The 144,179-nt window shown below is 37.9% G+C and overlaps 6 protein-coding genes, 1 long non-coding RNA gene and 2 pseudogenes across 11 annotated transcripts in view; 4 read left to right on the plus strand and 5 right to left on the minus strand.

Moving 5' to 3' along the window:
• Nucleotides 1-704: 704 nt before the first annotated feature.
• On the plus strand, nt 705-28,191 carry LOC149831323 (transcription factor PCF6-like). Its single transcript, XM_090013821.1, has 3 exons — nt 705-1,193; nt 1,957-3,498; nt 27,947-28,191. The coding sequence occupies exon 2, from the start codon at nt 2,077-2,079 to the stop codon at nt 3,451-3,453; it is 1,377 nt and encodes a 458-aa protein (XP_089869947.1). The 5' UTR covers nt 705-1,193; nt 1,957-2,076; the 3' UTR covers nt 3,454-3,498; nt 27,947-28,191.
• Nucleotides 28,192-31,867: 3,676 nt separating this feature from the next.
• On the plus strand, nt 31,868-36,822 carry LOC149831324 (Leucine-rich receptor-like protein kinase family protein). 2 transcript variants are annotated; one of them, XM_090013820.1, is made up of 3 exons: nt 31,868-35,699; nt 36,349-36,476; nt 36,602-36,822. In XM_090013820.1, exons 1-3 carry the CDS (start codon nt 32,813-32,815, stop codon nt 36,653-36,655), a joined length of 3,069 nt encoding a protein of 1,022 aa, XP_089869946.1. In that variant the 5' UTR covers nt 31,868-32,812; the 3' UTR covers nt 36,656-36,822. The 2 variants fall into 2 exon arrangements, with proteins under 2 accessions (XP_089869946.1, XP_089869945.1); XM_090013819.1 differs by having other exon boundaries at nt 36,349-36,822.
• A 7,193-nt stretch (nt 36,823-44,015) lies between these two features.
• LOC149831325 (vacuolar cation/proton exchanger 3-like) lies at nt 44,016-68,179 on the plus strand. Of its 2 annotated transcripts, XM_090013822.1 has the most exons (13): nt 44,016-44,974; nt 45,794-45,903; nt 46,171-46,407; nt 54,421-54,488; nt 54,643-54,671; nt 56,147-56,343; nt 56,422-56,634; nt 60,242-60,400; nt 63,451-63,567; nt 63,640-63,693; nt 66,290-66,406; nt 66,761-66,854; nt 67,871-68,179. In XM_090013822.1, exons 2-13 carry the CDS (start codon nt 45,850-45,852, stop codon nt 67,879-67,881), a joined length of 1,350 nt encoding a protein of 449 aa, XP_089869948.1. In that variant the 5' UTR covers nt 44,016-44,974; nt 45,794-45,849; the 3' UTR covers nt 67,882-68,179. The 2 variants fall into 2 exon arrangements, 1 of the variants encoding a protein (XP_089869948.1); XR_016433274.1 differs by lacking the exon at nt 67,871-68,179 and having other exon boundaries at nt 63,640-63,787; nt 66,761-66,781.
• A 2,517-nt stretch (nt 68,180-70,696) lies between these two features.
• On the minus strand, nt 70,697-74,519 carry LOC149831326 (multiple organellar RNA editing factor 2, chloroplastic-like). Its single transcript, XM_090013823.1, has 4 exons — nt 74,040-74,519; nt 72,075-72,172; nt 71,820-71,885; nt 70,697-71,082 (listed from the first exon to the last, which is right to left on the minus strand). The coding sequence occupies exons 1-4, from the start codon at nt 74,450-74,452 to the stop codon at nt 70,940-70,942; spliced, it is 720 nt and encodes a 239-aa protein (XP_089869949.1). The 5' UTR covers nt 74,453-74,519; the 3' UTR covers nt 70,697-70,939.
• A 25,767-nt stretch (nt 74,520-100,286) lies between these two features.
• On the minus strand, nt 100,287-112,500 carry LOC149831327 (ATPase 8, plasma membrane-type-like; annotated as a pseudogene).
• Nucleotides 112,501-115,408: 2,908 nt separating this feature from the next.
• Nucleotides 115,409-118,967, minus strand: LOC149831328 (ATPase 4, plasma membrane-type-like). The gene is made up of 8 exons (XM_090012998.1): nt 118,905-118,967; nt 118,677-118,796; nt 118,418-118,516; nt 117,989-118,126; nt 117,507-117,641; nt 117,150-117,329; nt 115,625-115,831; nt 115,409-115,543 (listed from the first exon to the last, which is right to left on the minus strand). Exons 1-8 carry the CDS (start codon nt 118,965-118,967, stop codon nt 115,409-115,411), a joined length of 1,077 nt encoding a protein of 358 aa, XP_089869124.1.
• Nucleotides 118,968-122,611: 3,644 nt separating this feature from the next.
• LOC149831329 (uncharacterized) lies at nt 122,612-124,800 on the plus strand. Its single transcript, XR_016433007.1, has 2 exons — nt 122,612-122,788; nt 124,467-124,800. It is a non-coding gene; the product is annotated as an uncharacterized LOC149831329 (long non-coding RNA).
• A 13,918-nt stretch (nt 124,801-138,718) lies between these two features.
• On the minus strand, nt 138,719-140,519 carry LOC149831330 (glucan endo-1,3-beta-glucosidase 5 pseudogene; annotated as a pseudogene).
• A 3,512-nt stretch (nt 140,520-144,031) lies between these two features.
• LOC149831331 (protein PIGMENT DEFECTIVE 338, chloroplastic-like) overlaps nt 144,032-144,179 on the minus strand; it is an 8,490-nt gene continuing 8,342 nt past the window's right edge. For all 3 annotated transcript variants that reach the window (XR_016433275.1, XM_090013826.1, XM_090013824.1), the window contains one exon: nt 144,032-144,179. This exon is cut by the window's right edge and continues 123 nt beyond it. Coding sequence is in view for 1 of the 3 variants with exons in the window: in XM_090013824.1 (XP_089869950.1) it covers nt 144,126-144,179 (54 nt within the window). In the remaining 2 variants the exon portion in view is untranslated.

A 144,179-nucleotide genomic window follows, 5' to 3' on the forward strand; every position in this document is an offset into this window, starting at 1 on the left:
ATACATGATTAAGGTATGGATTTCTCCTAAATCGACTATCACCAACACATTTATAGAGTCTACACTGCAAAAAAAAATACAGAAAAACTCATTTAGTACGTATTAATTTCGCACTTACCCATTTCGCTTACATAATATATTTATATATAATATATAAAACGAGGCTATGTGCCTCACTGCTCGAAACACCATCTGACTTGGTCAACGAGCTACATGTGACCGTGATTCAGACTTTCAGCTTCCACGCATGGAAGGATATTACAGTCATTATTTAAAAGGTGTGTACCGTGTAGTGCGAACTGCTTTGGTTAATTTTTGTTGATTGGTCCAAAATGCCCCTTAATGATGCTTTTTTTCAGTATTCACGTTCGGGACATAATTGTCATTTCATATAAAAAAGTCACTGGAAAGAGAACCGTACCTGAATTCAATAGTCTAACATGCCCTTGTCTCTTTCAAAAATGACCACCATGTGCTTCAGGTTAAAGCAACTGTAAAAACGAAAGAGGAGGGTAATATAGCTTTTAAAATTTACAACGTTATCTAACCGTACACATCGCTGGCGCTTGCCGCGGAAGCAAAGGCAGAGAGGGACAAGGGGTGCATTATGGTAAGGGGCGAAACTGTAAAATCGGAGAAATCACGGGGCGTTTGAGTGGCAGTAGCTTTACTTAAAAGCTAGCGGCGCACTGTCTTGAGTCTTTCCGATAAGCTCGGTGACTGCTCGCTAAGGAGAGAGCAGTGAAGGGGGAGAGTTTGGGCGAGCTCTAGGGCACCGTAGGACGAGTTTTTTTTTTTTTTTTTTGGGGGGCGGGGCGAGATTTGGGATTGAGAGAGGGAAAAAAAAGAGAGGACTCAGGCGGGGGAAATAATTATTTTTATTATTTACAGAGAGGGAGGAAGAAGAGATGGAAGAAAAAAAAAGGGAATTGTAAATGACGCTCAAATTCACGCGAGAATTATTTTAAATCCATTTTTTTTTCTCTCAGATATTTATCTTTGAGATCGAAACGCGAGAAGAGGCAAAAGGGAAGGACGGCGGGCTCTGCAAACTTTGTCGCTCTCCCTCGAATTCAAGGGGAGAAGAGGGAGTTGAGAAAGGAAGAAGAAAGGAGGGAAATTTTTTAGGGTTTCTCGTGGTCCTTTTATGGCGGGCTCGTGTCAGAAGAGGAAGCTGCAGATTTTGAGAAAAGGTGAGAGCTTTAGGAATTCATAGTTATGCTTTCAGTTTGTTGCTTGAGAGAGAGAGAGAGAGAGAGTTGAGTTCGTAAAACGGGAGATCCATTCCTAACGCTCATTTCGAGATTCAAGGTTTCCTTCTTCCACCCTTTCTGAGAAGGGAGGAAGCTTGAATAGCGAGATCTAAAAATGCGGATGTCTCCCGTTTGTTCGAAGGATTTCCTAGGGTTTTTGTTCGTAAAATAGCGGGTTTTTTGAAGGTAGAGATTGGAGGAGACTTCGGATCCGTCCTCTAAAGTATGCCGTTTGTGAGGAAATTCCTTTCTGTTTTCTAGTTTTCTTCTTCGCCGGCGGAGCTGATCTTTGTAGCTTTTCATTTGATTTTAGACAGGTTTCTTAACTAATTTTGACTAGTTTTGCTTTTAAGGAAATCCAGATAGAGGAGTTGAGAGGTGATCAATTTAGGGTTTAAGGCCACATTTTTAATATTAAACCTACTTTTCTCTCTCCGCCTTTACGGGCAGATGTTTTAATTCCGAGTAAAGGATCGCAGTTCTGAGCCTAAATATCAGGAATTTAAGGGATTTAGATAAATTTTCCTTCCTTATTTAGAGTTTGATATCTGAGTTATTCATACAAACTCTATAGACACTGACGATTTTCTGCAACTATTTTAGTTAAGTGAGAAAAAGAAGAATGATACTTTTTTCTCCGCACTTTTCTTTTATTTTAGGATCTCTTCAATGAACAAAGAATGTGATCATGTTTTTTTTTTAGTTTCTGGTTAAAGGCGAAATTGCATCGATCGACTTCGAGTGATAGAAAAAAAGATAAAGAAAGAAGCGATTCGGAAGGCGACTGTGAAAGAGATTTTTTTGAGCGAGTGATGAAAGCGCCATGAATTTAGACGAGACGTCCTCGCAGGCAGCAAAGCGATCGAGAAACAACACACAAGTCCAGAGAGGTAAGGTGAGGAAGCAGTTGACGCCTGATGACGATGAGGAGGAGGAAGAAGAAGAAGGAGAGGACGAAGAGGAAGATGAGGGCAGATTCGAGGACGTAAGGCGATCGTCCTTTTGGCAGCAGCAACATCAGCAGCACTCTTCGAGGATTTTTAGGGTTTCGAGGGCGTCCGGGGGCAAGGACCGGCACAGCAAGGTGCTCACCGCGAAGGGGCTTCGCGACCGGAGGGTGCGCCTCTCGGTGTCCACCGCGATTCAATTCTACGACCTGCAGGACAGGTTGGGTTATGATCAGCCCAGTAAGGCTGTCGACTGGCTCATAAAAGCTGCTGCCTTCGCCATCTCAGAGCTCCCATCCCTGGAAGGCACGTTCCCCAACAGGCTACCACTCGCCGGCACTGACCCCGAGCCTGCGCACCGGCAGCCTCTTTCCGCTGCCACCACTCTGACCCGATCAGCCTGCAGCAGTACTTCTGAGACCAGCAGAGGCTCGGCTTTATCCCTTTCACGCTCTGAGATCCGCGTTAAGGCTAGGGAGAGGGCCAGGGAGAGGGCTAAGGAGAAGGAGAAGGTCGTTGCCGTCTCCACCGCCACCCCGACGACCCCGGTGTCAGCCGAGGACGTCGTTTCCCAACCGTGCGACTCGACTTCGTCCTTCACCGATCTCCTCATGGACAACAACCCGAGCTCGCACCAGCAGATCCAGAACCCCGGCTTCCTGTACAAGACCCACAACAAGCTGCCCATGGTTCTCAGGAAGATGGAGCCTCCGTCGCTGCCCTCCCCCGTCCTGGAGTACTTCAACCCGAACTCCCTCTCCGTCTTCCCTCCAGGCCAGTCGCAGGCGAGCAAGGCCAACCCGTCGTCGGTCGTTGCCTCGCCTGCGGCCCACTTCGGCAACCCGGCGCAGTTGATGAGCATCTCTCCGTTGAACTCTTGTAACCTGGGGTTCGTGGACCACCACCCGGAGCTCCAGCAATTCTCCTTCTTGCAAGACCATCACGTCCCTGTCGTGAGCTCGAATGATTACAGTCTCAACTTCTCCATGTCCAGCTTCGCTGCTGACTCCAATAGGGGGACCCTTCAGTCCAATTCATCTGCGTTGTTGCCTCACCACCACCTCCAGAAGCTCTCTTCTACACTCGCTGCCAATGAAGGTGCCGGCGCGGGGCTGCCGTTCTTCATCGGGGCGACGCAGGCAGCGGCAGGAGCTGCGGACGGCCAGTTCCAGGCTGGGTTCGACTCTCGCCTTCAGCTTTGTTACAGCGAGAGGTGCAGGCACTCGGAGCTCAAGGGAAAAGGAAAGAGCTGATCGCCTGCTGCTGAGCAACGGGACGCTCCATCTTTTTTTGAGCAGGTACACATTTTACCTCTATTTTCACGTATACGACGCTTGGTGTCTTAATTTAGCATCTATTTTCACACATGCGGTCCTTGGTCTCTCTTCGTTTGGCATCGATTTTCACACATACGCGGCATACGGTGAATGCTCATCTTTTTTTTTGTGTGTTATTATTATTATTATTGTTGTCATCAATATTATTCGCTGTCATTCATCACTACAGCAGAGTTTAGGATGGTCATGTTTTCCTTTCGATGCTCTCTTTCTGTTTATCTCCCCTCGTGTGGATAATCGGTCCTCTGTCCTCTCATCTTTTTGCTGAGTAATCCGTTTCCTTCTCGAGCAGAGTTCCCTTTTCCATGTCCTTGTAAGCGTGTCCGACATTGGTGGCTGTAGTTTTGATTGATTGATTGATGGACGGAATAAACGTTTCTTGAAACTGAATGGACTCGCCACCAGTGCACATGTTTTTCCCCGTGCTGGGTTGCACGGAAAATGAAACAATAAAGATTGGACCCGTTATCTCGATCAAAATTCAAAAAGGAACTGATAAATCGGCGGCGAGAAGAGCCGGCTCGAGTTGGTCGGTCGCTTCCCAGAGCTCCAGAGTCCAGACAAACGCCTCATATCTGATTTAAGCGGGACTGCGGCCTGATTGAAACAATGACAGATCTAATGAAGAAGACGCAGGATGACACGGTACGGTGCTTCACGACGCTTGCATGAGTCCGCTTGAATGCACACTGGTAAACGAGCCGAACGAACCGAACCGGGCATGTTCGGGCTCGGCTCGTTTACCAGTGGATGGAGCGCGTGGCTTGGCTCTTGTTATTTAGGAGAACCGAGCTTGAGCTCTACTCGTTTCTACCAGCTGGCTCATGTAAAAACATAACATTCCATGTTATTTATACATGCAATATATATTTTTTATATATTACTTTTAAAATATATATTTTTATATATTACATAATAGTTTATGTTTTATGTTTATATTTTTCATTGATTCTTCTTTTTTTATATATATTTTATGCATTTTTTATATTACACTTAATATATATATTATACATAAAAATATATAACTTTATCTGTACTCGTTTAAGCTAAATGACCTGCTGGTGGCTTGGCTTGCCAGCTTTACGAACCAATCACGAACGACGAACCGAGTCACGAGCTACTCGGTTCGTTTACCAGCCCTACACGGGTAGTCGAGGAATGCAGTGAGAACCGCACTCGTGGAAGGACGTGGCTGACAAGAAGGCGACGGACCAACGTCGTGTAGGTGTTTAGGCATGCATAATCTCCGCGCTAGTGAGCTCGTTTCCAGGCTCGCACTGTGTGCTTGGACGAGCACTCGACTCGCTCATGAAGCTTTCATGAGTTCCTCTCGCGAAACCGGGAGCCATTGATCTCCTTGATTTAATACGTGCGCAGGGCCAATCACATGGCACTGCTTTCAGTGGGCCCCATGTGCGCTGCCATGTAATTGGTCGAACACACAAAGGTCAAAAATGAATAGTCTTAGTGCAGCAAGCCACGTTTATGACGTGTGGGTCCCAGGGCTGACCGGCTTTTGAGCTTGCATGTCTCGTCGATTAGGTTTTTTTAATGACCAGAAAACCCCGGGTGGGGCTCCACGGCCATATGCTTACGCGCCCCCACCTCTGATTGCAACGGATACACCCGTACGCCAGTCGGGTTTGATCTGGAGTCTTGAACTCAATGCCTTCACAACCACCTGCTGGCTATGAGGACGACCCTGGAGGCGGTGTCTCGTGGATTAGGGTTAAAAGCAGCTTGCGGGCTAGTTTGGTCAACAATAATACAAATAATTCAGCAAAAGAAACTATATACAAATATGATTTAGAGAAATTAACGTATGGAAGTTTTAGATGGAGAAGTTCACTGTAAGAAATAACGTTATCATTTTTAATTTTTAATGAAATTGCAATAGCATATTTTAGGAATTAAAAGAATTTCTTCTGTAGATAGAAATGAAATCTGATATGAGCGATTCATGGTAAAAGATGGTGAAGCTGAGAAAATTGCAATATAAAACATATTAGCGGTTCTAATATTAAGTTATATAAGTCATTTAATTTGCCTTCCAAAAAATTGCTGCATTTTAAACTAATTTGATGAGCGTAAAATACATACAATGTGGATGGGTCGAAATAATATAGAGGAATGAGAATTACAATCGTTGTAGTGCCTATACGTTAAAGATTGACTTGCAATTGGGGAAAAAATAAAGTTCGCTTTGTTAAACGTCGTTGGCTCATCCCACTTATCCTGGATATTGTTGGGCTCGTTGGATTCATCCCACTTATCGTGGAGATTGTTGGAATCATTCCACGATAAGTGGATATTGTTATCCTCTTATCGTGATCGTGCTCTATATCCTATGGGCAGTTGCTACATTTGTGTTGTAGCAACTGTCATTGTGATGATTATCGAGATTTCAGGATTGTGCTCATCTCTATCACAAAGATATTGTAGAGTGTGTTTTACTGTTGTAACTTTTCTTTTTTCATAGGAGATAGTCTAACTTTGTAATATGTATATAAGGAACACATGAATATACAACTAAATGAATGAAAACAATCAAATCCCTCTCCACCGTGTTCGCACACTTCTCTTAATATGGTATCAAAGCAAGGTTGATAACCATTTTTTTTATGACCTTTTCATCATGGTGGATGAATGTGCTCGATCAATTCAGAGTAGTGGATTTGTTAGGCATGAGCCAGAATCAACTATTGACGAGTCGAATGATAATCCATATTTTTTACATCATTCAGATAACTGAGAATAAATATTGGTCACTAGCCCTCTCACAGGTGATAACCATGCATCATAGAGTTGAGCCATGATCGTAGCCCTGTTAGCCAAAAATAAATTGGGCTTTGTTGATGGCGCTGTTGTGAAACTAGATATATCTTCACCCATCTTTACCCAATGGACCAGATGCAACAACATGGTTCTCTCATGGGTATTAAATTCGTTATCAAAGGATTTAATAGAGAGTGTGATTTATGGAGAAACGACAACCGAGGTATGGAAAGAACTTCATGAACATTTTTCTCAAACCAATGGACCACGAATTTCTTAGATTCGTCACTCCATCGTGACCCTTCATCAAGAAAATCTATTGCTAATTATTATACAACGATGAAAACTCTATGGGACAAGTTTTCAACATAACTGGATATCCCTATATGTGTTTGTGGAGCTTCTAAATCTCTCTCGGACTTACTTCAATAAGAGAGACTTATAGATTTTTTAATGCATCTCAATGAATCTTATGCTCATATAAGAAGTCAAATTTTAATCATGGATCCATTATCAAATGTTAATAAAGCCTACAACTTGTTGTTGCAAGAAGAAAAATAGAAAAAACTTAGAATAATGCCAATAATCGAGAATAATGTGGTTGTTATTGTTGATCATGGTGAACGGCAAAATTGATTTCAACCAAACAACCTTCGCTCTAAGATTTAAGGGCAAAGAGAACGACCAAAATGTGGTCATTGTGGAAAGTTGGGCACACTAAGGATCACTGCTGTCACATTCACGAGTTTCCAACAAAACCCGCCAGCTTCAATAATCAACGTGTTGGGACCTCAAATGTGGAAAATCGCCACTCTCAAACCTTTGCAGCTCAAAGTTCAATCCGAACCAGCACATTCGACCAATAGCCTTTCCCCTCAACTCACCATGGATCAATACAAAAAATCCTTATCTCTCATATCAGAAGGTAAAGAACCAATGGTAAATATGACAGGTAATCACTTTGCCAACTTAACTCATTCCCTTTCTAGTGTGTGGATTCTTGAATCTGGAGCCAGCAATCATATGTGTTGCTCACTAAACACACTGTCTTCTATCCAACCTCATTGTTCACAACCCGTTAGACTTTCAAATGATACACTTTCTTATGTGACCCATATTGAAAAAGCTATCGTTTCTCCAGACATTGCATTGAATCATGTCCTTCACGTACCATCTTTTAAATTCAATTTAATATCCATTAGTAAGCTTATTGAATCCTTAAATTACAAGGTTCATTTCTTTTCTACTCATTGTGAAATCCTGAACCATCGATCGAAGAGGATGATTGGTATGGGTAAAGTGCGCGTAGGACTGTACTTCCTGGAGATGAAGTCGTGTCATACTGCTGCAACCTCCACTGACCAAATAGAATCCTTTGACCTGTGGCATTGGCGATTGGGTCATCCATCATCTCAACGCCAAAGACATTTATCTCAACACAATGAATTGATTCCCTCTAACAATTGCCAATGCAATATATGCCCCTTAGCAAAACAAACTCGTTTACCTTTTTTTAAAAGTGACTCATGTTCTTCTTTGTTTGATTTAATTCACGTTGATATTTGGGGAGGATACCCCATTCATTCCATTAATGGCGTACATTATTTTATCACTATTTTTGGTGCATTTCAAAACTCAAATTAAGGAATTACTTTAGACATTCATTAATATGATTAAAGTATAGTTTAACTTATAAGTTAAATGCATTAGGTATGATAATGGTTTTGAGTTTTTTTCTCATGATATGTGTGATTTTCTTTCCACCAATGGCATTTTGCAACAACATTCTTGTGTTTCAACACCCCAACAAAATGGAGTAGTTGAACGCAAACATAGACACCTAATAGAAGTTGCAAGAGCCTTAAGATTTTAAACAAATTTACCTATCAAATTTTAGGGTGAATGTATTTTCACGATAGCTTATTTAATAAACAGATTACCCACTTCAGGATTGAATAAAGAGTTTTGTAAAATATCGTATGAGATGTTATACAAATCTAAACCAAAATATCAATATTTAAAGGTTTTTTATTGTTTATGTTTTGCACACAATACCAATTACAAACACAAATTTGATGCTTGTGTGCACAAGTGTATTTTCACTGGATATCCTCATAGGCAAAAGGGATATAAAGTTTTCGATCTTGATAAAAAAGAAATCTTCGTGAGTCATGATGTCATATTTTATGAGAAGGTATTTTCCTTTCATTTACACATTGAAAAAACCCTCAGTGATCACGCCTTACCCCTTCCTATTTTTGGTGACCAACATAAAGATCCAAAAACCATCTCATCCAATCCAATTGATCCTGCACACTTATCTCAAATCGCCCCCTTCACAGTTTCTATGGATCCATCAGATCAATGCAGGAGATCTACCAAAACCAAAAGCTTACCCATGTACCTAAATGACTACCAATGTTCACATGTCGCACTTTATGCATACACATCTAACTCTAAGGTAAAGAAGTCCTCTTTCCACTTTCACACTATTTAGCTTTTTCTTAATTTTCTAAAGAACATGTAGCTTTCTTGGTTTCTATATCTTGTTATGATGAACCAACGGATTACCATGTTGCCATGAAAGATAAGAAATTATGTGAGGCATTGAGAGCTGAGGTCAAGGCATTGGAAGAAAATAATACTTGGACCCTTACTACCTTGCCCCCAGGAAAGAAGATGATTAAAAATATGTGGGTTTTCAAGATCAAGTACAATTCTGATGGCTCCATTGAAAGGTACAAAGCACATTTAGTGGCAAAGGGGTATACACAATAAGAAGGTTTGAATTGCCATGATACCTTCGCCCCAGTTGCCAAACTTGTCACAATGAGGTGCCTAATATCAATCACAGTTATTTCACATTGGCCACTATACCAACTAGATATCAACAATGTCTTCTTACATGAGGACCTGGAGGAAGAAATATACATGAAGTTGCCACCCGGATATATCATAAAGGGGGAGAAACTGGTTTGTCATCTCAACAAGTCTCTTTATGAACTTAAATAGGTGTCCCGTCAATGGTTCACCAAATTTTCTCAAGCCCTCAAGCACAGAGGTTTCAAGCAATCTTTTGCCAACTATTCCTTATTTTTCTTGATAATGGGAACCAAAAAGATATTTGTTCTTGTCTATGTGAATGATGTTATCATTACTGGGAATGATGATTTTCTCATTTCCAAAGTGAAGGCCCTACTTCATGATCAATTTCACATTAAAGACCTAGGAAAATTAAAATATTTTCTCAGCATTGAGGTTGCTCGCTCCCAACACGGGATTTTCTTGAACCAACAAAAATATGTTTTGGACTTATTGAAAGATGTCGAGTATCTTGGATCCAAATCCAGTGACATTTTGATGGAGCAACACTTAAAGTTTGATCATAGTGAAAAAATACTTACAGATCCAACTTCATACCGACGACTTGTGGAAAGGCTCATATATTTAACTATTACACGGCCTGACATCACATATTTTGTTCATATTCTTAACCAATTTATGCAGGAACCTCGTCAACCTCATTGGGATGCAACCATAAAATTGCTCAGATATTTGAAGGAAAACTTCGACCAAGGAATTCTATTTCATGCTAATAGCCCTATGCACCTTTTCTGCTATACAGATTCAGATTGGGCCGGTGTTCCTTTTACAAGGTGCTCAACCACCGGATATTGTACCTTCTTGGGTGATAATCCTATCTCTTGAAAAACCAAGAAACAAAGCATTGTATCCCGTTCATCTGCTGAGGTCGAATACAGATCCATGGCCATGGACACTAGTGAAATCATTGGTTAAGGTATTTACTTCGTGATCTTGGTTTTTTCCTTGATGCCCCTGCCACTCTATATTACGATAATCAGTTTGCATTACACATTGCAACAAATCTAGTCTTTCATGAGCGTACCATGCACATTGAGCTCGATTGTTATTTTATTAGACAAAAACTTCAGCAACACATCATTACTACTCAATTTATCCCTAGCCAAGATCAACATGCTGACATTTTCACCAAGGCACTTGGTTGAGATTAACTTCGCTATTTACTTGGCAAGTTAGGCGTTATTGACCCTCACATGCCAACTTGAGGAGGAGTGTTAAACGTCGTTGGCTCATCCCACTTATCGTGGATATTGTTGGACTCATTCCACGATAAGTGGATATTGTTGGACTCATTCCACGATAAGTAGATATTGTTGGGCTCATTGGATTCATCCCACTTATCATGTAGATTGTTGGAATTATTCCATGATAAGTGGGTATTGTTATCCTCTTATTGTGATCATGCTCTATATCATATGGGAAGTTACTACATTTGTGTTGTCGCAACTGCCATTGTGATGATTATCGAGATTTCAGGATTGTGCTCATCACAGAGATATCGTAGAGTGTGTTTTACTGTTGTAACTTTTCTTCTAACTTTTCCTTTTTCATAGGAGATATTCTAACTTTGTAATATGTATATAAGGAACACATGAATGTATAGCTGAATGAATGAAAACAATCAATTCCCTCTCATCATTGTGTTCTCACGCTTCTCTTAATACTCTTGATCATCCATAGTGCAACCTAGCAAAAATGATTGGAGGCTTCAAGCTCTTTTTTGTTCATTGCCACCAGCTTATCTCATCCACCATCATCATTATCATCAAGCATTACCCTATCTCTCCAAATTGTTTTGTTGGCTAAAACAAATGCTTTAATTTGCACCCCTAACTCTTCTTGCTATAGTACATCTGTCATTCAAATGATTTCCTTTATTTCTTTCTAGCTCTTCATTGCCATAACAACAATAAGGAGCATCGATGAATATAAATATTTTTCTTTAGAAACATTTTTGAAATAACACAAAAGTTTAGCTCGGTGTAGAAGCCTTTTTCCAACTTGTGTAAAAGATTTGTTATATTCATGCACAAGAGAGAGACAGAGAGAGAGATTAGGAAAAATTTCGTTTGGAAAGATTCTAGCAAGAGAGAAATTATGAAAATCCTACACAACGTTATTAGACCTCTGAGACTGGGAGAGAGAGTAGGAAAGATTCTATCAAGAGAGTGAAATTAGGAAAATCCTATCATGTCATTATCAAAGAGACAACCATGTGATTATTGTTGGAAGAGTGTTAAGCCTGATTTCTACCTTGATATAAATCTTCGATTTTTGTGGATCCTAACTTTTTAATTTGAAATGACAATTTTGTCTCGAAGGTGAATATTTTTTAGTATAGTTTTGTAATTTTACCCAAAATAGGTTGCCCTAGACTCCTTGTATTTAAAGAGGGCAATTTGTCTTGTGTAATGTATGTGCATCTCAATCTAAATAGTGGATCTCAGTGCGGAGTAGGCAACTCTTGTTGAACCACGTAAAATCCTTGTTCTTTATGTGATTGATTTTCTATTCTTCTTTTTATTTTTTTGTTTCTTCGATCTATTGATAAATTGATCTATCTATAGTGTGTTGAGTCATTTAACAATAAATTTCAAACGTTTGAATTTTTTGTATCTTCTAAGTCATGGAGAGAACTAGACAAAAAATTTGCATTGTGCATTATGATGAAGCCATTATTGCTTGAATATTCATGATGTCATTAAGAATCTTTAGCTATGATAATTTGAAAGAGTAAGTTGCCAATAATACTAAATCCGAAAACTGATTATTCAAAGTGTAGTGAAGAGTGAGAAAGAGCGAGCATTGCATTTATTTAGTTATTTTCCTAAATGCATGTGTAACATTTTAATAGTCATCTAGATAGATAGTTTTTTGAGGTAATTAGAGGTACTAAAGCATATATTTATTACCTAAATGATACAAGTAGGGCCACTTGATGATCTTTATCTTTTTATGTCAAATAGTGGATGAGATATATGATATGATTTTTTATAGATATGGTATAGCGCAATGTTTTGAAAATTTGAAGACATGTTAGTTAATGTGCTGCAGTTAGTTTTTTTTTTTTTGAAAGGCAAGTTGGGGTTAGGCAGACCCCCACCAGTTACACAGCATACCATCGGGTTTTGAACTTGCAGCAACGTCCCAACACATGGTGACGTGCACTAACAGCTCCTACCAAACAAGTGGAGCCCCCGTTGGTCGCTGCAGTTATGTTGCAAAAGAAGATTTAGATTTATTACCATTCAATTTGGATGCATGTAGTAGGCATGCATTGACAGCTCCATAGATCAACTGGTGCTCCTATATGTTATGACTATCATATAATATGACGATATATATATATATATCTGAATTACCTACAATCTCGTATGATACAACTTCACTAGTTTTTTAGATTATTTGCCTGTATAAATATCAAAACATTTGAAGCCTATTTTGAAGATATTGTCCAATATCATGAAAACTTTTGTGAGGATCATTTTATTTTTATCAAATATTGGGAAAACTGTTTTAACTTTTATATCCTCAAATGTGAGATGCTGGATATTAACATGGATATATGAGAAGTTGGCACATGGATTACATAGTGCAGAAGATGGCCAAAAACCAAATACTTTCAACTTTTGTGGTCATGTACACCCATTTCATCTATGGCAGTGTAATTGTATCCACATATGCGTCTACAAATGTTTTATGACCATCGCATGTCAAAGGAAAAAGAAAAGATGATCATGGAACAAACTCACAATGATGGGGCTGCATTTTACAAAAGATTATTCACGTGTTCAGATGTCTAATTTTATTATGATTCTCTTACTGTGGTTTAACATGTGGGTTGTCAAAATAACCACATATGTGACATTGGGGTTTCCTTGGAGTCATAGGAAAGAGACTCCAAGCGGGTCTCATGTCTCATGTGGCAAGTCAATGCAACATTAATCAACAATCTTCACCTTGGGTTTGGCTTGCTATCATCCATGTCAAAAAATTTCTCTCACCTTCAATGCCCCTTCTCCTTAGGGCCCATGCTTCTAAACTAAAACAAAGAGGAAAACCCCCAACACGTTAGGGTTTTCTTGCAGCCATAGGAAAGAGACTCTAAGTAGGTCCCATGTTCCATGTGGCAAGTTAAAGATATAATCTCTACCTTGCGTTTGGTTTGCAATCACACATGTCAAAAATTCTCCAACCTTCAATGCCTCCTTTCTTTGAGGCTCATGCTTCTAACCTGCACTAACTAAGTCCAGGCAATGCCTGAACTTATCACGTGTAAGCGGCTTAGTCATTATATCAACTGCACTATTCTTCAAGTCCAACTCCTCTTCTATCATATTTTGAGGTGAATTATCAAATTCTCTTCCAAGTGAATCACACTTTGACTATCATAATAGAGTTGCATCTTCCTTTGCTCAATGTCAAGTTTATTAACTAGACTCTTAAACCATGTGCCTTCTTTTATTGCTTCTGAAGGTGTCACATATTGTTTCTTAATCGTAGACATAGCAATCATTGATTAAAGCATAGACCTCCAACTCACTGACCCACATGCTAGAGTAAATATATAATCGTGGTTCAATCTTCTTTTATCTAAGTCCCTTGCAAAGTCAGCACCTACAAAAACTAAAAGCTTACCTTGAGTAAACATAATACCAACATTTGTAGTGTGCCATAAATATAAAAAATTATAATTGCAATCCAATGTTCATTTCTTGGATTTCTCATATACTTACTAACCATAACCACATGTGTAATATCAGGCTTACTACATACCATGTCATACATAAGACAACTCACTGCATTCACATATGACAATTTAGACATATATGCTTCTTTGTTCTTTGTAATAGGATACAGTTTTGTTTTTTTCATGTTGAATCTTTCAAGTACATTTTCAGCATAAGTCATAAGGATATCTGAGAATTTTATTTTAATAGATCTCAAAATATCAATGGGTATGAGATTGGATTTGTGATCATTACTCCAAAGGGAGACAAAAATCTATATGCTCTTAAATTGGGCTTTGAATGTGCCAATAATGTTGTGGAATATGAAGCTTTATTCGAAGGATTGAAGATCTTAATTGAGTTAAAAGTCAAAAGGGCACATGTCAAAGGTGATTCGATGTTGGTATTCAAGAAAGTCATTGGAGAATGAAAAACCAAGTAGAAAAGATTCATCTCTTACACAGATTTGGTTTTTGGATCTGATAAAAAATTTTGATCTCATTGAATTGCAAATCTTGCTTCCATTATTAGAACAGGACAAGATTGTTAGAAAGGCTGGCATGCTTTGAGACAAAAGGCAAGATAAAAAATGTCAATTATCAAGGGCAACATGATGCAAAACCATGGTTATATGACATCAAGAATTTCCTAAAAATGTAAAGGCTCAGGATAAGAAGGCTCTTGTGATACTTTTCTAGGGATATTACCTTCTAGGTGGGGTCCTGTGTAAGAAAGGGTATAGCAAAGAACTTCTTAGATGAATAGATAAAGAGGACGCTAAAGAGGTACTAGAAGAATATCACGATGGAATCTATGGTGGTCATATATCCATTCAGATGATGATCACGAAAATTCTTAGGTTAGGATACTATTTGCTCACCATGAGTTTCAATTGCAACCAATATGTCAATAAGTGTGATAAGTGTCAAATTTATGATCATGTCATTCATGCACCTTCATTTGAGTTGCATTCCCCATTTCCATTTTTCATGTGGGTATTTGATATCATAGGTCTCATTCATCCTCATGCATCTAATGGGCATTGTTACATTCTTGCATCCATAGAGTACTTCACCAAGTTGATCAAGTTTGTTTTACTAACTAGAGTCGGGGGTCAACATGTGACATCATTCATCCATAAAAATAGTGTTATTTTGGTGTGCCAAAGGATATTGTGTGATAATGGTTCTCATTTAAAAAATGAGAAGGTGATGAAATTAGCATGTAAGAAGTTTGGCATAACCTAACATTTTTTAACCCCATACTACCCCAAAATAATGAGTAGGTTGAGGCCACCAATAAGGCAATCATTTGCCTCTTTGAGAGAACTATAGAAACCAGTCATGAATGACTTGAGAAGTTGCATTCCCTTACATGTGTAGCTACCCTCTCTCAGTATTCTGCAGCCTTAGAGATGCCCCTAAAAGCCCAACATGAACTTAGTTTGGGAGAGCTGAAATTCATGGATGAGAAAAGACTCTTAGCGGTTGAGCATGCAAAGAGATGTAATAGGAGAATCAAGCGATATTATGCTAAGAACATGATTAAGCGATTTTTTTGAGTCAATAATTTAGTTGTATGCCAGATCCAACACATAGAGTAACATTCCTTGGAGAAGTGACACCCTAACTGGGAGGACCATACATGGTCAAGCAAGTCTTGCATGTAAACTCTTATATGATCATTAACGTTGATGGGGTTGAATTATCTGATCCAATCAATGCTTCTTATTTGAAATAAATAGATTGGGTCTGTTTTACAAATAGTCTCATTGTTGTATAAGCATGATGTATTTTAGGAAAGATAAGCACTTTGGATATACCCAACTTTAATCATGTAAGAGTCACAACGTTTATACCACTACTGAGGAGATTACTTTAACACATAAAGTCATTTCTTTAACCCGAGAACAAGACTATCCTTACATACTTCCTTCAAATTCTTTGGTTGTTACATTTAGATTTCCTTTTTTAGGTTTTCATAAAGGAATGTGGTCTTCGTATCAAGCCGCTCTAACTCAAGATCCTGCATGAAGACCATCGCCGACAACATCCAAATCGACTTGTGTTTCACAACTAGTGAGAAGACTTCATTATAGTCAATTCTTTTTTGTAAGAATTCATTCAACAATCGAGCCTTAAACTTTTCACTAACTTTTTATGATGTTGCATCTTTCTTTCTGAAGAACCACTTGCACCCTATAACTTTCTTATCCTTGGGTAACTTTACTAAGTCTCAAGGTTTATTCTTATGAAGTGACTCCATCTCTTTTGTCATGGCCAATATCCATTTATTACTATCATTTGAATTGGTAGCATCTTTAGTGCATGATAGATCAAGTACATCAATAATTAGAGCAAAGTAAATCATATCTTTAAAATCATACCTTATTGAAGCCTTGTGGGTCTTTTTTTTCTAGTCTCTTACCAAGTTATAGGGTTGTTCTTGGTCTTAAACCATGCTAGAAGCTTCTTGAGAAGAAATCACACCTTCCCTTATATGTGGATCAGTCTCATCCACCTTCATCTCAATGGCCAGTTTTTTCGCACCATCTTTCTATTGCATGTTATCCTTCTTATTTGCTTTCACCATATGCTTCTCATCAAACACATAATCCTACATATAACGACCATATGAGAATTATGATCCTATAACTTGTATGTGTTCACTCTCTTCTCATATCTGAGAAAGATGCATGGTTTAGACTTAGTATCTAGCCTCGAATGTTGTTTACTATGCACATGAACAAAAGCAAGACATCTAAATTCTTTCAAAATGGAATAATCTCTTGGCTTACCTGTTCACATTTCTTCTGGAATCTTGCAATAAGTTCCTTTAGATGATGACCAATTGACAATAAAGCAAGTCATGTTAATTGTCTTTGCCCAGAAGCTTTTCTTTAATCTTGTATTTAATTTCATATGGTGAGTCATTTTCATAAGTGTCATGTTCATCCTTTCTATCAAACCATCCTGAAGGTTTTTCTCATGTGGTAAAGTGCCAAGTAATTCTCTCATTTTTACAGAACTCCATAAACTCATTAGACTTGCACTCCCTTCCATTATCTGACATCAAGTATTTTAGCATTTTTTCTATCTGTATCTTTACCTCTGTATTTTATTGCTTGAATTTCAAGAATGCTTCTGCTTCCTTTTTCATAAAGTAGACCTAAACTTTCTTTGAGTAATCATTTACAAATGTAATGAAATATTCATCCTAAAATTAGATTTAATTGTCATAGTTCGTCCACTCATATGCCCTAGCTGCATATGCCAAAGAGTGGTCTAATCTGTACTAACCTCTTCATTGATGGTCACAATTGCTCCACTTGAAACTGTGTTTCCTATCAACTTGTATAAGTTTTATGTCAACTGGCCTTTAATGACTATCAAAACCAGAGTTACGAAAGCTTCTTAAGTAGGCAGAAAGCTCGCTTCCCGAAAACTCGCTTTGGAAGCATGATACTCCTCGCTTCCTAAACTTCATGGGAAGCTCGATTCCCCCACGCTTCTTTTATGTGTCTCATACACATGGTCTATGCATACTATATGCTTTTCTTACATTTCTTTTCATCTTTTTCATGTATTTTTTCTCACGCTTTCACTCACTTTCCATATACTTTCTTTAAATTGTTGACCACCATTGTTAAATTTAAAAAAAATTAACTCTTTTACAAAAAAATCTTGAAATATAAGAATGATCAATTTTATTTTAGTTTTTATTTATTTCTTGTTTGATTCCATATTGTTTCATTTTTTATTCATATTTTGCTTTTAAATTGAAACTTTGCTTCCCGCTTCATATAAATTTTAAAATGCCTCACTTCCGCCTCCTGTATCGTTTCTCACTTCCGCTTTCTAGTTTGGCAACCTTGGTCAAAACTCTTTTAGTTACCTTAAGATCACCTATTGTTACAAACCTACAACAACTTTCATCTAAAGCATATAAAGAGATTAAATTTTTCTCTGAATTCAGGCACATATCTCACATCATGCAAGGTTTTTAACACCCCATCAAACATCTTGATTTTTACCATTCCTTTTTCTCTAGTTTTACACACAACATCATGACCCATAAAACTAGAACCACCATCATAATCTTGATAGGTATCAAATCAATCTCTACGAGGGTGCATATGGTATGAGTATCCAAAATCTAAAATCCAGTGATACGAGAATTGATCCATACCTGTAGAAATTGAAAGAAAAACTGCACCATTATCTATATTTATGTCAGCTACCACACTTGCATATTCTGAACTCTTGCCATTCATCTCTTTCTTCTCGATGTCTTCTTTACACTTCTTGAAGTCCCACTTCAAGTGTCCCTCCTTCTTGCAGTAATAGCAAGTAAACATGTTCTTTTTTCTCGACTTCAACTGGTTCTTATTTTCAACATACCATGACTTTGATCTACCTCTTTCTTGACCTGAATCACTTCTTGTCAGAAGTCTTTCTCCTTGAGGTCAGTCGATACCATAATATTTTCTTATCTCATTCAATAAAAAGAGTGACAACAACCTCATCCAACTCAAGAGTCCTCAAATAAGAGAGTGATCACCAAGTGATTGTAGGATAAAGGAAGAGAAGTCAAAAGTAACAAATTTTGATTCTCTTCTTCAATCTTTACTTTGACTCAATAATTGAATCAAGATTCTATTGAAGATGTTTAAGTGATCCTGCAAATTTGAGCCTTCCACCATCTGAAGAGCATATATTTGCTTTTTTAAATAAATCTTATTAGTAAACATTTTTTTTCATGTATAAGCTCTTTAATTTCAACTAAAGTTTCAAGGTAAAATCTATATTCATGACATTATAGAGGAGATCATCCACAAATGAAGCCGAATATCACTAATTGTTTTTTTCGCATATGTCATCACACTCATTATTAAACATATCTTTGAGTTTCTTATCTTTTTTATAGAAGGCTTTAACTAGTTCTTGTTGGGTCAAAAGATCTTTTACTCTATGTTGTCATAACCCAAAGTTTATCTTCTCATTAAACTTTTTAATTATGTACTTCACATTTGATCCTTTCATCACCATCATAAACAAGCCCTAAGATTGGGTCTTGCTTTGATACCAGTTTGTGGGCATAAGAAGCATGCAAACACATGGTGTAACGAAAGAACAAGAAAGCAATCAAGCGTACAAGATACTAAATTTACGTGGTTCGATGGAACTACCTACGTCTACGAGGAGAGTATGAGAGGAATTTTATTATGCCGACAAGTATAAAAGATTACAGGGCTCTTGAGAGCAAGAAATAATACATTAGTATGTTGTAATATTGATTACCTCGATCGGACAAGTCAATACCTTTAACCCAAAAAATTGAAACCATTGGAGTTATACTAGTGATTTCACCTCCTTTCTTCTCCCTAGTCATAAGCCCGAACAAGATTTTTTTCCACACAAGAACCCCAAAGTCTATCCCTCTCTCTTTCACTTATTTCTCTTTTGGTTTTTCTCTCATAAAAGATACCACATTGGAACCACCCTCTCATATAGGTTTCCAATTACCACCACTTTTGTAGGTTCCCAAAATACCCATATATGAGTAGTTTTCAAAACAAAGAGGGAAGCCTCCAATACGTTGGGATTTCCTTGCAGCCATAGGAAAGGGACTCCAAGCGGGTCCCATGTCCTATGTGGCAAATGAAAGCCATATTACCTAACAATCTCCCCCTTGGGTTTGGCTTGCCATCACCCATGTTAAAAAATTTCTCTCACCTTTACTACCCCCTTTCCTTGGGCCCATGCTTCTAAATTTAAACATTAACCAAGTCCAAGCAATGCTTGAACTTATCACTTGCAAGCGGCTTAGTAATCATATCAGCTACATTATCCTTTGTGTGAACCTTTACCAAGTCCAACTCCCTATCTTCTAACATATTTTGAATCTTATGATAGTGCACATCAACCTCCTCTTAAAAACTCTACACCTCCTCTTAAAAACTCTACAATGAATATTTATAGCACCAAAAAAAAACCCTAACCATAAACTTGATCTTTTATCTGATCCTAATTCGAAAGCAAATCCAAAAATAAAACCCAAATCTCAAATACTAGTTACAGATCCAATTGGATCCTGGATCTCAAGCTCATCATCATTTCTTCTTCTTTTTAGTCTGATTTGGATCTGACTCTATATCCACGGGTGCATCATCCTCCTCAAGTTGAGAAGGGTTCTACTCCAATGAATTGTAGGTAATGATATCATTACCACTAAGCATGGGGTTGCATAATAGATAGTCTCCATGATTATAGATTGTCTCATTCTCTTGGTCTTCATCCTCTTTGCCATTCTTCTCATGCTCAACCAAGTAGACCGGCTTACATATCGCCGGGCATTGGGTTGTCAAGTGTCCAACTCCATGGCATTGGAAGCACCTTTGTTCACTTTCAACTGCTTATGCATGAGACTTGGTATTGTGTGTTGGCCCTAAACCCTTATGTTACGATGTCTGCTTGGTGTCCTTATCGGTGGCCTTAATATCATGCTGGTCCAAATTCTCCCATCAGGTTGGAAAAGCATCATTGGACCAGAAGAACGACAATGCCCACAAATTGCTCCTTTACTTGAGCTTTTCTTTAATAGACATTGGATGTTGCGTTGCTTGATCCATGTTTGTAATCACAATCAAATCATCTCATCATAAATAACAAAATGAAGGCCCGTGATATACCTGCTAACCTATTGATCCTTTGTCTATTGAAGCCAACTCCAAAGGTTCAAGCGATGAAACTCGATGGTGTACTTGACCATGGATTTTGAGCCCTGTCTGAGCATAAGACATTTGTGATAGGCTTGTGGAAACATGGGCCACAATGTGATGAGTTATGGAAGCAAAATGAATCCTAACCAAATGTCGTCACTAATGCACCCACGACAGACAAAAAGAAGAAAGGATGATGAGCTTGTGATCCATTATCAATTATATTTATAGTTAGTATTTGGGATTTGGGTTTTATTTATGGATTTGCTTTCCAATTTGGATCTTATATAAGATCCAGTTTAAGGTTAAGGTTTCCTTTTCATGCTATAAATATTTGTTATGAGGTTTTTTAGAGTTGTTGGATTGAATTATTCTTATTTTCTCCCTAAATTTTATGCATAAGTTATTTGCTTATTTTTCATTAATTTTGCTTTGATAGCGTAGTCATAGGAATAGCATAACTTAGTGGTGGTTTCACGATCTTGGACTCTAGGGTTGCATCACAGTGCCAACAGTTTAAGGCACCATGATTTGGCTTGTTTCAAAATTGACAAATGATGCCCTTTCCTTTATTTTGCTTGGATTGAGCACCTCCAAATATTGACTGATCAGAGTTTTGGCTATCAGCTTTGGGAGCAATCTTACTTTGATTTTAATTGCCCCCTACTTGCAAAGTAAGTAGCTTGAATAAATTTGTGCCCCTTTCAATTAAATTGTTATTTTTGGTTATAGCGCTTGAATTTTTTATCTCCAATTCTGTGAACAACGAAGGTTTTATTATGGTTGATAGTTAACCTTTAATAGCATTCAAGCTTCTCATGACTTTTTGACCATGCATCAATGCAACTACCTCATTAGATGGTGGGGTTGGTGGCTTGAGCATAGCAATGACGAAAGTTTCATAGCTTGTCCCTAGGCCATTCAACAACCAAAAGACCTTATTGTGGTTTTCAACACGCTTAAAGAATCTTGTCTGACTTCCTCCATGCCATGAAACCAAGATTCAAAGTGACATCTTGTTCACGATTTCAAGATTAAATCATTTGCGGTGGCATTGGAAACTTTATGTCAGTAAAGTCGTTCATATCTTGGCTTTCAATTAAATCGAGGAGTTGAATTTTATATAGTAGGAAGTCCGGGTTGTTAAGCTTGATAGTCATAAAATTTGTGATATTTAAGAGTATAAGGATATCTGTACTTCAGTATTGGTTGCACTAGGCTACTCGACACATTTTGGTTATTGAAAGAGGATGATGCACTCTAAAAAACCCCAAATTGCAAAAATCTACCAAAACTACAAATTATCTATGAATTTATAAAAATATCTAAAGAAGACCAGAAATTACTGGAAATAGGATATTAAATAAAAAGTAAAAGAAAGAAAGTAACTGATTTTTATATCCAACTAAATTGCCCTTTATTCCTACCTCTCTTATCTTTTTATAGATGAGGAATTCTAATTTTAACAAACTACAAAGTACCTAATTTGATAAACTATAATTAAGATTAGTTTCTAATATGATAAACTTCCTAATCATATATGGATCTAATTTGGATAGATATCTAAATACAAGAAAAGAAACTGGAAAACATCCAAGGTATAAAATTGGATTTAATTGGTTCTTGCGGACCCCAATCATGATTTGTCATGACCTGCATCATCTTAACAGAGCTGGAGAAGACTCGCCCACAGGTCTAGTCTCGCTTGCATTTCTTTCAGTTCCACTCTACTTTGCAGGGTATGGGCACACAATATGGAGCTGGACCTCTACATTGCTTCAGAAGCTAAATTAATAAACTATGCAAAATCTTGTCCACTATGCATGCAGAAATCTGAAATTGGGATCATAGAAATTTTGAGGCACCATTAGAACAATAACAAGCTGATAGAATAGCAAACAATGGACACAACGAATGATATAACTAATACGACACGAACTAGGGCTTTGATACCATAAAAAAAAGCACATTGGGTGATCTGACAATTCACTATGGGAAAGTGATTTGACATCCTCACCGTCTTTGTGGTGATCAATGGTCATTATTATAAGTGTCAATTATGTTGTCATCATTAAATTTTTAGTGGACCCCACAACTTGCACAAGGACAGTGAGATTGAAACAATAGACTGTCAGGATGTTGGATACTTTCTTAAAGTGAATTGAAAAACCAGCTGATTTGCTCTCCCACAAAAACCTGTACAACCGCAGAACACTTTAAGAAACAGAGAACACTTGAACAATACAATATTTTAATGTGGTTAGGTCCTGGCGCACAACCTTGACACGAGGCTTCTTCAGATAATGATCAAGGTTTACAAGTGTAAAAATCATCATAATCAACAATATACCCAAAATCATCTCACGTTCAAAATAGTTTTGTTGTTCTACATTCCCAAAAAAAAGTAGGCCCTATTGAAGACTGGAGTGAGGTACATCAAGGCAATCTCCTTCCACCGCCTTCTTGCGAAGCCATACCAGGATGCCTCTCATACAACTCCCAGCCAACAAGTTATTAGCCTTCCTTTACAAGGAATGAAAGTGTCATGAATTAAAAATAGAGGAATCCAATTTTTTAGCAATAATATGAGAAAAGCATCCCTTAAAAAAACCTAAGGATCCACCCACCTATCCTGCTACTTCAGCACCCTGTGATCTTCTCAAAGATCATTATGAGCCCTCTCAATGAATTGGATGGAGACTTCGAAAAAAAAAAATCATAGGCCGGATGAAGACGAGTATATTCAAGATTCCCTGATTCATAGCTCTTCCCAGAGCTTCTGCTCTTCTTTGATGAGGGGGTTTAGAAAGAGAGGTGAATCAAGTCAAGGGTAGCGCCCTAGTTAACAGATTCTTCAAAGTCAAATAAAGATCTTCAGCGTTTAAGGGTTGCACACATGATTCCATTGGAGCTGGCCATCATTGGCGTCAAGCAATTGATCTATCTAAGAGATGCAAAACTCGTTTTTTATAGGATTAAAGACAAATATGCTTAATATAGGACCATGGTAAACACAATGATCAACAAAGAAAAAAAAATGGACATTTAAATGGAGTCGTGTCTAGATGAGCAAAGGCTTCCGCATTTCTTTCTCAGTTTCCAAGCTTTGAAGACAACAAGCAGATTCAAGTCTTTGTGTGAAGAGGCAAAACACAATGCCTTATTTACATTTAGTTTATTTGTTGTATTTTGTTTTGTTTGATTTGTTTTTCCTATATTTTGTTTGTATTGACAATGGTGTCTCAAATGAATAGAATATAATAGAATTTGATCGTAGATAAATAGATCTATTCTTGCGGTCCCATAGGTTTGGTCTTTTACTTCATTCAAAGGATTGATTTGATGGATCGTTTGTGACATAGGAAGTATTTTTCATTTACTGAAGCTATACTTATTTGTGAATCTGCTCTTCTGTATTTTATATATTTTTTTATCATCATATTTTCTTCTAAACTTGCTATTTCTTTTAAGAGAACTAAACTTGTTATTCTTATGTTAGTTCAATGTTTTGACTTGACTAGTTCCTTCTATCAAATCACTTTCTTTTTATCCCGATTGTATCTACACATTTATCCTTAGCTGGATTGCTAACTCAACGATAGGGTACTCGGCTTTTAAGTGGCTACGATCTTTTATACATTTAGATGAAGCAGATTTGTCCATACCATTGGTAGAGTTTGTAAGATGGCTACTAATCTTAAAAGGGAAGGGAATGAATGGAAAAAACGGCATGTCATATAGGTTCTGCCAGCTCAATCAGTTTTGCACCAGCTTTACATGGAATAATCTCATCTTCATTTTTGGCTTCAACTCCATTTGCCTGTTCTGATTCTGGACCAACGAATCAGCTTCATTTTTCACATGAGGTCCAAATATCCTATCATTATCACACACATGCAACACCAAAGAATTTATGGAACGAACATGACAAACGCTAGGGCAAGCTGAGACCTAAAGAGCTGTCATTCCAGGCAATTTCGTGACAAATCTGCCCAAGATACTTGGCCAGTAGATGTATGTGGACCACTGGCCAAGCCTGCAAAATTGTGTACTTCTTAAAGCATAAATACCAGAAACTATTAGTTGGGTATACCATCTAAAGAAGGGAAACCTTACCATTCATCATCTTTTTGTTACTTTTTGTGGTAGGTATAACAAAAAGAAGAAAAAAAATCCGTAAGTTTCCAGAACTTTATCTTCTAAAGTAGAAAAGATGAAAGGTGTTGTATGTGAAAAAACCTTTTTCCCAAAAACATTGAAGAACAGTTGTCAAAGACAAACTAGATCAACACTCAGAATTTAATTAAATCAGTTAGTAAAAGACTTGTAAATCTTTTGAAGTTGGTACTGGGCAAAAGTTCCACCAGGTGATGGATAAAGAAATAAAGAAAAGAATAGATTGCATGTCATAAATTTTGATTTTTTTTCTTTAATTATAAAATATGTGGCACTGAGACAATTGTTGCAAATTTTGTTACCAATCTCTTACAAGTCATGCCATTATTGACCCGTTGAAAAGGGCTAGTTGAATAAGATATATAAAATCCAACTTTTACTTGTATTTCCTTTTCTTTTGGATAATGATGCTGGGGTTTGGCAGACCCCTACCAGTACAATCATCAAAAAATTAGATGGAGATTAAAAAAATAATTGAAAATCTGATTGGCTAGGGATCCAATCAAGGGGTTTATCTTTCCATATCCCTCCCAACTGTAATGAGCCTTACTAGGTTCGGAGTTGCATAGTTATTTGAGGCATGACTCCAACAACTTCTGATTCTTACAAACTTTCAGCACCTATGAATTAGCTCCATATCAATCCTCCCTTCTTGACATCTTCCTTCAATTTTCATTTTATGTTTTTTCATTCGTATATAACAATAAGGGTGATTTACAAGATTGCACAAACTATCGTGGTATAAAACTTATGAGTCATACTATGAAACTTTGAGAGAGGGTGATTGAGTCTAGGTTGAGGAAGGTTGTCATGATATCGGAGAATCAATTTGGTTTTATGATTGGAAGATCAACGGTGGAAGCTATACATCTTCTTAGATAACTTATTGAGAGAAATAGAGAGACGAAAAAAGATTTGCATATGGTTTTTATTGATTTGGAGAAGGCATATGATAAAGTACTTAAGGACATTCTCTGGTGGACAATGATGAAAAAATGTGTTTTTCTCAAGTACATTAGTATAATTAAAGGTATGTATGAAGGAGTAGTAACCAATGTTCGCACTTGTGGAGGGGTGACAACCAATTTTTCTATAACGGTTGGGTTACATTAAGAATATGCTTTAAGCCCTTTCCTATTTGCTATAGTGATGGATGAGCTTACGAGATCAATTCAAGAAAATGTGTCATGGTGTATGTTGTTTACTGATGATATTGTTTTGATTGATGAGTCTAGAGCTGGGGTTAATGCTAAGTTAGAATTATGGAGACAAACATTGGAAGCAAGAGGTTTTAAGTTGAGTAAGAGTAAGAGTAAGACAAATACATGGAATGTCGGTTTAGTAAGCAACGAAGTAGTGATGGGAGTGTAGTGAAGCTTGATGAGCAAAAAATACCGGTGGATGATTGTTTCAAATATTTGAGATCTATCATTCAAAAGTATGGAGGAATTGATGGAGATGTAAATCATAGGATAAAGGTTGGGTGGATGAAATGGAAGAGTGCAACTGGAGTGTTGTGCGATCGTAGAATTACATTGCGGTTGAAGGGAAAGTTTTATATGACGATGATTAGGCCTGCTTTACTATATGGTACGAAATGTTGGGCTGCCAAGAGACATCATATTCAAAAAATGAGTGTAGCTGAGATGCGTATGCTAAGATGGATGTGTGAAAATACAATAAAAGATAAGATTCAGAACGAGGAGATACGTAAGAAGGTAGGCGTTGCACCCATTGAAAATAAGATGAGAGAGAATCATTTACGATGGTTTGGACATATTCGGCGAAGGCCTAATGATGCTTCAGTTAGAAGGATGGAAAAATGAGAAAATATATTAGTTAAAAGAGGTCGGGGTAGGCCTAAGAAGACATGGATGGAAGTGATAGGAAAGGATATGAATGCTTTGAACCTCACCGAGGATATGGCATTGGATAGAAATGATTGGAGGAGAAGGATTCATGTGGAAGACCTAGAATGATTTTTTTTTTAGTTCATAACGCCGGACCCAATTGTTTTGGGATGAAGGCATAGTAGTTGTTGTTGTTTCATTCGTATCAAAGGGTTACCATTTTCTTAGCATATGGCATTGGCAGAAGTTCCTTCACCATTATTAATGCATGTCAGAGGAAATCTTGAAATGGTTGATAACTATGCTCTCAATTAGAAATATGACCAAAATTAGCTGTTTAGTTTTAGAAGCACTAAAACCTAGCAATCATAGAAGTGTCTTTCTAGAAAGATAGATAAGATGAGAAAAGGGTACCAAGTACCAACTACTCAGGAAATGCATATGAGTAGTTTCAAGATATCAAATATTAGATCGGCTTTGTTTGAATAACTGATAAATTAGTAGAACCACGTAGCTTGGCATAAAGTTATTGCAAGATAATTAACTTGAAAGCAACTACATGCTTGTTGTTTCTGTAAATAGGAAGCATAACAACGTCGGAAAATGATTAGACAGGAGGCAAGTGAGGCACTTGTGAATGTCTTCAAGTTGATGGGACATCACAAGTTCGAAACCCATGCCGGTATACTTCCCGGTGGGGAGGGGGACCTCAAAGATTTTACCAACGGAAGGCCAGCCGATGTGCGGTAGGTGAGGGGATTTTTTTATCTTGAATTATCAAAAAAAAGTGGCAAACGAGGCACTTTGAAGAAATCAACTAGGCGTATTATAACTTTTACATGGGATCGTGTGCAAATTGATACTTCCTGTGTTTCTTCCATTCAGTTTATGGAGCTAGATTGTGTTGATTATCTGTCAGAAGGTTCCTTGCAGGAATAATTGTTATTTGGTACTCTGATCTTTTAGTTTCTCTTTGTCTGACTGGTGAAACCAGACATGACTCCACTACATTTGTCATTCTTTTTTTTTCTTGGAGGAGAAACATTTCTCATACTTTTAGCATTTGTGATATAAGTTGATGGAGGTGGATTGTGGTGAAAGCAAGTAGGCTTGTCCATGTTACTGAAGGAAATGCACACAGTAATTGGTCACTATTTTCCCATACTAGCTACCATGGACTGCATGCGTGCATGTGCACGAAAGGCATTCCTTATGCACTTTTTCTTGTTGCTCATTTCCTTTATGTAACTGTCCAAGTTGTTCGGATGATGCAGGGACGCCGGTGTTTGCGGGCATGGCTTTTGCATGTCTGGCCAACCCAGAAAGCGAAGCAGGGAAAGATGATGGGATTCACTTGGAACACACAATCATATTATTTATTTGTCAGTTAAGTTGCATATTCTATTCTGGTGTATTTGATATCTTTTGTGAAACTTTTTTGTAAGTTTTTTTTTTATCTATATATATACAATATCATGACCGGATGGTTAGCTGGGAGCCTGGGAAAGCTCTCTCTCCACTTTTATATTTTTTTTCAATTTTGGAAGCCTACAGATGTGATATACATGGGTTATAGAGTAGGGAATAGGTTTTGAACCGTATGATCTATGACATTTAAGCAGGCCATTCAAGAAAAATTAACGACCCACAACATATCAAAACTTCACAACACAATAAATCATGTTCTTATGTCTGAAAAACATGATCCAAGATCTGTTTTTTATTAAAAAAGACCAACTTCAACATATATATATATATATATATGTGTGTGAGATTATGTAGAGTTCGTACAACCTGCAGCTTACACCTGTTGAGCTCCAGATCATTAGTGTTTTTCGAAAGGCAAGCCGGGTTTAGGCGCGCCCCTACCTGTTCATTAATCAATAACCCATTGAGCTGTACATTTATTTTTGATAACGAGGAATCCTTGCCGAGGTGAGGAGAGAGCAGTACAATTATGGTTCGTCCCCTTTAAGGGTGCCAGTACGGGGGATGAATGTCTGGACAAAAATCCCGATGTGTATGGCAAGCTTTAGTTGCCTGTATTTTATTTTTGATACGCAAGCTGTGGTTAGTCAGCTGACCCCCACCAGTTACACAAGGCACCATTGGTTTTGAACTTGCAACTTTCCAACACATGGTGACGTGCACTAACAGCTGAGCCCCCTTGATTGCTGAGTTTTGGTTGCCGAGTTGATATCAAAGGAGCGGTTAAGTGATATGACTAAGTGCCGTAACCAATCACATGACAACATTGCATAGGGCCCACAGTTACAGAGTGCAGGCCCCACATGAAATTCTGTCATGCCATTGGCTTTGGCACATAGCCGCTCCCTATATCCATGCTCCTTCGTTGCCTGTATTTTATTCCCACTATACAAAAAAACAAACACTGAACTAGGAATTGAGTCAGCCGGATTACCGGATCAGCTTTACTGATATCCAAAACTACCGTGGGATAAGTCGTGGCTAATATCCTCCCATCAACTTGTAGATGGGAGCAGCAATTAATGCCTTTAAACCTGCTATCCTCCCATATCATCTTCATCGATACTTCCTTCTTTATTCCACATTACGGATTCCTCCCTTGTCAGGCCCCAAACCATGTTCATTGTCATTCTCCAGATCAATAGTTTCTTACCTTCATTACCACCAAATAGTTGCCTTTAAATGGAAACCACAGGCGCATGGTCTATATAAATTCAATTTAACTATGCAGATGTGTTTAGCATGATTTGTTTGCTAAATATTTCATCATAAACCATGTTTCTTTTATGTAAAAATATGATTAAGTCATGAAATTTTCATACACTGTAAACAGTTGGTTTTTGAAGACCTTGAAAAACTCGCTTACATGTTGCAAACACATTATATAAAACATGTTTTCTACTAAGCAATCCATTTAGGGGCCGAACCAGGAATGTAAACAGGATGAACACAAATGCACAGTGATGTTTGTAGCAAGTGTGTCAGTGAATCCAAATCTCGTAAAGAGATAAGCATCATATTAATAATACGTATCGAATTCAATTTGAGGCTTCACAACCGAATCCAAATATTTGCAGAAAATGTATCCAGTTAGCTATCTTATGCTAACGAGATCCAGTACTATCCTTTTTCCATATGAATCTAAAATCTGAATGTGAATTACAATTTGATTAGGCCAGATTCAATAAAGGCTACATCCAGACTGAATCTTTCACTTTTACATCTATATGTGTGTGTAGATTTGTAGCGTAGGCTTGCAAACAGGTTGGGTCTGGGTTGACCCGGTGATGACTCCAATTTTCAATAAGTGGGTCTAATTTTGCATATGGATCTTACTTCGAACACATGATAGAGTTATGGATTCAGATGTGATCCAACCCCACTGACACTGGATTTGCAAAAAATGGGTGAAGTGTATTGGTTTTTCCTAGAATATGTAAAATGGGTTGGATTAGGCTGAGTTCTGCACATATTTATCTCCTAATTTCTAACTCAGATCTGAGTAAATCCCTCACCACTCAATCTGAATCTGACCCATTTGATAAACAAGCCTAATTTTAATGGACATTTGTCCAAATTTCTTTACGCTTTGGGTTCATGAGGCCTTAACGGGCTCTGAATCGATCCTAAGGGACATGCATTTTGGATCCGGGTCAGCACTGCCCACCTTGGCCCAAACCCTCCTGTGAGGGATTTTTGGGTGGGGTTGGGCACTTGCTCACACTAGCGAGCAGATCCTGTAAAATGAAAAAATTAGTACGGATTTTTTGAGCCTTTCAAATGAGAAACCTTTTGGCTGAGAGATTTTTTCTAAAAAGTACACTCCCCAACACAGAAGAATATTTTCTACCAATAAAAAATTTATTTTTACATTCTCTATCACCCATTTCACCACCACTACCCTCTACTTCTCTTTCATTTTTTCACATTTTCCCACTCTGTTTTTTCTCATGGTATACAAACAAGCAAAAAACTTTCTTTTGAAAAACCTAGCATATCAAAAACATTCATAAGCAAAACTTTTTTTCCTACGAGAGTTTATCTCTCTTCCAAACGTACCCTAAATCTTGTCATGGATAAGAACCTGACAAGGAAGTCGACCAGGCCCATCTATCGACCAAAATTATACGTCTGATTGGACATCCAAGCCAGTCTTTGCATTCAAATTGGATAAGCCGTTACTATCAGAATCAAATAAATAAATAAAAGCCAATTGAATGTAGCAATGCAGCATCTGTTTTGGTTTCAGACGGATTAGGTCTCAGGGGTCTCCCACCAGATCCGAATCCATTGACACTGTATATAACCCAAATTCACTAAAATTAAAGCGTGGTTAACTGGACCGACGTCTCTAACAGGTTGAGACCGAATTCACCCTCAGCTCCGATGCCAAAAGGGCGGCATAATGGATCCGGACCGGCTTCGGTCCTTTGCGTATACCTTAGTAATCAAAGACAACCACCCTATACCCATTTGCTAGTGAAACAAACCGCAGGCAGTATCCAATCGGATCCGTTTCGGCCCCAAAACTATGCAGTCGGATACTCGAATTGAGCGAGTGCGCGATTACCAGCTGGCTATGTCCCAAAGACACATGGACACGAGGGCACTTGTCATCTTCGACGAGCAAGTTCTATTTTTTATTTTATTTTTTGAAAACATAAAACACAAACACAGGCTGTTTAATTTTTGATATTTTAATATTAGAAATAGGTTTTTTTTATTTAAATAATACTTAAGAACATTTTAAAATATTAAAATAATATCAAGACAATAGCTATCCGTGACCGTGTCTACGTGTCAGATCGTGTCTATGGAACTCGATATCAAAATGGCGTGCCCCTGTGGCATGGCCAGCTGATTCGCAAAATTTCATTATGGCGGTCTCTCTCTCTCTCTCCGCAGGAATCATGAGGAGGGAGAGAGACAACCAACAATAATTAATGGGAAAACAGGTTGTATAGTATAGCAATGGGAACCGATTGGAAGCCCCCACCATCCTCTCATCCTAACCCTAATTCGGATTGGGGTCAATTTCAGAGGATGAGGATAGGGGGAAGATGCACGAAGAAGTGGAAAAAAGGAAAAAGTTAAAGGGAAGAAAAAAGAAGCCGTGGAAAGGCATGCGTGTAAGTAAAGATCGACGTCGACGTTTGCATCCCCTCGAGCTTCTTGCTCCCCCTATCGAGGTAAAGAGAGAGAGAGAGAGAGAGAGAGAGAGAGAGAGAGAGAGAGAGAGAGAGAGAGAGAAATCCGTTTTCTTTTGTAAAGTATCCTACGCTCTCTAAAGTTGAGGGACCTTATCCAGAAGCGTCTCTGAGCGAGCGATCCATTAATTTTTTGTCTAGATCTAAAATCCTTGTGCTTCCTTGGAGAATTCGACCGAAACTTGGCTCGCGCCGGTCCCGATTTCTGGTAAAATTGTGCGAGAAATCATGGAAATGCCGAATTTTTGGTTTTCTGTTGTCACTCTTGTCTGTTGCTGAAGAAGGTTTAATTAATCGTGGTGAGAAGGCGGGGAATCGTTCGATTAGTAATTCTTTTTTGCCAAAATTGACTTTCTTTTGCGGGCATTTTTGCCTTGGTAGGCCAAGATTTCGGGAGTTTTTTTTTGGGAAAAAGGCGAGATATTGTAGATCAGTGCTCCATCCATTTTGTTTGCCGTTGGATATGTGATCTCTTGACGGAATTTGCCTCTAAGGGTGAAATGAAGCGCAATTCATCTTTCGATGCGTTTATGTTTAGAATTCACATGAGAATAGCTTGAAAGCTTTTGATACTAGACAGTGAAACAACGAGAGATTGATTTCTGAATAAATTGGTTTAACAATAGGGCTTTGCTGTGTTCTATGGTTTCATGTGCAGAATGCTTGAGGCATTGTGTCTAATTGTTAGAAGTTACTGATCTCAGGAAGATTTAGCATTATTCTCCTTATATATTTTATTTAATAGGTAGAGTTGGAATGCTGTGTTAATTCGTGGCTTGTAATCCTTTGAATCATCATTTTTCTTTCGGCTCATGAACCCCAATTATTGGAGAAAATAGGTGGATATCATTCTTCTGACTCGCTCTGGTCGTGATTTTTTCCCCTCCTTGTTGCTCTAATCCTGTCATAGCTTGCCCCTTTTTCTTTTCATTTCTGCTACTCGATATGGTAATCCTTCGGTTCTTTCTTTTACTTCACTTTTTCATCCACGTGAAATCCCTGAATGAAGAAGGCAAGCATCTTCTGGAGTTCAAAGCAACTCTCTTGGAAGATGATAGCAAACTTTTGAACTGGAACAGTTCAGATGCGACCCCTTGTGGATGGAGAGGAGTTGGTTGCGTCGATCTTAAGGTGAATTCCATAAACCTTCATGGATTTAACTTGTCAGGTACTTTATCTTCTAGCGTTTGTAATGTCCGGTATCTGGATGTTTTGAACATGTCAAACAATGCCATTTCTGGCTCGCTCCAGAAGAGTCTTGCCAACTGTTCTACTTTGGAAGTGCTTGATCTCAGTTCAAATGCATTTATTGGTGAAATGCCTTCTGAATTTTGTTCATTTCCAAAGCTGAGAAAGCTTTACTTGAATGGGAATCATCTGTATGGGAGAATCCCTGCTGAAATTGGGAACCTGGCGACTCTTGAGGAGTTGATAGTGTATGGTAATAATCTGAACGGTTCGATCCCTGTGTCAATTAGAATGTTGAAGAAGCTTAGGATTCTCAGAGCTGGCTTGAATTCTCTATCGGGTCCTGTACCACCTGACATAAGTGAATGTGGTAGTTTAGAGACTTTGGGGTTAGCTGAGAACAAACTTGAAGGTTCCCTTCCAAAAGAACTTCAAAAGCTTAAGAATCTCACTAGCTTGATTCTGGGGGAAAACTTTTTTTTTGGTGATATTCCTCCGGAAATCGGGAATTGCAGCAGTCTAGAATTGCTCTCTTTGAGAAATAACCATTTCAGCAGAGGGATCCCCAAGGAGATAGGGAGGCTGTCCAAGTTGAGAAAACTGTACCTCTATACTAGCCAGTTGAACGGAACCATCCCTAGAGAATTGGGGAATTGTTCGCAACTGGTCGAGATTGATCTTTCAGAGAATTGGTTGATTGGGGTGATTCCTACTGAGCTGGGGGCCATCCAAAGTCTTAGGTTGCTTCATCTTTTTGAGAACCTATTGGAGGGAACCATTCCAAAGGAACTTGGTCGTTTAAGTCAATTGAGAAGGATAGATTTGTCAATCAATGACTTGACAGGTAAAATCCCACTTGAGTTCCAAAATCTGACCTCTTTGGAGTCCTTACTGCTCTTCTCCAATCATTTGGAAGGAGAGATCCCTCCAGATATTGGAGCTTATAGCAACCTCTCATTTCTTGATTTGTCTGAAAACAACCTCATCGGTGGCATACCAACCCAAATATGTAAGACACGAAGATTGGTTTTTCTGAGTCTTGGCTCAAATGGGTTATCTGGTCAATTACCCTTCGTAGTAAGGACATGTGAGTCTCTTGTGCAGCTTAGAGTAGGGGATAACAGGCTTAGTGGGGGTATTCCTTTGGAGCTTGCTGGACTTGTGAATCTGAGAGCTCTTGAGTTGTTCCAGAACCAGTTTTCTGGTTCTATATCTCCTGAGCTAGGGAAGCTAAAGAACCTTGAGAGGCTGCTTTTGTTCAACAACTACTTGTCTGGGCAAATTCCAGAGGACATTGGGGGGTTGTCAGAGCTTGTTAGTTTCAATATTTCCTCAAATGCACTGTCTGGATATATTCATCCTGCAATTGCATGCTGTAGAAAGCTCCAGAGGCTTGACCTGAGTAGGAACCAGTTAACTGGCAATGTTCCAGAAGAGATTGGAAACCTAGTAAATTTGGAATTGTTGAAGCTATCTGATAACAAACTCAATGGAAGTATACCTGGTATGTTGGGGAACCTATCTCGAATAACAGATTTGCAAATGGGAGGAAATTGTTTATCTGGTTCTATACCATCTGAATTGGGTAAGCTTTTTACCCTGCAGATTGCTCTCAATCTCAGCCATAACTTCCTTTCTGGGAAGATACCAGCGGAGCTGGGTAATTTACAAATGTTGGAGGCTCTCTATTTGAATGATAATCATCTTGATGGTGAGATCCCTATCTCATTTGGTAGGCTTTCTAGCCTGCTGGTCTGCAATGTCTCCAACAATAACCTGACTGGAACTGTCCCTAACAATCTGGTATTTCAGAAGATGGATGCCAGCAATTTTGTTGGAAATAAAGCCCTCTGCAGATCAACATTTGTTGCTTGTTTAATTCCTTCACTTCAAATATCTCCTGGTCAATCTCATTTTCCAAATAATGGTACATTAAAAGGGAAATATGTGAGCATTTATGCAATTGTGGCTGGTACTTTAACCCTGGTGCTTGTCGGTGGTGTGTGTTGGCTTGTTAATCACAAGGCACCTGCTTCTGATTTGCTTAAGGATGATAATTACATGTTAAATTCCCATTATTTTCCCAAAAAAGGCTTCAGATATCAGGATCTTGTAGAAGCCACAGGGAACTTTTCTGAAAGTGCAATCACAGGAAGAGGGGCTTGTGGGACTGTATACAGGGCAATTATGTCAGATGGACAAGTAATTGCTGTTAAGAAGCTGGACTCCCGTGGAGAAAATTCCAACATTGATGGAAGTTTCTGGGCTGAGTTATCTACCTTGGGGAATATTAATCACCGTAACATTGTCAAGCTCTATGGCTTCTGCTACCATAAAGATTCCAAGCTTCTACTGTATGAATACATGGCAAATGGGAGCCTGGGTGAACTGCTCCATGGTGAGGCACATTCACTCAACTGGGATGTACGGTATAAAATTGCTCTTGGTGCAGCAGAGGGTCTGTGCTATCTACACTCTGATTGTAGACCTCAAATCATTCACCGTGACATAAAGTCTAATAATATATTGCTGGACGAAACACTCGAAGCTCATGTGGGAGACTTTGGACTGGCCAAGTTGATTGACCTTCCACATTCAGAATCCATGTCTGCTGTTGCCGGTTCATATGGCTATATAGCCCCTGGTAATAATACTTCTTGCTGTATAAATTTTCTGTGCTTCTGGCAACTGTTCTAGTTAATGCGACACTGCTTAGTAACTAGTGACACTTTCTGAATCAAAGTGCACCATATTGTTCAGGTCTTACTGATTAAATAGTTTCTCATTCTCCACATCCTTTTCCATTGTCTGTGGTTTTCCCCTCCGTCTCTAATCGTTTGCACTTAGTTTTCCTTCTGCTTCCATCCTTCACACATCATTGTCGATTTTTCATCTTATTAGAGGTGTGCTTACATCTGAATTTCCCAGTGATTTGCCATGCTGCTAGTATTAGATCTATAGGTTTATTCTTGGTTTTTGAAACAACTTCGTTGGATCAGCTTCACAGCCAGTTCTGCGTCTGCTAAAGGCTGGCTACCTTTTTTAAGTAGAGCTATTAGATAAACGAGTAAATTCAATCTATATATGTGGCTCAGGTTCAAGCTCGAGTCTGGCTTGGCTCGGCTCAAGCCGAATTGATTTCATTGAAAAAAAATAATTGGTGCGAGTGTATAGAGGGTGGGATTTGAACCCCAGACCTCGTACACAAACGACTATCTGGGCTTGTTGTGTAGCCCTAGTTTTGATCAGAGCCATTACCTCTAATGTTCGATTATTTTTTTCCTTTCTTGCAGAGTATGCATACACAATGAAGGTCACTGAAAAATGTGACATCTATAGTTTTGGCGTGGTGCTACTAGAACTAATCACAGGAAGGCCCCCAGTTCAACCACTGGACCAAGGAGGCGGCTTGGTCACATGGGTAAGAAGGTCATTTCAGAATACATCGTCACCAACTGCGATTTATGATGAGCGGTTAGACTTGAGCGATAAGAGGATACTTGGTGAAATGTCCTTAGTTCTTAAAATTGCTTTGTTTTGCACCAGCACATCACCAATACACAGGCCAACCATGCGAGAAGTGAGAGCAATGATCATTGATGCTAGACAAGCACCACCTTGCCCTTCTCCAACATCAGAAACTCCTTCAAATGAAGTCGTTCACTGTTGAAGATTAGTTCTCAGATACTCTTTCATTGCGTATTCCATTTGCTTCTTTGTATGAATAACATTTTAATCTTCATGAAGTAACCCTGATTATTCTTCTACGTTGATTAGAGTCAGCAACCTCTCCAGTTTATAGTTTATGAGCCCGATTATATGGGCATATTAGTGATTGGAAGTGATTGGGTTCTTGAAGCCGGTCATTGTTTCATGGGGCAGCCAGAAGCAGAGTAGAACTGAAACTAGGATTGCTTGCTCTAGGGCAAAGAAGAAATTGGTCCCTGACCAGGTCCAATCCAAGTGGGATATATTACTCTCCAAAGGGGGTTGGCATAGTGGGGTGGGGCCTTTGTAGGGATGGCAGTGGACCGGGGGACAACGGGGCTCTGCCCCGCCTCATCCCGTTTGGACCAGGGATGAAGGGCATAAAACGGGGATGGAGGTTAAAATCTATCCCCGTGCGGGGATGGAGGCAGGGATGGACTTACACTTTTCCCCACCCCACCCCTGTCCCAATCCTGGCCTAACCCTGCCCCGCCCCCAGTCCTTTAAGGAATGACTATAGACTAAGGGGAAACCGGGGCCCGGCCCGCCTCACCCCCGTTTGGACTAGGGATGGAGGACATGAAACGGGGATGGAGGTTAAAATCCATCCCCGTGCGGGAATGGAGGCAGGTATGAAGCTTCGGATTTTAAAACGGGGCAGGGGTGGAGACCTTGTCCCCTGCCCCGGTCCACTGCCATCCCTAGGCCTTTGGCTGCTGGACAGGCAAGGTTTGATTCTCGTGGGCGTCTCCTCTCTACACAAGTCAATGTCCAGCATAAGCCCTGGGGTGGGGGTCGGGCATGATGACCAGAGGTAGGCAGGTTGAGCCAGCGCAACTAGGTCTTTGTGCCAGGTGTGGTTTTCTAGGGTTATAAATCATGGGCTATAGTACTCGCAACGTGAAGCCTTCGCTGGCCCCGTTTTCTCACAAAGCACAAGGCAAGAAAAACCAAGCTGAGTTTGGATATGCGTCCTAAGGACGAGGACGACCAAGATCTAATGGTCATTGGACCCAGGCCTTACTAGTGAAGTTGGTATAAACGGATCCACATCCCACATTGTCTGTATGCTAGTGAAGTTTCTGGGTTTTACACCGGGGTAGGGGTTTTCACAGGTTACATATAGTCGAACATTATCCAAAGTTGATTTACTGTTTTCACGTTGAAGTAAGATGTCAATATGCATTAGGGTCTGATTTAGGTTTGAATAGGATTTTTTTTTTCAGATCCAAGTTGGGTTCAAATCGGTGTTTTATGTTGCATCTATTTCGCAGGCATTTGGGACTAGTTTCGGATCAAAGTCTGAGAATTTTTTTTCTTTTTATCTTTGGCATGTAAGTAGCAAGGTTATCCATTCACATATATATTGAGATCCAGATTTAATCCCACCTCATCAGATATCCAGTCCAGATTTTGTAATAAGTATATATATATATTGAAAAACTAGTTGGGTTGTGTATAGAAAACATATTAGCTACTATTTTTTTTCTATGAAGAACGGGCAAACCACCCTCAGATCAGTGAACTAATCATGCTGGCTAAGCTCTCATACTTAGGGTCGCTTTCTCAACTGTGTAAACCCATGGTGCACCCCTTGCCTCAGGGAGTTTCATACTTACGGTTGCTTTCTCAACGGTGTAAACCCATGGTGCACCCCTTGCCCCCAAGGAGTCGCCCAGCTTCGGCTGAGCAAGGGATAAGCACGGTCATATCCCTTGACTTTTATCCATTGCTTTTATTAATGTAAGGAGTTTGATATGAGAATGGAACCTTGACCACCCGTCTAATGACCAAGGCCCCTTCCACTGCACCAAACCCCTTTGGCATATTAGCTACTAATTGATCCAGTACAATATAGGCTAGGGTCTATGGCCATCTAAGAACGTACTATTAAGAACCAATTGGGTGTTTTATTTCTCTTTCTTTAACTAAAAAAAATAATGCATTAAATTACTCAATTAGGACAATCGTAGAACTTTCTTTTTATCATTTTTTTTTGTTGTCATTGATGTAAACACAAACACATTCTAGTGAATGCTCGCAATTACAAAAGGGTATAGCTTATGGACCCATTTCGCTATAAAACAAAAACAAATTCCCAAGAATAATCACATCCCATCAAAATTTTAACATAATTTCACCCAACAACAATATGACAATGCACAAATATGTACCCACTATTGGAAGGGGCTCCAACACTGTGCACTGCAACGAGATGGATTTGGGGCTCCACGAGTAGCAACATAAGCGTGGATCTTGCACTACACTAGAGCCAAACTAAAAGAATCAACATCACGACCTACGATCGACCACGAAAAGATTTCTCCTCTGATCACCACCACCACGGCCTTCCAGGAAACCAAACAATGAGATCATAGAAACCTATAAAACCCAACACAAATTAAGGTTTTGGGTCTCCACTTTGTACAATGAGATCATCCAAAGTCGAAACAGAAGGGAAAAAAAAAAGAATTCTACACCGATCATGGCCAGCCCCTGAATATACTCCAACAGAAATCAACGTTTTGATCTGCACGGTTTCGAGAGAACGTGTACCGGTGACGGATTCAGAACAAAATGGTTGTCGTCAGAAGCCCTCAAGAAAGAAGGTTTACCCCGATGGCCAGCAATAGGGAGAGGGTGGTGTGTGTGAAATTCCCCCCAAGACGCAAACTCTTTGCTACAGTGTGTATTCGGGGGTCTCAATGAGCGCCACGTATGTAAGCACATGGGGCTCGTATTCCCGTATGTGTCGGCATCACTTAGCATCGGAGTCTGGTGCGGTTGCAAAGACTTAAGTACCATTTCTTGCTATTCTTGCCATGAAACGATGATTCGAGAAAATAACAAAAATGTCTTTCATTCAAAAAAAGAGAAACGACGGTTCGAAAAAAGGACAAAAATATCCTCAATTTATAAAGTCAAGGATGATGTTAACTCTTCAAAGTCCAAACAACGAAACAAACCTGAAACACTCTCTTTCTTTTCTGTTTGAACTTTTCGTCGTCATCTCTTTCTTCCTTCTCCGTGAAACACTGTAAAACCCTCTCTTTCTCTTTCTAGAGAAGAAATTAAGGGAGGCAAAGAGTCGGCGATCCGATGGTGATCATCGTCCTCTTTCTACTAGCAGTGGCCGAAATGCTGCCCTCGTTCAACGAGCAACTGACTGCGGCGGCCCCTCCACCACCTTTGAGGGACACCTACAACAGAATCTTCCTTCAGTACACCTACAATAGAGTCTTTCAAAGTATAATTTGTCTACCCCTACGTCGGCAATACTTCCGATCAGAGCTATGCCTTTCAGGCCGCCCCGACGCTGCTCAACACGGGCGTTAGCACCCTCAAGTCTTGGTGGGCATTCGTCGGGTGTTCTAACACTGTGAGGTCCTCATCTCGACCTCTGACATCGTGCTCGCTGACAGGCCCGCCAACATCGGGAATGACACGTTCCTCTCTGGCTTCCCCACCACGGACCTCAAGACTGCCATCAGGACAGCTGACAACTACATCCTAATCACGACAAAGATCGTGCTCAAGGGGTCGGTGTTCGGCATCGCGATTTACGATTTACACACAATAGCAATTTACGAAAATCGTGTAGCGCAAAAAATAAAATGGCAAATCGCAAAATCAAGTAGTGATTTATGAAAATCGTGTAGCGAAAAAACTAAATAAATAACAAATCGCTATGCAATTTTTGTAAATCGCTATATCGAGTAGCTATATACGAAAATCGCTAAATCGAGTAGCGAAAAAAAAATCACGGGAAAAGATGTTACGAAAACCTCAAGCAAGAAATAACCGAAGGAAACATATGGACGTCACGATCAAACAAAACACTTTATTACTCTTTTTTTAGAGTTACAAGAGGGAATGAAAAAAAAGAATTTATATAAGGCCCAAAAACTCTGAATCAGTACCGGCGTCGGGGGAGCCCTTGGACCCCCTCCTGTAAGGGCAAAAACTCACAACTCATCAAGTTGAACCATGCTATAATCATTGTGCAGGTCAGTCGGTGCTTGATGGAGCAGTGTAGGATCGTCTGTTGGATGTGCACAGAGGCAGAAAGAGAAGGGAGAGAGAGAGAGAGAGAGAGAGAGAGAGAGTTGATGTTCATGGCCTTCTTCGGGGGGATTCCTTTCTCAGATAATCACCATCTTTGGGATACTTAAGTCATTGCAATCGCTTCTTTTCTAAAATCATCATTTTATGGCACCAATGGAGGAAAGGATACTTATGTCTTTGCAACCACACCGAACTTCGGCGCTAACTGATGCTAACAAACATGGAAATACGAGCAACACGTGCTTACATATGTGGTGCTCATTGGGACCCCCGAACACACGATGTAGCTAACGACCATCTTGGGGGGAATATATAACTTGCTTCGAGCAAGAGAGAACCACAACGAGGAGGGAGCCGACGATAGAGGGAACCCGATGAGAGAGAGAGATTGTCAGCAAGACAGAGGAACATGGAGAGAGAGAGAGATCACAGACGAGACAGAGGAACACGATAAGAGAGAGAGAGAGGGTCGTCGATAGTGGGGCGAAAGATGAGAGAGCTTGGCAGGGTGAGAGATTCTATCGCCCGATGATGGAGGAAACACACAAGAGAGAGACAAACGAGTTTTTTTTTGTGTAAAAGTGTTGGTGGGTAGTGAAATTGTGACCGCTCTCAGTCATCCGATTAGAACGGTTTTGAACGGTTCATGTTCTTATATTCCAGCTAACGGTTCATATATATATATATATATATATATATATATATATATATATGTGTGTGTGTGTGTGTGTGTGAATTATAAATATGAGAACCAATGTGAATTGTGTTTTTCATGGATTTTTTGTTCTTTTCTCTTTAATCTTTACCGTATGGATGTGTTCTATATGTTTGGTTTTATAATAACCAGCTCTTGAATCATCCAATTTTGATTCATAATGAGATTTGTTTAAGACTTTAAAATCAATGATTCATAATCTTCATAAATATGAAAGCATTAAAAAATCTTATTTTCATCAAAAATACATGATCCAATGGTTGATTCGTAGCAAATTCACCATGTCAAGCACATCCACATGTTTGGATTTACAAAAGTAGTGAAAATGCCCATATTGCTAGTTCTCATATTCTAGTGACTATATTCTTCAATATCGACGGAGAAGGCAAAGATGACCCACCCCACTCTACCCACCCACCACTTGTTGGTGTCCCTAGCTCATCGACGTTGGGTCCCCCCACTTTGTAGGCATCAGATCCCACCCCCCTCCCCCCCCTCCACCCCCACCCCACCCTCGACTCCCTTCAAACAATAATGACCTGCTTCAGCCATTGCTCATCGGCGTGCCCTGCTCGTCGGTGTGCCCCTACTCTCTCCTCTCCTATTCAAACCTTAGTCTCTCTCTCCAGAGTGCCCTTGTTCGTTGGGATCACCAGATTCCTCTGGGCTATATTGTTGAGTCTCCGTTGATTGATTCTTGAGCAACTTGGAGAGCATTTCTGATATTTTATATTTCTCAAAACTTTTACTTGTAGTGCTAAAGCTTACTTCATTTTGTTTGTTACAACATTTCTTTTATCTTTTAGGTATTAAGATTATTTAAGTTTATTTTGAAAGCTAAACTTATGAATCATGGAAGACATACGACCCACTTCTGAAGTCTGACATAAGAGAATCAATGGCCTTGGATGGGAAGATATGTGTTGGCTGTCACCCTGACATAACCCCAAACATATATGAAAATTTTCTATTGATTGCAGAAAAAAAGAAAAACAACAAGTTGGTGATTAGTACATCACTCGATGTTATATGTTTGACTTCTTTTCATTAATAAGATTTCATTAGTTAAACCATTATGCTTTCTAATCAGCCAATTTGAATGCATTATTGGATAATACACAAAAATGAGTACAAAAAAATGGAAAAGTGAATAACATGTTTTGTACTTAAATTAACAACTTTCTTCCTTGAAAACAATAGTGCATTGAGACCCATCAAAAGTTAAAAACCAATAACACATTTGCCTCATATTCTCTGTTGAGATAACCAAATGCAATTGCCTTTCCTGATAAGGTTTTAACTTTGAATTGTATGGGAAGGTTGGATCATACTTCTTCCAGTAGATGACTCGTATAATGCAATTAGTAGGATAGTTTAATCTTGTTTAACCAATTAAATGCCTTGAGCTGACCCACTTAATTGGATATACAAAGTCTTTGTAGGCAAAGGGTGAAATCATAGTCGACAATAAATGAAACTGCAAAAATTTGTTAAAAAAGTAATACATAGTTAAAGCCCCCGTAAGAGCTTTGCAAATCTAGTTAGGTGGGTTGGCTTAAGACATTCTAGTTCAGGGATGTCACGAGTTCAACAGATATATTTGGCTTCTAGATATTGTGTTTTAGGGCACACTTGATAAACCCAAAGATCAATACATTCTACCATTGTGAAGTCAAAATCAATCACCAAATACGTTTACAACAGTGGCTCAACATGACTCCCTTAAGAATTGAGAGTTAGCATTAGATGACAAGTTGGCACAAAAAACAATCGTCTGCTTATGTTTTGCTTGCCTTCCTAACATTTTCACCAACTTGCTGGTACAAAGTATAGAAAAATACAACGGCTTGACAGAACAAGTTTTATTTTCATCAAAATCTTTATTATTTTGACAGACAACATAGACACTATGCTAAACATACAATTTGATTTTAACATAGATTTTTTTTTTCAATAACGGATTGTTGGGGCATAGGCCCCTGAACCATTTTATTGAAACTACTACCATTATAAAGACCTCCAAAAATCAATATGTACAAAAAAAATATATGGTGACTTGATGCACCAAATCAAGGAGGGTGCCCTGACCACAAGAATTGGCCTCCCTTAACCAATTTAACATCTAAATGAGTGCATAAAAGGAGGCAAGACATGCACTCTATGAATCTCCAATCCTGAAGTCTTGCATAGGCATCAAGTGAAATGATCTTAAACCTTTCCCGTGCCTTTTTCTCTGGCTATGAGGATCTTCAATCAAGTGTAGTTATTAGAGACCATCGAGATTGGACCAGCGGTAAGGTGGTTCGCTAAGAGTATCTCCCAGATCCAGTTTTCCAAAATCAAAAGGTTTGTTGGCCTCTCAAGGGCTCTAGACATTATGATCCCTCATTTAGCTATAACTAAGATGAAACTGACCTTTCAACTTATTAATCTTCAAAGGCTGACAACATATAAAATTTAGATCGATGTAAGTTTTTCTACATTGAGAACGTAAAAAACAATAGACAACAATGGATGTCCCCGTTTTCAAGAATAACTATGATACAATAAGCAATAAAAACCAACTGAAACCATAAACAACAAAAACATATACGACTACGCCCAGAGATTCTTTAGCAATATAAGTTCTACAAAATATGAAATATCGAAAATGATCTCTAAGCTGCTCAAGAATCAATTCACAGAGACTCAAACATATTGTCTAGAGGAATCCGACGATCAGAGGAACTCTGCTAGTGGAGGAGACGCCTGTGCGAGCAGGAGTACTCTGAAGAGAGAGAAACTAGGGTTTGAATAGGAGAGAAGAGAGAGCGTCGACGAGCGATAAGGTAGATGGTCGTTGTTTGAAAAGAGTCAGGGTGGGGGATCTGATGCGGACAAGGTGAGACGACCCAATGCTAGCGAGTGGTGGGTGGAGTGGGTCATCCTTGTCACGACTTTGAAGATGGGCGTTTTATCCGCTCTCTCAGTTATTCTCTGACAACATGATGGGCGTTTATCCACTCTCTCAGTAGATCAGACCATTGCTGTTGATCGATGGGCGGCTGTTCAAACAATCCCCGCCGGGTCATCGCATGAAAGGGCCTTGGACGAAACCGAACAAAAAAAGAAAGGGGTTGAAGCATATATATGGCGACGACGCGGAGGTGGGCTGGACTACAAAAGGACGATTTTTTTTCAAATACGCGCTCCTTCTAGGAATCTTCATCATCATTTCATCCTCTCTCTTCCTCTCATCCGTTTGGCCGTGACAACGGCAATCATTGATACGCCTTTTCCTTCCCCCTCACGCGAAAACAACGAGCCCCATTCATCCATCTCAAGGGCGTTCGTCTTCCGGATCTTCCTTCCGTCTCGTTGGAGCGTGTTCACACGTGTACACGCGCGAGTGCAGAGATCGCAGTGGCTAAGAAGGCTCTCCGGCGGACTTGGTAGCGTTCTCGTTCTCTTCTGTTCTATCACATTTGCATTGGTTGGCTTCGAATCCTTTCTTCCACTGCCCGTTTGTATCCCTTGGGCCAATTGCTTTTTTTTTTGCTTTTATCCTCTTTTAACTTTGAAACGCTGAGGCTGTGCATTATGTGTCATGCTCGTGCCGAAGCAAGGCGACTTCCTGAGGGCAAGGAGTGTGCCACGGATTTACACAGTCTGAAAAACGATCGTAAGTACCGCAGGCTTAGCCAACACGACTAGGATTCTGATCCCGAGAGTGGTTTCCCCGTTCCTCATGAAAAAACAAAAACTTTGAATCGTTTTGGAAATCTCTTGAGCTTGGACCTCCCTTTTCCGTTGTAAATCGCGCAAGTCTCGTACTTTGGATTTGATGACTTTCTTACGTATGTACAATATCTAGAATCAACAGCATCTTTGTCACTGTTTCGACGATGATGCATCGCATCGCACAATAGCTACCAAATCTGACCAGGTGCACTGGTCATTTCTCTCGATCCAAGCTCATGCACTGCAGATTGGGATCTGCGTGGGCCGCTCTTGATGAGGCCTCTTGGCCGTACTGCACCTATTCCATGCGTGTGCCAACGTTCCGAATTCCCGATTGGTTAGTGCCGTTTTATGTTGGTAATTCACAATAGTCAGCCAGGGAGAAAGATATTTCTCTTTATGTGGTATTCATGTTTTCAGTGCATTTGTGGTTGTTGTATATGATTGGTGGTAGAGTTAGATAGGTGGATTGATAAGCAGGTCGATGTGAATTGTTCATTCTGACCATGTGGGAGGATTGTTTCATGTAGCGAACTTGTCGTCGTCGGAATGATGGGGTTCCTACCTTTTGTTTGTTGAGGGACGAATGAAAGCTGGAGGCAAGGCTCGTGAGATGGTGATTATGCATCCGTCGATCCAAGTGAGTACTCTTTCAGCATGAATACTGCTTCTTTTGCGCGATGTCAAGCCGTCTCATGTAGGATGCTGTTACCCATTAGTATGATTGTGTCTCTGCTGGTTTGGCGATATGCATTGTGAATAGATTCTCCTAGTTACTTGAATGATTCTCCATTAGACATAATTCCATGGCAAGGACAATTTCTCCGCGGTCATTTTGTTCGGAATTTGATTGCTTTCTGTTTGGCTTGTTTATGCTGCGTGTTTGTGTGGATGTTTTCTCATTCAGATGGATCCATTAGAGGAGCCAGCCGGATTCGAAGAGGAAGGAGACCTCATTATCTCATCCCAGCGAGGCAGAAGATCTCATGAATCATCTGATTGTGGATATTCAGATCGTACACAGGCCTGGTCTTCCAAGAGAATGTGGAGGAGCATTTACACTGTCCTGATTAAAGCCAAAATCAACGTGCTGTTACCTTTTGGCCCCATTGCAATCCTGCTCCATTATCTAACCAGGAAGCACGTAAGTCATGTAGATTCTGGCCATTGTTATTTGATTTTCTCTCACTGAAATTTGGTTTGTTCATTTCTTTTATGTTACATTGTTTTACTAAGCACTTGATACTTTGCTTAAAACTCACCATTTCTTGCAAAAATACATGCCCATATTCATGTAACAGATATTAAAATTAAGGCAGTGCTTTTGTCATCAATTTGTTGTACTGTTTTGTAAAAAGAACTTTATTGAAGTCCATATCATCCGGTTCATGTACTTAACTGTGAGGTTATACATAAAAAATCCTAGGTCTCTGTAATATTCGTTAACCATAAAGATAATGCTTATCTTTGTTATGCCTTGATACCCAGGATACCCTCCAAATCTTGGATAACAACCTTGATGAAAAGTTATATCCTTATAATAAAAAGTAGCTATTCTTGATTAACTTCTTAATCTAAAAATTAATGCGTATTTGCAAGCTAGGAAATGAAGATGACACACGAAAGTGATTTATTTGCATAGGCATGGACATCAGGCGGGTGCCCAACATGGAATGTGCCAGGCCTAGGCCTAACCTGACATGAAAACAGTCCCAGTATCAGGTCAAACAAAAAGTGCATCCCAATGTGGCTAGACCTGAGCCTGGTCTAATATTACAGGTACAAGGTCAGGTTTCAGGGGATAGAAACCGAGTCAATCACGGTTGGATCAGACCTTGCCCAGGAGTGATTAGGTCATTCAGATTGAGCCTAGGAGAACCCCATATTATCCTTCCTTGTCCATGGGAAAGTAGAATCCTCTGAAAGTTCTACTTTTGGATTTATTATATGATATGGTCGCACCTATCAATGTGTTGGTGTTGCGTCCCATTTGGAGTTGAAGTCCGTTTGGTTTGAACTCCAAAGAGGATGCAACTTTGACTGGAACAAATATGTTTAAGTTGTTCCATTAAAGTGAACATGTATTGGAAGCCAACAATTTGCCCCCTTGTTCATCTTCTTATTCATTTTTCTTTAGGTTTTCTAACAATGCCATTCTTTAAATGCATTTATTTCATCTTTTCCATTGTTATTGTTGACATAGTTGGCAAACCCGGCGAGTCGACTCGGGAATAGCCCGAGTCGACCCGGATTGGACCCCAACTGGGTCATGATACAGGACTGCCGATCCAACCCATTAAATAAAATTTTTTATGATGTATTTTATTATTTTAATGCATAATTCTTATATAAAGTCACTTGTTATGAAAAATCTAATATTGTTCAATGAAAAAAGTTAATAATCATGTATAATTATATGTTTTTGTAACTTAGCTATTGACATATTAGCTTGAAGTTTAGTTATTTTCATGTCTTATTCATGTGCTTACACTATAAAATATAGAGTCCTGACTCATCTGAGTCACCGAGTCAACCCGCTGACTCGGTGACCCAGTAGGGGTCTGATCCGAGCCCGAGTCACGAGCTTGCCAACTATGATTGTTAATTGAAGCATCTTTTACTTGTAACGAAAACCAGGAATATCTATAGAATACTTAAATGCCTGTAAAAATTAATCAAGCAAGCTGAATTCTTTTTAATATTAAAAGAAAAGTGGAAAAAAATCACATGGTGTCCGAGGAAGAACACTGAGTTACTTGAGATTCTTTTGTGGAGAGACTAACAAGATTATAGCTATTATTCGATATAATAACATCTTTACCCTTTAAAAGGAAAAGTAAGTGTATAGAAAGAAATTCTATGAGAAAACACAAGAAGCCTGAGGGCCATGATTTGACATCCCCAACACCATTTCTGAATCCACTCTATCCTAATCTAATTACTGTTATTGGTTGTAGTTTAATGGTATAAATGAGAAACCGTTTGATTTTACCTTCTATTGGGACCTCTAATGATGTACAATTGCAAATGGGACTATGATCCTCCATAATGTAATGAAAAGAGGCGGAAGCACCAATAGAGCAAGTGTCACTCTTTAAGAGTGACCACTAGAGCCAAGAACACAAACACCGAATGTGCACACACAAAAACTCTCAAATATGGAAATGACTTAAAGTCATAAGTTGGATATTATTGAAGAAAGGAAGAGAGGGGTATGAAACCCATACATAAGAAGGAGAACACCTCCTCAATTTATAGAGGAGGGAGGCACTAAAGAAGAGACTACAAGGGGGCTCCCTTGTAGTCGTTGGGAGCTCCAACGGTCAGAAATCTGACCGTTGGGGCCCCAACGACTACAAGAGTGGGGCCCCTTGTGGTCATCCTAAAGAAAGAAAATAAAAAACAAAAAAGGAAAAAGTAAAAAGGAAAAAGAAAAAAGATAAAAAAGAAAAATAAAAAAGTACATTGACGGAATTACAAGAATACCCCTGTCAGGTATTTCAATAGAATAGAATATGTATATATATACATATATGTATACATATACTTATATATATATATATATATATATATATATATTTTAACACGCCCCCTCAAACTTTACGGGGAGAAGACCGAAAGTTTGCTAAGGAGAAACATGAATCGTGGAGTTGGGAGCACCTTGGTGAAGAAGTCAGCTAGTTGATGTTCTGAAGTAACATATGGTAATGAGATAGTCCCTCTGAAGTATTCGTCTCGAACATAATGGCAGTCCATTTCAATATGCTTGGTCCGCTCATGAAAGGTGTGATTACTAGCAATGTAAATCGCACTTTTGTTGTCACAACAGAGCTTGGTGAGAGTGGAAATGGGGACGCCCATGTCAGCAAGGAGACTTCTGAGCCATACGATTTCCATAGTTGTCATTGCCATGGCCCGATATTCAGCTTCAGTGGATGACAGTGAAACCTTCTGCTGCTTCTTGCATCTCCACGAAATGAGGGATTCACCTAAAAAAATACAAAGACCCGTTATTGAGATACGATCATTGGGATTTCCTCCCCAGTCAGCATCAGTAAAAGCAGTTAAGTCAAGAGAGGAGGTAGAGGATAAGAAGAGTCCCTTTGATATAGTATTTTTGATATATCTGACAATTCTCAATACGGCTGCCATATGAACCGAAGTAGGTGCATGCTGAAACTGGCTTACTGCATGAACCGCATGAGCTATGTCTGGACGTGTGATGGATAGATAGGTGAGAGATCCGATTAATTGACGGTAGGGGGTTGGATCCTCAAGAAGAACACCATCTTCAAGTCTCAGTTTTGCATTAATGACTTCGGGAGTCTCAACTTTCTTTTCATCAGATATTCCTGATTTGGCACAAATTTCTGCAGCTAATTTCATCTGAGACAAGATGTATCCTAGCGGGGAATAAGCCACTTCAATCCCTAAAATATATCTCAAATAACCAAGATCAGACATATCAAAAGTTTCTTTTAACATGAACTTTACATCATTTACTCCCTTTTTGTCATTCCCAGTAATGATCATATCATCAACATACAGTAGAAGTATAATAATGGAGTCACCTGTCCTTTTAACAAAAAGAGTAGTGTCAGTATAACAAGATGAAAATCCTAAATTTATTAATACGTTACTGAACCTATCATACCAAGCTTTATGTGCTTGCTTAAGACCATATAAAGCCTTTTTTAATTTCAAAATTTTTCCATTTAAATCCATACCTGGAGGCGGTTCCATATACACTTCTTCATTTAAATTACCATTCAAAAGGGCATTTTTGACATCAAGTTGAAAGATTGGCCATTTTTTAACTGCGGCTATAGCAACAAGGGCTCGAACACTAGTCATTCGAGCAACGGGGGCAAAGGTTTCATCATAATCTACCCCATACTCTTGGGCATATCCCTTGGCTACCAACCTAGCCTTATATCTTTCCAATGAACCACCACTCTTAGTTTTTACTTTAAAAACCCATCTACATCAATGGGTTTCTTGCCATTGGGAGGATCAATGATTTCTCAAGTTTGTGCCTTTTTAAGAGCATTAAGTTCAAGTTGCATAACTTCATTCCAATGAGCATATTGCTTAGCATCATTGTAATGAGATGGTTCATGAAAAAAGTGAAGAGCAAGTAGGCATGCTCGAAAGTTAGGCGAAAAAGAATCATAAGAAACAAATCTATTTGGTATTTTGGAAATCCGATTTGATCTTCTTTGAGAAGTCTCTTTGATGGACTCATTTTGGGAAATTTTTTCAAGGGCACAAGGAGGATTCCTTTCATTCCTTCTAGAGTAGACTTGAATTTGTCTTGAAACATTTTCTTCTAAGTTTTGATCATCGCTTGGATGTTCAACAAGATCTTCACTAAGGGATTCATTAGGATCAATATGATCATCTATGATGTTTTCTTTAGGCAATAAGTCAAATAAGAATGAATAATCAATATTTTCATTCGGTTGGTGCGAAAAACCACTTTCCTCTTCAAGGAATGTGACATCTTTAGAGATATAAAGCTTGTTTTTAAGTATGTCAAAACATCGATACCCTTTTTGTTTTTCGGCATATCCTAAAAAAATACATTCTATAGCCCTAGGGGAAAGTTTATCATTCTTGTGAGTTAAAACAAAACATTTACATCCAAAAATTCTTAGTCTTTTATAATCGGGAGACATATTGTAAAATTTTTCAAATGGAGAAAGATTTTTCAAAGAGGACGAAGGAGTTCTATTGATAAGATATGTAGAGGTTAGAACCGCTTCGGCCCAAAAAGATTTTGGAATGTTTCTTGAGATTAATAACGTTCTTATAGTCTCTATTATGTGCCTATGCTTTCTTTCCGCAAGTCCATTTTGTTGCGGAGTGTTGGGGCAAAAACGTTGGTGGAAATTCCATTTTCTTTCAAATAGTTTTGAAAATCATTGGACATATATTCGCCTCCCGAATCGGATCTAAGAATAGATAGATTTCCCAAAAATTGGTTTTTGACCATTGCATGAAATTCTTTAAAGAAGGAGAAAACTTCGGATTTGCGACTTAGGAAGTAAATCCACGTGAATCGAGTAAAATCATCAATAAATACCACATAATACGAAAAACCTCCTTTAGACAAAATAGGGGAAGGTCCCCACACATCGGAATAAATAAGTTCAAATGGCCGAGTGGTAAAGTAACTTCTTTGTGGAAATGGAATAGCTTTAGATTTCTCAAAAATGCAATCTTTACAAGTCATGTGATTGCCTTTACAAGTATTGTTCAAAAACGGAAAAAGAGACATTTTTACAAAATTTGGATGGCCAAGTCTCTCATGCCATATTCCAATACTTTTATCTTTTACAAGATTGCACGATGGCTTAGATGGAAGAGTCAAAAAATCTATAAAGTAGAGGTCACCCCTTCTATGGCCTTGCCCAATCAGCTTCCCTGACTGGAGATCCTGCACGGTGCAATCCTTAGGTGAGAAAGAGACTTGGCATCCATGATCGGTGATTTGAGATACGGAAAAAAGATTTAAATTTATTTTAGGAACGATTCTTACTTTAGGAACAAAAAAGTTTTTAAAATCAAGTGATCCAATACTTTCAATTTTTAGTGATGTACCATTGGCCGTTGACACACAAGAAGATATAGGTTCGGAAAAAATATTTGAAAGAGAATTTTTATGAGATGTCATATGAAAAGAAGCACCGGAGTCTAGTATCCACATACCTGGAGGAGAAGAAGAGTAGCAATGGCGGCCCCGGATGTTGAAGGAGAAGTCTTGAGAAGATGTTGGAGAACTTCGGAGATGTGATTTAGAGTTTCTTTGATATCTCCTTCTTTGGTACTTTCTTCCTTCTTCGGAGAAGTTTCCCCAACCGCGGCAACCTTTCCTTTGAGTTTTGGACAAGCCGGTCTAATGTGACCCGGTTCATTACAATAATGGCATATTATTCCCCTTCTAGGCCCATTATTATTTTTGTTAAAATGGGGAGGTCTATACGCTTTAACATTTGATCCGGGCCTAGTAACGGCCAAAACTTCATCACTCTTAATGCTTAAGCCAAGTCGAGTTTCTTCTTGACATATCTCGGCGAGGACATCTTCAATAGGTAAGGCTTTGCTTCTATGGAGAAGAGATGCCCTTACTTGTTCAAATTCGGGCGAAGACCATGAAGAAATTGAAAGAAATGTTCTTTTTCAATTTGTTCCCTCCTTAATTCAATATCTTCCGGAGCCACCCACTTAGGCTCAAGAAGAGCAAGTTCATCTCAAAGGGGAGTTAAAGAGCTAAAATAGTCCCGGACACTCATGTGCATTTGTTTGGTGGAACGGATTTTTTCTTGACAAAAAAATTGTCGAGCAAGATCCTTTTAGGTATACATACCCTTAAGGAAAAACCAAGCCTTATTGGCCCTTCTAAATTTGGCTATATTAGCACAATTTTTAAGGTCAACATTGTTCATAAACCATGCCAAGATTTTAGCATGGTTACTTTCCCAATCCTCAATTTTGGATTGATGATCATTAATAGCTTTGATGCGCTCATCGCCATCTAAAGCCTTTTCAACTTCATTTTCGATCTTGGTGAGAACAAGAGAGGGTTCGGGAGTAGTTCTCATAACAAAACCCCAAAGTTTCTTACCTCTAAGATGATTTTCCATAGCGGAGGCCCACATGAGATAGTTGGACCCATTTAGCTTAAAAGAAAGCTCCACTTTAGAGTCACGTTCCATCGGCACCAACAAGTCCTTCCTTTCTTCAAAAAAATGAGTCACACGTTCCAAAGAAAAGGCCAATCACCAACCGAGCTCTGATACCATGTAATGAAAAGAGGCGGAAGCACCAATAGAGCAAGTGTCACTCTTTAAGAGTGACCACTAGAGCCAAGAACACAAACACCGAATGTGCACACACAAAAACTCTCAAATATGGAAATGACTTAAAGTCATAAGTTGGATATTATTGAAGAAAGGAAGTGAGGGGTATAAAACCCCTACATAAGAAGGAGAACACCTCCTCAATTTATAGAGGAGGGAGGCACTAAAGAAGAGACTACAAGGGGGCTCCCTTGTAATCGTTGGGAGCTCCAACGTTCAGAAATCTGACCGTTGGGGCCCCAACGACTACAAGAGTGGGCCCCCTTGTGGTCATCCTAAAGAAAGAAAATAAAAAACAAAACAGGAAAAAGTAAAAAGGAAAAAGAAAAAAGATAAAAAATAAAAATAAAAAAGTACATTGACGGAATTACAAGAATACCCCTATCGGGTATTTCAATAGAATAGAATATGTATATATATACATATATGTATACATATACTTATATATATATATATATTAACACATAATTCCATTATTCCCTTGCACAGTTGTGCCCCTTTTTGTTGGTTCCTTGTCACTAGGGATGTCAACGGTTCAGCTTTCAGGTTTGGGTTGGCTCCCATTTAATCGGGTTTGTAAAAAATTTGAAGCCAATTAGTTAATCGGTTTGGATGTGGGTTTACATATTAACATCCAACTAGATTCAAATTCGGAGACGGATCTGCAGACTATCCAATCAGATTCTTGCTTTTTTAAAAAACACGTGCATATAAGGATGATCGAACTTGTGACCTCCTTCATTCAACACTCTTAAATACAACGCTTGAACCACCCGCCTCCGCCTGCCTTCACATTTGTTGCAATTGTGTGGAACAACATTCCTAATGAGTGTAAGGCGGAGAACCATTTCTAGGTGGATTTTGGTTTGGATTCGGGTATGATGCTCAGGGTCGGATTTGGTTTCGGTTCTGGTTATTGTATATTTGAGTCCGAACCCGATTTATTATAGTATATCTGATTAGTCAGATATGGTAATAGCCACATCCGAACAGAATCCAACCTGTTTACATCCCTACTGGTCGCAGAATGCATTTCAATGTCACCATTCTGTTTATGAACAAGTTTTCTCTTTGATTCAGAGGAAAAGGAAATTGTTGTACCTTTTTCAATATTAACATTCTCTTTATGAATAGGTTTTCTCTTTGATTCAAAGAAAACAGAAACTGTTTTACCTTTTAATTTCTTTGCTTGTTTGTGGAACTCCAATGCACCCCACCCAATCCTCCTCACAATTTGAAACTTTTTATGTGTTTCCTCTGTCATATTTTGCTCATGCACTTCTCTGCATTGTCAGGGATGGGTTTTCTTATTCAGTTTGGTGGGCATAGCACCATTGGCTGAACGCTTGGGATATGCTACAGAGTAAGGATTTTTTTTCTGATAATGCATCTTCTGGTGTAAGATGGTTTCTATTTGTTGGTTTGCTTGCCCATGTTTCTGCAAACATTCATTTTTGTGTCTGTTATGATTTATGAAATTGTAGACATAGGCATGACTTGTTCCATGTTTAATGCAGGCAGCTTGCCTTCTATACGGGGTCTACAGGTATTTTTACCATTGAATGAGCTTTTGTTTTTTCTCTAGATAAGCAGATGAAAGTGAAACACACCTCTCATGAATTTACTAGTTTTCCTAGAGCAGCATGTTTTACTAGAATATTGTTTGTGTGGTACCTGGTATTTTGGTTGATCCTTTGGTGCTGAAGTTCAAGTTACTGGATCAGATGCAATAGTTGGTTTTCTGAAACAAAAAAAAGAAAAGAAAAACTTTACCATGAACCAATGGGTCTTGTGTTTTAATCCTGCTCAGGGGCTATCACCTAGCTTGCCCATGAGAGAAGAAAAGAGGAAATCCAAAGATATCATGATGTTGTTTTATATTATGCTCACTAAGCAATATAATTTTACCAACTAGTGGTGCAGTTCTGGTGACACCATTCGTTTATTGAACCTCCTCTACAAATACACAAGTTTCTGATCCAAAATGTGGGTTCCCTCTTCTCACTCGCCCATGCATGTTTTTTTACTTTATACATTCCAAGATATCCAATTGGTTAAAATGGATCTAAAGGATGATTTCTCTTATTTTGATCTAGGTTAAGAACATGGTTTCATAACTGTTTGTGTTGATGATAATGTTCTCACCAGATATGCCATGAGAATCATAAGCTGATGAAATATCTAAAGCGGTACAGCAAATATTTGGAATCCCTTTAAAACCTCCTTGGTATAGAAGTGTCAAGGTCAAGAATAGAGATTATCATACCCTAAAGAAGGCATATTTTCATTTTATTTAAGATTAACCAGAATATTACGAAGCTAGGTGGCCATCATTGTGATAGAGCAAAACCATAGATTTGATGAAGCACTTAAGATGTGTGGATATTTATCTAACCACTAATATACATGATGTGATTTGAATGGTCACTGTGGTTAACCAGTTCATGTGTGGACCTCTCCTTTATTATATTTGGAGTTTGCAGTGGTAAAAGATAGATCCCTAATTTGTGATAGCCTCCATGAAAATGGGGTTTAGGTGAAGCTGATATAAATAAACCTGAATGTATAGAAAAGACTCCTAGCTTTTGATTTGTTGCTGGGCATCTTCCTACCTGGATTATCTATAGAAGAGTGATGAAGGCTAGCTCATGTCTACTATTGTCCTGCTCATGACATGTTTCTAGGCTTTGTAAGAGTCAGAATTTCAATTTTGCAAATATCCATGTAAAATCCCCAACCCAGCAGATGCCTCATAAAACATGGGATCCTGAGGCATTACATCCTGACAACTGCGTTGTCTTGGCTTATCTATTGTAGAATCATTTTCATACAAACTTCTTTATGTCAAGGACAGTACTGTTTGTGCTGGTAAAATTATTGTAATGTTGATCATGTTGGACTGATCAAGGTAGTAATTTTGCATTAGTTAATGACTTATCTAATGCTGTATGGTCTTTGATCATTTTTGCATGTTAGTTTTCCTTCTGTTTATTGCTCATACTGATATAATTGTAACTGCAGTTGGAGGACTCTTAAATGCTACATTTGGCAATGCAACTGAAATGATTATATCGATATATGCTTTAAAAAGTGGGATGATACGTGTCGTCCAGCAATCCTTACTTGGATCTATTTTATCAAATATGCTACTAGTTCTTGGTTGTGCTTTTTTCTGTGGTGGAATTAGGCACTGTAAAAAGGATCAGCGCTTCAACAAGGTATAGTAAATGAATACATCGTACCTTTATGTCATATGGCATCATGAAAATAGTAAACTTATATGTTCCTGACTCCAGGAAGCTGCTGTGGTGAACTCAGGACTACTGTTGATGGCTGTTATGGGCATCCTTCTTCCAGCTGTTCTTTATTTTACGCACACAGAAGTGCACTTTGGGAAGTCAGAGTTGTCTCTTTCTAGGTTTAGTAGCTGTATCATGCTGCTGGCATATGCTAGTTATCTAATATTTCAGTTAAAGAGTCATCCAAATCTTTATAAGCCTATTGATGAGGTTGGTTCTCCCTTACATGAATGATGATGATGGTCTTAACAGCTCTATTGTGTATATTTTGCATTAATTTCCTGTACATATTTCTTCCACCCTTTCTTGCTTATTTTCTTTCATTGTGTCTGTTTCTGAAGTTGGTGCATGTTTCAGTTGTAATTCACATTACATGATAGAGTTTCTATATCCTATCCATAGGCAATATGCTGCCAACTGATTCTTCATGGTGATAGGTGTAATACATGAGGGGTCGATGGACATTCGGAAAAAGAAATGTGCTTGTTAATGGATAAGCTTGAAATATGACTATGCAGTAGCGATCCTATCCAGAAATGCCAGTATTTATAGTGGAGAATGGACCATTTTTGACTGCAGGATGACAATCCTAGGAAATATCATTGATTAAGATGTGAAAGTCTGAAACTACTTTGGACCTTGTGAATAAAATAAATTTTCTAGGATTGTCATTCAAAGAAACATTGAAGAAGAAGAATGCATGCAACATATTATACACGTTGAAATGTTAATATGATAAAACTGTTGGTTTTATTCAGTGGATGGTCCAACTACGTTTCTCTATTGCAATCTGAACAAGAACTAAGGTCAAGAGTGGTAGTCAATGGGATGAATGCACAATCTACTCTATACCTCCAATTCCATGTTAAAGATGGAGAGTTGACTCAGATTATATCTTGGAACCTATGTCACATAGATGCGGGTGTGGATGCGGTGATGCGATACTTTAAAAAAACTTGGGTACGGGGGTGCGGGAGGGCCGAACTCAATCGGCTTGAGTTCAGTTCTGGTGAATCCAAGCCTTGGTTCACCAGAGCCGGACCTAGCAGGTTTGGGTTCGGCCCTCCTGCCAACAAGAGGAGGAAGAGGAAGGAGGAGAAGGAAGAAGAAAGAGAGGAGGATGTGGTGGAGGGAGGAGGAGAAGGAAGAAGAAGAAAGACATGAGGTGGAGGAGGAGGAAGAAGAAGAAGAAAGAGAGGAGGAGGAGGAGGAAGAAGAAGAAGAAAGAGAGGAGGAGGAAGAAGAAGAAAGACAAAAGGAGGAGAAGGAAGAAGAAGAAAGAGAGGAGGAGGCGAAGGAGGAATAGAGAGAGAGAGAGAGAGAGAGAGAGAGAGAGAGAGAGAGAGAGAGAGCTATTTCACCTTGTCATCGTCATCGCCATCGCCGTTGCCGCTGCCATAAGAAGAGTAGTCAGGGAGGGGTAGGAGGAGAAGTCGGGGTTAGGGGGGATGCGATCATGCCCTAACCCCACCCCCTACCCAAATTTCATTTTTTTAATTGGACCAGCTTGACCGAGTCCATTTTGAACAAATATAGCCCTGGGTGCGGGATGACTGCATCTGCCTCGCGTTGATGCGGGTGCGGCGGCCTTTTTAATGAGTCCATGTGACATGGGTTGGAACATATAAGTTCCTTTGGCAGTTGATACTAGGGGAGGACAGATGGTCATCTAGCCTGGTCCATTTGATTTGGGTTTGAACTGGATTCTTGAGACACAATGTGGCCTGGCTTTTGGGTCCATCTAAAATCAGGGTCAAGCTGGGCCGACCCGTTGCCTAGCCTTTGGGATTGGGTTGGACAGCTCGCAGGTCAATGGTGGCTCAGCCTATCTAGGTTGGGTTCTGGTCATGTTTAGAATCTTAGCCAGCTCGGTCATGCTTTGGCTAGGCCATGGCTTGTCTGAAGATTCAGGCCGGGACAGCCCATTGCCCACCTCTAGTTGATATGAACATGAGAAATTTGATTGACAGTATGAGATAGATGTACTTATCTGTACCTCCTCCTAGCATTTCCAAATTACTAGGAAATGCCATCTTCTTCAGACCAAGAGAATATCTTGCTGCATCAGGTTACCGCATCACCCTAAGGTGCATATATACAATAGGCAAATTCATTTTGTGGGGTTAAGGAGATCTGTATAAGCAATCCAAGCTACTTGCTTGTTCTAGAATGCAATCTAGAGATAGGTTCCTGTTAGGTTCTGGATGCAGCACTGGATGTACTAGATGTGTAAGGTTGTGAATAATGTCAAATATGACAAAGTTCATGATCTCTGGGTTATTTCTACTTGTAGAAAGCAAAAACGTGGACAGAATCCTACAACACCTGAATCTGGAGTAAGAAATAAAATGTCCTATGACTTTGCATAGTTTAGAAAGTACCATTGTGAGATGTTTAAGAAGGCCATCTTTCAACCTTGTTATCTTAAACATCTGCCTAAAGCAGTTATTGTCAACACATGACACTGAAAGGATGTTCAATATGAATTTATGAACTATTGTTTGAAGTCCTCTATTATTGTACTTCCTATAGGAATTTAGAGAAATTCACAAATATGAAGTCATTATCAAAAGTTCACGCATCCATAACACCTACAACCATAACATACATGCCAGTTTTAAAGGTATTTAATAATGTTACCTTTGTGGAAACTTTTGTTGTACATTGGATCCTAACTCTTTAATATGTGAAGATGGCATTCAACCATTTCTTCTGTTTGGAAATGTTTTCTCAAATCACATATTCCGACAAGTGATCAGCTGTGAGACATATCAGCTTCCATAAGGTGAATCTTTAAAAATTATTCCAAGTTGATATTCTAGGCTCCTATGTCGGTGCTCTTTAACATAATCAATTGACTGTTTCAGCTATTACCAGAATATTGCAGTCTGTATATTTATCTGGAAATGACAACTGAGTATTTTTTCTTTTTTTGGAAGAACTGTGACCTTTCTGCTATCGTTATGAGTACTTGATACCGAGATGGTCCTTGTTTCTACCATGTATCGAAACCTAAAGAGTAAAGTCATATGATCAATCAATTTGTGTATCTGCTTCATAAAGAATATTATGTTTTTATTTTGATGACAGATACTTTCTGTCAGATTTGGGCCTTTGAAACTTAGCCTGGGAGTACTTATTGCGATGCCATGCTTCCATGAAGTATATTAGATGGTCTTGCTATTAAATGTTTTCTTAGTGGCTGTATTTATTTTATTTTGCAAGTTTTTTTCAACCTTATGTCTCTAATTATATAGCTAGATGCCTACTGAAGCTTGAGTAATCTTGTGCAGTTTCACATATAGTTAACTGTTGATTGGTTAACATGTTTTCCATCAAGCTCTTAACTTTTCTTGTTGGTGTGTGAAAACATGATTTATCAAGTGTGAAATTGAGTATTTTATTTCCTGGTTCGATAATATGTTTGAGTTCCTTGTGTATATAAAATGTATACTCATTTATCTTGATGACGTTTTTTTTGGTGGTTAGATTCTATTAACAAGTGATGATAAAAAGCTGTTGATTTATTAGGAAACCTGTTTGTGTTTCTTTTGGCCTTTGTATTGGTGAACTCCTTGAAAAGTTTCATAGTGCAATAGTAGTGACACTTAAAATAGCAGTGGTGGGAAAACCACCTTAGCAAACAACTAAACTGAAGTAAAATCTATAATGTCATTCCTTTTTTCTGCCAAATAAGATGACATTTTATTAATTTCTCTTTTCATGTTCCTCTCCTTCCTGGTGCTTTGTTTAAAATTTATCAAGTAAAAAACTGTTTTCCTTCTTAAAATTTCAAATTTGAAAGAAAAAACTGTAGGACATAGGAGATAATGTTGAAGGCTCCCAGGAGGAGGAGGAGGAGGAGGAGGAGGAGGAGGAGGAGGCTGAGATAAATCAGTGGGAAGCAGTTTGTTGGCTTGCTGTTTTCACAGTATGGATCTCTATTCTTTCAGGATACCTTGTTAATGCCATAGAGGTAAATACATCTGGCATACTACTATTTTTGTCTTGTACTCTATGTTTACGCATGGATTGCATTCTTCAATATCATGTGATCATTGATGTGATTTATCATCTTGTGGTCTTTTGCTTTTTTACCATGCCTTCTATACACATTCACAATAATTTAATCTCTATTAAAGTTACTTCCTGTCCACAATAAACTTGATGTTCCTGAATGTACCACAAAATTTTTGTGCACATACGTTCAGATTTGTGAGCATAATACTGTGCAGTCTAACCATCCACATTCACAATAATTCAATCTCTATTAAGGTTACTTCCTGTCCACAATAAACTTGATGTTCCTGAATGTACCACAATTTTTTGTGGAAATAATACTGTGCAGTCTAATCATTCAGGTTTGAATCACCTGAGTATTTGTTCATAACTTGTGACTTTGAATTTGATGAGTCGTCCTGCACTTTCTTTAAAAATAGGGCATTAATCAAGTGGATTGAAGGCATAAGCTATAGGAACCATAGAGCAGAACCTTCTTCAGGTGTGATTTGGAGTCGTCTAGTTCTTATTTCTTCCTTTATTTGATATTTTCTATATTTCTTGTCATTTGTGGATTTGCTAGAAGCAAGGTTTTCAAAGGCATGAGGTACAATGATTCAAAAATATAAATGAGGCTCAAGGCATATTAGTAGTAAGCCTCAATAATTTTCAAGGTTTATAGTTAAAAAAACTTAAAAAATCTACGACTACTAAAATAAACTACTTCATAAATTATAAAGCATAAATAAAGAGAAACCCTTGCAAATAATCATGAAAAAACAAATCTATATTGCAAGTTTCAACTAAATGACAAAATATAAGAATGCATATACAAGTGTAACACTAGAATTTGACCAAAAAATATAAAACAAAAAAATGGAATTAACTAAACAAAGAAAGTAGTCTCTCAAAATATTTAAGAAGAAAAATAAAAATAAAAAACACCTAAACCCTAAACCATGAAACAAACTGAAGTTGAAATGTAATGTAATTGATAACAAATTTTAAAGGAAAAATAACTCAAGTGAATATGAAATAAGTAAATAAGATCATAAAAAGAATAGATATTTAGATAAAGTTAATGGCCCAATGTTGACTGTGCATGAAACTTGTTTGACTATGTTCATGAATTGTTGCATCGTATCTATGAAGTGTCCAAGTGTCGTGTCATATCGACACAGGATATATATGCTAAGTGAAGTGGCCGTATGACATAGACATGCATTGGTTTCTTAAAGGCAAACTATCCATGGTTCTTACTGATGCATAGTTTGAGGAGGCATGTTGGAGATAGAGGCATGGGTTGGATCACAGATCAAGATCCAGAGAAACATGATCATTTTACTTGCTGTTGTATTTTTATATGTAACAAGGGTAATTTTTTACTTTAACATATAAGAAGAGGTTACATATATAGCATCCATTCCTAGCCTTAGGTTGGACAGTTTTTTTATCCCAAGTACATGTCTTCTTCTTCCTTCTCCTTCTCTATAGTCTTCTCTTGCAGGCACACACTCCAAGGCAGATTAGCAGATCTTTCCCTATTACTGCCTTTAAAAACCACGGCTAGAAGTTTTGGTTAATCTCTTCTATCTTTTTTATTTGTCTAGGTAACTTCCATATATGTGCACTTATGATCCAATCTTGAGGACTGGGAACTTAGACCTCCAGTCTTAAACTATGTCACATGGGTGCGGGTGCGGGTGCGGGTGCGGGGATGCGGCACTTTCAAAAAACCTGGGTGCAGGGGTGCGGCAAAAATATAAGAAATTATATATATATATATATATATATATATATATATATAAAGTCCAAAAGTTGGACATAAATGACCCTGGGTGCGTTGACTGCACCCAGGGTCAGGTTGACCGCATCGGGTGCGGGTGCGACATGGGTGCGGCACCTAGTTGGAGAATCCCTGTGACATATAGGGCAAAAAAAATTTCTTGGCAAATTTTTTTTTCAAGTCCGAGAATTGGACCAAAATGACCCTGGGTGCGTTGACCTCACCCAGGGTCGGGTTGACCGCACCCGCACCCGCGTCAAGTCACGTTGATGCGGGTGCGGCACCCTGCTAGCCGAATCCCTGTGACATAGGTCTTAAACATGTGTGATCTGCAAATATCATCACATCCATACATTTAACAAATTGGAGTAGGTCTCATGTGATTGTTACATTTGTTATTGTGAAACCAGTTTTTGTCAACTTTCAGTTATGTTGCTAGAACCTATATCATATGAGATTAGTGGTTAAGATTAAATAGTATAAAGGGCAATATTTCTGTAGGAATATAAGAATCTGGTAAAAAACTGATCAATATTCTTTTCTTTCTCTTAATATATTGTACTTTTTGCTATTTCTTCAAGATGTGCATCCCCAAGGTGGTGTTGCTATCCACTTCTCATTTGCATGATTAAATTCAAATTTAAGATTAATTTTGACAGAAGTCCATATCTTGTCAGAAATCTCGGGATCCCATTAAAGAATGGTATTCTTCCTTTTCTTTTAGTTGTCTTCTATGCCTTTGACAGATTTTTTTTTGAGACATGCATACACGAGAGAGCATTTTATCAATAAGTTTTCAAAGAAAAGTGAATTGCGAAGCACCAGTTGGGGAGTTACACATAAAAAAGAAACCCAGAGCTTTTTTCGTTCTCTGTGTGCTTGTTTGCATCCATGTGCGTGTATCTGCTGCTTATGGCACCAAACCTGAACAGCGGTGCATGATTAGTGTTGAGGACTGTGTTGTGGATTATCACACCAAACCTGAATGAGGATAGCCGTGTTTGCTCACTTCAGTTTTGCTGTTTGAGTCATGCGTTACGTATGACTAGATTTTTGGATCTGTTTATATTTCTGACACCAGTTCTGTTGGTTTTTCTCTTCAGTTTGGTTCTTGAAGAGCATCCTTGCTTTTGTAATTGTTAAATTTTCTTTTCTATTTGGTTCTTAAAGTGCGTCCTTGCTTTTTCTTTTAGTCTTTTATACTGCCGATTGATCTCGTTTTTATGCTAATTTGAAAACAGGGGGCATCTGAATCATGGAACATGCCTGTAGCTTTTATTAGTGTTATACTTCTTCCTATTGTAGGAAATGCCGCAGAGCATGCCAGTGCAATCATGTTTGCCATGAAAGATAAACTTGTGAGTGCAATTTAGTTCATGATCTGCTATTATCTCTCACAATATGGTGGTTTAATCAGTTACCTTGTGCAGGACATCACCTTGGGAGTTGCAATAGGATCATCTACACAGATATCAATGTTTGTGGTATGTTCCAAGAAGATTGCTATCAATTTTGAATGTTCTTCTTGGTGTCACCCTGGCATTTTGATCCTCAAACCTAAAAGATAGACAATTGGAGGTACAACATGTAATTCTTGTTGATTACAAAAAGTTGAAACCAAAACAATTTGGTCCCACCGTTTCTTGATCCAAAGTTGGATTTAGGAAATACTATCTATTCAACAAAATGATGAAGTTTGCTTTAGCTGTATTGTGACTGCTCTCACTTCCATGGTCTACCTCAAATATCTATGAAAAATAGTTAGTTGATTAAGTTAAAATGTGAGGCAAGATATTGAAGGCGTTAAGTATTTATGCACATTGTTCATAAGGGCTGTTTGATGGCGCGGGTGAAATACCACCAAGATATAACTTTTCCTTTTTTGGTGGGGTCCACACGCGTCATCAAACGTGTCAGAAATTCCCCCATGTTTTGGCCACTTTTGGGGAGATATTATCCTAAAAAACAGGGGTAAAAAATTTGTGTCCTGTCAAACACGCCTTAATAGACAGTGTTTTTGCTGAACTTTTCTTTTTATGCCCTAAATTAGGTCTGGATAATGATTGATACAAGCTCAAGCGTGGATATTTTTCCTTCGTGTAAGCTTGAGAGTGTGAGGTGGCTCATTGGGAGCTCAAGTGAGTCTGAACTAGCTCATTTGGATATTTAAAAAAAAAGAAAAAGAAAACGGAGTGGCATGGAAAAGAATTGAATTTCCAGGCTCGTCTAAGTAAAAGCAAAAACCAATGAATGATAATTATGAACACCCAAACCAATTTATTTACACATCATCTGATACATATCCTAGGTTGAGCACAGGTGTCCTTGTTCAAGCTTTGACTTGTAAAAAAAATAAGAAACTCGTAAAATAGATTCTGACTGACCGAGTTGAATGTGTGCATATTTTGATACCCAAATGAATACATTACTGAGCCAAACTTGACTCAGTTACCAGCCATTCTAGATTTAAAAGTTTCCTCTAGTTATTCTAATAAACGAGATGTAAATTATCTAATTTTTCTTTTTTCTTTTGCTCCCTTTTTGTTAACAAAAGATTTTGCTTATTTAATCTATGATTAGCATTTACCATCTAATTTAACCTGTGGTTGTCTGTTTTTTCGGGTCATCATTCGTTTTTGAGTTTTGGTTCCAACAAAGTGTAATTTTCATTTCTACAGCTTTCTATGTTGGTATTTCCTCGGTTGCCTCCGCACAGATAAAATGCATATCTGAACTTTTCAATCCTTGCACATAGGACAGATCTAGGCCATACTATGGCTTACACGGTTCCAGATCCAACTCTTACTGCAGTGGATCCAGGTACAAACTCACATCCAGATAGCATGTACAAAGAAAGGGACTTGGATGATTGGATCTTGATCAGGTCTCAAAAGGATAATGTCAAATCTGGGGCCTGAAAATGTGTTGGATTTGGTCCAGACAATCTGGGTAACAATCATAATAAACAAGGGCAAACTAGAATCATATCTGATAAGATGCGATCATATAAATGAGTTTGACCTGAATATTAAAGCAGATTAGGTCTGGCAGGATCCAGCTTGTTTTTGTCCCAGCTACATTTGGAGGTGTGACCAAATTTCAAGTAAAGTGGTGAACCTTGGTAGTGTGTTGTGCACATTGTATGTGGAACTGACAAATAAAACAAGTGAGTGGAGAAGTAAAGTCAGTGTAACCATACTTATGGACCTCGTCAGCTTCTGCCAATACCCCAAAAAGAAAAATGTCGGCTTGTGAATGAGTAGCATTGCTATGGTAGTTTTGCTTTGCTGCTTGTGGATTTAGATTCACTTGCCAGTGCCCAATCACAGGTTCATGCATGTGTTGAGCTACATTACCAGATAGTCCAATCTTTATGTGCATGCTTGAATGTCGTAGATCTCACTCAGAGATCTTTGGATATACTTATGAAGGTCGGATCTGGTGTGGGGCCCACACCAGATCACCTCCCCTCAAATGGAAGATCTCGGGTCTCTGAGGGTCTGAGATCCTCAAACTAGACTTAAGTCTGAGTATTTCTGGTTCTATGGGGCAGGGTCAGGCCAGACATTTGTGGATGCCAGATCCTCAGATCTCATTTCCCAGGGGCCTCAAATGCCCAGATGTGAGATCCAAGGGTGTCAAATGCATCCTATGTGAAATCTACTAATGCCGTATCTATTCCATATTCAACAACATAGATTTTAATCATGGTTTGTCAAATCCAAAGTTTAGATAGTAGACTCCTTGAGCTTTGTATTTAGTGGTTTTGTACTTGATTGCAGCTGACTAATCTGTGAGCTTCTTTTCTGTTCCTTATTTCATCCATCATGTGGCAAGTTAATTTTGGAGTCTTATTTGGCTGCAAATCTATAATCAATTTTTAGAAAATTTTTATGTGAAAATCTTGTAATCAATTATTTTTCTATGAAAATGTTTGTAGGAAGTCTGTTTTAGGATTCAAATCCATATGGTTTTTGTGTGGGATGGTGAATCTGCTTGACTTGTAGAATTACAACTTTAACAGTTTGATTTCTCCACAGTTTTATTTACACGTGGTTATGATGCTTTGTGTAACTGCAGATTCCTTTTTGTGTCGTTATTGGCTGGCTGATGGGAATGCCAATGGACCTGAATTTTCAATTATTTGAGACAGCGACACTTTTCATAACAGTTCTAGTTGTCACATTTATGCTGCAGGTTTGTTTGTTGAACTCGGTTCATGATTTAGTGAGCACTTTTGTTCTAGGTCTTGAATCACAGGGACTGAGAAACCAGGACTCACTTTGCTTTCTGCTGTGTCAACTGCTATACTATGCAAAATCTGATTCTTGAGTTGAATGCTACATTTCAATCTTTCTTCCAAATTGTGAAAGTTGTGTCAACCTGCATGTGAATTGATATATTGAAAAGTGCATACTAGATAAGATTCTGAAGTTCAAGGATAAAACAGATTTTTTCCCCTTATTTAGGACTACAATTCATAAATTAGCCAACTCTTTGCTTGTGAAAGTAGTTGATTAGATGGTTATGTCTGTTTTATCTATGCTGCAGGAAGGTACTTCAAACTATTTCAAAGGGCTGATGCTAATTCTTTGTTACCTTATTGTTGCTGCAAGTTTCTTCGTGCATGTTGATCCTAAAATGAGTAAGTCCATCAAATTAATCATTTTCTTTGTCTAAATCCTATTGATGCCATATCATCCAATATTCGGCACAAATCAATGTGAAAATTCTTGCTTTTTTCAAAGGTATTATCTGCTATGGTAATTAATACAAAGTCTTTGTAGAATCGAGCTGTGATCTGTCAGTAAGAATCCAAGGCAACTATGGCCTGCTGATATAGCCCAGCTTGGTAGACAATTATATTTCACATAGAATTACAAAATATGTTTTAGGAGTTATAATAGTTGCATTTTTACTTGGTACACTTACAGAACTTGATTGGGAAACCTCATGGGAATGCTAAATATTTAGAAAACTCGTACCATATACTTCAAAACTATGTCTCCTAGAAACTCATTTTAATATATAATAGATAACAAACTCGTCTGTATCAACAATTCTATTAAAAAATGTTTATTTCTGCAAGGTCACCATTCTTGCTGAGTTTTTTAAATATTATGAATCATAAAATAATTATAACATAATAATATATTAAGTATGTTAATTATTTTAACTCCTAGTTATCTTTATAAATACATATATTACAGTAAATTTTTATAACTTCATATCATTTTATTATAAATTTGTATCACAACTTTTCGGACCCTATCAATATGAGTTCAAGTAAAATTTCACCTCAAACCTTTTGAGCCCTCTGCAAACTATATCAATATCCATGCCTGTCTCTGGCAACTATGGCAGTGATTGCTTATCGGCAAAGCACTACTATGAGAGAGAGATTATATTACTCGTATCTATGAGTCAGCCAAAGGCTGCCAGGTTAGGTTATCAGTTATCTTTTCTTTTTCTTTCTCTATCTTTTCATGGTTCATGTTGAAGCTTTGAAGCTAAGACCAGATCATGCTGGGCTTCACCTAAACTGCATCCATTTCTCTACATGTAGGAGTTTTAGTCAGTTTTTCATGCCTTCACGTATATAATTAGTTTAGGATGTTCTCTCAAAAAATCGACTAACATGATTCTATTAATTTTTACCAGGTGATGATTAATTGCAGTATACACTAAGACAGAGTTTGTCCTTAATGGAAGCAAGGTTGCACTGATGTTCATAATGTATATAAGCTCGTTGGTTTGAGTATCTGCTTGAGTCCATGCCTACGGTGCTTGAAGAGTTGACCTGACAATTTTAAGGGCATGAGAGAGAGAGAGAGAGAGAGGCCCCCATTTTTTAGTAATTACTTAGCAGCGCTGGTGTACTCTCTCATGTTCTCTCTCCTTTTAAGTTGTTGGCATAAGGGGGCCAATCAATTAATTCAATTTTAATCCTAAATCTTCCCTTTTTTTCTTTACTCTGTGGTGGATTAAATCCCTAGAATCATCCTCATGTTGCATCCCCGTCTTATGCATCAAGCTGGCATATAACTCTATATCTAAGACGAAGATAACAATCGTGAATTAAACCGACAATCACCAAGCATAATTTGTTCTTGATCCGTTCAAGATGGAACTCTAATTGGTTGTGACTAAAACCAGTGCAGTTTTTAAATTTTTTGCGTTTTTCTTATAGGCATGCTGGGGGTGAAGGCCCCTGAGATTTGAGCCCAAGGGATACATTTCACTTCTTTCATGCGTTTAAAATTTTGTGGGAGGCTTGTGCTTTGTTTTGTTTTTTTGGATAATCCAAGGGAGAATCCATCACTAACTTCACATTGACTGGCCTTCAGTTGTTAGAACCCTTGAGGTCCCCCTTGCCAACTGGGGAGTACACCCAACTTTGACCTTGCAGCTTTTTCATATGCTTCTTGCACTTCCAACTCGTCTGGCCTAAGGATCCAGCTATCTGATTTTACAAAAAACAAAAAGGTTAATTTTATGCTATTTAAAATGCGAAAAAGAACTCTCCAACACCCACAAGGGCATTGCGTTGCTGAAAGCTAAAGCCAGGAAATTAAGCAGATTCATTCGTGACACAATCAAACAAAGTTGGTATGTTAGGGCCTGATCCTTAAGCTTGCATATCAAACTTCATTTATATGTAAGCTTAACACACACACACACACCTTTGGGTGGGAAACAAGCTGCTCTTGCTTGTGGACTTGTTCAATCTTGTAAAGTAGGCTCGGCAAGTTGAACGCAAACAATAGGTACTTGGCTTAGCTCAACTCATACCAGCTCGTTAAGTATTAAAAACATCAGATTCAGATATATTTAACATCATATGGTACATGTACATTATGAGTGAACTATTTGATTTGCAAAAAATAGGTTCTGTGATAAAAACTTATTGCTTCTAGCTCAGAAACAATACATTTTTTTTTCCGACAGAAAGCTGGGAATAGGCAGATCCCTACCAGTTACACAACCATACCATGGGGTTCAAACTTGCAACATCCCAACACAAGGTGACGTGAACTAATGCCAGACAAGCGGAGCCCTCTTTGGTTGCAATTCTATTTTTTTCAGCTCTAAAACAATGTATTTTTTTTTATAAACAAGCCAATTCGAACCCGGGCTCATTAAGAGCTCAAACTCTGTTCAGCTTGCCACAAGAATGAGCCAAGCATGAAGACTTCAAGCTGGGATCGTTGAGCTCATTTACCAGCCCTACACACGCTTATCTCTAATCTTATAATGCTAACTATATAAAATCATTTTCGACATTTTTATTAAGCTCTACTTACCCTTACATTTATTTAATTTCCTTGTCAAGTTTAAATTTTCTAGTGTGGTTTGAACTTCATCCGGTTGGCAACCGGTCCTGTTCGTTCCCAAACTAAACAAAATACAAACTAGAGCTGATCCATCGGCAAGACAACTGGTAACTTGGCCTACCTGGCCGTGACTGAATCAACCTAGGTTTGTTCTTGACTAGTTTTTGGAAAAATGGTGCATGAAATACTTAAACACTAATTTTGAAATAATCTAGCTCATTTTTTTTTAAATGTATCTTTCCTTTTACCTTACCTATGTTTCTCCACACTTCGGTTGTGAACTAACAAACTGATTTTTTTTCTTAAATATTAGTCCCTTTTACAAAAAACAACTACGCCTTCATCCCAAAACAGTTGGGGTCGGCGATATGAACCAACAAAGAAAATCATTCTGGGTCTTCCACATGAATCCTTCTCCTTCATTCATTTCTATCCAATGCCATGTCCTCGGTGAGGTTCAAAGCATTCATATCCTTTCCTATCACCTCCATCCATGTCTTCCTAGGCCTACCCCGACCTCTTTTAACTAATATATTTTCTCATTTCTCCATCCTTCTAACTGGAGCATCATTAGGCCTTCGTCGAATATGTCTAAACCACCGTAAACGATTCTCTCTCATCTTATTTTCAATGGGTGCAACGCCTACCTTCTTACGTATCTCCTCGTTCCGAATCTTATCTTTTATTGTATTTTTACGCATCCATCTCAGCATACGCATCTCAGCTACACTCATTTTTTGAATATGGTGTCTCTTGGCAGCCCAACATTCCGTACCATATAGTAAAGCGGGCCTAATAACCGTCCTATAAAACTTTCCCTTCAACCGCAATGGCATTCTACGATCGCACAACACTCCAGTTGCACTCTTCCATTTCATCCACCCAACCTTTATCCTATGATTTACATCTCCATACTTTTGAATGATAGATCCCAACACTCCATTTTGTTGTTTGTTTGTTGTATTAGTCCCTTTTGTGGTTACTGAAGCTTCTTGGAACTTCGAAACTTGGTTCCCAGAAAGCTTTGTTTTGAAAGCATGAAATTGGATGCATTTGAAGCTTTATGTTCACACTCCCAGAAAATAAGGAGCGCCCATTTAATCGGATGGGAATTTTTTTTTGTAAGATCAAAATAGCAAAAGCTTTGCTCAGATTTTCCCAATTGAAGTATCAACACTAAATTTTAAAGCAAGGTCTACATAAACAAACATGTCCAAGGGCACACAAGTCTTGGAATCACCAGCATGAAACCGAAAATACTCAAGTTCACTTCTAAAACTGAACGACAAACTACTATCCTGCTCCATGCACTCTAGTAGAATAGGTTGTTGATTAGCTCCCATTCTTGCTGCTGCTCCTTTCTCAACCAAAACATACATTAAGCCTATTAATCACTTCATCGCTGGTTTTCTCTGCGCCTCACATACCGAGTTCTGTCGTTGTACCTCGGCCTGTCTTGAGCTCTCTGGGGCACTGGTTCAACTCTCCTTTGTCTCTCAGGAGATCTCTGAACTATTTCGCCATTAACAAACAGTTCAGCTGCAAAAACAGAACAAAAGCTTAACAATGCATCTTCACAGATGTCAAGAAACCAAAACCACCGCACCCCCTCAACAGAAATTAAGCCAAGTAACCTTAGATGCCATTGTTTTTTGTTTTTGCTTTTTTTTTTGCTTTAGCCGCTTGAAGTAGAGGCATAAGGATTAATAACAGATGCAGATTAAGGCAATCCAATAAAAAAGTACGTTAATGTTTCCTCATTCTGGCACTATAGAAAGCATTTTAGAAAGTAGAGAAATGATTATTTTCAAGAGATCCTTACAGAAATGGTGAAACATCTATATTCTAGCTCTTAGGTGAGATGAAAATAACACTGAAATCACTGGCTATTGCAGGAAATCAACAATGGCTACACATAAAACTGAAGTATACGACAACATACCATATTGTTTCCATGTTTATTCCTTCAAGAATTTAAATTAATTTCAAATGACGAAACATCTATATGCTAGCTCTTAGGTGAGATGAAAATAACACCAAAAATCACTGGCTATCGCAGGAAATCAACAATGGCTACATATAAAACTGAAGTATACGGCAACATACCATCTTGTTTCCATGTTTATTAACTTCAAGAATTTAAATTAATTTCAAATGTGTTACACATAAATTAAATTAATTTCATAAATAACAGAGCCATATCTCAAATAAAACATGTTATCCTCATTCAGAATAATATCCAATGCATGTGAAAATGAAGACAACTTTACACTTACCACCATAGTCTTTGTTCTCGGGATCAACGTATGAATCTGGCAGCACAAACAAGACCCCAGGAATTCCTACACCCAATAGAAATCAAAACATACAAATTTGAAACATAATCATCATAAAAATATTAATACTAAAAAAAGAAAGATAATAGTGAACTCCTTTACAGACAATGGAAAAAAGAGAAACAAAATGCAGCAGTGCAAGCAAGAGCAATGCCAACAGTGTCAGGAAGAAGCAACCAAATTCTTTGTACAAACCTTCAAGCTTGTTGGAGATTTCCTCATCAATCTCGCAGCCAAAACCAAAGTATCGCTCACATGAAACATTGTAAATCCTCTTCTTTGCTTCCTCTTCACTGTTCCAAACCACTGATCGATTTCATAAAAAGAAAAATGATACGCAAAAAGGAATCATCTCATGATTCTAAGCAATTATCAGCAGTAAAAAAACATCTAGGGACAATAGCTATAGGTGATTTCGCTGTTCTGCCATGTGTTCATCAGAAAGAGAATTACTATAACAACCAAAAGTGCAGCCAGAGTGACATGTGGAATAGAGAGACATTTTTAGAGTACAGAACATGCACACATGCATGTGTATCCACATGTTAGCCTTCTTATGCAAAGGAGGCCCTTAGTGAAGAGATGGGCTTGTTCTCTAGCTATAAGTGAAAGCCTGAAAGGGCCTTGTCACACACACACACACACACACACACACACACACACACACACACACACACACACACACACACTATAGATTCACTTAGATAGCAAGAAAATGGAATTAAGATTTTGAAGTAGTTTATTATATTTACTATTACATATAATTGCTAAAAAGTCTAGATTTCCTTTGTGTATATGTATGTGAAATCCTTTAAGTACATCTTTAATTGTTAGCTCTTGAAAAATCCAATCACAATAAATGAATAAATGAAAAAGAATCATAAGCGATCATGCATTGACACTAAAATACATTAGCTCAGGCATTCCAGAGAATGCACCATGTAGGGACCATAGTTAGAACTTAGAACTACATGAAGCGGCAAAAAATAGTTAAATAAAGAATATGCGATTAAGATGGTTTTGCATTCAAAAAGGCAAATGAAAAAAAAATAGCATAAAAGAATGAGTATTGAAAAAATCAATAAATAATATATGCAGGTTCATTTAGTTCTAAATTTCTAATTTTTATAAAATAAGGTATTGTATCAAGAATATGTACAAAAACATTCGAGAATATCCTCAGGTTTTGAGTAAAAAACAGACATGAATACAAGATGTTTACTTGAAACCAAATCAAGCTATAAGAACTGTGGAATCAAATTCAAAAAATATGATCCAAACTTGAGATGTGACAAAATTGGATCCATACATGAGCTTGTTTTTTCCTTAAAAGGCTCTGTCTCATACCCAAAATGCCAACAAAGCCAACCTTTTCAAAAATGACATTTGGAGGCCTAATTAAAAGAAACGAAATGGAGACAAGAAAGAATCCATTATTGATTCCAGACACTATTACACATAGAAACTATAAAAAAGGGGATTTATGACCATTATCACGATGACAATGGGAAACCCGAGTTTTCATGAGCATTCCAGGAAACACTTTGGTTAGTGGAAACATTCTAGCCATCTAGATCATCTGTTGTATAACTATTCTTTATTGAGGCCAAACTTACTTCATATGTAAATTTTGTTTCTCAGGCATTACCCCGGAGGCATTTCAATTCACCATGGCAATATGCACCCTCGACGACACTCGATCAATGGACCTAACAAACGGGAAGCATTACATAGCATTGCCCCATTGGCAATTCAAATGGATGCACCATCCATGAACAACAGTGATGCTCTAAGAAAAGAAAAATGCCTAAATCATCAGTTCAGCCGGTGCACCAGCTATCATCTACTTGGGGCGTTTCAAGCCACCCTCCCAAAACGGTGCACCCATGAAAATTCCAACCAATGGACTCAACGACGACACAAATAATGCGTAGTGCAACTACCGCGGAAACAAGCTAAGCAACACATGCTAACAATCAGCCGAATCGACCGCAAATTATTCAATCCCAACAATCGAAAACACCGCAGATACATCATGAGATTCAGAAGAATAGCACGAGAAAAGCAAGGAGTATCCACGAAATCTTACATCTAAAAGAGAAAGGAAAATGGGGAGAAGCATAAAATTAGGGTTTGGAGGAGAGGAAGGAAGACACGGACCTGCCGACGACCTTAGCTAGGGTCTGGATGTAGCAGTCGATCATCTGCTGTTTGGTGGCTCCCTCGCCGCCGGGCTTATCCATGACGATGAGCCAGTGCTGGTAGTCGCAGCCGGGGAATAGCGGCGCCATCTCCGTCGGCGGGCGGTCGCTGAAATTCGAGGAGGAGTTCAGGGGCGAGTACGCCGAGTCGCTCGACCGATTGACGCGGCAGCGGATGGATAGGCGAGTGGCGCCACCTATCGAGAGACGGAGAAAGTGAGAGAGCGCCGGAGAGCGCGCACGGACGGAGACGGGGAGCGGGGAGGGCCTCAGGTGGGCATGGTGGGAGAGGGCCATGTACATCCTTCTGGAGAGGGGAACGGCCACGGGGGGGCGGACGGAGATGGCCCGGGAGATGCCGACGACGGCCATGGCGAGCAGAGAGAGAGAGGGTTTTAGCGTCGGCGATGTGGTAGGGTTTATCCGAGCGCAAGAACCCTTGAACGTTTTCCTTTCTTTTTGTTTTGTTTTATTTTATTTTTTAAATTAACTGGGGATAGGGGTGTCAATTAAATGAATCGGATTTTGGCGGATATCCTATCGAACCCGTTTCCGTTTAGTGACAACTTTTTTTTTTTTTTAAGTCGGAGAAACCGCACCGCGCTGGCTCAGCCTGCCAAACTTACGGCCTCTGTCCAGGTCGGCCTAAAACTCTGAGGGCTCCGCTTAAGCACGAGGTGACGCTCGTGAGATTTGAACCTAGACTGCCCTTTAAACGGTCTAGGCCCATCCCACTGAGCCTAACCCCTTGAGTCCGTTTAGTAGCATCTGATAAGCCAAAACTACATGGTTATAATTGGGATTCGGATATGGTTTTGATTTTTTGCTACCGAATCTGACCAAACATCAGAATTTAAATGCACAAACCGTGCTGGGATAAGTTTCTATTGAAAGGGGGTCCAGCATTGATTTTGGACTCCTTTTGTTGCCGGACCCATGGAAATGCATCTAAGGTTGTGCGTTTTCACTATGGACCGTGGCCGGATCTCCACCCCTGCCCCGTTTCAAAATTCTGCCCTGCATCTCCCACATAGGTTTTGATTTTAACCTTCATCCTCGTATGTCCTCCATCCCCAGTCCAAACTTGGGGGGAGGTGGGGCGGGATCCCGTTTTTGCTCGATCCATTGTCATCCCTAAAGAAGGATTGAGATGGGGCGGGGCGGAGCAAGGCGAGGATCAAGATCGGGATGAAAACGGGGCGAGACAGAGAAAAGCGTAAGTCCATCCCCGCACGGGTTTTGATTTTAACCTCCATTCCCATTTCATGTTCTCCATCGTCCACTGCCATCCCTAGTTTTCACCGAAAGCAGCAGCACTCAAACGTACCCTAAATATATCCATCCGTTCAAATGTAAAAACGGTTCTGGCGATTTTCACCATCAGGTTCAGAATCCTAATTCGAACTGTTTAGCCAACATCAGATTAGTGGGATGTGGTATTTTGGCCACATCTGATCCGAACCATTTACATCCCTAACCGGCAAAAAACAACTATCGAGCAAATAGGGTTGGAAAATGAGACGATCAGCCATGGCTCAGCTCGTAAAGAGTTCGTTTGAACTAGTGAACTAGACTGGGCAAGCCGAACATGAATTACCAAGTTTTCGGATCAACTTGGCTTGTATGGGCTGGTTGGTTAGTAATAAGTATATTTTATATCGTGGAGTGTAGATCTTTAAGATGTTTGACTTGCTAGCAATAAGTTTAGGGTTCAAATTTCATAGCTTAAGGATTTGAAACAATATATTTATATTGTGATGAGCCAGTTTAATCTTCCATTTAGCAGTGTTAGAGTTTAAATTAAATAGAATTTAACTTTGAAAAAGTTTTTTTTGTGTAAATGAGAGTCAGCTCGAACACGACTCGTTACCAAGAGCTTGAGCTCAACTCGCCACAAGAACAAGCCGATGTCGAACACTGATGCAAATCTAGTATCGGATTCATGAGAAAATCTGCCCTAAATTATCTAAGAAAAAAGATTTTTTTTAAGAAAATGCAAAAAATTGTTGCACGCACGTCCTTACCTTTTCCAATGTTATCGTTATTAGAGATAAGAGGGTCCTTTAGCAAATCACTACTCGGTTTGCAGTGTCTTTCAGCAAATCGCTATTTGGTTTGCGGTGTCCTTCAGTAAATCGCTATGCGGTTTTTTAGGTGCCTGTCAGCTAATGTTGTTATGATATGGATTCAGTTTCCAAAAAATGTGGAGCCAGCATAGGCAACATCATCATGCAAGATTATCGTGTTGTGGGTTGTTTCATGTTTTCTCTAGATGGAGATATCATCTATCTTGAGCAATTGCTATTTTTGTTGTTGCTAATTTTCTATATATTGTGTAACCAACAGTGGGTAAAAATAATCTGAGATAGAGTGATTGATTTTCCCGTGGATGTAGGCTGAACAACCAAACCATGTTAACATGTGCTCTTCATGTGTATGGCTACTTTCTCTAACAAAAATAACTAGAAATTTTAATAAGCTGAAAATTGATATCTTGGTATTCCAAGAATTGTTGGATTTTGCAACAATTGTCTAATTAGCTTGGCTATTTGGCATGAATTACTACCAAGGATATAGGCATCCATACCCAATTGGATTAATCTTTTATGTTGAAGTTTTTTTCAATATCTTTCGCTCAACTTGAAACGTCATGAGTTTTGCCTGATACACAAAGAATATGGGTCAGATCATTTTAGTCTTCCTAATGTAGGTCGAATTTCAGTTTCATTTAAACCATATCTGCCTCCAGTGGTTTATGAGGCTCCATATCCCTTGAAAATTGATATGAGTTGTTTGATGATTGATTCATATCTTGCCAATTTTTAAACTGTGTTGGATAAGCCCTAAAAGGGTTTGGCGTAGTGGGATGGGACCTAGGCCACTAGAGTAGTGGTTTAGGTTCAAATCCCATGGGCGTCAACCCTTGCGCAAGCTGAAGCGTGGCGATTCTTTGAGGGCAAAGGCAAGCCCACAAAGTTTTATGCTGCCAGAATAACGACTGTAAGTACGGCAGGCAAAGCCAGCACATCTAAGTCTCTGATTCTGAGGGTGGTTTCTCCATGTAAATATAAAAAAAAATTTATGCTGGGTAATGACTTCCAAAACCAGCATTGAAAATTCTGAGTAGAGTGCACATAAACATGGGTTGTGGGGATTGCGGTCATGAATTGTACATTACACGATTAGTCCTTTGTCTGAAACATCTCATTCTTGGATGATGCTCATTTCTCTTCTTGAATCAATTGCTTGGAAGTTGTGTGCTTACAAAAACAATTTCTTTGTGGCTTGGAAGGGGTTGTAAGGGGTTGAGTTTCTCATCCAAAAATAGGTAGAATCTAGTTTGGGGGGAGAAACCATTTAGGTAAGATTGGAACAAAACTACTGGAAAAGAAGAATCCAACCAATTTCATGCCAACAACATTGGCATGAACTCTCTTAGACAAACTGTTAATAGTAGAGATCGTGAAGATCATGATAAGATTGAGCATGTTAATGGAACTCGTGAAGATCATGATAAGATTGAGTATGCTAATGGAACTCGTACTCTACCAGGCGGTTATCATGAAGATCATCATAAGCTTGAGCATGGAACTCTAACTCTAATAGGCGGTTATGATAGAGCCAAATGTGACACCAATATGATGAAGTCCAAGATTATCGATAATCTCAATCACACAAAAGAAGGAAACACATGTGAGGCCAATATTATGGAGACCAAGATTATCGATAATTTGGAGATTATTGACAATCTTGATAATATCAGAGGAAGGGCTAATTCTGTTAGATGTGAAGGAGATCAAGATAATATTTTTTATCAAATGTAACAAAGAGAAGAATCTAGAAGATCGACTAAGATTAGTCGATAACCATGTAATATCTTTAAATGGTGGAAAACTCCACACGTGAATTGTAGAGTGGAATATCATGGATGTAGGTGGTAATTCACCGCACCACGTTAAATTTGGGTGTGGGTCTTTTACTTTATGGTATCAGAGCAACTTGCATCCTGGGTGATTGGAGTATCCTTCTGAATGGCGTCAACATCCATCAAATGCTCCATTAAATTCCCATACCCCTTCAATCTGAATGTGGTGAATTTCGTCACAATCAAACTCAACCATTCAAATTTTTTGTTGTGAAAAATACAGTTACTTTGTCTAATTGAAAGCCAAGACATGATTGGCTTTGTTGATGGCAAAACTCATATCCTGGCTCAAACCATAGGTGGTGTTTCAAATCCAGAGTTTATTGCCTGGAAAAAATCCGACAGGCTGCTGCGAGGATGGATCACGAGCACTCTATCTGAAGAAGTGCTGGGTCTCATCGTTGACCTCCAAACATCAAATGAGGTATGAAATACCCTTATCAAGGCTTTTGCTCACGTCTCTAAAGAACGTAAATTTCTATTGATGCAAAAATTATAGTCATATTGGAAAAGAAACCTCTCGATGAATGAATATGTTAATGGGTTTAAAAAAATCTGTGATGAACTCGCGGTCATTGGCAAGCCCGTGAAAGATGAAACTATGGTATTCTAGCTTCTCAATGGGCTTGGCCATGAGCACGATGCATCCATTACAACTATGCTAAAGGTGCCTATTCCACCATATGATGATGTTGTTGGCCTACTCCAAGGGCATGAAACCATGCACACCATACATGAATAAGGTGTAAATTAGCACTTTTTCTTTTTTAGGCAAAAATTTACCAATCAAAAAAATCATGCTAACACAAAGCCACAGTTAAACTCAAAAGGACATGGCTTTATCAAAGCTGGACAGGGCGGTAGTCGATTTAATTAAAATAAAACCAAATTAAGTGTTAATCAACCGAATGTCAAAAGCAATCAAAGAAAAGAGAAAGGGGTCGTATGTCAAATATGTGGCAAGATGAATCATAGTGCCATCAACTATTGGCACCATTTTAATCATTCCTATCAAACTGAAGATGTTTCACAGGCTCTTGCGGCAATGAAACTTGCTGATAGCCAAGATCAAGATTGGTTCCCTGACACGAGAGCCACTGCCCACATTACTGTCAATCCAGGTAACCTTGAAACTTGTTTCAAGTATTATGGTTCAAAAAATTATGGTAGAAAATGATGCCAAATTAAATATCACTCATGTTGGGTCCACAAAAATTAGAAATGGTGAGCATTCACGTCACTTGAACAATATATTGGTCATTCTGGATATTAAAAAGAGTTTGGTATCTGTAAGCCAATTAACTTCTGATATGCCCTGTTTATTTGAATTCTCATCTAATGGTTTTATGGTTAAGGACAAGAAGACGAGCAAACAAATAGTGACAAAGAATAGAGTGGGAGACCTATATAGATTCAACAACTCAAAGAACGGGATTGATGACAAAGAGCAAATCTTCTTTTTTACATGTTTCAGAAACTCCAGTTGGAACATTTGGCATCAACGACTTGGGCATGTGCATGCTCAGATTGTTGACTTTCATGAAAGAAATAAATCTATTTCAATAACTTTAAAGTCTGTTAAAAATGCTATATATGCAAGTTGTCAAATGGGTAAAATAAGTAGACTACCTTTTCTTTCTGTTGATGATCATTGTACGAAGATGTTTGGAAAAGTTAATTGTGATCTATGGGGACCTGTTGCCCCTGTTACTTTTTATCAAAATTTTAGATTTTATGCATCTTTATTTATGGATATTCTCATTTTTTTTTGGATATTTCTTTTAAGACATAAATTTGAGTTGTGCAACAATTTTATTGAATTTCATAAATATGTTCAAAATCAGTTTGAAAAACAAATAAAGTTTTTTCAAACCGATGAAAGGGACGAGTTTAAGAGTGTTGCACTCCGGACTTATTTAAGGATGAACAGGATTGTCTACTATAAAAGTTATCCAAAAACTCCAAAACAAAATAGAATGGCTGAACAAAAGCATCGGACCATCACCAAACTAGGGTTAACCATGCTCTTTCATGCTCAAATTCTGACTCGTTTCTAGGTAAAAGCCTTCTTAGCGGCAGTATGGATCATAAACCGGTTACCTACACCCAACTTATGTATGAAAACCCCTTATGAGAAGGTGTTTAGAAAGAAACCAGATTATACCAACTTGAGAGTCTTTGGGTGTCATTGTTTTCCATATCTTCGAGACTATGCTACAAATAAATTTGATTAAAAAACACTACCATGTATTTTTTTGGGCTATAGTGATTATCACAAAGGCTATCGATGTCTTTACCCCCGTCTGGGCATGTTTATACATTAAAACATGTTATTTTTGATGAAAATGTCTTCCCTTACCATAAACCTGACCTCCCTCTTCTCTGCCAACCAACACGAAAGTGAGCTCATCAGTCTGAAAAAATGGTCCACTCAGACTAACTCTAACTTGATTGAGTCTAATGACCCACAGGATCCAAGAAATGTCACATGTGAGTCATCTCACGACATGGGTATGAAATGTGAACCCACTCGCAATGACTTGGTCAGTGCTGCTTCTGAAGGTTCACAGTCTTGTGATCCTTCTCCTACCTGCATTAGCCAATCTGTTGTCATTAGGGACAATATTGAAGGCACCACTACACGTTCTTCTTCTCCAATCCATCATATGGTCACTCATATGTAGGATGACATACTAAAGACTAATCTGAAATATTTTATTGCTCTTTGTGTGCCGCTTGAACCAAAAAGTCTCAAGGTTGCTCTTGCCCACAAAGGGTGATGTGATGCTATGGAGATATGTGCTCTTCATATCAATGACACATGGGAACTTGTGCCCAAGGAGCCTTGTATGCATATCATTCGGTATAAATTGGTTTATAAAACCAAACTAAAAAATGATGGCTCTATCGAACAACTAAAAGTTCATCTTATTGTTAAGGGATTTAATCAAATCCTGAGTATTGACTTCCTGAAAAACTTCTCTCCTCTAATCAAGCTTGCCACCACCATATGTATTGCTCTCTCCCTTGCTTTGCCTACAACTGGGATATTCAGCAATTGAATGTCAAGAATACATTCTTACATAGTCGTTTGAATAAAATTGTGTTCCTTGAATAACCTCCAGGGTTTCAAGACCCTCAAAGGCTGGATTTTGTTTGCAAACTGTAGAAAACCTTGTATGGACTTAATCAAGATACTTGGGCGTGGTTTGATCAGTTTGAAACATTTCTTCTCTCTCTTGGTTTCTTCTCCAGCATTGTTGATCCATCTTTATTTATCTATAAAAATGGATCTATAATAATTATTGTTCTACTCTATGTTGATGATATTATTATGACTGACAATGATTCTCAGTTTCTTAGACAGTTCATCCACACTGTCAGTCAAGAGTTTGCTATGAAAGATCTTGAATTCTTACATTATTTTTTGGGCATTGAAGTTCACAGGACCTCCAGGGACTTATTCCTGAATCAAAAGCACTATGCCTATAAACTTCTTGATAAGGCTCAAATGGTTGGTGCCAAGCCTGTCTTTACGCCTATGGTGACCCATGCTACTAGCACTACGGATGGTGATTTGCCTTTTTAAGATGTTACATTTTATCGCAGTCTGGTTGGCGGTCTCCAATACCTCACTATGACTCGACCTAATCTCTCATTCAGTGTTAACTTTGTTAGTAAGATCATGCAAAATCCAACCAATACTCATTTTCAGATGGTAAAGCACATTCATAGTTTTGTTTACGGCACTATTGATCACGGGATCTGGTCGCTTTCCATTACATCTTTGTCCTTGTATGCCTTCTCAGATGCCGATTGGGCTAAATGTCCCATTACTCGGCGCTCTACCTCCAGCTTTTGCACGTTCCTCGAGAACAATTACATTTTTTGGAGTACCAAAAAGCAACTTACTATTGCCAGATCCAGTTCAGAAGCCAAATAACTCTCGATGGCATCCATTATTGCTTAACTTATGTGGCTCACGTTTCTTCTACGTGACTTAAGAGTCTTCCTTTATCACCCCTTGTCCTTTTTTGTGATAATATTTTGGCACTTCAGACTACCATAATGCATGCATTCCATTCCAGAATGAAACATGTTGAAATCAACTATCATTTTGTTCGAAAAAAAGTTGCCCTGGAAACTCTCATCACTTGTTATGTGTTATCATCCAAACAACTTGCCGACATTTTTACTAAGCCCATACTGCACACTCATTTCCTTGATCTTTGAGTCAGACTGGGTCTCTCTGCTCTACCCGCTACCAGTTTGAGGAAGACTGTTAACAATAGAGATTGTGAAGATCACGATAAGATTGAGCATGCAAATGAAACTCATGAAGATCATGATAAGATTGAGCATGCTAATAGAACTTGGATTCTACCAGGCGGTTACCATAAAGATCACGATAAGATTGAGCATGAAACTCTAACTCTAACATGCGGTTATGATAGAGCTAAATGTGACACCAATATGATGGAGTCCAAAATTATCGATAATACCCAGATTATCGATAATCTCAATCACACAAAAGGAGACACATGTGAGGCCAATATTGTGGAGACCAAGATTATTGATAATCTCGATAATTTCAGAGGAAGGGCTAATTCGTTTAGATGTAAAGGAGATGAAGATAATATTTTTATCAAATGTAATGATGTTATCAAATGTAACAAAGAAAAGAATCTAGAGGATTGACTATAATTAGTGGATAACCATGTAATATCTTTAAATAGTAAAAAACTCCACACGTGAATTGTAGAGTGGAGTATGGTGGATGTAGGTGGTACTTCACTGAACCACGTTAAATTTGGGTGTGCATCTTTTCTTTTACAAACCAGAGGCAGGTTTTGATCAAGCAAAGGCAGTTAGCTATATTCTGTATTGCCAACAAGAACAAAGCATTAAAGGACACTTTGTTTGCTTAAATGATACTATAAATCCAATCAAATGCATTCTTGCACAAACCTCAGGAGGTATTCCCTTTGCTGTATGCTCCAAATTATACACAGCCTGTATTCTACATTTCAGCAGAAAATGTTAATACAAAACCAGATGCCAAACTGCAGTTTAATGAAGTCAAAATTTACTATCAGGATCTTCACGTGGTCTCAGACATGCTCCAACTGTAATTAGCATCATCTACAAGATTTGAGTTCACAGTCGCCTCCAACCGTTTGCTTGCTCATATTTGCACGCTGTGCAAGCGTTACAAGTGATTGCACCACTTCCGACATTGGTGGTCGGAACTCAGGCTCCGGCTGCAAGAAAGAGAACAATAACCTAAGCTAAAATTATCAATGACAAGTCAGAAATTTATGATTTCAGTATGTAAGATTAGTCAATTGTGAAATCGAATATGGGATATCTCTAGCAAGACCATTCCCAGCAAGATTTCTACGCAACAATGGTGACAGAAACAACTCAAACAATTGCACGAACACTTGGCTCTGGAAAGTACAAATCACTATATTCAACTTACAGTTGCTGAGAATTCGGTGGAAGTTGATAAAGTATTTGGCCGCTGAGATTGTTGTTGTTCAAGTCCCTGTGTGATGATGCGCCAACAAATTTACACTTGAGAATAAAGACCCTCACCAAATATGGAATGCAAACTTGAGAACTGAAGGTAGAGGCTCACAAGTTAATCACAGACTTCAAAGTGTCGAGGTTGTAGCTCATCGACCCGTTTAGTCCAAGACCAGATAGTGTGCTGCTCAAACTGAAATAAACAGAATAGACACGATGTGCAGCTAGTCCTTTGCATCCAATAGATCGTTATACATTCAAAAGACATAAATACTAAACATGACGGCTCAGAGGTGTCCTTAAATTTCTTTTCTTAAGGGCAATTTGGTTCTAAGCAGAAATCTTGTCCATGAATAAGACCTTGAAACTAAGAAAGGAATAAAGGAAAGTTATTGGAAGTTCCAGTAAGGATTGCTTACATTTCTGTAACCGAAGATCCAGAGTAGGTGACGCCGAACCAAGATTGAGCACAGGGATCTCCTTCGCTAGATCTCCATCCACTTAACTGAGAGGGATAGTCTAGGCTGTTATACAAAGTGATAAGAGCAGAGACTGCATGGAACATGACACATAAATATATGAATAAATGAATAAATAAACAAAACCACTCAAAGGAAATAATCTTAGCTCCTTTTGATTTAGAAAGAAAACATAGTAGGATCATCCAACAATGAACATGGCCAACAGTCGGGTTTTCTTCTAAAAATTTAATCAAGCCCCACTTTCTGAAAATAATCAAAAGTTTCATTTTTGATGAGTACAGAGGAATTTTTATTTTTGAAAGAAGAAACGCAGGTTATTTCAACGTCGTGGTCTCTCTTGCAATTCGATAAAATGTCACTCCAGAAAAAATCACTTTGTAACAAGAAAATCGACGCCTCACCATCAGACGGATCTGTCTCACTACGAACGGAATCCAGATTCCACGCCAAAACGCAGACGAGTAGAGGGAGGAACCTCCACATTTCCTCCTCTTCTCCTTCTCTCCCTACGTATTTTCCCTATATATGTTTTCACGACTTTTATAACTTCACGACAAATGACTGCCCTGCTTGAAATTCGCCGTACCCCTTCTGACTAGTTTTTCTGATCTAATCTTACCCCCACATATGGCTTCAGCATGATCAATTTGATAGGAATTGATCCTTTAATGGTATGTTTCTTGCAAAAGACATGATTTTTTTAACTTAAAAAATGTTGATATTTTTTCAACTGTCGGTTTTTGAATTGCCAAAAAAGTCTTGCACACACATTGGATTTGGATGATTCAAATGTTGATATTCACTAAATGAACATTTTAGAACACATACATGAGGTAGATTTGATTAAAACAACTAGGAATAAAAAAGTTCTAATATGGGGTATGATGATGGAGATGACATATGGGATGGGTGGAATCAGGTTGGTCATGTTTGGGATCCAAGATAGCTAGTGGATCCCATTATACGAGGGGTATCAATGGGTCGGACTTTTGCTACTCAGGTTGATCCAAAACTTGATCCGACTCTGAGGCACTCGTACCCAAGTACCCAATTTAGATCCAAATCTAATTGGATCTGTCATAGGAAAACCAAACCCTGGTCTTATAAGGATTGCATAAACCAAGCGTGACATAATAAATTTTTAAATATTTTTTTGCATTAAACAATTACAAATCTTAATTGGTACTAGAGTTGAACCTGGATCTGGTATGAAATTTTATAAATCATACCCAACTCCATTAGCTAGTCGGACCTCATGGGTCCAACTCAAATAATTAACCAAACCTCTCTTTTTCTATCAAACCCTTATAACCTTATTGGATTCAATAGGATCTGCCTGAGCCATTGACACTCCTATACTATACATGACAAGTACTATGCCTATGCTGGCTGTAAAATTAGGGCTGGTAAACGAGCTGAATGAACCCAACATAGATCATTTGGGTCGGCTTGTTAAAAAAAAACCATTTTTCTAAGAGGTCCATTGTGAGAATGGGATCCTTGATTTGTTGGTTACAAACAAACCCAACCAACCAGCCATCATATGTTTTTTTAACATGTATACTAATACATAGTAATGCCCAGAGTACCTGCTCTCACTTCCTAGGAATCATGGTTGTAGGTTGTATCTTCTCAATTAAACCCTATGGATGTACTCAACGTAGTTTATTTTATTTTTTTTGGACACAACAGTAAAAATTTTTAAGTCATGAAATTTTGATATACATTGTGGGCCGTTGATTTGTAAAGGGCATACAAAAAAAACATACATATATATGCTATAATCACATGATCCAAAACTTGTTTTCTACTAAATAATGCTTATATATCATATATGTAGGGTCTGATCAACTTAAAAAAGTTTAAGAAATTTGACAATCTAAAGCTTCTATGAGGTGCGAGTACTCCGGGAGCACCCTATCATTACTAAATACATAAATCCTATTTGACTAAGCCTAAGTGAATTCCAAGCCAAGCTGAACACTCATTATTCCTGATTGGCTTGGAAAACTATACAAGCTGCTCGTGTGACGATCATGAACAAGTTGCACGCTGATCCCAAACCAAGTTGAGCAATGAGCTGCTTTAATTTGGTCCTCGGCATTTACTTGGGATTATTTTGTTCCTCAGAAAATCGTGATTAATCGGATAAAAATTTGGGTAAACCTTTTAGCAAATAGTGATAAATTGTGTCTATATACCTAATCGATTTCATGACAAGTTTTTAGTATTGTGAGGGTGCTGAGATGAAGGCACCATATCAAACCCCATTGGTGCATGAGTGTGTCCGTAGCTTTTAGACGTGGCCCCGTAAGGCAGGGTGGTTGCGGGGTCTCACTTGGGGTTTTCTGCACTTTGGCAAGGGTTTCTCATTATAAATATATTTATTTTTATAAATAATTTTTTATAAACCTTAATATTGAAGAATTTGAATAATGTATAAATTCAAATAGATTTTTTGACTCTTAAATTGAAGATCTAATTCCTAATAACACATGGAAAAACAACTGAAACACTCACATCCTGTTAGGAAGTTGGAAGGTCTTTCCATCCCAATGCTTTCATATGAGATTTCAAGAAGCATGGAAAGACCTTTCAACGAAGAAGAAATTAAAGGGGTGTTGTGGTCTTTGCCATTAGGTAATAAGGCCCTGGCCTTGACAGGTTCCCCCTGCTCACTTCTTCAAGTCATTCTGGGGGATGTTGCAAGAAGGAGCTTTATATGAGTTTTATTCCAACGGGACGCTACTCAAAGAATTAATCAAATTTGATTTTATCCTCATCCCCTAGGAGGACTGTGCAGAGGATATATATATATATATATATATATATATATATATATATATATATATATATATATATATATATATATATATATATATATATATATAACCAGATTTAGATCAGTATCCTTATTAGGGATCCCATACAACCTGCTTGCCAAATTACTCACAATAAGGATGAAGGAGATTTTCAAAATTATTATATATCTCGCCCTACCAATGTGTTCTTTCTTAGTTGGAAGATTCAGGATTGTGGGTTCTTGGCAAATGAAGTGGTTGGCACCCTCAACAAGAGAAATAGGGCTTATTTTATCCTGTAAATTAATTTCTTCAAAGTATTTGACTCAGTCTCTTGGTCTTTTCTCAAAGAAACCATGGAATCGATGAGCTTCGGGTCACGGTTTATCGGATGGGTGCTTGATTAATTGGTCACTAATGCTCAGATCACTATATTTTAATCAATGGACAGTGAGGTAAGTACTTCCACATGGGTAGGGGTCTCTGTCAAGGGTGCCCCCTATCCCTCCTGTTGTTCAATATTGTTGGTGAGACCCTTAATGCCTTGTTTAGAAATGCAGTTTCATCTGGGTTCTTATCCAACCTGGATCTGACTGGCCTGGACAGTTTCACCGTGGTTCAATTCGTCGATGATGTCCTCCTCTTCGGTGTTGCGCCACAATCTCAGATCGCACACACACATTAATACTGCTTAAGGTGTTCTAAAGGTTGTCTGACTTGAAGATCTCCAAAGTAAAAATGTAAATTGACCTTGCTTAATTCTCCTTCCAAGACTGTATCTTTTGCAGGACATTTATTTGGATGTCGTTATATATCTTTCCCTATTGACTATCTTGGTTTCTTTGTTAACTAAGGTAGAGCCACCCCTACTTTGTGGGTCAATGTTGAAAGTAAGTTTTTAGAATGAAATGAAAATTGTTTTTAACAACTATTAAAATTGAGTATTCAAAGTTTTTGTAATATTTTTTTTTGTGGTTGTGTTATTCTAAAAAAATGTGATGTTATTTTTTTATGTGACCATGATATTTTACTTTTTTCTTTTATGACAAAATATTTCATAACATCATTTTGAGTTTTTCACAAGTACAACTAGATTTGGTTATGTTAGGTTGGAGGTGTTGGCCCTAGGTTATTATTGTTAGTTAATTATTTGAATGTACTTGGATTCACCGTGTGCATATATATGACATTCCCTTGACAATTAATAAATAAATAATGTCTAATATACTAATTGTTAAGTGGAGAGTTTGAACACAATCCTTTGATTGGACCCAATATTATTAAATGTTTCACTAGATTTTGTTCTCAACATCTTAATATGATGAATTACACGATCTATTATTTTTTATAAATGAATACGTTGAGTGTATTCTCGAAAATATAGGTGCTTACAATAATTTTGAATTCTAAAAGGTTTCTAAAGTAAGTATTTCTTTTTAAAAGTGTTTTGTCTATTTTAGTTTTTCTGTTTTGGTTTTTCATTAAAAAATAAGAACATATTTTTAATTCTTAACTAAAATTGAGTTTTTAAAGTTTTTAAAAACAAGTACGAAACTTTTTTTACTCTTATAAAAATAGAGTATTTAAAATTTTCAAATGAAGTAAAGAATGTTTGTAACAACTATTAAAATTGAGTATTCAAAGTTTTTGGAACAAGTTGTTTTAATACTTCTTTTGTGGTTGTAATATTATAAGATAATTGAATATTATTTTTTCATGTGACCTTTATATTTTGCTTTTTTCTTTTATGGCAAAACCTTGCATAACATAATTTTGAGTTTTTAATAAGTAGAACTATATTTGGTTATATAACTTATATTGTGTTGGAGGTGTTGGCCTTGTGTTATTATTGTTAGTTCATTGTTTGAATGTGCTTGGGTATATATATATATATAACATTCTGAATTATGTCTAGTCTACTAATTGTTAAGTGAATGGGTGAACAAATTCTTTTCAAGAAATGAAGCTTCATAACAATGAACAAATTCTATGCAACTGTGAAGAGTGTCCAAAGATTGTATAGGGGAAGATAGTTTTTTCTTGCTTGATGTGTATTCATATTGCTACAATCAACTCAGAGATGATTACCTTGATGAATATATATGTGCTGAAAATAAAATGAAGAGGCACATAATGTGTTTATATACTTAAACCAGATTTAGTTTTAATATCAAATTTTCAATCTTTTTGTTTTGGAATTATCAACTTCAAAACCCGTGTTTTTCTTTTCATTTATTACACAGAAAAAACACGTTCAGGATGGGAGACCTGGTTGCATTGATATTAGCCTGTCGCATGTATGGTCACTGTTTCGGTGTTATAAAACTTCATGGCATCCCCTCGACTCTGAGGGAGTCTCCTGCCTTATATTGCGGAAGGGGATGTTCACATGGGACCCAAACAGTTTTTTTTTTTTTTGACAGAGAAAGCTTGGGTTAGGCAGAACCCTACCAGTTATACAACCATACCATTTGGAGTTCGAACTTGCAACGTCCCAACACAAGGTGACATACACTAAACCACTCCTGCCAGACAAGCAAAAACCCCGTTGATATAGGACCCAAACTTTTTTTTTTTTCAACAGAGAAAGCTGGGGTTAGGCACACCCCTACCAGTTATACAACTATACCATAGGGATTCGAACTTGCAACGTCCCAACACAAGCTTCTCCTTCCACACAAGCAGAGCCCCCGTTGGTATGGGACCCAAACTTTGGATAGAGGGAAAGCTCCCTATCCTCCACAAGCCTGAGACCGTGTGGGCAAGCCTTTATGCTACAAACTTTTCTTATTTTGAGAAACAAGTGTTGTATATCTATCATTTTGTTTTCTTCAGTAATTATTTATATACATTTAAAATTTTATTTATTCTGATATTTTCATGTGTTTCTTTTTATTTTTAATTTATCACAAGCTTTGCTTGATGAGATTTTCTCGTGAATGAGATTTGTAACATTTGTACCAAGTGTCGTAGCATGATTGGGCCTGGGTTGTTTTCAAAGCCATGATAAGTTTGGTCAAAAGTCTACAAGGCATACCATAATTTGATGATTATAATAAGAAAAAAATAAAATGGCCACTTAAGAAATTTCAGACTTTAATTAATGACAATATATGTTAATAATATGTGGCACTACCATACCATGCTTAGTTACCGGAAGCATCTCCCTAAGGGAAGCATGATTCTAAAGCAAGAAGGGGGAAACTCCCTTCCCATTTATGGAAAGGGCACTTCTCATTCACTTTCCTCTCTTTTTCTTTTCTTTTCTTTTCTTTTCTTTTCTTTTCTTTTCTTTTCTTTTCTTTTCTTTTTCTTTTTCTTTGTTTTCCCTTGCTTTTTCATCGTTTCTCCTTATTTTTTTGTATTTTTCATGTTATTATTTATTTTCACTTTCCCTTCGCTAGCTCTCCCATTGCTTCTTGTTGGTCTCCCCTTCCTTTCTCCATCGCTTCCATCACGTTTCCTTTTTTGTTTCTTATATGCTTCTAAAATGAATTTTGCTTTTGGCTTCATACCATAGTGACAAAAGTTTTTATCGACAATTTTTTGTTTTTCAAAAACTCACGAGAAATTGAAAAAATTCCATAAATCTCATGTTTTTTTAGCAAAATCTTGACAATAAAAAATTAATTAATTACAAAACATAAAAAAAAAATTATAGGAAAAGTGCAACTGGAGTGTTGTGCGATCGTAGAATGCCATTGCGGTTGAAGGAAAAGTTTTATAGGACGATTATTAGGCCCATTTTACTATATGGTACGGGATGTTGGGCTGCCAAGAGACATCATATTCAAAAAATGAGTGTAACTGAGATGCGTATGCTTAGAAGGTAGACGTTGCACCCGTTGAAAATAAGATGAGAGAGAATAGTTTACGGTGGTTTGGACATATTCGGCGAAGGCCTAATGATGCTCCAGTTAGAAGGATGAAGAAATGAGCAAATATATTAGTTAAAAGAGGTCAAAGTAGGCCTAGGAAGACATGGATGGAGATGAAAGGAAATGATATGAATGCTTTGAACCTCACCGAGGACATGTCATTGGATAAAAATGATTGAAGGATAAGGATTCATGTGGAAGACCCAGAATGATTTTCTTTTTTGGTTCATATTGCCGACTCCAATTGTTTTGGGATGAAGGCATAGTTGTTGTTGTTTGTTGTGAAGAAAATATTAATAAAAATTATTTAAAAATAAAAATATAAGATTTTTTTTCATGATAAATAACTGTTTAAAACGTAAATATCGCGTTTAAATCACGGTATTTATGTTTTTTCATAAATCTCACTATATTTTGAAAATCTCACAAGAAATTGTCATTTTAAACTTTCAAGCAATTTTTTACGATATTATCGCGAGATTTTCATAAATCTCGCTATATTTGTCACACTGCTTCATACTACTTTTTAACACTCGCTTCTGCTTCATGCATTTCTCTAATATCCATTTTGATAACTACGTGCCATTTACAAGATGGTGGGCACGTGTCCACCTGCCCTGAGGGAGACTGCGGGTCAGGGTGCGCACTGGGCAGTACCCGACCCAGTTGAGCCTGCCCTCTTGTATTACACGAGGGGCTTACGCCTCAGGGCCACGAGGGGCCCTGTTCTCTTCCCCATTTCTCTGTATTTCCCTCTTCGGCTCTTCCCCGTTTCTCCTTCTGTCTTCTCCTCTTCGGCTCTTCCCCATCTCTCCTTTTTTGACCGATCATCCGCCTTCCCCCCGTTTATCCTTCTTTTTCTCCCCTGTTTCTCCTTCCCCGATTGACGGCCCCCACCCTTCCCTTCTCTTCTCCTCCCCTGTATCTCCTTCTTCGAACTATCGAACTCCCACCCCTCTCTTCTCCTCCTTTTCCCCTTTCCCAGAACCCCGCTTCTTTTCTCCCTCATTTTCCCCTTTCTCAGTTTCTCTCTTTGCCTTCCATTTTTCCCTAGTTGCACAGTGTGCAACCACCTGAACCTCCCCTCTTTCTAGCCATAATCCCTTTGCCCCTAGTCCTCGCCCTTCTTCTCCCCCGTTTTGCCCTAACTACACAGCCTACGGCCTCTCTCTCTCTCTCTCTCTCTCTCAGTTTATGACCCTCTGCCCTCCTTGCATGGCTGCAACCCACACTGGAAATGAGCGTCTGCCACATCTTTGGGGTTAGATTCTGAGATTCTCCACTTAATCATCATCTTGCTTCTTATTTTTCATTTTTTTATGGCTTTTATAGTTTTTAAATTCTTTTTTGTGAAGATATGTTTTCTTATTTTGTTTATGTGAAGTCGACTCTCTTATGGTGTAATCTCATATGCATTAGATGTATTTATAATTTTTATTATTGGATTGAACAGGTAGACCGGAAAAAATGTATTCATATTCTTGAGAATGAGATGTATTTGTATTCTTGTATTTATTGGGTTTCAATTTTTTCTTTGTTTAAATGACATGAAATTGGATTATGCTTTTAGGGTGCATGCATCTTTTCTTTTTAATTATTGATTTTGGTTAGATGTGAAAATAATAAAATTAATTTTTTTTTTAATTAGCACAAATGAGAATTTTTGTTTTTTATTAATTATCATGTATTTGTTTTTTGTTTCAATTATTATGTATTTGTTTTAATTAATGCAGTTTTTATTCGCTCTTTAATTAAGGTTTCAATTTTGTATTTGTTTAAATGACATGAATTTAGATTATGTTTTTGGGGTATCATGTATTTTTCTTTTTTAGTACTTGGTTTTGGTTAGAACTTAGAACAATAAAATTTCAAATGTTTGTTACTCGTTAGTAATCATTAGTATACTATTTTTAAGAAGTTATTTGAAAAACTTTGGTTGGTTAGTAATTTGATTAGAGAAAAATAAAATAAGTTTTATTTAATTATGATAATATAAAAATGTAAATTAATATTTTTTTGTCATAAAGTGTATAACTAATGATAAAGAATGATTGATTTTATTCTTATAGAGATAGATAAATTAGTCATAAGAAAGCCTATTTCTCACCAATCATCTTTAATTAAAGAAGGCATAAGATGTGATGATGAAAAATCACGTGAGAAATAAAGCAGAACATAAATTAATCTAGCAGAATTACATGAAGATCCAACACTTCATATTCCTGTTGTCTTTGTTTGGTGGAGTGTTAAATATGTGGTTTTTTGTTTTACTATTGAAATATGTTTTTTGATTTCTATAAGGTAATTGTGTAGGACATGGTTTGGATGCACATGTGATTTGTTTGAGTGCTTTATCCTGAGAAAACAACTCATACGTGATTTCAGTTTGGTTGTGTGTGATTATTACCTGTGATTTCAATATTGTCTGCATGTGGTTAATTCTTGAATACAAGTTAGAAGGTATTGTTAGGACAAAAACCCATGTTCTCATGAATTTTTGTGAGGATTTTGTGTGTAAATTTTTTTTGTTTCCCAGTGCTTTGGGAGGTGCTCACTAAATGTTCAGTGAAATGCCTCGACAAACATTAATGCGTTATATGAATCTGTTTGTTTTGTGCTCTTGGATTAATTTGATATCATATTGCAAATGTTTTGGTAGTTAAATTTGAATCATTTAAAGCCCTAATCATCATTTCAAAATTCATCTCATAGTCATTTTTTTTTGTTTTAAGTATCATTAGCAAATTCTCGTTGAATGCTGCATGCATTGAAATATAATTGCTTAGGACATGTGTTTTCATATATTGACCTTATCATAAAGATAAATTGGTGAAAGACATAAAAATTACTATATATGTTTCATGTTTCTCTTTGTTTTGATTGACCTGTACTTATTCTAATTATTTATAAAACATTTATGATGTCTTTTGTAGATTTTTTGAAAGATTAACTGATTAAATTGCTATTTATTTGAAGAATGCTTGTGTTTTCTATCACGTGTTATTGAATGCATTTCAAGATCGAAGCTTATGCTTAGTCACGTTACATTATTCATGAAACTTTCTTTAAATGAATGAGTTTGTGTTTGAACTTTGATTGTTTGAAGAAATTCAACCCATAGTCATTGTTTTTTTTTTTTTTAAGTATTGTTAGCAAATTCTTGTTATATGCATTAGAATATAATTGCTTAGGACATGTTGCATTCATTTAGAATTTAATTGTTTAGGACAGGTCTATTAAAATAGAGCATGCGTATGGATCTGGATCCAGATCCATACGCACATCAATCCTTCGTTACTATGCATTTGACATTCATTAATGGCATTTTTGTAATATTGTAAAATTGTTTTTATATAAAGGAATTAGGGCTCGGTGGTGTGGTTGTTCAGCCGCCCCAGCCTTTGTGCTTCTCCCTTTCTCTCTCTTTCTCTATTTCCTGTGCAGGCTGCTTATAGACATTGCACAGAAAACACTGATTTCACAGCTGATTGAAAAGGATGAAGAACAATAATACAAATTCGAGAAAATCTGATGCGATGGTGAATGCTGGACTATGACAATAATATTTTGAACAAAATGATATAAATCGTCCAGCAATACAAGGAGTATTCACAACACAGACTTAGGAAAGTATCAAATTCAGAAAGTAAACCACAGAAAGTGCAGTTGACAAAAAGATGTAGTTGTAGACAAAAGAAAGGTGATATTGAAGAAGGAGATACAACCGAAGAAGAAGTCGCAGACGCAGACGATGTTGAAGAAGAAGGAGAGAGTCGTGGATGTTGAAGAAGATGTTGATGTTGAAGGAAGAGATGCAACCGAAGAATAAGATGAAGGAGTCTTCACTATGTTGATACTGAAAGAGAAGGATGACAGACGATTACCAAATCTATTAAGAATCCAGAGTATACACCTTAGAGAAAGTGGGATCAATCTTTGGTTGCTTAATTACGTCAACACTCTCTCAAGAAGTGTTGGCTACTCTTTCAGATGATTGCACTGCGGCAGATTTATGGTGTAAGCTCTCTCAGACATATTCCCAGATATCAGAAGCCTGAGTTATGTACTTAAAGAATGAGTTTCAAAGTTTAAAGAAAGGCTCCATGACAGTTATGGAATACATAGGCCGCTTGAAGAGTATTACTAACAAATTGGTTGTTATTGGAAGTGTTATTTCAGATAAAGACAAAGTACAACAACTTCTTAATGGGTTGGGCTTTGATTTTGACATGTTTACCACAACTTTGACATGTCTTCCTCACTTGCCCAATTTTGACGACCTTCAAGCGAAACTTCTTCAGCATGAGATGATTATGAAACAAAGAACAGAAGAAATGAATAAGCTCGTTCTCATTCAATTTTGACTATGGAGACTTTTGTAGGTTTTGGACGAGGGAATTCAGGGCATCAAGGAGGCAGAGGCAGAAGCCATTTTGGACAGGGAGGACGTGGTATCTTGCCTACACCTAATATTTCGGGTGTTTTTAATGCAGGGAATCAGAGGAGAGTGCCCACTTGTTTCTTATGTAACAAAAGAGGACATGTGAAAGCTGATTGTTGGTTTAATCTGCAGAATAGAGGAAAAATAAACAAAATTGAAAATAAAGCTTCTACCGTGGACACGAAAGCGCCATTTATAGATGTGCAATAATTTTTGTTATCAGCATTGTCACAGATGACGATCAAGCAAAATGAGTAAGGCGAGTGGTACATTGATTCCGGTGTTGCCACCCATGTCACGGATAATGCGGGTAAGTTATCTCACTTATTGCTTTATTTTGAAAAAGGTAGTATAGTTACGGGAGATGAAACTTATCACTCCATTAGTCATTACTGGCAGTGCACATATCCCTATGTCAAAGTCCTCACTTCACTTGTCCAATGTCCTCCTTGCCCCTAATATTAAAAAGAACATTGTCTTTGTAGCTAAACTTGTTGGCGATATGAATTCTTCCGTCGAATTTACTCCCTCCTCTGTTTATGTTAAGGATCTACGAACGAAGGAGACGTTCGCTAAGGGGGAGCGACAAGGAAACATGTATGTCTTCAAGGAGATTCCCTCAGTGTTTTCGCCTTCAGTCTCAGTTCTCCAGTTGAAGCTGTCCAAGCATTCAGTTTCTTCGTCTTCAGAATCTTTGTTTTTCCCTTCATTGGAAGTTTTTAATTCATCTCATTCTAATAAGCCAGATATTTGGCACAGTCGCTTGGGACATTATAGTCGGGGCTTCGTTGAAAATCTTGTATTTGATGGTCTTCTTTTAGAGTCTAGTTTATGATCATTTTTAGAGAATAAGAAATGTTCATCATGTGAACTCTGCAAAAGTCATGTTCTTCCGTTTCATATTATTAATAAAAGGGCTTCAAAGCCATTTGAGATTATTTGTTTCGATGTTTGGGGACCCACACCTATTACTTCTCTCTCTGGCAGTCGTTACTATGTTATCTTTATTGATTCTTATTCCCGCTATACTTGGATATATTTCTTAAAACATAAGCATGAAGTTTTTCAAATATTTCGGGAATTCCATTCGATGGTCAAAACAAAGTTTTCTTGTGATATTGTGCATTTACAATGTGATGGTGGAGGAGAGTATTCATCGAACGAGTTTATTGCCTTTTTTCGGGATAAAGGAATAAGTCGACAGGTTTCTTGCCCTCGTACACATCAACAAAATGGGGTTGCGGAGAGGAAACACAAGCATATTATCGAGAGTGCGATGAGCATGTTATATGATAGCAATGTGCCCATTAATCTCTGGACAAAAGTTTTTCACACATCTGTTCATGTCATAAATCGTATTTTTATGGCACTTCTAGATCGAAAATCTCCCTATTATACTTTATTTGGGCAACATCCCTCTTGTGATGAACTGCATTTTTTTTGTTGTGTATGCTATGTACATATTGATTCATCTCTTCGAAATAAGTTTCAAGACAAGGCCGCTAAGTGCATATTTGTTGGGTATGCGGATGAATGCAAAGGCTATCGATGCTATGATCCTACTGCAAAACGTATTAGGACCTCCAAAAATATTGTTTTTGATGAGCAAAATTTTCAGATCAATGACACCGAAGAGTTGTCATCTCGAGAAGTAGATGTTTATAATCCATGGATGAGCGCAAACCTTTTTGCTAATACAGGAGAAACCTGTCATGCGAATTGTCCTTCCTTTGGCTTGAGTAAAGAGTTAGATGACTCACAGATGCATGTTGAACCATCTCCAGTTGAGCCAACCCTAGTTGAACGCTTCTTTGGACAGATATTCACTAGAAGGGACAAAAATACATGGTCGAGGATTGTGGAAAGCATCGCTAATGATCCGGTTCAAAGGCCGTCATGCATTAGGCATCCTATTCAGCGATGGGTGAGTTATGAGACCTTTTTCATTGATTTTCAGTTGTTTATGTCTCAGCTCACAAAACAGGATGAACCAACTTGTTTTAATCAAGCTCCGTCATTGAATTGAGGCTATGAATGAAGAAATGAAAGCACTTCATGAGTGCCAAACTTGGGAAATAGTACCTTGGCTAGAAGGAAAGAATGTAGTTGGCTCAAAATGGGTATATAAAACAAAGTATAAGCCCGAAGGAAGTATTGACAGATATAAGACACAACTCGTTGCTCGGGGATTCACACAACAATATGGTGAAGATTACGATGAAACTTTTAGTCCGATAGTCAAAATGGGTACAATTCATGTCATCATATCACTAGCAGTCGATCGAGGATAGAGGCTTGGCCAGATGGATGTTAAAAATGCATTTTTACATGAAACTTTAAAGGAGAAAGTATATATGGAGCAACCTCCTGGGTATGCCGAGAAGGATCGTACTGCCTGGGTGTGCAAACTAAGGAAATCTTTGTATGAGTTGAAACAGGCGTCCCGTTCTTAGTTTGAAAGTTTCTCTATGCAAATTCAAGGCTATGATTTTAGAAGATGCTCTCTGGATCACTCGCTCTTTATTTACCAAAAGGCAGACATCGTTACACTTCTTCTTATATATGTTGATGACATTGTGATCACTGAGAGTTCAAATAATCATGTGCAAGACGTGAAGCGGTTTTTAATGAAAACTTTTAAGATGAAAGATTTAGGGGAGTTGAGGTACTTCCTTGGTGTGGAAGTTGACAGACAAAAAACACATTGACACTCATGCAACAGAAATACACCTTTGATCTCCTGGAAAGAGCCTGGATGACCAATTTGCAAATCAGTCAACACTCTGAGTGTATTACATCAAAGGCTGAGCTCTGAAGATGGCCATCTTTGTGTCAACCCTACAATGTATAGAAGTCTCGTGGGGATGCTGCAATATTTGACCTTTACCAGACCTGATATAGTTTATGTTGTCAATCAGGTATCTCAGTTTATGCATGCTCCAACGGAAGGTCATATGGAAGCAGTGAAGCGCATTCTACGCTATTTAAAAGGAACTATTGGAGACAGGCTTGTTTATCGCAAGAATGATAACCTACATAAAGGACATGGACTCATCACTTATACTTACACAGACTGGGCAGGAGACCCAGATGAGAGACGATCTGTCTCTGGATATTGTGTATATATTGGACACAATTTAGTGTCTTGGAGCAGTAGAAAACAAAAGGCAGTGGCACGATCGAGTACAGAGGCTGAATACAAGTCGATGGCTGCAGGCATGACAGAAGTTACATGGATTAGACACTTATTGAGTGATCTTGGGGAGACAATTATTCGATCATTTTTTCTATGCGACAATCAAAGCACAATAAACATTGTGTGTAATCCTGTCCAACATAGCAGAACAAAGCATATTGAGATTGATCAACATTTTATACGGCAGAAAGTTGAGATGAAAGAGATATCAAGTGGCAAACTTGTTTACCAAAGGGTTAACATCGGGTCAATTTTGGCTATTGAAGAGCAAGTTGTACGTGCTCCAAGACCATGTACAACTTGAGGGAGGTTGTTAAAATAGAGCATGTGTATGAATCTGGATTTGGATCCAGATCCATACACACATCAATCCTTCGTTACTATGCAATTGACGTTCATTAATGGCATTTTTGTAATATTGTAAAATTGTTTTTATATAAAGGAATTAGGACTCGGTGGTGTGGTTGTTCAGCCGCCCCAGCCTTTGTGCTTCTCCCTTTCTCTCTCTTTCTTTTTCTGTGCAGGCTGAGCCGTGAAGTATACCTATCTCTCTCTCTCTCTCGATTTCTTATAAGGTCATGCATCACTTTGTTAGTTTAGATTTTGCCATTTGCACACGTTCACACGTTAGAAAATGCATCCAAAAATCGTTTCCCAATTAGTCTATGTTAACGATTCAATAGTGGACAAGCTGATTCCCGAGTTACTATGCACTTGTGCCCACCCTGGCCTAAATTCCTGGCTCCACCCTAGCAGTAACTACACCGAAGCATTTGAAGTTGGCTACTCCACCAACTTGCGTTATTGAACTGGGCTTGGTAAGTTAATGAACCAAGCTCCAAAGAGCTACATATCATTTATGTGATACGAATGGGGGATGGGGGAAGACAGGGAAAGGAAATTCGCATGAAAATCCCTTTTATGCAAACAGTGCACGCTGGGCGATTTGCAGAATTCTTTTTTTGAAGCGGTTTTTGACTGCCTCCAATGGTTAATGGTCAAAACTGCTAAAGGTCCAGAGGCATTATTTTACTCTCTCTTGCCAAACTGCAAATTAAATGGCATTACTTGTAGATTAATTAAGAATATGAAATGACATTTTTGTTGTTTGTTTCTCTTGTTTCTGAAAGAAAACAGATGAGGAGCCTAACATGAACTTCTTTCCATGAGATACTTCATGGCACAATACATAAATGCCTTCTGGGAGTTGATTGAAAGCTTGACTAACGGTTATATAAAGGGACCAGACTTCAATGATAATTGGATTTCATTCCTTGATAGGGATATAACGCCCTGGGATATCAGCTCACAGCCTTACCTACATAAGCTGCATAAGATTGCGGAGTCCTCCCATTGAAATGTCCACTCTCTGAAGAGAGCCTTATTAACTTTGGCAAATAATGTGTTTTGGATGTCCACATTTCTGGGTTTGGGGAGTGGTGTTTGGTGGGACGGGGTGGGAATCCAAAAGAATTTCATGCCTTTTTATGATACAAACCAAATGATCCTTGATGCATTACCTGTCTAAAAGATACAATACTCATCAGATTCCTCCGTGCCTAAATAAGACTCAACCTGAATCTCGGTACAGGTTTACCAAAAGTAGAGATTTGCAAAGCGCACAACATTTATTGTAATTAGCTCGTAGTCATATCATTTAACAAAAATTACAGCAAAATGGATACCCAAAAAATGGAAACTACCTGCAAAATGAAAAATGAAAGAACTGAAACAGAATTGTAACTTGCCGAAGACTCAATGAATTCTGAGAGCTGAATACAGTTCTGGCTGCATAAAGATAAAGTGAATCTCATCGCCACCATGTCCAATCATCCTATTGATCGTTGTCCATTAGCCTTGAGATGCATCACTCTGCACTATCTGGCATGCTCAAGGATCCTGAAGCTATAACTATAAGAGTTTCATAAACCAAACAAGTGCCTCACTGACAGTTTCAAACAGTATAAGCTCCTTGAATTGTACTTATGTCCAAATTCTTCAACCTAACAACAGATTCTACGTGCCCTCTTAATGTAAGCAGCTCTCTCAACCTGCAAATTCCACCATAATTCAAAATCAGCTGTCTTTTGTCTCAAAGAACGACGAGCACCTCCCTAACTTAGGGTTTAGTATATATGAAAACGTTTAAAATAAGCAACATTTTGTAACTGAAGGAGAGAAACCTGTGAGTTTCTTCAGAAATGGATACGCTGGACTGCCTTAAAATTTATGAAAATTACAGAGCTATGCATTTACCCAAGCAAATAAAATTTGCCACTGCATCTGGTGTGTAATTGGACTTGCAGCATTTCTTTGATTTTGTTCATGTTTTTTTAAAAGAAAAGAGATTATCTGACAATGATGAATCCCTTAGAAATAAGTCATAAACATATGGGAAAACAATAAATGATAATTACCTGGCTATTTCAGCACGCCGCCTAGCCTGTTCAGCAATTAATGTTGAGCAAGAATGCCTATTGACATTGGTCTCCACTTCAGAAGGAATTAATCCATATAAAGATCTCTGTGAAATTGCCCACTTAACTTCTCTGTCTTCCTTCCCATAATCTTTCTTAGAAGTAAATGCAGTCTGAGCAAGAAGTAAATAAAGCAAAGAATCAAATGTTGAAAAATGTGCATGCATCACAATATATAAACTGTGGTAGATGCACCAATCATCCATCTAAATAAAACATTCATTCATTTCAGAGAAAAAAAAATAATAATCAAATGCAATTTTTGCCTCAAGTTGCAGAATAATAAAACTAACACGATAAAGGAAAACACCATGTAAATAAAAAGAAATCTGAGAAAAAGAAATTTTGAAGCACAATAAAGATACCTTTCTTTCAAACAGAGGAGTCCAAGCCTCTCCACTCAAACAATAACGAATGGTGAACTTAATAATGTCCAAAGGTGCATAAAAGATCACACTGTAAATCCATATAACACCAGCCCAGCCCCAACCAATGCCACTAAGTGAAGCAAAACCAATATGTGCATAAACTGCAATTAGTGTAGCAACCTGCAAAAGCCACAAAATGTAACGATAAACACACGGGAGTGTTGGAAGCTGATATCAGTTAGTCAATCAATTGCCAAACCAAAATCACTTGCTTACAGCTGTCAACATTATATTTGCTTAAGTATCTTTAAATAACACATTCAGAAAATAACACATTAAGTATCTGTAAATTATACTAACCCACTATTTTCAGCAGGAAACTCATTCAGAAAATGGGGCTAGGTTTGTGAGGTTGAAGGTAGGGATGCAAACGGCTGGGATTCGGATCAGCTAAATGCATAAAAAAGTCGGATCCAAATTGGGTCGGAACAGCCAACAATCAGCTAATTGTCTACCTGGATCTGGTCCATTTGCATCCCCAGTTGAAGGGTGTGCTCTATGATCTTCTCCTTAGGGAACTGAAGCCGGAAAAAGCCTGTGCTAGTAAAGGGTGGAACTTGCTGCATCAGCTTTTCTACGGTCACTTGACTGCACTAGCATATTGAAGGCAGTTGGAACCATGCCTGGCATTTTTGACTAATTTGTTGTGTTGTTAACTACATATGGACATGTCAAGTATTGAGGATACAATTTGAAATTAGATAGACAGCAGCAACCCCACAATCAAAATATAGATGAGAATAACTTGGAATTTTTTGCATGAATTGATGAAGGGTAAACATGATGATGTACTCTAAAGGATTTCGGTTTTCACTTGAAGAGATTAAAGCTCTGTACTACTGTAAATAAAAACCAACATGGATCATGCACATTGGAATTTGGAAAATTACCAGTTGGGCCACCATAAATGCACACATTAAGAGAACCCCAGGCCTCTCCATAAATGACCAACCTCGACTACGGGTCACAAAGATAAGAGCCTGGCTGATAATGCTAACTTGAAGATATATGGCAGCTGAAATCTCTTCAGTGTTATCTTGTAGAGACCGCACATGGAAATGAGTCTTAAAAAGGAAAAATCGAGTCAAGAAAACAAATATGTAAATAAGAAAATAACAGAATCGACAGAAATTTCTCCAAGCACAATAGTTGATAATATACTTTTTACAATGACTGATACCTCAAAGAAAGCGGTGCTTGTAATAGCCCAGTAAAAGAGCACGGTAATAAGTGCAAGGTAAGTTCCAATGACAATTCCTGTAGCAAAGATCTCATTTAATTTCCAACTGTCTGGATTGGGAGATGGTTTCACACGGTCTTTCGATATAGTCATGATAGTCCCTGATAAAAATTATGGCACAAGGATTGGTTACAGTCTGCAGTATTAACAATATGACAGCTAATGTTCATTCATCTAACATATTTTCATATAGTGATGAATGGAAAGAACTTGGAAAAACAGCCATCAAATATTCCTGAACAATGTGATAGCAACAACTGGCTGCTACTAGTTATAGTGGAAAACTATGGGCATCTTGTATTGAACTGAAGGAAGATGAAAAAACAGGCACCAGTCACCATGCATTAGCAGATAGAGTGGCGAGGAATTGGCAGCTTAAAAGGACAAAGTACTCATGCTGCAGCAGGAAATAATCCTCATGATAAAACCATGTACTTCTAGGCTTATATGTGACTATATGATTGTTAAGTTATATGTATGATTCCATATATATATAGAATATATATGTATATATAACTATAATTAATAATGTAATTTATGTGGCATTCCAGGGGCATTTTGGTCATTTTGTATAAGGGTAATTCTATCATTTAGAAAATAAGTTTTTCTTTATTTTTCTTTTTTCTATTAGTTTTTATTTTTTTTCTCTTTGTGTAAGGGCATTATTGTCAATGCCTCCATAGTCATTGGGAGTACTCTCAACTCCCTTTTGGCCTCTTCTTGTCTATAAATAAGGGCTTAAAGTTCTTTGTATTGTTAAGCTTCTATGAAGCTCCTTGATGAATAAATTCATTATTTTTTAAGTGTTGTCTCTCTTTTGATATTGTATGCACTCTTGCACTTGTGTAAGCCTTAGTGCTTTTTAGATTGTCCCATAGTGGACTTGTGCATGTGCACTTTGTGTTTGTGTTCTTCATAAGCCCTTAGTGGCTTTGTGTGCTTTGAATCACTTGTGTTTGTGTGTGTTTGTGCCTCTTGTTTGAGGTGTGTGAAGACTTCTTAATTTCATTACATGGTATTAGAGCAAGGGATTCTTGTTCTTGGTATCTTGTTCGAGTTTGTGCTTAGAAAGGAAAATTTGGTTTGATATATGACTTAGACTTGAGGCTCTCAGATTTCGGTATGTATATCTTGTTAAATCTTTAAAAGGTATTTATGATATATTTTTTAAAATTTGTTTGAAATATTATGGTTATTTCTTGGGTAAGAAAAAAGTGTTTTTTTAAATCAATTGGAATTAAAGGTTGTGTTCATTCAAAGTATATATATTTATTTTGAAAATTTTAACACTTTTATGATTATTGGTAACTTCATGCATATGTCAAAGCATGTTCTTTGAAATCTATGTGGTGCTTTTTAAATGAGTTATTGTTTTATTGGATCTTCCATAAGCATGTTAATTGAAATTTTATTTTGGGTATGTTAGTATCTTTATGATTATTTGTGCATATTCTTATAATATATCAAAAATTATGTTCTAAGTAAGCATGTGGTTTCTTAAAGATTCTAATTACTATGATTATATGTTTTTCATGCTTCTTGCATTTTGTTGAATGAATCAAATATTTATTTTGAGCCTTCTTGTGGATGCCCTTTTGTGGGCTTTGTTGATATCCCCCTAGTGGACACTTGTGCTTGTCCACTTGGATATTTGGTGGACACTTTTGTTCTTGATTGAAGGCTCTTGTCATTTATAAATTTTTATATTATAGTGGATTTTATGTACTCTTAGTGGCCTTTGTGATCATACCTTGTGGATAATTATATCACATATCATATGTTACTTCTCATATATCTTGCATTAGATTAATCTATCACTTGCATATATGCCTAAATATGTTCCTATGCATATCTTATGTAATGCTTTATAGCTTTTGTATAGGATATGTGGCTTTAAGTTATTAAGATTATTGCATATAAATGATTTTTTTATTTCTTTGTAAGTATTCATGATTAGTTGTACTTGTGTATGCTCTTGGTTTTTTATATGGATCTTTGAGAATCTCTATATATGTTTTGGCCCTCTTTAATGTTATATGTCGTTGTCTCATAGTAGACTTGTAATCTAGATTGAGCTATCTCTCTATATAGCTTGCTTATATTGACCATGCATATGATTACATCAATTGATATCTTGTTGTAGATATGACTGCACTATATTCATTCTAAGTTTCCATCTACCTTTATTGGATTTGATTTGAAACTTTGTTTTTTCAAATCGGTTATATATGAACTCACTTGTTTGGAAATTGATTTATGTGAGTATTTATTGTTTTCTTATAGCATTTGTTTTGTTCATCATAGTATTTTATATGATGCATCATTTCTTTTTGGCCTTATTGTTATTGGGTCAGAGTTAACCGTTGAGGTGAGTTATGTGTGCAATTCAAGTCATCTTATAAGTCTGTACTTATCAATGTTTATGGGTGTCATGTTGACACTTGTCTTAGATCTGATTGATAGTTGATTTTGTTTTTGTTGAACTAGAGTTGTTTGTTGGGGTGAGTTATGTGCACCTTAGTTTTGTCAGTTTAAATTGTCGGCTTATAGTTTGGCTCTAACTGACGATTGTTTGATCTTTAGTTTCGTGAGTGTGTTGTATCACTCATTTGTATATGTGGTCATTATTATTATGGATGCTTATAATTATATTTATCTGTGATGGATATTTATTTTTTGAAACTATGGTGTTTCAAAAGTTTATAAAATTTAATATCTCTAGATTCTCTACCTTGATTTGTAAATTTTTTTTCTATTCTTCTTGGTGACATTAATTTGTTTTCATTACAAGCTCTCTTACCTCATGTGTTTCCTCCTATTATGCCTCTTATTTAAGTGTCGTTTTATGTAGACAAGAGATGCTTTTTAATGTGGTGTTATGTGCATCCATTGATGTTATTTGCAGTATTACAATCATTTGTGAGGTGAGGTATATGCACCTCTTGTGGTTGTAGCTGGTTTGTATTGTCAGGGAGCCTGTATTGCCAGTGCATGGTCACATAAATGATTATTGTTGACATTTGTGATCAGTTTCGATTACTAGTTTGTTGGTGCATGGCCATTAGTTTAGTAACGAATGACATTTGTATTGAGCTCTTGTTTTAGTAGATGATACACTTGAATTTTGAGGTTTGGAGGTCTAGTGAGGTGATTGTTTGTGGTGGTCGAACTATTGTTGAGGTTTGCAAAATATGATTTCTTGATATTTGTGGGATTTAACTCTCTTTATATTTTTTTGTAAGTTATTTTCTCTTGAAAGGTTTTCTTGTAATTGGTCTATAAGTAACTTTTTCATTGATTCTAAACTATTGCATGGTTCATTCATATATGCATTAGTTGTATGGTTAATATTGCTTCTAAAATATAATATTTGATTGATCCATGTTTGTCATATTTGTCTTTTCTTAAGTTTTATTGAATGATCTGAATCATTTATTGTATCTTTCATTGTGTAAAAAAATGATTCATTTTTAAAAGGAAATATATCTGAGTAATTTATTCTCCTCAGAGGAATTTTATGATTTAAACTCCTTTGTGGGTTATTTATTCATGGTATTGATGTTGTTTGAAAATCCATATTTCATGCCTTTTATGCATTAATGTGCTTTTCGTGACAGATATATATGTGTATTGAATTTGAATAATGCATGTCTTTGCATCTCTTTGAGACATTAAAGTGTCACCTTTGTATTTATATTGATTGATATAATTGTTGATCTATGTTTTTCATTGTTGCAAAGTATCATTTCTCTTGATTTTTTATATGTGGGATTTTTGAATTTTGTGAAAATGGCTACTTTTTTAAAAGACCCTTTTATGAATATTTGTTATTAAATTATCTTGAACGCATGAAGTTAACTCCCATTTGTTGCTGGCTGTTTTTGAGTTTTAACATCTTATGAATGATTGTGGAGTTTGCTTAGTATGTTTTTATGATTTACTTTCTCATTTTGAAGTGTTGAGATATTTTGCATGCATGATTATTTAATAACATGTGCTTTTGTGCTCAAATTCTCCTATCAGTATTTATGTTTCCTTGAAATATGTGTTGATTTTGTGATTACATTCTTCTAAATTAGATTCCTTTGAAGTATGATCATCTTATATATGTTTTCAATTTTTTCAAAACTGTTTTTAAACTTATTGATTGTTTTTCTTCTCTTGATAATATGTGCTTGAGTTGTAAATTTTTTGTGGACAAACTCTCCTAAAAAGATATTTTGTCTTAATACTTGTTTTGTATATATATTGTATTGAAATGTTCGACCATTCTCTCTCCATAATATATAGCAGTATATTTTAAACAAATAATATTTTTAAAATCTTCTTTGTTTTTTTGTGATATATATGTTCTTTTGTATAGTTGGGATATTTGGCTAGTTCTATTTATAGGTTCTCAAAGAAATGATGGTATTGAAGATCCTTTAGAGCAAATGATTGACAAAAATATTGAAGATTATATACAACCTTCAATGGAAGGAACTAATGAAGAAACTTGACGAAGACTATGAAGACATTTAAAGACATGGGTTCTTTTGTATTTGCAAACTTTCGGTTACATCACCGTAAGTTTGAGGAGGGTGTTAAGTTATATGTATGATTCCATATATATATATATATATATATATATAATATATATATATATATATATATATATATTATGTTGCCCACAAAGGGCGTTTTGGTTATTTTGTATAAGGGTAATTCTTTCATTTAGAAAAAAGGTTTTTCTTTATTTTTCTTTTTTTATTATTTTTTGTATTTTTCTCTTTGTGTAAGGGCATTATTGTGAATGCCTCCATAGTCATTGGGAGTAATCGCAACGGTCGTTGGGAGCACTCACAACGGTCGTTGGGAGCCTCCCAACACCTATTTTGGAGGCTCCCTTTTGGCCTCTTCTTGTCTATAAATAAGGGCTTAAAGCCCCTTGTATTGTTAAGCTTTTATGAAGCTCCTTGATGAATAAAATCATTATTTTTCAAGTGTCGTCTTTATTTTGATATTGTATGCAATTTTGTACTTGTATAAGCCTTTGTGATTTTTTTATTGTCTCATAGTGGACTTGTGCATGTGCACTTTGTGTTTGTGTTCTTCATAAGCCCTTAGTGGCTTTGTGTGCTTTAAATCACTTGTGTTTGTGCCTCTTGTTTGAGGTGTGTGAAGGCTTTTTAATTTCATTACAATGACATATAACATATACAATGACATATAACATGCATGCTAGATCCTTAGCATGTGCCGGCAGGGCGGGGTGGTTGCAAATATTGGTTTTTATAATGTTGTTGGGTCCACTTTAAATCCACTCAAAAGCATCCCTGGTGCTCTTGTTGGGAAATTGAGTGGATGTGGCAATTGACCTCGATTGAAGTTAGGCTCGGAGGCAAGCGTTGGACACACTATCTTTAAAGTGATAGTTTCCCAAGCTAGGATTAGATCCTTGGTGAAATGGGTATTCATGCAATATTATTCTTCGATATAATTGAGCTTTCACCTACTCGCGAAGGTCAGCCCATACTTTACACTGGGTGCGATCGAACAACTCGACACAGGCCACCTTGAATAATCTCTTGACTAGAATAGGCAGACTCTTGATTAAGTCAAGGATTAAGATCACTAGAGAGAAAGAGAGAGAGAGAGAGAGAGCTCAAAGAAGAGAGGAGGAGAGCTTGAAAGATGATGATGGAAACGAGAGGAGGGACTTGGGTTTATATGGGCCTAATCTCAAACCACTAGAAATTATGTCACCTCAATATGGGTACAGGTGCGGGTACGAATATGAGTGCAGGTATGACACAACAACTTTAAAAAATGAGGGTAAGGGGCACGACTATATATATATATATATATATATATATATATATATATATATATATATATATATATATATATATATATATATATATATATATATATATATATATATAGAGAGAGAGAGAGAGAGAGAGAGGAAAGAGTTTGAGTTTGGATCAGAACCAGGTTTGACGATGACTTAACAAAACATAGAGCAACACAATCCCTATTCTCTCTCTGTCTATATATATGTAAAGTCAGTCTTGAGTTTGACCCATGTTTGACTCAAACCTGGAACAAAACAGTTCTAGGTCTAGTCCAAATATAGGATGCTTTGACCCAAGTCTAAATCAGTCCTAAGTTTAAATAGATCCAGGTCATTTATATCTAGGCCTGATTTGGACCTGGATTAGACCCAGGCTTAATTAAGACCTGGATTAGACCCAGGCCTTATTTAGACTTGAATCATAACCAAGTTTGGATCAGAGTCAGTTCTGAATTTAACCTAGATCAGATCCAGGCTTGATTTAGACCTGGATCAGAACCAGGTTTGGATCATAGTTAGGTTTGAATCCCTAGATCAGATCTAGGCCTGATTCAGACATGGGTCAGACTTAGGTAACACCAGGTTGCTTCTTGAGCTAGGTGTCTTAAAAGTTAGAAAGAAGAAAAAAAGAGAGAGAGACTTGACCCAAGGAAAAGGGTAAAGAGAGGGTTAGGGCAAGTTTTCACAACCCCACCCTTTCTGAGTCTCTTCCTTCACTCACTGGGCAGCAAGACCATGGTGAGGCACACAACCCCTTCCAACAAGGTATCTCTCACTCTCTCTTCTACTTCTTCCTCCTCTATTGCTCCCCCTTCTCTTTCCTCTCCCTCTTCTCCACATCGAGACCCTCTCTCACTCGCTCACTCTTTTTTTCTCTTCTTCCTCTTTCGTCTTCTTCTTCCTTCTCCTCCTATTTTTTTCTTCTTCTTCTTCTTTTTCCTCCTCTTTCTTTTTCTTCTTCTTCCTCTTCTTTTTCCTCTTCCTTTCATCGACATAAAAAAAGAATGGTTTGGGTCAAGGTTGGACATCACCTGGAGCAGTGCGGGACCCAACCCATGGAGTACCCGCATTGCGTTCGGTACACACCCTCGTATCGACATGGGTAAGCCAACCATTTTGGCGTGTCCCAGTTACATAGATGCCAATGACCAAGAATAAATGGCCTAGGTTGATACAACGACTAGCAATTAGTGACCCTAAATGAGTTCAACGGCTAGGAATAAATAGGCTTAATGGGGCAAACAGCTACTCAACCAAAGGTTACAAGTTGAGTGCAGTCAGCAGGCAAAAAAGCGTATGACTAACAAAAAAATGATCCTACTAAGATCAAGAATGTTAAAAAACAAGGTTTTGGTCAAATGGATTCAACAACTAGGAATAAATAGGCTTAATGGGTTAAACAACTAGTCAATCGAATGTTATAAGTTGGGCACAATCAATGTACAAAAAAGGTAGGACTAGGGAAAAAATTATCCCACCAAGATCAAGAATGTTCAAAAACAAGGTTCTCGTCAACAGTCAACAGGTTAGAACTAGGGGAAGCTATGAATCATTCTACCTATTAATGGGACATGCAAGAGATGTTGGATGATCCAGGTCATGGTCAAAGGCGGTTAAAACAATCAGGTCGACTAGGTCTAGGTCAAACAATGATCGGTCGGTTAACGCTCATATAAAGGTTGCTCAAGGACCTGCGAACATCCTAAGTACTAGAAAGGATGGTCAAAGATTTAATATGACCATGACCAAACCAAACCAAACCAAATGAAATGAATCAAGCCAATCTGGACTGAACCGAAACCTAAACCCACATCTAAGTCCAAAGTCAAATCCAAATCCAAAGTCCAAGGTCAAAAATCCAAAGTCCAAAGTTCAAGTGACATGCCCCCAATGAGCCTTGTTTATAAAAGAAACCCTACTCTATATAAACCCATGTGAAGTTTTCTCTTATCTTCAATCTAGGACTAGGTAAATAAATGAAATAGGTGCATAAACTACACAATTTTGAAATATAAACCAACAACCCTAACATCCCCTTGTCTAGATTCCCATAACAGAAACACAAAAACTTCTTTGTTAAGGTTTTGGGCAGTTTCTTGATGGAAAGATAACATGGGGGTCATTGGAAGCTGAATGGCTGGTTGACAAATTATAATTTTGGTGCTTTGATTTATGTAAATATGTGCAAAATTTCCATGCAACATCTGTGACACATAGCCATGTTATTACCATATTCTCCAACAAGTATGCAGCATGAACAAAGGTTATAACTCAAAGTGCCACAATCACTAAAGAGACTTTTCTTGAAGAGAAAAAACAAATAGAAACATTACCATCATTCAAAATGGCTATGATCAAAACCATGAAAGGAGGGAAGTCATATTCCCAAATTAATGCAAGAAGCACAAAACCGAGCTGCAACAACAGGTCGTCCTATTAGTTTTGCCACAAAAAGAGCTCTAAAATCCATAAATAGAAATAATGCAAGATTAACTTACCACAATACGGATGGTTATAGATACAGCATATATCTGCAGTTATTAAAATGAAACTGCAATTAGAAACATTTTCAGGTTAGAAGAAATAAAACAAATATATAGTAGTCACTTAACTGTATAATTCTTCATTCTCTGAAAAATGGCCCGACTAGTTAAAACTGCACTTATAATGACACTCAAACCAGGCTCTGTTAAGACGATATCAGCTGCACTCCTAGCAGCATCAGTGGCATCTGCTACAGCAATTCCTATATCCGCCTTCTTCAAAGCTGGTGCATCATTAACACCATCCCCAGTCATTCCACATATATGCTTCTTCTCTTGAAGGATCTTCACAATCTCATACTTGTGCTCTGATCAGCATAAAATAGTATCAGCAAGAGCATAGTAAATCCTTCTGATAATTGGAAATGAAAAAACAGCGCTTTAACATGAAGTCCAGGATATGTCATGTATATCTCAATGATCTAATTAAAATACCAGGAAATACACCATATGTCATGTATATTTCGATCTGATTCAAATACCAGGAAATACACCAGCAAAACCATCAGCCTTTTCAATAAGCTCATCAACAGGAAGCACTTCATTTTCATCTTTATCATGTCCTAGCAATGATGAAGAGGGGTACATATTCGTTCCCATGCCAAGACGACGACCAGTCTCTTTTGCAATTGCCAGCTGATCACCTAAATAAGCACAAGAAACACAAGTGTAAGAAAATCTTTAGAGGGTGTGTTTCACCTTTCAATGCCACAGATCTAAAATCCGAGTTTGAGATCTGAGGATTCATACGCACTCTAAAAGATTATGAGAACATTTATTGGTTAAAATTACAATCACACATTTACATATTAATGTAGGCCAATTAAGTTAGAATTAAATGGATTGACATTTAATCAAGGATGGGCTGACAATTAACAACATTTATGAGTGGTAATTAACCATCCAAAAGTAAATTTTATGGGTAAAAAAGAAAGTTGTAGGTATGAATGTCTTTTTTGGAATCGAGTTGTAGGAATGAATGTCAAAATACTGGTTAAGTTTAAAAGTGAATGTCAAGAAAAATGTCCAGGGTGAAAACTAATAGTCCATTATTCTTTTGAAGATAATGCAATTGACAGGAATTAAATTCATGGGACAATAATTTGACTTGCATAATGTTAAGGGTTATGTCACATGGATATGGATGCAGGAGCGGGATACAACATGGATACGCTTGGTAAGATTCGATCATTTTCAAATTAGGACACGGGGACACTTCTGTACACACATATTTTGTGTGTATGAGTAAAATAACAATTCTAAATCACTATAATATGAACATCAATTAATGAAACTAAGTTGAAGTTGAAATGTAATGTAATTGATGGCAAATTTTAAAAGAAAAAGAACTCATAAGAAATAAGTAAATAAGATCATAAAAAAGATAGATAAAGTTAATGACACAATGTTGACTGCATGAAACTGGTTTGCCTGTGTCCATGAAGTATCATGTCATATCTATGAAGTGTCCGACTGTCGTGCTGTATCAGCACAGGATACACATGCTAAGTGAAGTGTCAGTGTGACATAGATAAAGGGTTTCTAGCAGTTGCCTGTTCATATTTAAATATTAATATGATACAAGTAAATTGAGCATATACAAGAGTTCAAATCACAAACCTACAACACTTTACCTGTAATCATCTTCACACAAACACCAAGACTAAGTGCTCTTCGAATTGTTTCAGCACTGTCATGTCTAGGTGGATCAAACAACGGCAACAACCCACAGAATGTCCATGGACCTCCAGGACTTTCTTTTGATTTCTCAGGCACAATCTGTGTTTTTAGGTGAACCCTTCTTTAGCATGCTCAGAGATTAAAAGACAAAGATAATGGTAAATAAGTTTACCCAAGCTACAAATGCAGGCATACACAAACACGAACACAAAAAACACAAGCATACACATGAACCTGGGCATGATGTTTCTTTTTTCTTTATAAATGCATTTACTTGTTTCCAAACTAGTGATAATTTATGGAAGTGAAAAGGAACTTCAGAAATTGACATGTCTATTTGATGGGCAACCACCATTCTCATGAGTATAGTGTGATGACCAACTCACCATTGAAAACTTGAGAACCACCAAATTTAAAAAAAAAATACAAACAAGAGAAATTTTTCGAGTGTTAAGTGCTTTTAACAGTTCTTATACCTGATAGGCAACTGCAAGTGACCGCAACCCCCGCTCTGCAAACTTGTCAATGATGGCATGGACCTTCCCGGCAATTTCATCTTTTTCCTGGCATAAGTTTAGGATCTGCAATAAAGTAACACATGGGAGTGAGGCTCTATTGAAATTTGAAAGGCCCAGAAGTTGCTGTTTATTTGACAACATGAACAACAGGCCAGATTCTATCAGAAAAACACTGAAGCAACCCTGTGCAAGATGATCTGTGCTTTTCTACATAGGCATAACTTGTCATGGACGCAATTTGTTTTTTCCTTTTGAAGATAAGGAACCTGCCTAGGAACAGGGATCACTTAATGGGGCCCCTTCCTAGATAGTAAACCCCTGATGAGTGCCCTAGCCAGCAAAGAACACATACCAGCCAAGACACCTTCCAACGTCTTATCAGGCACTGTCCTAACCACTGGGTAACCCGGGGCAGGCTCGCACTATAATTAATACGTGAAAAGGTGTATTCCTGTGGATGGGATCATTTCTGAATCCAAGTATTTCCAACTTTTGAAATTTCCTCCACTGAGACTGTGCACTGAAAAAGGCGTACTAGGAACTATACTGCAAGATATAAATGAACATGTGCATTTTTATGCACAAAAAGGATACTTAAGCAGCTCTGTACTCAATCTTCACATTATAACCACTTCTAGTAAGTGGAAGGAAAATAGGAGAAAAAGCAAAAAGTGTACATGGTAGAATTTGCCTATGAAATATAAACACCATCATTTCACTTTTATGAACTTGTAGGAATTGTAATGTTTACTATGGCTACAAAAAAAGGTATAGAGAAATAACTTCCATGGAGTCAATATAATCACAATGAAATGAGTGTTTCCAGTCATCACACTTTCGTTTTTTTGAATTGTATATCAGTTGGTGTTTTTAAATAAAGATTGATGTATATTCAAACTTTTGATTGATTTCTGAAGGAGGTTAGTAGCTGGAATTGAGCCTTTATAAGCAAAGAACAAAATCATGCTATAATATATACTGGGGAAACAAAATAAATATGCATAATATTGGGAAAATATTGCTTAATTAATGAAATTATGTGGATAAATGATGTCAAAATCCTTATAGGAAGAAGCACAAGAAGATTATATATGCAAGTTTACTGATGATTAAGATAAATATGAAAGAATCATCTACTCATAGGACCAGTCAAAGAAAGTATACAACCACTTGGAACTCCAGTAAACCACTTTTGCTTAATCCACATCTTCTATCTTGATATAGAAAAAACTGAATATTTCAGGAATACTATCATAAATTTGCCTTTCTGTATCCAACTATAGCATGCTTAGTCAGTGAATACCTGCTCCGGGGCTCCTTTACTGGCCCGATGCCAGAATCCATAGGAATCAATATATGTTATGGCAGTACGCTTGTCAACAGGATTAAAGGGCAGGAAGTGAACTTCTGTGATGTTTGCCCGTGCCTGCATTAGAAATAGAACAGTTTCTTTCACTTCTTAAGAAGAAAAAGAATAAAACAAGTTAACACCCACACTTGCACAAACACACACGTGCACACATATACACACACACAGACGCATGCACACACCTGCACACACACGTCCCTGTATATGTGATGCTTTTGTGGATCAATCCCTATGATATGATCTCCATGATTTATTTAGTAAAAAACATGTATTGGATAATCCTATTTGTTGTGCAAGCAGGATTGTTAAGAAATTTAAAAGTCAATGGTCCACGCTGCCCAAAATAATTGAAAAAAAAATCTTTTCTTCGAGAACATGACTAATAAAGAAACCATGCCAAACATATTTATGGGATCAGATCATCAGATAAAACTTGGATTCATGACTTGTGCTAGAGAGCACACCCAGGTCGAGTGCACTAAATATAATCCCAAATATGCAAACATGTGTGTGTATGCATATATGTATATGGAAGGGGAAACACAAATATTTTCAGTCAGTATGGTTGTTGGTTAATTAGTTGTTTATGGTAATTGGATCCATTTACCTCCTTTTGGTCCGCAAGCATGTTGACAATAGCTGTATCAATAGCATCTTGGTTCTCAAGCCTTGCTGCTCGTGCTGCAAACAGGATCACAGTTTCTTTATCCATATCTTTGTTGAAAACCTACAAGACAATGTCCTAGTCATGATTCTCTCTTTTCCCTGAAACATGAATGAGGCATCAATATAAGAATGCCAATGGCCATTATGACCCTTCAACTAGTGGTAATGAGGAGAGCTTGGCAGGAGTTAAGTCAAAAGTTCCAAGGCACTTACTGCTTACAGATACAAGGTATAATTTAATCATAGAGTGGTAAATACAAAAGTCAGCCAGTTAGAAGGAGAAGTTTGGAGAAAAGTTCCTCCCAATTATAACAAAAACTTAAGGGAACCTAACCTCAATTAGATTCTTATCAACTGTAAGGCAATTCAAAGTTAATGTTCCAGTTTTATCACTGCAAAGGACATCCATTCCAGCCATTTCTTCAATGGCAGTCATCCGCTTCGTTATGGCACCCTGTTAGACAAGGATAATTTTATCAGTTGATATACCACCTCTTATGGAACTAAACCACAAAGGGATGTGTATGGGTTAGACCTGTTGCGAAAGACTATGAGAACCAATTGCAAGTGTTACAGACAACACAGTTGGCATAGCAATAGGAATTCCTCCAATTAAGAGGACAAGAAGGTTGTTGATACCCTTTCTATATGACCGATGTTGGATAGGGTACATTACTATGATTTCAAGAATCATCCCCACAGCTATTGAGCAAATACAGAAGTTTCCAATGGCCGTAAGAACCTGGTAAAAAAAGAATCATATTAGTATCTAAAATCAGACACAATTATACTGAGATTTGTCTTTCCCTTGAAACTGACAAGCAGAAAGAAATTGATAAGGCTAAGCATTAAATTTGAACAAAAATTTCTTTGTTTCTGCTCTATCATTCTAGTATCATAAACCATGAAGGCTTAGGAAATGTCTTTTCTATATGGCACTACTTTAAAGCATAGTCACAAATATCACTGAGATATTGAGAATCTTCTGATATTATTGCTATATATTCACAAACCGTAAAAAACCTGAAAATATTGTGAGATTTTCAAAATTGTCTCCTAATATATTGTGATATTGTTGCACTTTTATCATGATTTTTAAATGTGATAAAATTATCATGATAAAACAAAATGAAATAAATGTCTTTAAGGGGCCATTCTTGTCATTTAAGAGTACTCTTTTGAATAAATTTATTTAAGAGGGTCCACATTCAAACTTCCCATCTAAACTATAGTAAAATGTAGAATAATACATAATGGTACCATTCACCCAAAGGAGGGAAAGGCTCTTATATGGGGATAGGAGGGCTGCTCCCTCTTCAGTCCCGTCAATAGGAGACTATTATCACTTACTAATCATTTTACCAATATCTCATACTACTACCAACTTATAATAATCTTGTTTAACTTTTAATTTTCCAATATCTTTCCAAGGCTTTCCAGATAAAAACAAAAATTTCTGAAATATCCTGAGATATTCCCTTAAAGAAAAATTCCCAATAATAACGCTCCTGTCATTGCTATAAGGTCAAATCAATCAATGAATCCCAATAATCAACATTCACATTCTGTTTCTTTGTGCTTATGCTTATGCTATGAATCCTTTCCCTTTTCTTGAGGCGTTGATGGATTTTTCAAAAGAATTCCTCAAGTATGCTTATGCTATGAATCCTTTTCCTTTTTCTTGAATTCCTAAAGTATTTGGCCTGTTACTTTAATGAATTGAACAAATCATAATGGGTGGAGAACCGTACGAATACAAAAAGCAACGTGATCTTATTGTAAACTAGACAAAGATGATACCTGCAGATAGCTAATAAGGTCTTAGAAACAGCTCCATTTGATGAAATCACAAAACAGAATAGCTAATTGTCAAATTTCAAGGTCAAGCACATTCTTCGACCTTCAATACCTAATTTCTTAGATGAACTGAGAAAAATTGATCTCTAGGAAATAGCTGGCTGAGCAATCCCAGAACAACGTGACTTCTACTAGAATTCTTGTACATAGAGTAAATGGATTTAATATGTAAAGAATATGTCATACAGCCCTGCATATCCCACCTTCTGAAAATGTCCAACAACTTCCGTGGTGTCAACGAGATGAGCTGCCTTCCCGAAGAAAGAATGAACCCCGGTAGCAATTACAACAGCTTCAATCTCCCCATGTTTACATGTTGAACCAGAATAAACCTCATTACCAGTCCTCTTTGTAACTGGAAGGGACTCTCCTGTCAACGCTGACTACATCATAAAATCATAAATGAAGTTACATTATAAATAAGGGAACTTTAAGTGAAGGGCAATGTATGGTCATCAGTGTTAAGTACAAGAAATTGAGGAAAACAATCCATATAGACATGGTGAGTTATCTTGCAGTAAGCAATTTCCAATTAACTTAAGTGCATAAGCATAATTTGCCTGGTCAATCTTAAGAGGGTCTCCCTCAAGCAGGCGAGCATCTGCTGGGATAATGTCCCCGAGTTTAATGCTAATTATGTCTCCTGGTACCAGAATAGCGGCATCCCTTTCTTGCCATTGTCCATCTCTTAGAACCTGAACCAAAGAATGGCCATAACAACCCACATCAATCATGTAATGACATTTAAAAGAAACAAACTGGAAAAGGAAACTTATGGCCATCTCACCTATTTCAGCTGTTTTGCTATGTGAAAATTTGTGATGGTGGCCACAGTGCCAAAACATAAAAAGATGATCATGTAACAGTAATAGTTTTCAATAAAGATTTAAAGATTCTCCTTGCATCGTTAATCATCCCCAATACCATATGTGTTCAGTAAAATAGTGTTTCAATTGCATAGGTGCTACTTCAGAAGACAGCAGATTGCTATATTCATTATAATCACGGAAAAAGATTATCATAGTTCAGAACAAGTACCAACCCTGGTCTTTGGAGCAAGACGAGCCATGAGGGAAGCTGCTGCATTCCCAGAATTATTTTCCTCGATAAAGCTAATAGTAGAGTTTATCAGCAACAAACAGATGATTCCCACAAAGTCCTGCCAGTCAGGAGGGTCTCCCTGAAACATAATGCAAGTTGATCATTAGTAAAGGAACTTGAGCATCCAACGATTGCTTGACCAGCTTATAAAACCTTGAATAGCCAAGTCATATCATTGTATATGAGCTCATGCAAACAGTTATAAACAGCGAGCAGTCAATTTTTGATAGCTCATTACTCATATGGAAAGGTGCAATAAACACTAAACCAAAGCAGCCAACTCTTTTGCTGTAGATCCTTTCCAGTCTAGTAAAAAAAACAATTTGAATGACTATAAATAAGAAACATATAGGATTATGTGAAAACTTACTCCACCGTTAGCAAGGAGAATTGACATTACTGCAGCAGCTTCCATAACCCACGACAAAGGGTTCCACATAAAGCTAAGGAACTTAAAGAATTTGTTCTCCTGTAGTGCATCATATCAAAAGTATGATCAATGTTTACAGTTTGAAATCTATTTAGTTCAAACATCTCTGGAATAATTTCAATTCAAATGCCTAGACCACAAGAAAAAAAACAGCGACTAAGAAAAGAAGGTATTTGGGGCAATAGCATTCTGGAACTACCGGTTTCTCCTCAAGTTTGTTGGGGCCAAAAATTAGCAAACGAGCCTCAGCACCTTCTGATGAGAGCCCCACCCGAGAAGTCCTCAGTTGTTCAAACACTTCCTCCAAAGGCAAACGTTCCTGCAAGACACTCGTCCACATGAGCATAAAATTTTATCTTTAACAGCATAATCAACTTAGAATATGGAAAACGACACTGCGATTTCCTCTGTTCTTCAACATCTGTACCAGGTCAATCGCATCTCGGTGGAAATTTTCAGGCCCGAGAAGAGGTTTCTCCAGGTCTTCCATTGCTCAAGAAGCAATCTTCCTCTACAAAATTCAACTACACCACCTCACCCCTGCAACAGAAACAACTTAATCGTTTAAACCAAAATGCCAATCTTCCCAAGTCCTGGACTTTCAGATTCTCAAAATGGTAAAGAGGCTTATGCCCATCTTAAGCATCACAAAATTTTACAAAGCTAGTTGCAACCGAAAAAAAGTTTTCAACCTCACTTGGATACAGGAATTCACAATGTATGTCCAAATCACAGAGCATCAAATGCTTCAAATCTATCTTTGATGTTGAGATGCGAAAAATTAGATGCAAGAGATGTTACCCATTGTTTCAACCTAGCAAGCTTCTATGTATAAGAAGAATCCGATGAAACAATAGCAAGGTGCAGCAGATTTTATCACATAGTTTTGTCAGAATCAGGCAAAAATCATTTGGAAACATAATTCAAAGTTTGATCTTGAACAGAAATCTTGAAACACATAGGAGAAGATACTTGAATTCCCAAAGAAATGCACAAAAAGCCTAATTTTTTCCCACAGCCATCAATTACAAACGGTCGAAAATATAAATTCTTCGATTCCCCAGTATCTTGCTTTCAGTTACATAGACAAGCTCGACACAAAAAATGGCATTCACCAATTCACTTACTCAAGTAGGGTGTTGTTGAGATGGGGAGAAGGGGATAAACGGGGGATCCTCTGGAGGAGGGAACCAACCCCACGACCCTCTGCGGTTTCTCGGGCACCGGAGATCTTTTCTGTTTAAAGCCCCGACATTTGGCTGGTTTTAAGGCCCCGAACGATCGCATGAGTGATAGAGCGGCATGACCATCGTCACCATCTTCACCGGTAGCAGTGATGGTAGTGATAGTGAGCATAGCGGCTGCTGCTGCTGCTGCTGCTGAATGGACTGTGGAGGCGGACGGGTTTAGTGTTTGACTGGTTGTTGGTTCTTCGATTCCACCAAGCGGTCCTCCCCTCTCATGCGTTTGCGTCTCGCCATGGATCATGGGTGCTCTCTCTCTCTCTCTCTCTCTCTCTCTCTCTCTCTCTCTCTCTCTGGACATTACGTTCTCACCAACCTTTCAGCTGAAGCAATCTGAACTGTTTCAGTGTGTGTGTTGGTTTGTTTTGTTTTTTGTTTTTTAACTAACTGCCCTTTGCTTACCGTTTCTGTGTTCGTAATCAAACAAGTGTATCCGTAACTTCCACCTATGGTTGACTGCTTGTATCCATCCACAAAATAGATTAACAAAACCACCCTTCCAGAAAGATATCTGATTATACGTGGGTAATGTTTGCTACCCTGGGTAAGGAACACTTCAGTGAAAAAATATAATATTTTATTTTTTCAGTTTTTATTTTTTATTTTTTTCATATATGAGTGAACTATATGTTGAGTTGAAACTAGCATTTGTATTATGTTTTTCTGACGTATGTCACATTTTACAGGAGTTGAAAAATCAACATTATACAATGTAACAAAATTTCATAAAAAAAAATACATTTTTACATTGAAAAACTACTATCTAAAGGTCAATTCCTACTATTTTGATCACTCAGAACACATCCATGAGGTTGAATTTGGTCAAAACAGCCTCCCCTATGAGTTCCAATTAGGGAGTTTCTCACTCCTAAGTAGGAATCGACATGAGAATTAGGGCTCGACAGGTGTTGAGGCCCAAGCCCTGCCCGACCCAGTTACGATCAGACCTTATAAATTTTGCACATAGTCCCAGTCTGACTTTATTCGGGCATTGGCAGCAAAGTGCAACCCAAGCCCGACTAAATTCGGGTCAGGGATCCAAAGTTCATGGGTAGCCTTACCTCCCAGGGGTGGCAGTGGACCGGGGCGGGGGAGGGAGACAAGATCTCCACCCCCGCCCCATCTCAAAATCCGAACCTTCATCCCCGCATGAGAAAGGATTTTAACCTCCACCCTCGCCTCCATCCCCGGTCCAAACGGGGGCGAGGCAGGGTGGGGCTGCATTTCTCCTCAGTCTATTGTCCTGCCTTGAAGGATTGAGGGCGGGGTGGGGCGAGGATTGGGACGGGGATGGGCGGGGGAAAGCGTAAGTCCATCCCCGCATGGGGATGGATTTTAACCTTCATCCTCATTTCATGTCCTTCATCCCTGGTTCAAACTGGGCGAGGTGGGGCGGAGCCCCATTTTTCCCCTATCCACTGCCATCTCTACTTACCCTCAAAGGTAGCATATATATATATATATATATATATATATATATATATATATATATATATATATATATATATATATATTAGAGTGTATGTGCTTGATTGTTTTTTAGGATTTTTTTTGTTTTATTTTTAAATTTTGACCATATACTTATACTTGATTTTACAGTTCTTGAAGTGTTTGATTTTGACACATGAGTGAGTTTTTATAAGGTTTACAGTCCAAAATCTTTGTAAAATTTTGAAGCTTCAAAATATCATTTTTTTTCATCGAAAACACATGATCCAAGTGTGGATTCCTTATAAATCGACCATGCCCAACACATTTATGTGGTCAAAACTGCAAAAAAATACCAAAAGAACAGAAAAGTCCATCAAGCGTGTATCGCAAGCACCTAATGTTCAATTACCTACTCTCTCTCTCTCTCTCTCTCTCTCTCTCTCTCTCTCTCTATATATATATATATATATATATATATATATATATATATGAGGCTGGCATCCAACCAACAGAAGGTCCAAAAATAAAAATCGATGATAATTGACATCATTCCTTTTCTAGCGATTGAGTTTTTTACATATTAAATTTGTATCATTAATTTAGTGAGTGCCATGTTTTAGATTATGAAATTTTAATGTTCAGATGTGTTCTTTAAAGCGCTAAAAATCAACCTCCCACAATATTAAAGTTTTAAATGCATTGTGAGCCATCAATTTTTCACATTTAAAAAAATATGTCAATATGCAGTAAAGTCTTAATGTAAAGTATGTTTCTTACTAAATAAATTATGAAGGACAAATATGTGAGGTCTTATCGTTGAGATGTTTGATCGTGTTTTAGATTTTGGATTTTACTTTAGTTGAACAATAACTCGATATATATATATATATATATATATATATATATATATATATATATATATATATATATATATAGAGAGAGAGAGAGAGAGAGAGAGAGAGAGGGGGGGGGGTTTTATGCTTTTTCATTATTTTATTCACAATTTTGACCCCATAAATGTGTTGGGCATAGTCCGATGATGATGTCTTTTTGATGAAAAAAATGAAACTTTGAGCTTGGGAAATTTACAAAGATTTTAGACTGTTGATTTTTTTAACCTTATAAAAATCCACGCTACGAATCAAACACTTCAATAATCCCCCTGGATCACATATGTACGGTCAAAATTTAAAAATAAAACTAAAACCCTAAAAACCTCATTTAGCGCTTATGGGTTGACGCTTCATTATATATAGAAGTTGGTAGTTGGTCAATCGTTAACTACTCAACTCCAATTTAATAAAGCGGGTCGTCATATATATATATATATATATATATATATATATATATATATATATATATATATATATATATATATATATATATAAAAGTTGGTAGTTGAACAATGTTACTCAACTCCGTTCAATTCAATAACGGTCGTTGAATATAAAGAAAAATCCAACGGCTAGCATCTAGCGGCTGAAAATCGGATTGTACGACTCATCCTTCCCTCTCCTCTCTCTACAGCTCTGCCTCTCCCGCCCTCTCTTGAGCCGGACCCTAACCGCCGCCGTCGCCGTACCCTCGCCGGACTGTCTCTGGACCCTACCCCCGTCGAAAAATGGAGTCGTCGTAGGTATCTCTCTTAATCGATCTCTCTCCCAAAATCTGTCTCTCTCTCTGCAACCCTAGCTCCCCCTTCCTCTCTCTCAATGGACCCTCTCCCTCTCGCTCTCCTTCCCTGCCGCTTCACCGACCTCGTTCCCCACCCGCGTCGACGCACCAGAGGTATTTCCGGGGTCGAGAATGGCAACCACCCGGTCCGGCGAAGCAGCTGAGGGTTCACCGGAGAGGAAACGGCGGCCACCCTAAAAAAAAACTGATCCACTGCCGTGAATCACATAATCCCCTCTCTCTCTGATTTTTTTTATCAGATGATTATTGTTATTATATTTTCGTGTTTGTTCTCTTTTTCTCTCTGATTTCTGTACCATACTCTCTCTGAGTTTCTTCTTTCCCTTTTCTGAGTGTCGGCTGATCAAGAATAATAGGAAATCGCGATCTGCTCCTGATCCCGACAAAAGGGGAAAAAGGATGGAGAAAAACCCCCAAAAATGGCACAAAGCATGCACGAACCCTAAAACTGAAAAACAATTTTTTTTTAATTAATGCTCACATCAGGCTGTATGTCCGTGAAAATAACTGCATGTTCCGATTCATATACATGTGATTCGTGTGATCCATGTATGCATCCATGAAGAATAAAAAATTGATTTCTATAAGGCTGTGCACTCATGCATGTGTCTGTATACGTGCATCTAATTTTTCAACACTTTTGTAACTTCCATAACTTCTTTTCTATACTATTGCTCAGATGGTGGTATTGGTGAATGGTGGTTAGGGAAGGTATACAAATCTCCCAAATGCCAAAGAAAGTACAGAACACAAGGAGATGGTTTTTTAAATTCTGTAAATGCTTTTCTGAGGAAAAATTAAAGAAAATTTCTTAAGTCCTCAAAAATTATCTGTGGTCCAGTTTCTTGTCATTAAATGTATTAAATGTATATGTTGAATTGAAGCTAAACAATTTCAACTGTATACAGACCATTTGCACAACCATGTACTACCATCTTTTGGAAGGCCCATGGTGCACTTATGCATTGGCTTCTTATTGTGTTGGATATGTTTCTTCATCTTCATCTGCATCTTACTTAGGAACACAATTTTTGTGCAAATGATTCTTTCTTGTACATGTAAGGCCAGGCGATGGAAGTTAATCCAATTTAGTTTGTAACTGAAGGCCTCAGTCCATGTTGGGCTTGAAGGGGAGGTTAAGAAGTAGGAACAGAAATATTATCTTGCTTGTGCCATCATGTGTGCCTGCTGTTATATTTCTTGTTTGTGTTTGAATTGAACACTACTTTGTCATGTTCCTTGCATAACTCATGATATTGCGTTGGCTGATGTTGCATTATATTTCTTGCTCGTGGGATATATGGTTCAAATCCTTAATTACACAGAGATTTGTGATTCCATTAGAGATCTTGACTGATTTACGTGAACTGATAGAATCTTGGCTGGTAAAATTTCATCTTTTGATTGCAGAGTGATCCAACTGACTTGAGGATCACATGTATTTTTGGTGGTTGTGCAATATCCTTGTTTTGCTTGTGTGTACTAATGTTTTGTAAATTTTTTTCTGAAATTTCTGTAAAATTGAGCAGGTATCCTCATGTGACTGAATTGTTGTTGCTTCCTATTTTTTGATTTGGACGAATTGAGAAGGTTTCATCTTGTGTTTTTGCCTTTTTCAGTTTAGTGGGAGAGGGCATGCACGATGATGGTAGCTTGGTCTTCGCTTACTACAAAGATGGTGCTACCGATCCGACCTTTTTGTATTTTGGTTATGGTTTGAAGGAGGTCAAGTGTTAAGATAGAGTTTGATGAGGATATAGCTGCTGAGTTGCTGTTTCTGTTTTTTCTGTTCTTGTTTGTATCAAGGTGTTGAATTCCAAATAGTATCGGCTACTTTTAGCATACAAAATCTGTAATTACTAGTTGACTGGATCTCAAGATCCTCTTTTTGCGAGTGTCCTATTGCTGTGACCCCACACAAATGGAATGAAGTGGTTAGAGCTGGTTCGATGATCTGGTATGTGTGTTTGAATGCTAGTCTCAGAGAAAGGTTTTTCTGTTTGTTTGTTCTTGATCTTGTAAACCGGGGCGACAACAGTGTAAAATGTGCTGAATTTTCACACATAAAAAAACGTTTTTTTATTTTAAAAGAATATGATTCAAGGGCCAATTTCTATTATTTCAACCACGCTGAATATATCAATGAGGTCAGGTTTCTGTCAACCCGACTTGTCCCTATGAGTTCCAACTAAGAAGTTCAGACACACGAGTGTAGCCAATATATTCTTAGAAAAAATATTGGTATAATATATATATATATATATATATATATATAATATAAAATCTTAATATTATCTTGTTCATGAAAAAAATGAGGCCTAAATGTACTTTTTAGATCTAATAAGTATGTTTTGTCAAAATGGAGAAATATGTGTATCAAATCTTTAGTATTCACCTGTCTATGCAGGAAGAATGCCATCACTTATTATAATTTGAAATGGGAAGAGAAGAAAACTGAAAAAGAAAGAGATAAAAATAGAAACAAATTTAAATACAAAGAAGATAAAACAGCGGAGGAGAGATCAATGGAGGAGACTATTTCTTTGGAATAAAGGTGAAATCCTTATACGATATATGAAGGAAACAGAAGAAATCCAGCGGATAGAAAGGAAAAAAAATGAATTCAGCTTTAAAGATAAAGAAAAGAATGATTTCTTATGGGTGAGTTGAAAAAACCCTCTTTTTTTAATTATCAAATATTTAATTGACCCCTGCAAAAATGGTCCATTTTTCTGATACATGTCTCAATATCCTTTGATGCATGCACAAGTGATGGAAAACAAATGATATTATTCACATTTCCAACTGGTTTGTCTACTTCTAATTAACAAAACTATTTTTGTTTTGGTAAATCTAATCTCATAGGTGTGATCTACATGTTTCATTTAGTAAGGATCATCTTTCAGATTGGTGGAATTTGAAGTGTATGCAGGTTTCTTGAGCCATGCATAAATCAATGGTCGTAAATGCATCAAATTTTTTTACTCAAAAAATATAATTTTCATCAAAAAATTATGCCTAAGGATTGTTTCCTACTAAATCAACATGAGATTCTATTGTAACAAATATATTTCTTGTATGTGTATGTGCAGTAAACCCCCAATAACTTTCTACCTAAAAAGACTCAGCAGGACTCAACAACAAAGGGCAATTTGCTATTTAATGGAGTATCGACAACTTTAGGTTGTCAAGTCAAGCTGGTCCGGCAAGATGTTTCTGTCAAGCTAATTCTTTGCCTTTTATTCATAAATTTAAAATATTTGGCTGAAAATTACTTGGATGATATCATACTTGGCTGTAAGCTTTACATATAGGGGTGGACATTGGGCCGACCTGATTAGGACCCGACAGGCCCAACCCTTATTGAGGCCAGGGCCCGCCCCTTCTCGCAACAAGTTGCTAAGTAGGCATGGATATTTTATTTGTTAGAATCCTGTAGTTAGCCATGAGAGTTATGATGCCTTTTGAAGAGGGGGAGAGACCTTCAGAGATTTATATAAGGTAGAGTTCCTTTATAGGATTCCAATTTAACTTTAAATTTTGGATTTGGATTTATCTTTGGACTTGGATTTTGGTTTCAGTTTTAGCTTGGCTGGGCTAGGTTCTCGCTCATGATCATGGTCGGAATGAACCTTTGACCTATCTTTTTGGTACTTTGAAAGATTTTATCCCCCAAAACCTTGACTGACCCATTTATTGAGTTTGACTAACTGTTGTTTGTCCTAGACCCAGTCAAAATTGACTGTTTGGATTGCCTTTGACCACGTCTTGACCTGTCCAACATTCATGCATGTGCCTAGTTATGGTTAAAATGTTCCTCTATTTATTCTGGACAGTTTGACTAGCTTTGACCTTTAACCACCAGCTACTTTTTTTGGACCTTTGTAGACCTAGTAAGGTTATATATGACCCTAGACTTACCTTTTACCGCGTCTAGCTCATAACCCCTAGTTGATCAGTTGTTTTAGCCAACCAGGACCATTAGCTGTTGGGCCATTTATTCTTGCTCGTTAGGTTTGGGGATATATATACCTAAACTCACTTGGTAAGTGGGGTCATGTACCAAGCTGCCCAGGTTCGAATCCCTCTGCCACATGGGGCTTAAGAGTTATCTGGTAGGGGTTTGCCTAACCCCGGCTTGCCTTTAAAAAAAGAAAGAAGATATATATACCCCAACCTACTTCCATTCTCACCATATGATTCTTGAGCTCTCTCATCTCCTTTCTTCCTCTCTCCCTTGAAGCTCTCTAGCTTTCTCTCTCTCTCTCTCTCTCTTAGGATATGACTTAGTCAAAACCTTACTTAGCTTGAGTCAAAGCTTATCCGTGTCGAGCTAGCTCGATCTCACCCAATGCAAGGCATTGACGACTTTCGCGAGTAGGTAAAAACTCGGTTGCATTCTACGAGAGATGTGAATTGCAGGTAGTTCATGTAACCAAGGATTTGATCTCAAACAAAACTATTGTTTTAAAGAAAGTGCATCGAATGCATGCCTCCGAGCCTCGATCAAACTCAATTGTCATACCTACTAATTTCCATTGGTTTTTTCTGCCTTTCAAAAAAAAAAAAGTCCCAGTAGCAAAATCAACGGTGAACTTGCGGACGGCTGCTGTCAAAAACTTGGTTATTCAGACAGATGCCTCAAAAATATCAAATTTTGTTTTTCTTTAGCTGTTTGGCACTTTCTGATATAATGATGGATCTCAGTCTCTCAACCCTTTGCTTAACCGCAGGCCACGAATTGAAAGAGAGTCCCCTTCTCCAAGTAAAGGGCAACCAATGATTTCCTCAACAAAAAAAACTGATGTTTGGTTTTCCATGGCTTTTATTTTTTGTCTTTCTACTTTCTTTAGTTCCACCAAATATTTAATATCCTGCACAACTCTTAGCTACCAATAGAAGGAAAGTCAAAGTAGAGGCCCACTAGTTTTGCATGTTGAATTCTTCCTGCACCATGACCTAACAAATTGGTTGTGAGAATCCAGTGGATGTGGGTCATATTTTGACCTGCATTGGATCTGACGCCATCCCTGATGAAGATTTAGATTCACATCAACATTTTTTTATACAAAACCAAATATAATATAATATAATATAATATGAGAATGTAGATGCACATGCACACAGATCGACATCGTGGATCTGGATTTAAATGCAGGACATGAGCACACATCTTCTGACCATCAAGCACGAGGATGACCTGCAACTTCTGTTCCTTCCATCAAGCAAACACTCGAATTGCGGGCCCGATGAGAATTTTCATGGATGAGAATTCTGGCAAGCTGCACCAAAACTCATGACCTATGTCACAAAGACACGCGGACATGAGGTGCATGATGCGGGTTCGGCTATCAAGTTGGAACAGTCTTTGGAAAATAGGACACGAGGACACTGATTTTTTTTTTTATGTTGTAATCCATGCTTTTTTTTTATATTTTATGTTAAAAATATGTTTTTTACTGAAATAATAGTTTAAAACATTAAAATAATATTAGAACACATGTGTTGGTGACTGTCTCCGAGCATGTCCACTCGTGTCACCATGGATGCACCACTAAAATGGCGTGTCCCTGTGACGTAGCTCATGACCCTCAACTACGAGCTTGAGTGAGATTCAGCACCTAGATTTGCATCTATTCCCATATTGAGGTTCCATTTGGGAGCGGGTGTTTGAGGTTAAAAATTGAGAAATTGGATTATACTTCGGTGAAAGTACCTTGGCCATAGGGATGGCAGCGGACCAGGGCGGGGGACAAGGTCTCAACCCCTGACCCGTCTCAAAATTCTGTCCTCCATCCCCGCCTCCATACTCGTACAGGTTTTGATTTTAACCTCCATCCCCAGTCCAAATTGGGCAAGGTGGGGCGGGGCCCTGTTTCTCTCTTGCCCACTGTCATCCTTAAAGACATTTTAGTTATTTTAACAACGGGGATCAAAGACGGGGTGTGGGCGGGGTGCAGCGAGGGAAAGCATAAGTTCATCCCCGCCTCCATCTCTGCATGGGTTTTGATTTTAACCTTCATCCCCAGTCTAAATGGGGCAAGGCAGGGCAGAGCTTCATTTTCCCTCGGTCCACTGCCATCCCTACCTGACCACAATTGTTTGAAAGAAAGTAAGGCACTCACTTGGGGTTTACCATCCAGGACAAAGGGCCCATTAAGCAACTCTATTCATAGGCAAGTTTCTTATCATCAAGAAAAACAAAAATGTGCACGAATGGGGGGCTCTGCTTGGTTGGTAGGAGCAGCTAGTGCACGTCACCTTGTGTTGGGACATTGCAGGTTTAAAACCCAATGGTATAGTTGTTGGGATCTAGTAGCTGCGCATAACAAAGTGGATCGAAGGCGTACATAAGGAGGCCATTGAAGGACCGGATGATGGCTGGTGGTCAGCGATGGTGGCTGGATCGGGATGAGCTTCGCTCCTCAACCGGACTGTAGCCCTCCAATGAGCGCAAGCTCTTTTAGTAGTTGGTGAGCAGGAACCCTCTTCCCTCTTTAGTCGAAAAACTCAGAAGAGGTAAATTGTTTCCTTAACCCTTTTATGTGTTTTTCTCTGCATATGGGTTTCTCATTGACACCCGTTTATATAGCCTGTAGTAGGGGGATCGATTAGCATAACTGTTTCCTCCCTAATTTTTCGTATACTTATCGAAAAGAATACACAAGGGAAAGTTATCAAATTGTGGGTAACTACCATGATGTGTGGTTTATCCCAACATTCTTCCACTTGTTTCGACGATAAACCAGTAAACTTTATAGGAATGACCTGATGAATAGATTGGCCTTTACAAATCTATTCTACAGATCCTTAGTTGAATATCTAATTCTTATGAGATTAACAACAAACAACCATAAAGAGAACCAATAAGCTGAATGTGATCACTTTATTCATATGCATATGTCAAAAAGAGTTTAACAAGCTCATCCTCAATACATGATCGGAATATAATCCTAGTGCTAACCCTTTAGTAAGAGGATCAACGATCATCTCTTTGGTACCAATATTAACAATATGCATTAGATGATTCTTTGTTCTTTCTTTAACAAAAAAATACTTTAGCTTCATATGCTTGCATGACGTAGTACTTTTGTTATTGTTCAAAAAGGACACCACAACTTCATTATCACAGTAGACCTTCAGTGGCTTCTTAATGGAATCGATCACCTTTAACTGTGATATGAAGTTCTTCAACCATATGGCCTGTGAAGTTGTCTCATACAATGCTATGAATTCTGCTTCCATGGTGTGAGCAGCAGTGGTCGTCTACTTCCCACTCCTCCAAGAGATCGCTCCCCCATCAAGTAAGAAGAAATACCCAATAGTAGACTTTCTACTATCAAGGCATCCTTATAAGTCCGCATCTTAGTAGCCAACGACCTCGAGGTGGTTAACTTTATGATACGTCAACATATAGTCTTTTATCCCTTACAAATACCACAAGACTTTCTTAGCAGCCTTCCAATGAGATATACCTGGATTAGACTGGAATCTACCAAGCATCCCTATTGCGAAGGAAATATCTGGACATGAACAAGTCTGTGCGCATTGCAAGCTGCCAACAACTGATGCATATGGATAAGCACTCATCTGTGCTTTGTCAATTTCGTTTTATAGATAATCCTTTAGGCTCAATTTGTCACCTTTTGATATGGGTGTTGTACTAGGAGAACAATTTTTCATCCCATATCGCTTTAATACCTTATTTATGTAGGATCTTTGGGAGAGACTTAGAAAACCTTTTGCTTTGTCTCAACGAATCTCAATGCCAAGTACATAAGCAGCCTCACCCATATCTTTCATATCAAAATATGATGCAAGAAATTGTTTTGTCTCTGAAAGTAACTTTATATCATTGATTGCTAGTAAAATGTCATCTACATACAACATCAATATAATGAACTTACTCCCACTTTCCTTAAGGTATATACATTGATCAATAATGTTTTCTGTAAACCCGAAAGTCACAACAACTTGCAAAAATTTAATATACCACTGTCGGGAGGCCTGTTTAATATAACCCAACCTTCGGTGCCAAAGCATGTAGCATTTATCATTAATCATTCTATGTTTATTCTCAACAAATGCGTATTCAGAAGTCAAAGACACCTGAGTTTGGATCTTCACGTTTAATTTGTACAAACCATCATAAACTAATACAGAACCAATTTCAATTGAATTTCTGTATATGAATAACTTAGAATTTTCAAATTTAAAACAATATCCAAATTTATCCAATCTTAAAATTGAAATCAAGTTTCTACTATATGATGAAACATAAAAGTCATCATGAAGATCCAAATTTATGCATGTATCTAAAGTGATCTTGCAGGTCTCAATACCCTTCACATGCGAACACATCTTGTTTCCCGAATAGATGCTCTTTTCATGCATTGCTGGTTTCCTTTTGTTAAGGAATGACTATAGACAGTTGAAAATATAAACAGTAGCACCAGAGTCAATCCACCAACTATTTTCAGGAATTTGTAATAAATTACATTCATAAGAAATAAATAATAAATTATCTTTTTTTTTAACCACTTATTATACTTTATGCAATTTGTCTTCCTGTGTCCATTTTTCTTGCAAAAGAAACACTTTATGGGAGCAGAGTCGAATTGCTTGCCTTGGGATGTCTTATCCCCTACTGGCTTCTTCTTATCATTTTTCTTTAATGCATTCTTTTTTTGTCCTACCTTGGATCCATGAGAAGCCATATGTGCATTTTGCACATTCTCTCCTTTCAATCTCTCTTTATCTTCAACATACTTGGACATAAGTTCATTGAATGTTCATTTATTATTATGTGTGTTGTAAAAGATTTTGAAAGGTCCATTCTCCAAAGGTAAGGATGCCAGAATAAAATGCACTAGGAATGAGTCAGAAATGGTCATCTTCATGTCATTCAGCTGAGATGTTATGTTCCTCATTTCCAAAATGTGCTGGTGAATATTACCTTCTCCAGAATATTTCATAGTTATAAGCTTTGACATTAGGGTACTGGCTCTGACCTTATTTGAACTCACAAATTGTGCTTCAATAGCACTCAGAAATTCCCTCATTGTCCTGCATTGTTGGATAACACTGCGAATATTCTTAGCCACTTTAGATTACAAAAGCAACAGGCTAAGTCTATTTGAGCGCTCCCACTTCTCAAAAGTAATCTTTTGATCAACAATGCTTTGATCAGTCAGGGCATCAAGTTCATTTATCCTTAGGGCCAAATTTAAATCCATAAACCCTAATGTAAAAAGAATAGTTTCTTTTCAATTACCAAAATTAGATTCATCTAAAATCACAGAACTAAAAACTGCATGACAAAAGATATGTATCAAAAGAAAGTATATATGAGACAAACCTGATGAAAAAATTAATAAATAAAAAACCCTAAATATGCTTGTTTTCAGGCGAGTGTAGGGGGTCATCGGAGTCCTACTTTGGTAAAAACTCTGACACTCGTAATCACTACGTCTACTGACCATAGTTGGTAAAATTGAGGCTCATGTGAAGCTAAACCATCAACACATAGTACCTTTGGATACACATGTGCAATGTATCTCAACACATTTGCCTCATTTTACCCTACCTAAATTTCAAACACGATAAAACTATCTTTAGGTCATTTATCATTTCATGAATCTAAGTACAATAATAATATTGGCTAAAGCTATATGATAAAACAAAAAATTTGATGATACACGTGTATTCAGTCACTTTGGTAACATAAATTCACTAAGTCATCTAGCTATCCTTGATGCCAATACTATACATACATTTATACATGCATAATTACAAATAAAATGCATGAACAATAACAAAAGTCAAGCTTAAATGGGTAAAACCCTGGGTCCATAAGCAGAAACCGGTCTGAAAACACTCTGAACCGGTCTGAAACAACTCTGAACCGGTCATCCAAGGGTTCGAACCGATTCTGAACCTTATGAATTGGTGTCAAGTATGACCAAAAGTTCATAAAAACCTTATAATTGTATGCCAAAATCCTTGTATCTTCTTATATTTACGAAAATAAAGTCTTAGCATCTCGAAACTGGAGAAAAAATGGAAGGAACCAGTCAAAACGGGTCCCGGAAATGGCAGAATCAGTCACAGATCTGGTTCAGTCCAAATAGTGTTTGGACCCTTACTGGATTCGGGGTTGACCCGATATGAACAGGATCCGGGTCGGATTCGGTACTAACTGGATCTGGGTCTGACTCAGTTATAACTAGATCCGGGTCTAACCCAGTACTAACTGAATCCAGGTCTGACCCGATTATAACTGGATTCGGGTCTGACCCGGTACTAATTGGATTAGACCCATGCCCGGGCCTGATCCAGTCTTTGCGTTAAAAACAGAAAAACAGAAAACCCAAGGGTTTCTGTTTGCAAAATCTGTAAAAATGAAAGAGGGTTTACCCTCTCGGCTTGTCGATGACCAATGTCACCTGCCGACGACCCACGTCGCCTGTCGGTGACCCACGTCGCCTGTCGACGACCCTCACAGAGCCCGACCGGCAATGCTGCTCCAGCAAGATCTCGGCAATTTCAGCTCCCCTTTCGCCCAGCGGTAGAGGGGTACAAGGAAGAAAAAGAAGACGGATTGGTAGCGACCCACGTCGCTTGCCGGCGATGCACATCGTCGGCCTTCTCATGGTGGAAACGACATCGGCCCTGATAGCCTCCGGCGATGACTCTCATTGACACCTGTTTATATAGCCTGTAGTAAGGGGATCGATTAGCGTAATTGTTCTCTCCCTAATTTTTTCGTATGTTTATGAGAAGGAATACGAAAGGGAAAGTTAACTACCATGATGTGTGGCTTATCCCAACAATAGTTGTATAACTGGTAGGGGTGTGTCAAACCCCAGCTTGCCTTTAAAAAAATAATTAAAGCCTCCACCTCTTGCCCAAAGACTACTTGCCTCACGTTCAAGTTTGATTTAGAAGATTTTCACTTTCTAAAAAAAGAAAAATATAAGTTAGAGAAAAAACAAGGTTCATAACTTGAAATTCAATCACCTACGTAGGGATGGCAGTTGACTGGGACGGGAGACAAGCCTTCCATCCCCGCCCCATCTCAAAATCCTGCCCTTCATCCTCATTTTATGTCTTTCATCCTTGGTCCAAATGGGATGAGGCGAGGGGGGGGGGCTGTTTCCCCTGGGTCCACTATCATCTCTAAAGAAGGATCGAGGAGGGCAAGGCGGGGATTGAGACGAAAAATGGGGTGGGGCGGGAGAAAGCGTAAGTCCATCCCCACACAAGTTTTGATTTTAACCTCCATCCCTATTTCATGTCTTCCATCCCTGGTCCAAACGAGGCGGGGCCCCCACTTCCATCCCTACACCCACCACCTGAACCAACTATCTCTGCAGTCTACCTGACTCTGAAATAAATATATTCAAAATTTCAAATGACCCTGGGGCAATGGGGTTCGTTCTTCTGCTGGGTTTATATTAGTACTCAAGAAGAGCAAACATCCATGAGAAAGCCAATGCTACATTTTATGTCTAATAGTTAAAAGTGCACCAATAAACTTAGCCCAACTCCTGCACAAGAACACTAGGGGTGGCAAAACCTGACACGACCCGCCAACCCAACCGGCCAACCCGCCTCTTAGGCGGGTTCGGGTTGGGCTTAAGCCAACCCGTTTAATAAACGGGTCGACCAGCCTAACCCGTTTATTAAACGGGTCGGGTTCGGGTTTGAGGTATGCCAACCCGCCAACCCGGCTGACCCATTTAATAAACGGGTTAGGTGGGCGGGTCAACCCGCCAACCTGCCCGCTACCTGCCAACCCTTTTCCCGACCCAACCCATTTATTAAACGGGTTGGCGGGTCATGTCGGGTTACCCGTTTTTTAAAAGGGTCGGGTTAGTGTTTGCCACAGCCGACCCGTTTAATAAACGGGTCGGGTTCGGGTTGAGGTATGCTGACATGCCAACCCGCCAACCCGACCCGATTGCCACCCCTAATGAACACCCGAGTCATCCCTCCCACGTTTATCTAAAACCAAGTTCAGAGCCTAAACCCGTTCAAATATAATAGTAAAATGTGACATACGGATGCAAGAGCGAGCAAAGAGCTAACCGGGTTCCAGAAGGTTCCATCTGAATTTATTTTATATATTTTACTCTTGTTATTTAGATCTTTTATATTTGGACATTTCGGTCTTTTGTATTCAGATAGTGGATCATTGTGCCTGATCCATATCTTTAGGAAAGGTTTTATTTGTTTAGAAGGTTATCCCAATTGATAATTTGTTTTGTTTAGAGTTATGAAATTCTCATCTATGAGTAGATGGGAGTATAGTGACAAAAGTTTTTATCGGCAATTTCTCGTTTTTCAAAAACTCGCTAGAAATAAAAAAAATCATAAATCTCACATTTTTTTCGGCAAAATCTCGGCAATAAAAAATTAATTAAAATATATAAAAAATATTTTTTATAAGAAATTATTAATAAAATTTATTTAAAAATACAAATATAGGATATTTTTTGTGATAAATAGTCGTTTAAAACGTAAATATCACGTTTAAATCACAGTATTTATGTTTTTTCATAAATCTCGTGATATTTTGAAAATCTCATGAGAAATTGCCGTTTTAAACTTTGAGGCAATTTCTGGTGATATTATCACGAGATTTTCATAAATCTCCCGATATTTGTCACACTGGATGGGAGATTTAGGAGTTTAGTCATGATGGATATTGACATTGGTTAGTTTTTAATTTTCAATTAAATTTCATTTATTTTTTGCATTTCACTTTATTTTCTTAAATATTTTTACATATTTCTAAATATTTTTGGTTGTAACTGACATTTGGATATCAAATCTATAGGTTTTAGAAACAATCTTCCTCAGTCACATTGCTTATACAAGTCTAACACATTTGACCCCACTCCTGTCCCTGAGCAGCAAAGGAGGAACGAGTTTTGACGCCAGGTTTGGTTGTGTTTTTTTAAAGTGAAAATACTGTTCAAAAGATATTCATTTTTAAAATCCCGTAAAATTTCAAATCTTAAAATACTTCACTTTTTAAATCTCACTTTTGGGTTTTGTGCCAACTCATCTTAACCAAACTTATTTTTGGGATTTTATGTTAAAAAAGTTCTAAGTTTGATTGTTCTTAATTTTAGTACTCTTCAAACAAAATTCACTTTATAAAGTGTATTAATAAGTAAATCTCATGTGATCCAACCAAACATACCTCAAAGATTTAAGAACTTTTTTTTTATTGAATTCTACATCAAGGTGGAAGAGCTAATTGGCCATCCAACTTGTCAGAAACCTACGGAAAGATGTTTTCCAAACAGGGAAAGTGAGTTTCTTATATAGAGCACGTTTGAAAGTAGAAAAGAAATAAAATAAGTAATACAAAGTGGAAAAGAGATTTTGTGGCTGAGAGAGTTTTTCTAAAAAGTACACATTTTTATAGACAACATTCTTTTGTGAGAAGATGAAAGTGTTTCCTATCAAGAGAAAATGGTGAATTACACTCTCCACCACCCATCTCACCACCACCACCACCACCACCTACCATCTCACCATCCCACCACCATCCATCTCACCACCACTACCTACCTTCCGAAAAAACATTCATCACCACCATCCATCTCATCACCATCACTACCACCCACCTCTCAAAAATTTGTACCGGAGAAGCTTCACCACCATCGATCTCCTGAAAAACCACCCTTCCCACCATCACCCACCTCCCAAAAAAGCATGTCGAAGAAGCTCCACCACCACCCCCTCCTTCTCTCTCTCATTTTCTTTTAAGATTTTTCGTTTTATTTTTCTGAAAAAATATCATATCAAAACTTCTTATAAGCAAATTTTTCTTTTGCTATGAGAGTTTTTCTTGCTTCCAAACATGCCTTATGGGTTTCCCATATGATGGATGAAAAACGGTTTTGAAAACAGTTTCTCAGAAAACAAGTTACCCACATGTAGGGGTGGCAAAATCTGACCCGACCCACCAACCCGCTTCTTAGCCGGGTTAGGGTTTGGCTTAAACGGGTTTGTGTTGTAAACGGGTCGACCCGCCTAACCCATTTATTAAACGGGTCGTATTCGTGTTAGGGGTATGCCAACTCGCCAACCTGTTTGACCCGTGTAATAAACGGGTTAGGCGGACCCATTTAATTATTTATGTTTATCTTGATGATTGTAAGACAACTTGGTGAATATGTTTGTAGTATGGTTGTAACTTGTAAGACAATTATGTTGATGCTGTCTTTATGTTTACTACTTTATGTTGAAGTTTTATGTTAATGTTGGTAGTACAATTCTATATTGAGATTTGCAGAAAAAAAAAAAGTATAATATGTATTTTTTTTTGTGTTTCTAATTGTGTTATTCGGGTTAGACAGGTTATTCGAGTTACTCGGGTCGGTTATTGTGTCTATGTTATTGGGTTGACCCGTTTAATAAACGGGTTGCCGTGTCGTGTAATTGTATCGTGTCGACCCGACCGGTTTATTAAACGGGTTGACCGTGTCATGTCAGGTTACCCATTTAATAAATGGGTCGTGTTCGTGTTTGTCACATCCGACCCGTTTAATAAACGGGTCATGTTCGTGTTGAGGTATTCTGACCCGCCAACCCGTTAACCCGACCCACCAACCCGAACCTATTGCCACCCCTACCCACATGTACATGGAGTTTCCAGTAACCCTGCTCAGACAAATAGAAAACCTAAAACACAGATCCTTAACAGTCGGAATCGATCATCTCACACAAGCTTGATGGGATCAGGTGCGATCACATTGCACAAATGCAATGTGCCTCTGCATCCATTTGCTGTTGGGCCCCACTCTCACATGCTGTACAACATAAGATGGAGGGCGATCAGGTGCTGCGACTAGGGGTCTCAACGGGTCAGGTTTGGTTCGGACCCAGGTGGTACCAGACTTAGACTGGGTTTTTGGGTATGGTATCGGGTTTGGACCCAAGTCTAATCAAGTCCGCTATAAGAAAACCCATACCCAGGCTCGAGAAGAACTACATGAACCAGACCAGGAGCATACCCGGTAAAACTATATTTTTTTTCATTTTTACATTAAAATTTTACAGGTCTTAATCTGAACTCGGGTCGAGTCTAGGTCTATAGTATAAAATTTTACAAACTATACTCGGGTCCTGCCTCGGGTCTTAATATTTATCACCATACCCGGACCCTATAGGGTTTGGTTTGGGTCGGGTCCGGGTAAACCAGGCCCGTTGACACCCTTAGCAGCGACACATTGCATTTGTGCAATGTCTGATCCTGCCTCCACACAAGCATGCCCCCACTAAAAGTGATGAACCTGTGCAGTATACGTTGGCTCATCCAGCATATAACATGGCCTCAAATGCAGGATCATGCAATCATACGTGGAAAGGGAGGGGAAACACTGGAGTATAATTAAGCAACAACTGTGGCATCCTTTTCAGGAAAAAAGGGAAGGGAAAGAAATAACAGTAATAATAATGACAGAGTACTCAATTTGCTTTTGCAGATTCAAATGTATTGAATATGTCAAAGATGCGTATAACCAGATATATATGTACAGTGCAAGGGATTACAATGCTGCTGCTTATTTTCTGATTAAGCACAACCCCAGTAATCCAATAAATCTAATACTGTGGAAGAGCTGTGATGGTGTTATAGAGGGGGACAGCCACAGAATTACCATTCCATCCTGGTCCCACCATCACCGTGGAAAATACGGACGGTTAAGTTGCAATTGGCAGCAGTTAAACACTGTTCATCTCTCTCTTGAGCTGGACTGTATGGGGGTGACTAAAACCACAACATTGTCATGCTTAGCTTCCTTTAGGCCACCCCCCTGGTTGAGAAGGAATTGCATTTCTTACCCCACCAGCTTCAAAGCAACAACATGACCAAGGCCAAGTTTACAAGGAATGCCAACAAAGATATGTGGTGACTCCAAACCAGCATCTTACTACCATTTTGCTGCTCCGGTGATCCCACGTTGATCATGACATCAAACCGGCAGCTATCGGCTGACGGATACGTCTGTGTAATCACGGAAAGGCCGGAGAAATCACACGAGCCCTTCTGTTGGTTTTGTGTCTGGTAGAACCTGTTAAATGCATAGGAAACATTACCCCTGGCATCCAGATTGCCGCAAGATGAGCCGTATCCTAAACTCGTGCAATCTGCATTTGTGCATGCATAATCAACTGCTCCCGGCAGGTTCGAGTCCATGATGTTCGCGGTGGGCGAGAGTACACACCATTGGCGCGCCAGATACTTGACACCCTTTGCAGGAACAAGAACCTGTCCATTCCCCAGGTCCAAAGAATATTTCAAAGTACCGTCGTAGTAGAACATGCCCCAATGCCGCTCGAAATTTCCCGGTAAAATGCTCTTCGAGTCCTCGTCGATCAAACTGAACAAGTAGGCATCCGGTGCACCGGGCCGCTTAGGCGTGCCCTGCCCATTCATTATCCGGGAGATGAAGCCTTGATTGAACTTTTGAGCATACTCCAAATTTGCACTCTTATCACCATCAGTGGGCCATCCAACTTCTCCAATTATCACAGGGAGTGATGGGAACCCATTCTTCTCTAGAGCCCAAATCAATGTGTCATGATTAGCATCAAACACATTGGTATAAGAGATGGGTCCATCAACAACTGGCCCTAACGCACCATTAAAGAAAGCAAAATCAACTGGGAAATTTGGGTCGGCATTCAAGCTAAGAAATGGGTATATGTTTATGGTGATGGGAGAACCACTGTTGCTTAGAAATTGAATGATTGAGAGCATAAGGTCGTGAATGTCTGGCCTGAAATCTCCTCCAGAAGGGAGCCCATTTGCAGATTGGTAGACATCAGCATTCAGAGGAATTGTGACTTTCACTTGCCTGCTTAGGCCGGCTTTTATAAGTGCTGCCTGAATGTTTTGGAGTGCAGGGAATGTGGTCTGCTGGAAAGTTCCATTAAATGTTTTCAAGAAAGGTTCATTTCCGACAGCAACATATCTGAAAGCAGATTAGCAACAAGCTAAGTTTTCATTTCCTTTTCATCTAAACAATCCAAAGATACAAAGAAATCAGAGAAGCAGATGTAATGGACAGTATCTCATAGCTGCAAGAAGTGGAAGTTATGCTTCATCTGTTTTCTATTCTTCTCATTGATTAAAAAAAAACTATGGACAGAGATGAAGAAAACAAACGGCAGATCTCAAGTAAGTTTCAATTTCATGCTATTCATCTGAGTTCAAGTTGGCTAACCATGTATATCAAAAGCACAGCATATTTGTTTGAGAAGGAAAGACATATGCATGTTAAGTGTACAATTCATAAACATAAAACTGCAATGCAAGGGACCAAAAAGAAAAAAGCTATTTTAGAGTACATATACCTCACATCCACCCCATACTTGGAAACATATTGAGACACATTCTTCGTAACCCAATTTTCTGCAACACGGACGCTACCTGCAAGATCAGCCAGGAATTCATTAGGAATACCAAGCATGACTTGAATTCCAGAATTTCCCAAAGCCTTCATAGCCGGAGGATCCGCTTCGAACAACTTCACTTTCTTAATACCATTGTCTTTCAGCAACTGAACCACAATCTTCGGCGGCAAAAGATGGGTCGATCGTGTTCCCCAATTAACACCAAGCCCCCCTATTCCTCCCACTAAAATCCCCATCAAGGAGACACACACAATAAAAACCCCAAGTCTCAACATGGTTGACAAAGTTTCAAAAGTCCCACTTTCTCTTTCTCTTTCCCTTTCCTTTCTCCATATATGTAATGATAGCCTTTGAAACTTAAAAAGGTATAAAGGAAATGTATAGATACCATATAAAAACTTGTAAGTTTCCCATGGCAAGAGCTTCTTAGGAAGTAAGAAAATGGGGAATTTAACAAGAAAAGAATCAACTAAAATGTATGGCAGACCTTTGTTTTTCCAAAAAGAAAACAGAGGAAAACTTCATCTTTCTATATAGCTTTTAACTGGGAAAAAGATGCTAGTTTTGAGACTTTTTCCAGCTACCCAATGTTCAGATATTCTGTTGAAAAATATATGAAAAGAGAAAAAGCAGATTTGAAAAGAAAAGAACATATACCATTAAAGAAATTGTGTGGGTGAAGCATCTGATGCATCAAAGTTGCACCAAGAGGGTTGAATTCCTTGAGATGGTCAGTATAAGACAAGAATCAAGAGATGGGTCATTGAGATTTCCGCGTAAGCAATACTAACTCGAGAGTAAAGAAATGAATAATTTGACAATTTTGTATTGGACAAAAGGAGGACGGTTCTGGCTTATCATGTAATCCACGTTTTGGAGGATTCCATGGGAGCTGGAGGGAGACCACCTGTCCAACTGCCTTTCGGCTTGCGCTAACGTGTCCCCCATCATTCCTTTTAGAGTATGGCAAGTTGTTCGGAGCAATGTTGTCAAAATCGTATCGTCTATCGAATCGTTTGGCCAACGATTCAGTGAATCGGACGATACCGACTCATTCTCAAGTGAATCGTTTTGAATAGGCTAAAAAATAATTAAAAAAAAATTTGTGTCAATCAGAACGTGACACGGTTTTAAAACCATTAAAATACTAATAAAAATTAAAGTTTAAGTATTTTTTATATTTATTAACAAATAGCCTGGTTAGTATCGTATCGATTTTCTGCCTATACGATCGATCAGCACCGATACAAACAACATTGCTTCGGAGCACGTTTAGTGGGACCGCACGCTTCCCTGTCTTTCCAAATTGTCCATCTTATATATATCTATATCTATATATATATATATATATAAACCATTTGGATGTTCGTTGTTAGACCTTACTCCACCTTTTTTATTTGATTAAATTTTTTAATTATTTTTCATTGTAAAACATATATATTATGAGTACTTTTAGGCAAATTTTTAAAGACCACACGCTTCTCTGTATTTCCAAATTGTCCATCTTATGTATATATATATTCGTTGTTACGCCTTACTCCACTTTTTTTTATTTGAGGAAAATTTTTAATTATTTTTCATTGTAAAACATGTATATTATGAGTATTTTTTGGTTAAATTTTTAAAGATGTATTTAAGTAGAATTGGAAGTTTCTTTTTCTTATTTTTATGTTATTTTTGTACTTGTTTTGATTATTGCTTCTTATTCACTTCCATTACTCCCTGTAAAATATGAATATTTTCTCAATTCCTTCCCTTTTCCTTTTTAAAGGCTCACGCTTTACATATTAAGTTTTTTTCTTTTTTATGACAAAGTTCTTTGCCGAACCGAGTAATCTCTGGGTGGGCACCTAAGTCCTTACAGAGCCTACTAGTTACAGGTACCTGCACACCCAATAGAAAAAGTTTTTTTTTTTTTCGACAGAGAAAGCTGGGACCCCTACCAGTTATACAACTATACCATTTGGGGTTCGAACTTGCAACGTCCCAATACAAGGTGACGTGCACTAACAGCTCCTACCAGACAACCGGAGTCCTGGTTGGTCAATGGAAGTCAAACTTGGAACTAAGGGGTGAACACCTTCTCTCCAGGCTCAATGCCACTGGGACTAGACTCGGACGAGTGTTGCATTAAAGCATCTTTTAAACAGCCGCTTCTTGTGGGTCTACAAACAGATCGGATATGGTCCGATATCTGACTCAAGTCCGACATGCTTTTTCGGATATGGATCTTTTAAGTAAAATCCGAATCTAGATTCGAATCAGATTTGGCTGTGTTCAATTGGATCACTTTTGAATTCTGGTCATATTCATATCAGCATTTTAAGTTGGATCTGAAGTTGATCGGAATCAAAATCAAACTTGAATGTACTTTTTACATGTAAATAGCTTGTCCGGATCCAGTATTACCATGTGTATTTTGGATTCAAAATTAATCTAACCTCTTCGGATCTCCTGTTTGCATTTCAAATTCAGATTCGGCTCTGACAGTATCCAGCCCAAATCCCCCTGTTTGCACCCCTTCACCATTGCTCCATCACTATTGGATATTATCTGTAGCCAAACTTTACAGTGGCATATTTACAGTTGTTAGTTGTCATTGGGCAGAGTTCATTTAATAATCCAACAGACAAAGATTCTCTTTGAAACGTTAAAAAGTGACGAAATAAAAAGGTGGCACGAGATAGCTGGATGGTTCGCACTGTGGTAACCAAGGCGTCTCGAGTTCAAATCCAGCGGGGTTATCCCCCTCTTTTCTTATAAAAAATAAATAAACAAATAAATAAATGCACCGGACAGCAACATATGAGCATATTTCTCAAATATCACCAATTTTCTGAAAATTCAAGAAAAATACAAGAAAATTGAGTAAATGTTTTAGATAACAAGTTTTCGCTTTTAAAATATCACGTCATTTTTTGTTAAATTGCAAAAATCACATTTTTATGTTGTGAAAAAATGCGTGATTTTTTCTTCTTAAAAACTAATTCAAAAAATTGTATTTATTTACTGTTCAAAAATGTGAGAAATAAAAATATCTTGAAGCTCTCACGAGATTTTGGCTGGCCCAGATTTTCTAGTTTAAAATTACTCCATTTTAAAACTTGTTAAATTACTCCATGCTACCTACCGCCTAGTAAAAAGCAATAAATTTTTAGTTTTTTTCTTTCTTTTTATGCACATTTGACACTTCAGATGTATTTAGTTTAGTAAAAATGAGCTTTTGGATAACGTTTTTCTGACACGCTGCCAAATTCCAAAGGTTCAAAAATCAACAGCCTACAGTGTACGAATTTTCAGCGCTCAAAAATTCATATTTGTTCATCGAGAAAATGCGATCTATGGGTCGATTCTTACTATTTTAACCATGATGAACACATCCATCGGGTTAGATTTGGTGGAAACAACTTCCCTCTGTGAGTTTCTTGTCCATTAGGGTAGCCAATGTTTTCTCGTTACATTTTTTTATTGTAATTTATGATCTCGTCATCTGGCTACCTGTAATGTTACTGTTTTTTTTTTTTGAAAGGCAAACTGTAATGTTATTGTTTAGAAAGGTGAATGACTCAAATTCTACTGTCAAGATATGTGGCTCCGGGTGGTTGGTAGGAGCTGTCCTTGTGGTGGGACGTTGTAGGTTCAAACCCCAGTGGTACGTTGAATAATATATGGTGGGGTCGGACTAACCCCAGCTGGGCTTTCAAAAAAATAAAATACAATAAAAAAATATAATACATCAAATGGAAGATTTAAGGGAACAAGAACAGACAAGCTTTAACCTATACAAGAGCTGCAGGAAAAACAAACAAAATTATAAGATTCCTTGAATAATGCACAAGTTCTCAATACAATTCATTGCCTTGTTCGAATCTGAACCAGTTCCAATTTGCATATAG

This window comes from Nuphar pumila, chromosome 7 (genome assembly GCF_984573655.1).
Source record: "Nuphar pumila chromosome 7, dmNupPumi1.hap1.1, whole genome shotgun sequence".
NCBI classification, from domain to species: domain Eukaryota; kingdom Viridiplantae; phylum Streptophyta; class Magnoliopsida; order Nymphaeales; family Nymphaeaceae; genus Nuphar; species Nuphar pumila.

What these genes read in the sequence shown, in the direction of transcription:
- LOC149831325 (XM_090013822.1), top strand. Translation starts at nt 45,850, where the DNA reads ATGAAAGCTGGAGGCAAGGCTCGTGAGATGGTGATTATGCATCCGTCG. An exon ending in CGCTTGGGATATGCTACAGA is followed by an intron (nt 54,489 to 54,642) that starts GTAAGGATTTTT and finishes TGTTTAATGCAG; the next exon opens with GCAGCTTGCCTTCTATACGG. An exon ending in ACCTTGTTAATGCCATAGAG is followed by an intron (nt 60,401 to 63,450) that starts GTAAATACATCT and finishes ATTTGAAAACAG; the next exon opens with GGGGCATCTGAATCATGGAA.
- LOC149831323 (XM_090013821.1), top strand. Translation starts at nt 2,077, where the DNA reads ATGAATTTAGACGAGACGTCCTCGCAGGCAGCAAAGCGATCGAGAAAC.
- LOC149831326 (XM_090013823.1), bottom strand. Translation starts at nt 74,452, where the DNA reads ATGGCCGTCGTCGGCATCTCCCGGGCCATCTCCGTCCGCCCCCCCGTG. An exon ending in AATCTCCAACAAGCTTGAAG is followed by an intron (nt 71,886 to 72,074) that starts GTTTGTACAAAG and finishes TATTGGGTGTAG; the next exon opens with GAATTCCTGGGGTCTTGTTT. An exon ending in CGAGAACAAAGACTATGGTG is followed by an intron (nt 71,083 to 71,819) that starts GTAAGTGTAAAG and finishes CTGTTTTTGCAG; the next exon opens with CTGAACTGTTTGTTAATGGC.
- LOC149831324 (XM_090013819.1), top strand. Translation starts at nt 32,813, where the DNA reads ATGGTAATCCTTCGGTTCTTTCTTTTACTTCACTTTTTCATCCACGTG. An exon ending in ATATGGCTATATAGCCCCTG is followed by an intron (nt 35,700 to 36,348) that starts GTAATAATACTT and finishes CCTTTCTTGCAG; the next exon opens with AGTATGCATACACAATGAAG.
- LOC149831328 (XM_090012998.1), bottom strand. Translation starts at nt 118,967, where the DNA reads ATGGAAGACCTGGAGAAACCTCTTCTCGGGCCTGAAAATTTCCACCGA. An exon ending in ACCGAGATGCGATTGACCTG is followed by an intron (nt 118,797 to 118,904) that starts GTACAGATGTTG and finishes AGTGTCTTGCAG; the next exon opens with GAACGTTTGCCTTTGGAGGA. An exon ending in CTCATAGTCTTTCGCAACAG is followed by an intron (nt 115,544 to 115,624) that starts GTCTAACCCATA and finishes CTTGTCTAACAG; the next exon opens with GGTGCCATAACGAAGCGGAT.